At 33.0% G+C, this 118,925-nt stretch overlaps 15 protein-coding genes and 1 long non-coding RNA gene across 27 annotated transcripts; 6 read left to right on the plus strand and 10 right to left on the minus strand.

The window, feature by feature from the left end:
• Positions 1–568: 568 nt before the first annotated feature.
• Positions 569–1,893, minus strand: LOC110621292 (LOB domain-containing protein 41). Its single transcript, XM_021765520.2, has 2 exons — positions 1,594–1,893; positions 569–1,489 (listed from the first exon to the last, which is right to left on the minus strand). The coding sequence occupies exons 1-2, from the start codon at positions 1,781–1,783 to the stop codon at positions 786–788; spliced, it is 894 nt and encodes a 297-aa protein (XP_021621212.1). The 5' UTR covers positions 1,784–1,893; the 3' UTR covers positions 569–785.
• An 11,707-nt stretch (positions 1,894–13,600) lies between these two features.
• Positions 13,601–17,110, minus strand: LOC110611623. Its single transcript, XM_043957303.1, has 2 exons — positions 16,981–17,110; positions 13,601–15,040 (listed from the first exon to the last, which is right to left on the minus strand). Exon 2 carries the CDS (start codon positions 14,995–14,997, stop codon positions 14,443–14,445), a length of 555 nt encoding a protein of 184 aa, XP_043813238.1. The 5' UTR covers positions 14,998–15,040; positions 16,981–17,110; the 3' UTR covers positions 13,601–14,442.
• Positions 16,873–33,396, minus strand: LOC110631254. 3 transcript variants are annotated; one of them, XM_043957295.1, is made up of 6 exons: positions 33,093–33,137; positions 32,176–32,372; positions 20,922–20,985; positions 19,144–20,562; positions 18,957–19,041; positions 16,873–17,120 (listed from the first exon to the last, which is right to left on the minus strand). In XM_043957295.1, exons 1-4 carry the CDS (start codon positions 33,120–33,122, stop codon positions 20,263–20,265), a joined length of 591 nt encoding a protein of 196 aa, XP_043813230.1. In that variant the 5' UTR covers positions 33,123–33,137; the 3' UTR covers positions 16,873–17,120; positions 18,957–19,041; positions 19,144–20,262. The 3 variants fall into 3 exon arrangements, with proteins under 3 accessions (XP_043813230.1, XP_043813234.1, XP_043813229.1); XM_043957299.1 differs by lacking the exon at positions 33,093–33,137 and adding an exon at positions 33,270–33,396 and having other exon boundaries at positions 18,957–20,562; XM_043957294.1 differs by having other exon boundaries at positions 18,957–20,562.
• Positions 33,397–36,247: 2,851 nt separating this feature from the next.
• On the plus strand, positions 36,248–42,858 carry LOC110631244 (caffeoylshikimate esterase). Of its 3 annotated transcripts, XM_021779011.2 has the most exons (9): positions 36,248–36,314; positions 36,458–36,645; positions 36,889–36,918; positions 37,654–37,780; positions 37,869–38,015; positions 41,135–41,265; positions 41,349–41,486; positions 41,720–41,818; positions 42,408–42,858. In XM_021779011.2, exons 1-9 carry the CDS (start codon positions 36,263–36,265, stop codon positions 42,633–42,635), a joined length of 1,140 nt encoding a protein of 379 aa, XP_021634703.1. In that variant the 5' UTR covers positions 36,248–36,262; the 3' UTR covers positions 42,636–42,858. The 3 variants fall into 3 exon arrangements, with proteins under 3 accessions (XP_021634703.1, XP_021634695.2, XP_043813244.1); XM_021779003.2 differs by lacking the exon at positions 36,248–36,314 and having other exon boundaries at positions 36,333–36,645; positions 41,747–41,818; XM_043957309.1 differs by lacking the exon at positions 36,248–36,314 and having other exon boundaries at positions 36,337–36,645.
• Positions 42,859–47,490: 4,632 nt separating this feature from the next.
• On the plus strand, positions 47,491–49,725 carry LOC110621512 (caffeoylshikimate esterase). The gene is made up of 8 exons (XM_021765792.2): positions 47,491–47,733; positions 48,011–48,040; positions 48,165–48,291; positions 48,401–48,547; positions 48,635–48,765; positions 48,856–48,993; positions 49,079–49,177; positions 49,338–49,725. The coding sequence occupies exons 1-8, from the start codon at positions 47,590–47,592 to the stop codon at positions 49,560–49,562; spliced, it is 1,041 nt and encodes a 346-aa protein (XP_021621484.1). The 5' UTR covers positions 47,491–47,589; the 3' UTR covers positions 49,563–49,725.
• On the minus strand, positions 48,992–51,462 carry LOC110621517. 3 transcript variants are annotated; one of them, XR_002488985.2, is made up of 4 exons: positions 51,106–51,461; positions 50,823–50,926; positions 50,026–50,300; positions 48,992–49,540 (listed from the first exon to the last, which is right to left on the minus strand). It is a non-coding gene; the product is annotated as an uncharacterized LOC110621517 (long non-coding RNA). The 3 variants fall into 3 exon arrangements; XR_006350957.1 differs by having other exon boundaries at positions 50,026–50,926; positions 51,208–51,462; XR_002488984.2 differs by having other exon boundaries at positions 50,026–50,926; positions 51,106–51,462.
• Positions 51,463–53,534: 2,072 nt separating this feature from the next.
• LOC110623008 (transcription factor BEE 3) lies at positions 53,535–55,645 on the minus strand. Its single transcript, XM_021767820.2, has 6 exons — positions 55,153–55,645; positions 54,937–55,056; positions 54,769–54,834; positions 54,589–54,657; positions 54,394–54,471; positions 53,535–54,011 (listed from the first exon to the last, which is right to left on the minus strand). The coding sequence occupies exons 1-6, from the start codon at positions 55,486–55,488 to the stop codon at positions 53,916–53,918; spliced, it is 765 nt and encodes a 254-aa protein (XP_021623512.1). The 5' UTR covers positions 55,489–55,645; the 3' UTR covers positions 53,535–53,915.
• Positions 55,646–56,832: 1,187 nt separating this feature from the next.
• LOC110618621 (mannose-6-phosphate isomerase 1) lies at positions 56,833–60,371 on the minus strand. Its single transcript, XM_021761798.2, has 5 exons — positions 59,833–60,371; positions 59,366–59,533; positions 58,439–58,651; positions 57,863–58,129; positions 56,833–57,318 (listed from the first exon to the last, which is right to left on the minus strand). Exons 1-5 carry the CDS (start codon positions 60,172–60,174, stop codon positions 57,004–57,006), a joined length of 1,305 nt encoding a protein of 434 aa, XP_021617490.1. The 5' UTR covers positions 60,175–60,371; the 3' UTR covers positions 56,833–57,003.
• An 8,607-nt stretch (positions 60,372–68,978) lies between these two features.
• Positions 68,979–73,034, minus strand: LOC110619115. Of its 4 annotated transcripts, none has more exons than XM_021762371.2 (10): positions 72,692–73,025; positions 71,982–72,077; positions 70,767–70,851; positions 70,205–70,326; positions 70,021–70,045; positions 69,839–69,922; positions 69,711–69,740; positions 69,509–69,614; positions 69,317–69,381; positions 68,979–69,222 (listed from the first exon to the last, which is right to left on the minus strand). In XM_021762371.2, the coding sequence occupies exons 1-9, from the start codon at positions 72,779–72,781 to the stop codon at positions 69,318–69,320; spliced, it is 702 nt and encodes a 233-aa protein (XP_021618063.1). In that variant the 5' UTR covers positions 72,782–73,025; the 3' UTR covers positions 68,979–69,222; position 69,317. The 4 variants fall into 4 exon arrangements, with proteins under 4 accessions (XP_021618063.1, XP_021618076.1, XP_043813267.1 ...); XM_021762384.2 differs by lacking the exon at positions 72,692–73,025 and adding an exon at positions 72,310–72,413; XM_043957332.1 differs by lacking the exon at positions 72,692–73,025 and adding an exon at positions 72,161–72,291.
• Positions 73,035–76,393: 3,359 nt separating this feature from the next.
• On the plus strand, positions 76,394–77,900 carry LOC110627680. The gene has a single exon (XM_021774026.2). It carries the CDS (start codon positions 76,722–76,724, stop codon positions 77,442–77,444), a length of 723 nt encoding a protein of 240 aa, XP_021629718.1. The 5' UTR covers positions 76,394–76,721; the 3' UTR covers positions 77,445–77,900.
• Positions 77,901–80,428: 2,528 nt separating this feature from the next.
• LOC110609849 lies at positions 80,429–81,103 on the plus strand. The gene has a single exon (XM_021749677.1). It carries the CDS (start codon positions 80,429–80,431, stop codon positions 81,101–81,103), a length of 675 nt encoding a protein of 224 aa, XP_021605369.1.
• A 5,853-nt stretch (positions 81,104–86,956) lies between these two features.
• Positions 86,957–92,140, plus strand: LOC110631270. Its single transcript, XM_021779042.2, has 5 exons — positions 86,957–87,929; positions 88,042–88,109; positions 88,214–90,058; positions 90,995–91,124; positions 91,283–92,140. Exons 1-5 carry the CDS (start codon positions 87,773–87,775, stop codon positions 91,984–91,986), a joined length of 2,904 nt encoding a protein of 967 aa, XP_021634734.1. The 5' UTR covers positions 86,957–87,772; the 3' UTR covers positions 91,987–92,140.
• Positions 92,141–92,652: 512 nt separating this feature from the next.
• Positions 92,653–93,497, minus strand: LOC110631291. Its single transcript, XM_021779063.2, has one exon. It carries the CDS (start codon positions 93,488–93,490, stop codon positions 92,876–92,878), a length of 615 nt encoding a protein of 204 aa, XP_021634755.1. The 5' UTR covers positions 93,491–93,497; the 3' UTR covers positions 92,653–92,875.
• An 11-nt stretch (positions 93,498–93,508) lies between these two features.
• Positions 93,509–99,358, minus strand: LOC110631280 (chloroplastic group IIB intron splicing facilitator CRS2-B, chloroplastic). Of its 2 annotated transcripts, XR_006350961.1 has the most exons (10): positions 99,170–99,358; positions 98,604–98,811; positions 98,437–98,521; positions 98,281–98,348; positions 96,872–96,922; positions 96,692–96,765; positions 94,756–94,814; positions 94,584–94,660; positions 94,177–94,404; positions 93,509–93,647 (listed from the first exon to the last, which is right to left on the minus strand). XR_006350961.1 is itself a non-coding variant. In XM_021779053.2 (9 exons), exons 2-9 carry the CDS (start codon positions 98,805–98,807, stop codon positions 94,288–94,290), a joined length of 735 nt encoding a protein of 244 aa, XP_021634745.1. In that variant the 5' UTR covers positions 98,808–98,811; positions 99,170–99,358; the 3' UTR covers positions 94,023–94,287. The 2 variants fall into 2 exon arrangements, 1 of the variants encoding a protein (XP_021634745.1); XM_021779053.2 differs by lacking the exon at positions 93,509–93,647 and having other exon boundaries at positions 94,023–94,404.
• Positions 99,359–103,825: 4,467 nt separating this feature from the next.
• Positions 103,826–104,880, minus strand: LOC110628740 (zinc finger protein 6). Its single transcript, XM_021775542.2, has one exon. It carries the CDS (start codon positions 104,772–104,774, stop codon positions 103,938–103,940), a length of 837 nt encoding a protein of 278 aa, XP_021631234.1. The 5' UTR covers positions 104,775–104,880; the 3' UTR covers positions 103,826–103,937.
• Positions 104,881–109,350: 4,470 nt separating this feature from the next.
• On the plus strand, positions 109,351–116,069 carry LOC110631298 (plastidic glucose transporter 4). Of its 2 annotated transcripts, none has more exons than XM_021779072.2 (14): positions 109,351–109,780; positions 109,903–110,193; positions 110,303–110,417; positions 110,612–110,679; positions 111,025–111,157; positions 111,241–111,340; positions 111,426–111,538; positions 112,980–113,073; positions 113,191–113,344; positions 113,827–113,973; positions 114,067–114,140; positions 114,985–115,073; positions 115,179–115,293; positions 115,547–116,069. In XM_021779072.2, exons 2-14 carry the CDS (start codon positions 109,914–109,916, stop codon positions 115,727–115,729), a joined length of 1,665 nt encoding a protein of 554 aa, XP_021634764.1. In that variant the 5' UTR covers positions 109,351–109,780; positions 109,903–109,913; the 3' UTR covers positions 115,730–116,069. The 2 variants fall into 2 exon arrangements, with proteins under 2 accessions (XP_021634764.1, XP_021634771.1); XM_021779079.2 differs by having other exon boundaries at positions 109,433–109,780; positions 109,907–110,193.
• The last annotated feature ends 2,856 nt before the right edge of the window (positions 116,070–118,925 follow it).

Genomic DNA, 118,925 nt, shown 5'->3' on the forward strand with positions numbered 1-118,925 from the left:
TTATTTTTGGGAGAATGCAGATAGAATAAGCAAGAGCTTCGATATTCCCTAGAAACCATTTACATCACTCGGACCCAGCAAGCTGCTTGCTGCTACAGCAAAAGATCAGTATTCATATGCAGTGTCGCTTATGATTAACAACAGAATCAGTATCATAAGGACTCTACTGGCTTTCAATGGTTCCTTTATAACTCTCTCTCTCTATATATCGTGTAGACAACAGTACTTTTTGAACAGGTGCAAGACATGCGCATGGAGGTGGCACAACAATCCTGATACCTACATAACCCTTTTCTCCTGGAGGTGGCAGAACAATCCCGACACCTACATGACCCTTTTCTCCTGGTCTTTGTACCTTCCTCCGTCCCAGGTTTTTGTTATAATGCAAATGTATAAATTTCACATAAATTCAATTCAGCTAAAATTTTTTCTCTGAAAGAACTTAAAACCAGATTTAATTACATCTGTAATGTAATTGCATATAATTTCACAGTGAATTTCGCTCTTAATTTACATTATAAATCTATATGAACCGATTTTTATGGCTATATAAAGTAGGGAATGCGAGTGACGATTACAACGAGATCCCTCTATTGATTTACCTTGTAAAAAAAACAAAGTTTGTACAGTTTTTTTCTTTTCTAAAAAAAAGTCCCAAAGACAAAGCCAAAGGTTGAAAAAGAAAAAAGAACCGACTTCTCTTCTAAACAATAGCCGATGGATTGAGCTGAGCCGCCAAAATTGGACCTTCTTGCACTACTTTTTAGTAGGTTTCTTCTTTCTTCTTAGTGACAAGCTGGATAGTCTAGTCCCAGCTCTGTATTATACGTGTCATCTTCCGATGACGAATACCCATATGATTCGAGTTTCCTTTTCTTCACTGGTACCACGTGACTTGCACGAGACACCGGCTCAAGGCCCAGGGTCAACTCCAGTCCAAGTCCAGCCATTTCCCTAGTTGCATGATCCTGGACTCCTCCATTGCTCTTCGCGGCTGACTCCGGCTCGGCTTTGAACAGTAGCGAAGCCTCAGCCGTCTCCTCGGAGACCATGCTTTCCGTCTCTTTGCTCTCGCCGTCCACCATTGCCAACTCCGACAAGTGGCTTACAGACGACCCGTGACTCATGGACCGAGTCAGCTCATTCCCTGCTGCTCCGAGCCCAACGCCTCGACATGGTTTGTTGTTATTACTAACTTTCGGCTTCACAACTCTCCTAACCCGACAACGCGTCTTGACTCGCTTGGCATCGTTAGAAGCAGCAGAGTTTTCATCCTTGGACACGTGACGAATATCGTAAACCTTCAACGGAGGTCCATGTCCATTGGCCGCCGCTTCAGAATTGATCGGAGTGATCGACGTACCTTTTAGAACACCTTCGACGGCGTCTTGGCAGAGCTGCCAGCTCCCGGACCACAACAACCCAACAGACCCATAAATCGGGTTCACTATCCTCCCACAAGCCTCATAAAGAAGAGACCTGAAAATCGCTGCAACCAAAAGGATGATAAACAAGGTTCATTTTTTATTTCACCACCTCCACGTAATTCAACTACAAAAAAATAAAGAATCATGACGATGATCGGAGACTAACCAGGGCGAAGGTGTTCAGGGCCAGCGTTGATGAGGTTCATGAGGCCAGCGCGGCCATAAAACTTGGCAAGGAAGACAGTGGCGTTGGCTTGGGACTCGGGGCTCTTGATCCACTGCAAGCAAGGTCTGATACTGCAATTCTCGCTGCAACCCTTGCGCAGAACTCGACATCCATTGCAACTCATCCGCATTTTGGAAGAATATGAAAAAGGAAATGGGGATTTGAGTGAGAGAGGGAGAGAGATGGGGTATGGAGGAAGAAAGAAAAGGGAGAAGTGGTATTTAAGAGAAGAGGGAGAAGAGAGAGATAGATTTGTAAAGGAGCCGCTGGATTTAGAGGTACAGTGTACGCAACTTGTTTTTATCTCCAAAAACACTGGTTTCCACATTCAAGGAGGTTGGAATTTTGCCAAAATCCTTAATTTTTATTATTATTTTTTTTTTTAATTTGAGCGAGAGTTGGCTTAATCTTTAAATCTTCAAAATCGCGTTATAATTAATTTCGAATCCACAAAAAGATTACTATCCTTATTCAATACAAAGTTAAAAAAATAAATTATACATATATTTTACATAAACATTATGTTTCATAAAGTAATTATTTTAATGTGTAAAATTTAATAAATCAACACAAAAATACACTAAGCATATTATTTTTCCAAATAATATAATAACATATTATTTAAATTCATAATAATAGTTATTTTTTATTAAAATAAATATCTAAGTTTATTCATTCATTATAGTATCTTATTGATTTATAAGAATATTATATTAACATGTAATGTAAATTAATTAATCAAAATAAAATATTTTGTCTAAAGTAATTATAACAAAAAAAAACTTATTTAAAATTTATAAAATATAGTTTTACTTAGACTTAAGTCATTCTATAGACAGAGTATAGAAAGATTATTTTATGATCTCTAAGTTCATGCAATTTTTAAAATGTTGTATAAAGTTTTTTTAATAAATATATGTGTATTACTTCCTATAAAAATAAATTTATTGTTATTATTCACATAATTAAGATCATATAAATTTTATATTATTTTTAATATATTCTTTATTTCGCTCTTGAATTATATCTTGAATTAATAAATTTTACTTTATAATAATAAATTAAATAAGATATTACTCCATATTTTTTTCATTTTATTTTTTTACACATATTAAAAAAATACTTTTTTATTAATTTTTTAATTATAGCCATCTTAAAAATGTCACTTTATTAAATATTTTTTTCATTTTATAATTTTTATCTACTTTACTTTTTTATACATATTAAGAAAGTCAATTTTTTTTATTAATTTTCTCATTATATATATTTTAAAAATATTAAATTTTATTAAATATTAAAAAATATTTTTAAAAATAAAATAAAATAAAATAAAATTATAATAATTAATTTATATGTTATTATAGTATAAAAATAGATAATAATTATAAGATAATAAATAAAAATTATTAGGTGAAAAAAGTAAAAGAAAAATGAATATTTACTTAAAAAGTAATGATGAATAAATAATTACATTAAAAATAAAATAAAATAAAATTATAATAATTGATTTATATATTATTATAATATATAAAAATAATAATAATTTTAAGATAATAAAATAAAAAAAATTATAAAACAAATAAAGTAATAAATTATTATATAAAAAAATAATAATAAATAATATTTTTGTAAGTTTTGCTTTTTAGAGAAGGTGGATGTCAGAGACAACGTCAATTGTGGTATCTTAAATATTTAATAAGATTATAGGATATTGTAATGTTTCCACCAGTCTCGGCTACAGTGCGTGACAGACAACTCCCAGTATATGGTAATCGAACCCATTTCCCTTTGGTATTGGTGGACGGTTACTGTTGCATCGACCACCTCCCAATATTTTAAAGAAATAGCCAAACCTCCAATTTCATTAATTTCATAGAGTCTGTCTAACATAAATTCAATCGGATATGTAAATATTTTTTTTATACACCATATGTAATCATATTATTTTATACTTATCTTTTATTATAAAATAAAATATAAATAATACACTCTTAAATAATCTAAAATTCAGAAAATAAAATTTTACAAAATATTTATAAACTTGGTATGAGAGGAATATATTCCTCTATTTTTATTCTTTTCCTTTGCCTGCCAGTGACGTGCAATGGCTTTATCCTTATTGAGCCATCTGTCTCTGTCATACGAATTCATACATATCAAGGTGTCAGATGTTTGATCTACACTGAACGGCCATTTAATCATCTGGCACGCATGCGGATGAATCCATTAGGCGAATGGGCTGAGTACCTCTTTTTTTCGAATTGGGCTGAAAGGTGATATTAGAACTGAAGTTCAGGAAAGGTCTGATTTTAGAGCCGAAATGACTAGGCCAGCCCGATTGAGAGGTTTTAGAAGGAGTTCAATCTTGAGGCTGAGTGGGCTGAATCTGGTTTCTTCGGGAGGCGTAAGAGCCTTCAGGTGAAGGGATACCATCATGGGCCGGGCCTCAAATCGGGGTGGTGAAATTCAGCTGTAATCACTCTTAATACAATAAAATATTTTAATATTAAATTTATTTATAATTATAATAATTAATGATAACTAGTAAATAAATTATATGAATGAAATGTAAATTAAAATATTTAATATAAAATTTATTAATTAATTTAAACCATATTAACTATATTCATGTAAAAAGAGAAACATGCTTTTTTTGGACGGTGGGATTAATAATAATTTATCCTCCATTTATTTCGGGAGATCGTGTGCTTAAAACCGCTTTAGAATAAAGCGGAACTCGGTTTCCTGATTTGTGGAAGTGAGCGTGGGCGCGTGTGATGTGTGGGAGAGTGGGTCTGTGGGCGCATTGCTGGAGTTGATAGCCAATGGTTTTGGAGAGAGGAAGGGACTTTTGCTTCTCTATTTTATGCCTATCCTCTTCGTGCGTTATTAAATTAGATTAAGATTATCAAAATATGAAAAAATAGGTTCATTCGGCCCATCTGAATATAAGTTTTAATTAAAAAAATATCAAATTATGCCTAATTCGCTTAAATTGATTGGTTAAAAGTATACGCTATATTCATTCGGCCCATCTGATTATAAGTTTTTATTAAAAAATAAATAAGAATTTATAATAATTGTGGATGGGCAAGTCTCTTGGATTCAGCAAGAGTCGTGTAGCATTCCCCTACTTTTGATGTCACGATAACATTTTGATCCCATGTGACTTGGAAATGAATCATATGCATATGATTAAGGTGTGCATCGCCGCAACGGTGATATTCCAGTTGTCTATGATAATTTTCTTAGCTTCTTCCCTCAGTCTAATCCGATTATTGAAATCATGAATTTAACAATGGAAACCAATAAATGAATCCCAACACTAAGTTATTAGGGAGTCGAAAAGACATCATTAATTTGTTAATCTCATCTGGATAAGATGAATTACGTACTTATCTTATATATTGTGGTTGAAGTTCTGTAATTGATTGCCCTTATTAATTATTTTGTTTTAATATTTTATTTTTAAATTCACAATAAAACATTTATTATAATAAAAGTTATAATTTTATTTAAAATATTAATAAATATAATTTAACACTTTATATTTAAAATAACAAATAAAATTCTATGAGTAATAAAATTATTTATAATTATTACTTAAACGTTATTAAATAAGTTATATATATATATATATATATATATATATATATTTCCATTGAATTTATTAAAAAAACAATATAATAATTATTACAAATGAGACATTGCATTTAATTGTTTTTTTTAATTAATGCATAATTTAATAAAAGCTAATTTAAAATTTGAAAATTTTTTTAAAAATTAAAATTAAATAATTAAATGGAAAATATGATAAAAGTGAAGTGATTGCTTGGATATTTTACCCGTCAAAATAACCATCATTAAGACTTGCAGTGAAGTCCGAAGAAGTTAGTTGTGATAATTTTGGGAGCCCCACCCGAACACAGAGCTTTACTCCCGAGCCTTCGGCCAAGTGGAGCTTGGATGCAGTGTGGAGTTTCATGCAATATGTCATAAGGCTGACATAATTCAACGGATTAAGCCAAGTGTCGTAGTGCTTAAGCTGATTTTTTGGTTGAAACCGCTTCAGCCGTGACAAATAGCGTCCGAAAGCTCATGCAATGTTGCCTTCACTTTGTTCAGACTGTGTCACTGTGTCGCAGAACTATAAACCATTATTTGCTAAGTAAATACAACACTATGGATAATTGAAATGTATTTATTCTAAAAAAAATAATTAAATTTATTAATAGAATTCAATTTATTTATATTGAAAATTAATTTAAATGTAATATAATTTAATTAATTTTTTTTATATTAAACAAATTAATCATAAATTTAAATTGATTTATTTATTCATCTTTCTTATTATTTTTAAACTAAATATAAATATTTATTCTTTTAAATAACAACTTATTTTTATCATATTCACTAAAAAATTATTATTAATATTTTTATAACATTTAAAATCTAAATTTTAAATTTTAAAATTAATCAAAACTATATCTAAAGTAAACATTATTTCAATTAAATTAAAATTTGATTTAAATTAAAATAAAAATGAAGTAAATGCTGATTTTTTGGTCAATTATATATATATATATAAATTAAAATAAAAATAAATATAAAAACAAAATTTCTTTTTTTTAAAATAATTTTCATATACAAACAAATAGAACTATTAACTTTCTAATGCATGATTGTTTTCTTTAATATATCACATATTAATCACGAAATTGAAGGTAGTTAGTAGTTAAAATTGATTATAATTAAGAAAGTTGGCTAATTAGTGGTATTTAGATTGAAGGGAAGCGGCATTAGCTCCAGGTATTTTGGAAGCTAAATACTGCCTGGGCAAAACCAGCGGCTGTGAGTGTAAGAAAAAAATTAAAAGTGAATATTCGGAGACAGCAGTCCAGTCCCAGCTGCCCCCACCATGTCTATAATCTTCTTATTTTGCCCTAAAAATGGTCACCCACTTTCCATAATTAATTATTCGGGTATATATAAGGTCAATGGGATTAATGGAACCCTAATTTCATCATGTATTCATGATGGGTTAACTTTGAATTTTCTCTGCCTAACTTAGTTAGGGATCATTCATTTTGACTTGTAGGTTTACTTTAAGATGGTTACGTGACAAATTTGATGAGGTTTTTAACTAAATTTATTCACAAATTGTGTTACATATATAAGTAGACAAACGGCATTTTGATCTTATTTTTCAGAGAATTAACGAAAATTTATAATAGTCAATCATTTTCTTAAGAATAAGGATTGAATTTCATGTTTATCGCCGATCTAAATCATTTTCTTATGAAGAATGTGTGGAATCGATGAAATTTTTTAATGTTGTTAGTTTTTTAGATTCATTCCCCCTGAAAATTAAACTAATGGGACCTCATTAATTAGGTGCCCAAAATAGATTAGCCCTCAGATTAATCTAATCACATTCCTAGCTAGTAGCTACTTGCATAATAAAATAAGAAAAAATTTATTAATTAATTTTTTTATTAATTTTAATTATTAACTATTTTATTATATAATTTTTATAATTTTAAAAAAATTATTAGTTAATTTCTCAATTTTATAAAAAATTTATTAAATATTTAAAATATTTTTTTATAATTATAAAAAAATTATTAATAAATTTTTTAAAATATTTTAATATAATTTTTAAAAAATAAATTGTGATTTTTTTTATAATATAATGATTAAATAGTAATTTTTTTTTATGTTATTTATAACTTGATTTAAATTGATTAAATTAAAAAAATTGAAGTTTATTTTAATTTATTGATTATTTGAAATTAAAATATTATTTTGATTATTTACTTATTTATTTATTCTCGAAGAAAAGTTTACTTTGAATCAATTAAACAATCAAATTACGTGGAGGTTGAAATGGAAGTAAAGAAAGGGAGATACGAGGATAAGACATGCATGTGAAAGGAATAAAGATTGGGTTGAAACCACGAGACATGCAGACGTAGAAAATGGAGACCGTGTCCTAGCTCCTGGTTTTGAGGAACACAAACCAGAATACTGGTTTCTGGTATTTGCCTTTTTTTTTTCTCTATCACCTCAATTTCATCACGATATCTAATTTATATATTCTTTATTCCCATTTTCTATTATAAGATATTATTTTTTAATCTTAAAATACCTCAGGAATCTATCTCATATAATTATGAAATAAAAAATTAGTGAAAATTTAATTTATCAGATTTAGTAATTTTTCTATAAAATATATATTAGTTTTGAAAACAAGTTGGGTGTTGACTGCATGCCCTAATCCCATTATTGATATGTGGAAAGTGATGGAGAATATTCACGTTGTAGGCCATCGATCTAATATCAAATCTTATTTTGTATCTATTTTCCTTTCTTTAATGATGCTTTTAAATAATATAGATAATAAAAAATCTTATACGAAGTCTATGGTTTGTCTCCTTTTATGCTTGTTCAAATTGTCGGCCAACCTCACAATGAATTGGAATTTTTTGATCTTTGTCTTCAATCGGATTCAATCTGTTGTAGCTAATTAAGTTTAACTTATTATAATTAATATTATATTAACAATATTATTTTATTGATGGTCCAATGTGTAAAAAGCCAAAATTTTAACTAGTGAATTATCATTTTTTAAAAAAAAAGTTCTAGTGTTTTATATGAATTATAATCAATAATGAAAATTAAGAATCATTAACGTAGAGATTTTTTTTTTTTTTTAAACTTTCCAACCATTGAATCAATTTAAAAAGGCTAATAACAACTTACAATTTGAAGACCAGACTCAACAGCTCTAAAAATATTAAAATCTAACTCATTGAAAAATCCAACCCTGCACAAACCAAAGGCTAGCAAGCTTAGCCCAACCCATACAACGCCTGCGCACTCTTTCACTGCCAATCCATCTTAACCCGCTGCCTACCTATCACACAAGAGAAGCAACATAGATCCACTGCCAATCAACAATACCGACAAACTCCTCCAAACGAAGTTCCCAAATTAACCACAATAGAAGGCATGTAGCCGAAAAACGGATTCTACAATAGGCATATATATCTAAAATTGTGAAATTCCAATTAGAGCTAGTCAGAAACAAGAATCCAAACAATAACAACATCCAACTATAGACTTCAAGATTTAGTGCATCATAATTGCCAGCTAGGGATTATTTTTCAGTATTTTTAGTCTTTTATAGTTAAGAAGTCTCTTGAAGGAGCAAACACAGTGTTACGACGATGATAAACATTAACCCAACACCACCGATAGAGACGATGTAGTAAGAGCTCAAAATCAAAATGCACAGACAACTAAAAACTCCACTTCAACACTTATACACACAAATAAAAATAAGAATAACAAATCATGTACACACTATATACATATACATAAACCGAGCACTCTCCATCTAAAGGCGAAGGAGGCTTGAAAACGCTAAAACGGCTGCCCTCCTTTTTCACTCTATTTCTCCTTTGCCTAGTGAGATCATATGTAAACTATTTATCACCACAAAGAGAGATTGTTGTTTTATCTATATTGTTGACATAGAATAATGCACAATAATAAAATATCCAAAGTTTTTTCGTTATAATCTAACTCTAGAAATTTATTTTAATTATATTCAGCTAATAAAAAAATTTTAATATGTATAGTCAAAATAAATATTTTAACTCTTCATGTAATAAAATCTAATATGTTTACTTTACTTAATACAATACAAATTGATGACTACCGAAACTCAAGCAACTCAAGTGAAAAAAAAAAACTAGGTCGAGCTAAGTACCGGCCCAATATGCAATAAGAGAACAATCTCTCACAGGTTTCAAGCCTGTCTCTCTGAGCCAAATAGGACCTGAACGTGCCCGAAGGAACCTAACCAAATGCCCATCTGCCTTCGTGGAAGGATAGACCCCGTAATGTCCGAGATCATGTCTAAGTGGTACTAGATGAAATTAAATAGCCGCCTGACAATAGGTAAGGACACAATACATCCATACCAGCTGCCCACGTGAATTTGGCAGAGAGGTACGGACACAGGACGACGGTTACACGCCAAAAAGACAAAAGAAAAGGGAATAAAAAGGGAAAGGGGGAGGGGGGAATAGAGACCAAACTTACTAAATCTCACGTGAGTCTAAACCCATTTCTAGATCTTAGACATCAATTGGCGCTGTTTGTGGGAAGGAAGGGATTTTAACATTATCGGAGTTCCCATTCTTATTTACCCGCTAAGATCCACATGTCAAATCTTGGCGAAAACCACACAGGAATCACCTAGAATGACCTGAGCTCGACTCAAAGAGTTCATTGTTCTCATTCTCTAGCCCAACAACACCAGTAAACCCGTCGCCTACATTACTAAACTCCTCACCTAGCTCAACTGGAACCATGCCCTAAATCCCTTTGTCAGACCAAGAACTTCAAAACATGACCCTCCAGCTACTAAGCACTGCCAACTAGCTAAGCCATATGTTCCAACAAAGGGGGCTCAATACCCCATTGAGCATGCCATCCATGGGAGAAGGGCTCAACCATAGCGAGCCCCAATCTACGCTGAACTATCAGATTTCCTAACAAAGTAGCAGGAGAACAGGAGAGGGAGATGGAGATGGAGAAGTGAGTCAGAGGAATGAACTAATGGCCCGGATGAGGGGCAGGATAGTAAGAGAGCTCATAGAAAACGACGGGGCAGAGAGCTACTCTTTTGAACCTACAGAGAGATATGACAGCGAAGAGCTGGAAGGAAGCCATTATCGTCTGGAGAAGAGGCCTCAGAGGGAGGACACAGAAGTAGATCAGAAGTTGGAAAAGTTGAAAGAACAGTCCGGATGAGGGGTAGGATAGCAAGGGAGCTCATAGAAAACGACGAGGCATAGAGATACTCTTCTGAACCTACAGAGAGATATGACAATGAAGAGCTGGAAGGAAGCCATTACCGCCTGGAGAAGAGGCCTCGGAGGGAGGACACAAAAGTAGATCAGAAGTTGGAGAAGTTGAAAGAACAGCTTGAGGTCAAAGACAATAGCTGTCCCCTGTTGCCAACCTCATCACCATTTGTGAAGCGGATCTAGGAGGAGATGATATCGAAGAAGTTTTTGAAGTCAACCTTGGAAGCCTATGACAAGACAAGAAATCCCCGAGAATATGTGTTGAATTATAAGACTTTTATGGAGTTACAGACTCACTCTAATGCTTTAATATGTAAAGTTTTCCTAACAACCCTGACAGGACCAGCTCGGGCTTGGTTCAACCGCTTGGAGTCAGGGAGCGTCAGGAACTTTGTAGACCTAGCCAACGTGTTCATTAGCAAGTTCATCATTAGAGTCCCTGTTAAAAGAAAGACGAGTTATTTGGAGACCGTCAGGCAAAGGAGGAACGAGTCCCTGAGGGAATACGTGGTCAGGTCCAACTTGAAAGCCTTGTAGATACCGGAGCTGGATGAAGCGAGAGCGGTGGAGGCCATGCAAAAGGGCACGACTTCCCCAAAGTTATTTGGGTTTTTGTGCCGAAAGCCTTCTACTATCTTGTCAGAGATGATGAAAAGAGTGGAGAAATATATAAGGCAAGACAATGCCTTAACCATTAGCCGGTTCGCCCAGGATGACAAGGAGAGGGGAAGAGATGTTGATGAAAAAAGGCAGAATATACCAGAGAGAAGGCAAGATAGGGGTTTAGAGGCGTTAAATAATTACCGGTGGGAGAGAAAAGAATAGCGACCTTATCAACCTCGCATTCCAACAGTGATCACACCTTTGAGTGTATCTAGAGCCGAGGTGCTCATGACTAATGGGCCCTAAGCCACTGGGCCCCATGCATCCCAAGTAAAAGAAACTAGGTCGAACTAAGCGCCGGCCTAACATGCAATAAGAGAATAATCTCTCACAAGTTCCAAGTCTGCCTCTTTGAGCCTGGATAGGACCTGAACGGGCCCAAGGGAACCTAGCCTAAATGCCCATCAGCCTCCATGGAAAGATAGACTCCCCAATGTTTGGGATCATGTCCAAGTAGTGTCGAATGGAATTAAATGGTCGTCTGACGAAAGGTAAGGACACAACACATCCATACTAGTTGCCCGCGTAAATTTGATAGAGAGGTACGGACACAGTATGGACACGTCCAAAAAGATAAAAGGAAAGAGAATAAAAAGGGAAAAAATAGAGACCAAGCTTACCAAATCTCACCTGAGCCTAAATCCATTTCCAAATCTCAGACATCACCAATAAAATTCACAAAATTCACATTTTAGATATTTTAAGATTTATAAAGATTATTTATAAAAATATATAAAATCTTAAGTTTTAAAATTTGAATTTCATATAAAAATATCAAAATTAATGATGACCATCATTTTATTGTGATAATGGATTGAGAAGGAGGAATAAAGGGAATGCATATATAAGGAAAGGAGTGACAAAATTAAAGAGAAAAGGATGGAGAGATATTATCTTTTTATTTCTCGAGCCATCTACCATTACTTCCCCATCCATTATTCTTTTTTTCTTGCGCCATGCAAAATAATGCATTATAAGGCCAAAGATGGCAATGACTACAAAAGTTAGGACAGCTCCGAAAAACTACACAGAAACCAGCCCGAAGGAAATAAATTTCGTAAAGAAAGTTTGGCAACTAGATCCGCAAAATGATTAACTGCACGAGACACCTGGAGATGCAAAAAGTGAGAACGAAAATGAAGGATAGCCAATACGGTAGAACTAATGTCCCAAGGAAGAAAAGGATGAGTACCACTACACGCTGCATGAAGAGTGGAAGAATTTGTCTCCCACTCAATAGCCCATCCAATGCCCATAAAACGCCCTCCAAAATAGCCCGAGCTTCACCAGCATCAATAGACGAACACCAGACCTTTTTAGTGAATCCAAAAAGAACAATGCCCATACTATCAGATGCAATAAAAGCTAGCGGCCAAAGAAAACTAATTGATCCACTAGAAGGGGGAGGATGCCAAGCCAAATCCATAGGCACTCTTAAGGAGGCAACCGACGAAGAGGAACGATTAGCAAAAACACCATTAAGTTAAAATTGATGAAGATCATAAAAAATCTGGCGAGAGATATAGCATGAGGATCTGGTTGCGCCCTATTAAAAACAAAGTTATTCATTGCTTTTCAAATATGCCATAAAGTGACAATAACCATTGTGAAGAGGTAAGGGCTAGAAGATTGGAAAAGTGAAGAGTTCAACAAGTCCGCCCACCACTGAACAAAAGTAGGAAAACCAGCATAAGAAAGCTTATAGCTAGATGGGCTGAGAAACCAACTGCTCTGAAAAAATTACAAAAGAAAAATAAATGTTCAATGGTCTCAGATTGGGATTGACATACTGGGAAAAGAGAGGAATGCACTAAATATCGATAGAACAAATTAGCAAACACAGGTAAAACCCCATAAAAGTATCACCAAAGAAAGATATGCAACTTACGGGTGACTTGAGCAATCCAAATTCTTTTTCACAAATGGCTAGACAAATGCAAGGAGTGATCAGAATCAAAAACACGATTTATCAGGAGACGATAACCATATCTAACTGTGTACTATTCATTGGATGTGAAATGCCAAATCCAGGAATTGCCTATACCAAGAGGAGTAACTAGAATAACTAAAATAATAGGGATCAGAGGGGCATAAAAAGCAGATGTAGTAGTCGCGGATGCTAAGTTAAACAACGATGAATAGATATTTTTATTATTATACTTTATGTTAGCTATTTATTAACGCCACATCAACATACTTAATTTTTAGTTGTGGCATCGATTCTAATTAGTATAAAATTTTAAAATTTGGAATAAAATTTAAAAAAAAAGCTTTCTGACTATTTGATCTTTATTAATTGAGAGAAGTCATAAACATTAAACTATTGTGTTTAATTATTCCCGAAGAGGTTAATAAAGAAAATTAATCTCAATCAAAATCCATTTCAGAATGATTGAAACAGAACTAAGCTTAATTAATTACATATACGTACGATTCAAAAATTAATCTTTTATTATTAGTAGTAATTCATTAAAACCCTAATTATCTTCAACCATGGGCATCAATATCATGCAAGTTTTATATATAAGTACTGGAAGTTCTGCTGCTAATTGTATGATTCAAATTCTTGTTAACTATTTAGCCTAACAAACAATTGAAACACCACTAAACCTAACCACATGATTCAATATAATTTACTAAATTAAAGCCTTCCATACTAATTAAATTGCAAATCCCTTTTTGTATCTACAATTACTGAGATACTATCAACCTAATCAAAATAAGCAAACGTTACCTATCTTTATATTTACATTCGTGAGCCCTTCGCCTCGTCTGCTTTCTCAATCAATAAAATCACAGTTTATATACATACACAAAGCAGGCTGCAGCCGTAGCCAATATACAAAGGATGAACAGGAAAAAAAATATATAAAAAAAAATAATAAAATACCATTAACCCATGTGAAAAATAATTGGTACGCATCAAATGAATTTTAATTTTAACTTACCAAGTAAAATGGGTCCTTCTAGAACAGCTGTTTATTATATAATATTAATTTTTTGGATTATATTTGCAACCTAATTAACTCATGCAAGAAAATTATGGATCGTACAAGTGTAAACCTCAATTTCTAAGGCCAATTTGAGACTAATTAGCAACAAAATGAAAAACCCAGATAAAATTAATACTGCAAAAAAGAAAAATATTAATTTTATCAACTTAAAATCTTACTATAAGCATAGCCAAGGTGTTTATAATTCACACACAGCAGTTGCTCTCTTTGGATATTTCACTCTCACGTCCATATCAAGGATTTGTAATATCAGTAATGGCTCTCAAGTTCCAGATATCATCATCACAATCCTTCCAAGCTTCCTCTTGATCTTGATATTGATCACCTCCATTTACGAAATAAAGACCGTCCATCACCTCCCAGTATCGGCGGAAATCCCATATGGAAGTTCCACTCCACATCCATTGCTCCTCATAACTCCAGCTCAATGGCCACTCCTCCCACCACTCTGGCTCTCCTTCCCATTTCTCCAGCATCACGCCCTTCGCTGCTGCAACAGCTTCTTCATTGTAACCTTGTCCGCTTTTCTTCTTCTCCAACATGGATGCTGTTCTTTTAGCCCTGCCGCGGACAAAGTAATGAGGTTTCGCATTTTCTTTGTGCCCATGTTTCCGAGCTTTTGCTTGGATTCCTGCCCTCCTTGAGCTATAGTCTTTTTCTTCTCTGCTTCTATTTCTCCTCTCATCTTCATACACTGAGCTCACTTTGGCTCTCTTCATTGTGCAGCCAAAGGGAAAGAGACCCAAGGGGAGTGAAGAGAGGCTGCGTCTTTGTCCAGGTGGGTTCATTACTCATATAAAGTGGCCTCTAAGGATTTGGACCAGAACCATGCTGAAATAGGTTTTCTGTTTCAGTTTCTAGGGCTCCAGATTTTCTCGAGAAAAAGGAAAAAGAAGATGACGATATGCAATGAATATAAAACGAACACCAAATCGCGAGTGAAGAAACTTTAAGTTTGAGTCCTTAATTCTTTCTTATAATAAAATATCGCCAGATGGAAGAAGAAGCGCATGCGTGCGTTTCTCTTGCTTTATACGTGGCCATGCACGTAGGGCAACGTTGAGATGTGACCATGCAATTTACGGGACCCACTTTCCGACGAGGAGACTCTGGTTTTGATTTTTAGTATTACTTATTAATTCATATCATATGCAAATTTCTTTGTTTAATTAACAAAAAGAAAATATATAAAAATAATTAGTATTTTTTACATTTATATTACAAAATAAAAAATTCATGCATGTAAGGAACCTATGAATATTTATTAATAAATTTTAATTTAATAATTTTAAAATATAACGAATTTAAATCCTAACGAATACCAATTAATGACCGTTGGGCTTCCCCATTTATAGCAAGGCCTGGCCTTAAAAGAAGGACGCAAGTCCAAAGTCCACAAGGTTTTTTTCAAAACCGACTAGTTCCACGAGGCGAGCCTCGACTCGATAACGAGAAATAGGTCGGATAAGTTACATGCGTGAATCCATTTGAAGGGAGACTAGTTCGGTGACGTGACAAAAAGTAGGGGACCAGGCCTAGTCACTTCGCAATCCTGCCCGCATGTGCGCCGAGGAGAATTAAATGGCCACCTAGCGTGGAGAGAGATTTTGACACATCCGTACGTACGAAACTGAGTAACAAAGACAGGTGGCACTGTAGCAAAAAGGCAGTTATACATCACTAGCAGACAGGAGAAGAAATAGAAGTTTTCTTCTTCCTTCAGCTTCCTTCGCTCCAGCAACTCTTGTTTATTTATACTACTCTAATTTATGAGTCACTAGAAAAGGATCTCCACCGGAGCATTCTCAGTGAGCCCTTGACTATCTTTTCTTATTTTACAGATCATTTTCTCAAATCGAATATTAAGAGACCATATGATGAAATAAGAGGAAAACTGAAGCTATCAACACAGGTTAAATTTCAACTTCTCTTTGATTATTTTTTACGAAACATAACTTCGCCTACATAATAGGTCAGCTCTTCATCCTGTTTAATTACAAATCCAAATCAATTTAAATGCAATTAATCGATTTTTAGAAATTCAATTAACCGGTTTGATCTGAATATAATAACATTAATTACATATGGGGCATTTTAACTTCTCGTGAAAATATCGTGTGATGACAAAATCTGAAATATTTAGCAGAAGAAATCAAATAATAAATGAGGGCATTAAGAGGAATTATGATTTGAGATACGAAACCAAATCTGTAGTGGCTAATTACCTAAATAAGGAATTTACTCATAAATTTTGATATCTACTTTACATTACAGCCTAAACTATGACAATTTCAATTTAATTTTCACAACAATATCTTGGAGAATCTTTATCATAGCATTTTCTTTTCTTCAAGTCAATTTTTAATTCTAATAATTAATAATATTTAATTTAATGATGAAAATGCAAAATTTAAGAAAATTAATAATCAGTTGTGTTATTACTTTTTAAAAACATAGAAAAAGTGTTAAAATAATTAATAAAAATGACCATACAAGTTTTATTACATTGTCACTTGTTTATTTATTTGATAAATATGAAAGAGGACATTTTTGTTTATAAATATCTAGCAACAACAGCAGCACAGACCCTCATCGTTCAATGACCACCAATAGCCATACCAATTACCGGTGAAAAACAAGGAAAAATGAAAGGCAGCCATCGATAGAGTCCAATTTGTTGGTTATTTCAAAGAACAGAAAATTCATTGACAATAAATTAATAATCTAGCTTTGAAAAGAAATTCAACAAAAAGAAAATAATCTACGTCTACCTTAACATGGGGTAGGCATGGGCAAAATGCAGAGGATAGACTCGTCATGTTCTTACATGGTTCTTGGCAGTCAACACCGTCCCTCATTAGCAGCGACCACCAATCAAGACAGGCTGTCGGCAAGAATGACCATAAAACCACTGCAATACCCAACGACAGCATCAGATGGTCATCAACAATATCACTATCAACTAACCTATTCTACAGATAAATTGGTTATCCACAGGATTTAGTTTGGTAGAGAAGTAAATACATTTTAATTATTTAGTATAAGTCAGAGCACATTCTAAGATGGCTTCACATTTCCAAATTCCAGGTACCATTCCAATCCAAAAACTCAACCTGCATGGAGCTCTTGGACAATCAGCAGGATGCCTACCATGTTTATACATACAAAACATAGATGCATAGATTTTCCGATGCTTCCTCGGTATGCAAAAAAAATTAGAAAACCATTTCACTCTTTAGTTTATTTATAATATTATCCATTCAACTATTAGTGGAACAGCAAACCATCAGTATGTCCATAGCATGCTACAATATTTTCTCTCTTAGTTGCTAGCCAAATGAACATATATATTCTGTGTAGAGGGTTGAAGACACATAACAGGTCCATGATTTACAATCGTTTTCAAACAAAAATGATGACGTGATCACATCTCTTATATCATGTACTGCATTAAACTGTTGACCATATATTTATAGAAGGAATTCTCATAAAAATCTTAATAAAAAGAAGCAAATTTATTATAAGAGTTCTGCAATAAATGTTTTATGGGTATGATTCCGAAAAATCGTAACTCAACAATTGTCTACAGAAAAATTCATTTTGCTTTTATAAGAAAAACTTCTGATGCTTCAAACATCCTTCTGGCTGTAAAATTAGTAATCCTTGTAGTGGCTGTCAAATCTACTCAGTTATTTCACAAGCAGATTGAGAAGGAAGCTTTGCAGGTTTTAAGAATGAATATTAGCTGCCTGCAAAGAACTTCCGCTGGAAAGTGGACTCAAATTCATGCATCAAGTATACATAGTTCAGCAATTTCTTATTTCAACTTTACATAGGATAAATTAGTAGACTAAAATTCAGAAAAATACATGCCCTTCAACAACTAAATATCTTCTAATCTGACATTATGCTGTTTCCATCTGCCGATAACATTCCAAAAAGAAAGGCAATCCTAGCATACGTTGACAAGTCATTACTCACCGATAACACACATTTAAAATAAATAAGAAAATGATACTTTTTACAGTAAATTGATCAAAGTATAGTTAATATAACGTACGATGTTATGACTATGAATTACTCGTATACTATTTTGGCTTTTTCTAACAGTTATACCATTTATGCATATTCTCTTGGATTCACTGCCAAATGTATCATCAAACAACTAAAATGCAAATGACGTTTAGAAGAGCAAGACACCATATTTATTGGTTTTCTTCTGATACTTAACAGAGAACATAGATACCACTATAAGCCACACAACTTTGATGCATATATTTTCTTAAATTTCATTCTGTTAGGTGTGAATTTCAAACGATAAGGCATTTGAATTTGACATTATTTTTGAAATTTTACAAGTGTTCACTTGAAACACAAATCCATTTTCTCATTTATTTCAAATGCACACCTATGGAGCCTGCTATTTGAATTTTAAAAGACTCATGAATTGCATCGAAGTTTCTAATCCAGAAATATGTGTTTTTCAGATTCTCCGTCAAAACCCACACTTCGAAAGCTAGTTATATCCATCAAAGTTGAACATCAAAAGCCTAAACAATTAATCTCCATCAAAATTCGAGAGCTGTGGACTAATGACAGAAGTATTCAAGCAAGAACAAATCAAATGCACAGGCCTTATCAAGGCTAACTAAATGAATCGCAATTTTAAGTTCAAGGGTGAAGAAATCAACGCAACGAAGCAGTAGCCGATCATAGGTAAAAAAAGAAGAAGCTGGAGTTACCCTACATTGAGCACGTAACCTATTTCATATGAGGTGATCCCACAAAAGAACGCCATGGATGGAAATTAGTCCATTCCCGTAAGCTATGAACTGCACAAGCAGAGAGAAAACAGATCATACATAGGTAAATAGATGTACTTACAGTTGTAGAATGAGTAGCAGATTTAAACAATTTTTCTGAAGGAATTGAACCATTTTGAAGGAAAATCACTGAGATGCTGCGTCTTAACGCCGTTTGTTAATTTCCCATCTCCTATCGCCTTTTGTAGAGGTACATTTAGCTTCAAGACGGAGTCGTTTTATCATTGGATGCAAGTTGGAAAGAAAAAAAGGGGGAAAAAAAAACTCAGTTTCTATTAATGCATTTGATATATTAGCAATGGGGATTCTATTCAAATAATAAATAAATTTACTACGTATAATTCTCTGTCATTTGATTCACTTGAAAAATATTGCCGTAAATTTAAAATATCTAAAAATATTAATCAATTTTAGTTAATAGTATTTTTAGAGTTATCTGAGATGATGAGTTTCAATCATAACAGGATCAAATCAACAAAAAGAATTTCCAACAGTTATTAAATTGTTCCATAGATTGTTGTCCAGAGAAAATCAAATTTGAGAAACAGGTTTACAGCAGATTCAGAGGTGGTTCAATGCAGAAACGATAATTCATAGCTAGTCCAAACTTCAAAGCAAGAGAACCAATCATCCAATCATCCTGACTTTAAAATGAAATTTAATTTTCTTTTATGGATAGTGCTATACTAAATTCTTTCCATTCATTCAGAAGGGGAAAAATATCAATCCACCCGTTCATATAGATAGTTCCAGGAAATCTAGCAAATCTGAACCATTTCCTGCAGCATGCATGAATAGATGCAAACAGTTTTCACTAATAAATTGGAGGAAAGCATGAAACAAAGTACCAAGCCATTTAACAATCACCAAATTACATTTACAAGAGTAAATGGCCAAAAATTCAATCACCAATAGGCACTGTACACAAATTTTTTTCATGGTGATCACTATGAAATAAAAAAAACCCTCCCAATTACTAATTCTCTTATCTTACATTACAAAAGAGCTTAGCTCTCAAACCATATTGCCCCTTTCACTTCTCTCTACAATCAAACTACCTACTGAGATATTAGCAAGGATCACCAGCACAAACATATCATATATACACTATTTATAGCAATGCTCGACTCTCTCCAAAAAGATTTCAGAATTCCCTCTTGTTAAGTCTGCTGTGTTTTGTGACTGCGGAGGCAACTAAGCTTCCTTCTATTTACACTTGATTTTTGTGTTCTAAGCCATAGCAGGGATGCTGGAATTTTGGCGATCCCTATTGAGGCAATCAAATCCTTCTACTCTAACTGCAGCTGGTTTAAGCCCAAACTTCATTCTCATGCACTCTCCTTTGCGTGATGTTGGAGATGATAAACTTGAAGGTGATGGAATTAACAGTGGCGAAACTGGAGTAAGTTTTTCATCTCCAAATCGGGCATCTTGAATAACTGGGTTAGCAGCCCTGGAAGGAGGAGACCCACAAAAAAAAGGGGGTGATGAGGCTACATGGGTTGCAGATTGTTCAGCCCCATGACCATCCTGTTACAGAAAACAGAAAGATCCCAATCAATAAAATTTAAATTTTGCACAAAACCAATTAACTTGGCAGACAACCTACAGAATCCTTCCTGAGAGAATTTTTAATGCTCACCTAAACAAGATAAAAACTAATACAAGTACAGCCTATACAAGATGCCCATCAAGAATATAATTGAACTGCCAAACTAACTTATACACATGAAGCATGTTGGAAGATGACAAATTTTTAGTTGGGAAATATCGTTCCAAAAAGAACATTCATCTCAAGTGAGACGTTTATTTGCAATTTTATTCATTGATCAAGGTTATACTTATGCAACAAAACTAAAAAGAAAAGAGTGGAATAAAAATAATAATACCTTCATGAGGATAATGTCCAAAAGCTCTGCCCTGGCTTTTGAATCACACATCTCGGCTTGATGACTGTTATTCAAAGAAACAGACAACGTTAGAACATCCAAGATGTTGGACCTAAATGTCCTAATCCTTGTTTTGATGATTAATAAACAATTGGTGTGCTACTAATTATCTTCAAAGGTGTTTGTATTGAGCTTGCAGGTTCCCTATTGAAATAAATGAAATTGCTTCAATCACAAAAGTGAAAAGTGCCAATTATGGAAGCATACCACAAGAAAGGGATAAGAAATTATTTTTGTTTATGCCTTGTTAAATTCTATTCATTGTGAATTTCAAGTAATTGATTGTGATGGCTCAAGGGTTCTTTCATTTCTAAAAGTTCTTTTAGATATGGCCACTTTTTAAAAAGTACTTGACTTTCAGGGACCAAAATGAAATTTTCCAAAAGAAGTGATTTTGAAATTATTTTTCATCAAAATGAAAGATCTAAAAATATAGGTTGCAAAAGTTCAAACGGTTTGAAAAAGGGATTTTTACAGCCTAAGTTATGATTTTTCAAAGATTTAAAGAATTTTTTTTTTTTTTGCCCCCCTAAAGTCATCTTTCGGCTTCCGAAAGTCAGGGACAGAAACGAAAGTCCCCTATGTTCGGCCGCCGAACATTGACTTTCGGCCGCCGAAGGTGGGTTTTCAACCAGCCCCCTAAGTGTAACCTTCGGCTTCCGAAAGTGAGGGACAGAAACGAAAGTCCCCTATGTTCGGCCGCCGAACATTGACTTTCGGCCGCCGAAGGTGGGTTTTCAACCAGCCCCCTAAGTGTAACCTTCGGCTTCCGAAAGTGAGGGACAGAGACGAAAGTCCCACACCTTCGGCCGCCGAACATTTAACCTTCGGCCGCCGAAAGTGTGTTTTGGGTCTGCCTCCGAAGCCTAAAGTTTGGCTTCCGAAAGTGAGGAACAGAAACGAAAGTCCACCATGTTCGGCCGCCGAACATTGAGTTTAGGCCGCCGAAAGTTCAGTTTTAAAGGAATAGTCTCTTCGCCCCAAATGGTTCGGCCGCCGAACTCTAAGCTTAGGCCGCCGAACCTGAGTTTTTCTGGGCACGGTATAACGGTTATTTCTGAACATAAACGGCTCTATTTGCATTTAATGCACCCCCAACGGCCATATTTATGAATGAACTATAAATACAACTTGTTTTTGTTGTTGTGAGGTTACAACAACCATCTAAGCAAATATTTATTGAGATTACAGCATTTTTTATTCTCTCTCTCTCAAAACCTTGAGCCAAAGCATTGATTTCTTGAAAGCTTGTTTTGAGTTGTAATTGGTTGGCTTTTCTGAGTGAGTAAAGGTTGATTGAGAGATTCTGTTGTTGTGAGTGTGGCATTGAGCAAAGAATTGCTCTTGAGTGGAAAAAGAGATTTGTAAAGAGCAAAGGCTTGCTCTAAGATTGTAAGGGTTTTGATCTTCACCCAAAGAAGATTTGATAGTGGAGTTGAACTCTCAAGTGGAGCTTGAGGAGAGGACGTAGGCTTGGATAGCTGAACCTCTATAAATCTTTGTGTTGATTTTTCTCTTCCCTATTCTCTTCTAATTTCTTGTCTTTGCCATTAAATTTTTTATAAACCCAATTCACCCCCCCCTCTTGGGTTGCCTCAAGGGACAACAAGTGGTATCAGAGCTAAGTCTCCCTTTCTTGAAGATATAATTATCTTGGAGTAAAGATCAAATGGCAGCCCTCAATTCTCAAGAAGGTCAATCGGTTGTGAGACCACCTTTCTTTGATGGAAATGACTTTCTATATTGGAAAAATAGAATGTATTATTTCCTTAAATCGGAAGGAGTTGATTTGTGGGACATTGTAGAGAATGGGCCTTTCTTTCCCACAAGATTCATTGATGGAAACCAAGAGCAAAAACCTAAGAGTGAATGGAGTGAGCTAGAGAAGAGAAGGGTAGCCCTCAATGACAAAGCCATTCACATCTTGTTTTGTGCTCTTAGTAGAAGTGAGTACAACAAAGTATGCATGAAGTCCACCGCCAAGGAAATTTGGGATGCTTTGGTTGTCACTCATGAAGGTACCAATCAAGTCAAGGAAAACAAGATGGAATCCCTCATCTATCAATATGAGTTGTTCAAGATGAAATCCGATGAAACTATTAGCCAAATGTATGATAGGTTCATTGAGATCATTGGAGGGATGAAATCTCTTGGGAAGACATTCACAAATGAAGAGTTGGTGAAGAAAATCCTAAGATGTCTACCTAAAGAATGGCTACCAAAGGTAACTTCCTTAAAGGATGCCAAAGACTTGACCAAAGTGCAATTGGATGAACTCTTGGGGAATCTCATTGACTATGAGATGACTCTAAAGAGAGAGCAAGTGGAGGAACCTAGCAAGATGAAAAAGAACATTGCTCTAAGGGTAGCCTCCGAAGATACTAGTGAGGAAGAAGAAGAAATAAGTGAGGAAGAATTGGCCTTGGTAACTAGGAGAATAAGGAAGTTGCTTCTCCAAAATAAAAGGTTCATCCCAAGGAAGAATTTTAGAAAGGAAAAGGGTGAATCAAGCAAAAAGGAAGTAGTCATTTGCTATGAATGTAATAAGCCGGGTCACTACAAAGTGGATTGTCCCAAGTTGAAGAAGCCTATCAAAGAAGTTCAAGAAGAAGGCCTTCAAAGCAACATGGGATGAGTCAAGTGATTCCGAAGAAGAGGAGGTTGGTGATGAAATTGCCAACATGTGCTTCATGGCTCTAGAGGAAAGCTCCGATGAGGTAACTACTCTTGATGACTTTACTTTAAATGATGATGATGTTGAGTTTTCATATGATGAACTTGTAGGTGCTTTAAAATTGATGAATGATGAGCTTGAAAAGAGTCATAGGAAAAATAAAATTTTGAAATGTGAGTTAGCTAGCTTTAAAAAGGAAAGTGAGAACTCACCTAAGGAACCTTTACCCTCAAATGATTCTTTACAAAAATCCTTAGATGAGCTCTCACTAGAAAATAAAAATTTGAAAAATGAAATCCTTGAGTTGAAAAATTCTCTTTCAAAATTTTTAAAAGGCAAGGACAAACTTGATGAGATTTTAGACTCTCAAAGGTCTCCTAGCATCAAGTATGGCCTTGGCTATGACAAATCAACTCAAGCAAATTTTTCTAAAACCGTTTTTGTTAAAGCTACCAACTCACATGAACCTAAGGTTTCTAGCTCAAATGGAAATGTGCCTAAAGTTTCTAGTAGCAATATGTCTATGAGGAATGCACCTACAAGGAATGCACCTACAAGGAATGCACATGTACACCAATCCACTAGTTACAACACTCATATAAGACACACACCTAGGCAATTTGCATATAAGAGAAATGATCATTATAGAACACACACTTCTAGTTCACAAAATCACCACTCTAATCATATCTCTTGCTCACATGCTTTTAATAAGCAAAGGAGAAATGGCCACATGAGAACTCAAACACACTCACTCACCTATGGACCTAGAGTAAGAAGGTTCAATGGTCATTGTCACTATTGTGGCAAGTTTGGTCACACCAACTATAAGTGCTCTATTAGAAAATTGCATCTTGGATATGGTAGCATATGGAAATTGGATAGTGGAATGACTAACCCCCAAGGACCCAAGTACATTTGGGTACCTAAAAGTGTTTGAATTCTTTCTTTTAGGTGTGCTTGAAATCCTCAAAAATTGAAAGCAAATGGTATCTAGATAGTGGATGTTCAAGACACATGACCGGAAACTCAAATCACTTCATCTCTCTTGAAAAGAAAGATGGAAGTGGACAAGTAACCTTTGGAGACAATGGAAAAGGTAAAATTGTTGGTATAGGTAAAGTCGGTAAGGAAAACTCTCCTATTCTTGATAAAGTTCTATTAGTTGATGGTTTGAAGCATAATTTGTTAAGTGTGAGTCAATTATGTGATAAAGGTTGTAGAGTTATCTTTGAGCCAAAATCATGTTTTGTGTCTAGAATGTCGGATAACAAAATATTGTTTGTTGGTGAAAGAGTTGAGAATATTTATCTTATTGACTTACAAGCTATGACTAACCAAGATATGAAGTGCTTTGTGTCTATTAGTGATAACTCTTGGATTTGGCATAGAAGGCTTTCTCATGCTAGCATGGATCTCCTCAAAAATTTGAGCAAAGATGAGCTAGTTGATGGTCTTCCAAAGATCAAATATGAAAAGGACAAAGTATGTGATGCATGTCAAATGGGTAAGCAAGTTAAGAGTTCATTTAAAGCTATTAATAAGGTAATCTCTTCTAGACCTTTGCAACTCTTGCATATGGATTTATTTGGTCCAACTAGAGTAGCTAGTCTTGGTGGCATGCATTATGGGTTTGTTATAGTTGATGACTACTCTAGGTATACTTGGGTTGTGTTCCTTGCTCGTAAGGATGATTGCTTTGATGCTTTTAAAAGTTTTACAAAGAAAGTTCAAAATGAAAAGGGTTTTCAAATTTCTTCTATAAGGAGTGATCATGGTAGAGAATTTGAAAATGAAAAATTTGAAACTTTTTGCAATAAGTTAGGGATCACTCATAATTTTTCATCTCCTAGGACTCCCCAACAAAATGGTGTTGTTGAAAGAAAAAATAGAACTCTTTTAGATATGGGGAGGACTATGTTAAGAGAATATAATTTACCTACTTATTTTTGGGCGGAAGCCATAAATACGGCTTGTTATGTTTCAAATAGAGTTTTAATTAGACCTCTCTTAAATAAGACTCCTTATGAGCTTTGGAATGGAAGGAAACCTAGAGTTAGTTATTTTAGAGTTTTTGGTTGTAAATGCTTCATATTAAACAATAAGGATAATCTAGGCAAATTTGACTCCAAAACCGATGAAGGTATCTTCTTGGGATACTCTATCTCTAGTAAATCATATAGAGTATTCAATAAAAGAACCTTGATAGTTGAAGAGTCAATGCATGTTGTTTTTGATGAATCTAATCCCTTTGCTCCTAGAAAGGAGGTCTCTTGTGATGATGATCTTGTAGGTAACCTTGATGAGTTGACCTTTGAAGATCCTCAACCTCATGGAGATCAAAGTCAACCCAAGGAGGACTCAATAGAGGCAAAGGAAGATGAAGTTGGACTTCAAGAGCAACAAATGCAAATTACACAAAGTCAAGGAGTCCAACATGACTTGCCAAGGGATTGGGCCTACAAGAAAGATCATCCCAAGGATCAAATAATTGGTGATACATCACAAGGGGTAACTACTAGATCATCTATTAGACATGTATGTAATAATATTGCATTCATATCTCATATAGAACCAAAGTCTATAGATGAGGCTATTAGTGATGAGAATTGGGTTCTTGCTATGCAAGAAGAACTCAACCAATTTGAAAGAAACAAGGTTTGGACCTTAGTGTCTAGACCAAAACATCACCCCACTATAGGCACCAAATGGGTGTTTAGGAATAAGCTTGATGAAGATGGCAATATCATTAGAAACAAAGCTAGGTTGGTAGCTAAAGGCTATAACCAAGAGGAGGGCATAGACTATGATGAAACTTTTGCCCCCGTAGCTAGATTAGAAGCCATTAGAATCTTGCTTGCATATGCATCATACATGAATTTTAATCTCTTTCAAATGGATGTGAAAAGTGCCTTTTTAAATGGTTTTATTGAGGAGGAGGTTTATGTTGAGCAACCTCCGGGGTTTGAAAATCATGAATTTCCAAATCATGTTTTTAAATTGTCCAAAGCTTTATATGGTTTAAAACAAGCTCCTAGAGCTTGGTATGAAAGACTAAGTAATTTTCTTTTGCAAAATGGTTTTTCAAAAGGCAAAGTGGATACAACTCTTTTTGTCAAAAATCATGGAAATGACATCCTTGTAGTGCAAATATATGTTGATGATATTATATTTGGTGCTACTAATGTGTGTTTGTGTGAAGAGTTTTCTAAAGTTATGAAAAGTGAGTTTGAGATGAGCATGATGGGAGAACTCAAATTCTTCCTTGGGCTTCAAATCAAACAAGCTAAGGATGGCATCTTCATCAACCAAGCCAAATACACAAAGGAGCTAATCAAAAGGTTTGGAATGGAGAATAGCAAGCCAAGTAGAACTCCAATGAGCACAAGCACCAAGCTTGACAAGGATGAAAAGGGTAAGCCTATTGATGAAAAGCTCTATAGAGGTATGATCGGAAGCCTTTTATATCTCACCGCATCTAGACCGGATATCATGTTTTCCGTATGTTTATGTGCACGTTTTCAATCATGTCCTAAAGAGTCTCATTTGCATGCCGTTAAACGCATTCTTAGATATTTACATGGCACATTGCATTTGGGGTTATGGTATCCTAGAAGTTCATCCTTTACTTTATGTTCCTACTCGGATGCCGACTTTGCCGGAAGCATTCTTGATAGGAAGAGTACCTCGGGTACTTGTCAACTTCTAGGACAATCTCTTGTTTCTTGGTGTAGCAAGAAACAAAATTCGGTTGCACTATCAACCGCCGAAGCCGAATATGTGGCGGCGGGTCTTTGTTGTAGTCAAATCCTTTGGATTAAACAACAATTAAGAGATTTTGAAGTATCTCTTGATCACATTCCTATTAAATGTGATAATACAAGTGCAATCAATCTAACCAAGAACCCCATTCAACATTCTAGAACTAAGCATATTGACATTAGACATCATTTCATTCGTGATCATGTGTTAAATGGTGATGTTGTTCTTGAGTTTGTGGATACAAACAACCAACTAGCTGATATTTTCACTAAACCTTTAAATGAAGAAAGATTTAACTTCATTAAAAGGGAATTGGGAATGCTAGATGGTGGTTGTTGAGTGTATTTTTTTGTTGTGTGTGTATCTTTTTGAAAGCATGTCAAAATTGTTTGTTAAAGTTTTTTTTTAAAAAAAAAAAAAAAAAAAAGGGAGGGGAAGCCCAAAAATTCCAGGTTCGGAGGCACTTTCGGCCCCCTAACCTTCAATTTCAAGGGCAATATGAAAAGCGGGAATTTATTTTGTCTTTTTCTTTTTTCTCTCTTTCGGCCGCCTAACATTTTATTCGGCCGCCGAACATTCTCAAGTTTCGGCAGCCGAAGATTAAGTTCGGCCCCCTAAACCTGCCCAGTTTCGGCCGCCGAAGCTTAGTTCGGCCGCCGAAACTGCGCGTCCCTTAAAAACCCCCGCGACAGCTCATCATCTTCCTCGCGCGCCCTTCTCTCTCCCCGACGCTCTCTCTCTCTCTCCCCGAAGTCCTCTTCGTCTCCCTCTCCCAAATCGCTCGTTTCTGAGCCTTTTTTCTCCAAAAACTTCCTTTTTCCTTCTTTTCCTTCACTCAAACGCCTCAAAACACCTCATTTTCTTCTCAAGGAACCCATTTCGCGCTTTTCTCCTTTGGGTATGTGTTTTTCTCTCTTTTTTTTGTTGCTTGTTTTTGGTTTATTTTCTGTTGATTTTATATTGTTTTTAGCTCCTAATATGACTAGGTTTGTGTTTCTGATTTTTTTTTTGTTGATATGGGTATATGTAAAACTGCCTGTAATTTTTTTTTTCTCTTTTTTTTCTGTTGCTGTCTTTATATCTACATTGATAGCTGGGTTGTTGATATCTTTATGAAAACTGCCTGTTATATTTTTTTTTACTTGTTGCTCTTTGTTAGCTGGGTTATCTGTTGCCATGAGTATATGTAAACTCTGCTGGCTAATTTTCTGTTGCTCTGTATATGCTGTTAGATGAATTATTTTACTGTTAGCTGGGTATCAATATGCTGTTAGCTGGATTATTTTACTGATTAGCTGGATTCATATATAAAAACTGTTAATATTTTTAGTTCTGAATATGGATGTGGTGCAATAACAGTTATATGACTGTGATTTATGGATTGAGTTTTGTGATAATGAATTGCTTATGGGTTGGTATTTTATTTTCTGTTTGTTTCTTTCATTGCCTCTTTAGCTGCTGTGTTTTAGAATGGGTAGAAAATCCACAGCCCGTAGGCACCCATATTTTAGAGGTCAATCCAGTAGAGCTCCTAGGTCTCCCTCCCCAGACCATCCTGCCTCACCACCCTTTGAGTTCCCTGTAGTTAGAGAGCAGGATCCAGCTTTTGAGCCTTTTTCTCTCAGGTTTGTTCATCCTGGGAGAACAATCCATGATAATAGTGTTCAGCTTTTTCGCACTCAGGGTTTCCTACAGCCCTTCATTGTTCAGGAATGGGACCACCTTCTTATCACTCCAGCAGACACCCATCCTAGGATTGTTAGGGAGTTCTATGCTAACCTACACACCTTTACCCGTCACACTCCCCCTCACCTAGTCAGTTTTGTAAATGGTCAGAGGGTTTACATCACTCCTGACATCATTGTTCGTCACCTAGGTATCCCCAACTCTGGGGCTGTTGTATCCACCACTCATAAGTGGATTACTGGTGAGGTCTCTTCCCTTCACCAGACTAGGGTCATTTCAGGAGACGTAGATCGTGCGGAGCCCTCTAGGCTTAAGGCCTGTGACCTCAACACTCTCCCCAAAGTTGTTCACCACATAGTCACCTATGAGATTCTCCCTAGATCGGGTCATAGGACTGCACTCTCCTACTCTGACATGTTTGTAGTGTCTTGTCTGCTAGAGGGTCGACCCCTTAACCTGCCACATATTATGATTCACTCTATAGCAGACTCCCTTAGGCTGAGTCGAGGCTGTCTCCCCTTTGGTCGTCATCTTACTCTTCTTCTCCGAGCCCTAGGTGTTGACCCAGGTACCGAGTCGGCCTTACCTCTGTCTAGTGAGTACACACCCTATACTGAGGCTACCCTCCACCACATGGGTTTGACTAGGAGAGGCAATGAATTTTATAATTCTAGGAGAGATTTTGCAGCTCGCAGAGCAGCACATGCAGCAGCACAAGCACATGATGGTTCTGATGAGGAGTCAGATGATGCTTCTCCTGCTGATCTTGAGACAGAGCGAGCTCCCAGAGGCGATACTAGTACCGGGCGGTCCACCGAGCAGGGTACATCTTCTCGAACTGCATCTGATCTGTATGATGCCATGGGTCGTCTGGAGTTGCAGGTTGCTCAGATGTCTGATCGCCAGACTCAGATATCTGATCGCCAGACTCAGATGGAGCAGCAGTTAGCACGACTTACAGACCAGCAGCAGACCATGATCGAGCAGCAGAGTCAGATTTTACGCTTCCTTCAGCAGTCATCTGGAGTGCCACCTCCTCAGCCTCCTCAGTGATATATTTTGTTGTTTATGTAGTTGCTTTTGTTCTTTCCCGTTTGATATTGTGATATTTTTTTGTTTTTGATGATGTCAAAAGGGGGAGAATGGATGGTATTTTTTATGTACATATTTGATGATATTGGCTATATTTGGTTATTACCTTGGATTGTGAATATTGTGTGTATTCATTTGAGATGCATTCCTTGTTAGCACTCATTCATTCATATAGGATCCATTGCATCTCATTGCATTGAGTCAAAACCTCCCTTATGTGCCTTCTCTCATTTTAAATATGGCATAAATTATTTTTGACAGGGGGAGCACATTAAGGGGGAGAAATTTTTAAAATACACACACTACACTTATGATTATTATACTAATGTTTACCAATTGTTTGTCATCATCAAAAAGGGGGAGATTGTTGGACCTAAATGTCCTAATCCTTGTTTTGATGATTAATAAACAATTGGTGTGCTACTAATTATCTTCAAAGGTGTTTGTATTGAGCTTGCAGGTTCCCTATTGAAATAAATGAAATTGCTTCAATCACAAAAGTGAAAAGTGCCAATTATGGAAGCATACCACAAGAAAGGGATAAGAAATTATTTTTGTTTATGCCTTGTTAAATTCTATTCATTGTGAATTTCAAGTAATTGATTGTGATGGCTCAAGGGTTCTTTCATTTCTAAAAGTTCTTTTAGATATGGCCACTTTTTAAAAAGTACTTGACTTTCAGGGACCAAAATGAAATTTTCCAAAAGAAGTGATTTTGAAATTATTTTTCATCAAAATGAAAGATCTAAAAATATAGGTTGCAAAAGTTCAAACGGTTTGAAAAAGGGATTTTTACAGCCTAAGTTATGATTTTTCAAAGATTTAAAGAATTTTTTTTTTTTTTGCCCCCCTAAAGTCATCTTTCGGCTTCCGAAAGTCAGGGACAGAAACGAAAGTCCCCTATGTTCGGCCGCCGAACATTGACTTTCGGCCGCCGAAGGTGGGTTTTCAACCAGCCCCCTAAGTGTAACCTTCGGCTTCCGAAAGTGAGGGACAGAAACGAAAGTCCCCTATGTTCGGCCGCCGAACATTGACTTTCGGCCGCCGAAGGTGGGTTTTCAACCAGCCCCCTAAGTGTAACCTTCGGCTTCCGAAAGTGAGGGACAGAGACGAAAGTCCCACACCTTCGGCCGCCGAACATTTAACCTTCGGCCGCCGAAAGTGTGTTTTGGGTCTGCCTCCGAAGCCTAAAGTTTGGCTTCCGAAAGTGAGGAACAGAAACGAAAGTCCACCATGTTCGGCCGCCGAACATTGAGTTTAGGCCGCCGAAAGTTCAGTTTTAAAGGAATAGTCTCTTCGCCCCAAATGGTTCGGCCGCCGAACTCTAAGCTTAGGCCGCCGAACCTGAGTTTTTCTGGGCACGGTATAACGGTTATTTCTGAACATAAACGGCTCTATTTGCATTTAATGCACCCCCAACGGCCATATTTATGAATGAACTATAAATACAACTTGTTTTTGTTGTTGTGAGGTTACAACAACCATCTAAGCAAATATTTATTGAGATTACAGCATTTTTTATTCTCTCTCTCTCAAAACCTTGAGCCAAAGCATTGATTTCTTGAAAGCTTGTTTTGAGTTGTAATTGGTTGGCTTTTCTGAGTGAGTAAAGGTTGATTGAGAGATTCTGTTGTTGTGAGTGTGGCATTGAGCAAAGAATTGCTCTTGAGTGGAAAAAGAGATTTGTAAAGAGCAAAGGCTTGCTCTAAGATTGTAAGGGTTTTGATCTTCACCCAAAGAAGATTTGATAGTGGAGTTGAACTCTCAAGTGGAGCTTGAGGAGAGGACGTAGGCTTGGATAGCTGAACCTCTATAAATCTTTGTGTTGATTTTTCTCTTCCCTATTCTCTTCTAATTTCTTGTCTTTGCCATTAAATTTTTTATAAACCCAATTCACCCCCCCTCTTGGGTTGCCTCAAGGGACAACACAAGAGTTGTAAATCTAAATTATAAAGCAAAGTTATCTAGCAAAAGAAATACCTCATATGCCATCTCATAGGCCTGATGGGATTGTTAGCCGGAATTCCAACTCGCCGGGGTTTGGGGCATAGAACAGAACCCTTGGAATCATATATGGAAACCAAGCCTCTAGTCTCATCATGGGAGGCAAAGGCGTCCTTATGAAGATTAAAGTGATTCATCTTCAAATTTGCACGGTAATATCTACAATAGAACTCCTGCCACATCAACATAACCAAGATATACAAATGTCAGCTAAATCAAGCTCAAAACGGGTCCAGACATTAAAAGAAAATATTAAGTCCGTGCAACCATTAGTGAAGATCAATTAATTAATCATTTAATTTATACTAAACCTACCAGAGAACTGCTGATCAAATCACCATAACAAAATTACCCTACATAATAATTATAGCACCATGAAACCAGATTCACTTAAAAAAGATTTTCACATAAAAAAAAATGAAAAATAACAACAATATAAACATGAAAAGGACTTTCAAATTCGTTTTTATTTCTTCTTTCAAATTTTCGTCCAGTGCTTTCCTACCAAACAAATATAAATTTGACAAATTTGACCAGAGATCTAAGCTCCAGACCGAAAAAAAAAAGAAAGAAAGAAATTAAAAGAGAAAAACTTTTCTATATCATACGCACAAAGACGGTCAAAACTATACCAATTCAAACCAAATAAAGCTACTAAAACATGAGAGTTCTCAAACCCAACATTTTCGCCCCTTCTTTGAACAAATAAAAAAAATAATATACAAAAGGCCAGAAAAAGGGAGAGGAGAGAGAGAGTAAACCATGAAATACAATTCTACAGGAATCGTTAGGAATAAGATCACTAACAGCAGAACCATGAAAAAGCTAAAAATCATCCAAAAATCGAAAACAAGACGCTAAGAGTAACCAGATCTGATCTAAAATAAATTAACTGTAGCTTTTACTCTGTTCGATTTGAACATCTGACAAACTGCTAGCCAAAATTATTAACTAGAACAATACAGCAACTAGATCTGCAAATTGCGAGAGAAAAATTTGATGTCAAAAAAGCCGCGAGACCGCCATTAATCAACAGATGACTCGACAGAAGCTAGCGAGGGAGAATTTACCTGGAGGAATCCTCCGGTAGAAGAAAACCAGGAAATGATGCCACGAGGAAGAAAATAGAAAAAGGAGGGGCTGAGACGGTTTTATAGAGGCTGGGTGGATTGGGTTTTGCGTTTGTGGACTTTGTAATGGTAGTCAAAAACGGTTGTTCTACTTCTTTATTTATTTATTTTTAAAATGTAATATTAAAATTACATATAATTTAATTAGTTGTCGTAGAGTATAATTTCTTTAAAAAAAACATATAATAAGAATTTTCTATAAAAAATAATTACTTTGGAATTTTAAAATTTAAACTTTATTAAATTTGTGACAAATCATATCAATTTGATGTGATATTAATTAGTCTTGCAAAAATAATTTCCACTAAATGAGCCACTGAATTTTACGTGGGTGAAAAGAATCAAATTTTCAAAAACGGTGGCGAGAAAAACCCTCCAATGTGAAAGCTTTGATCGAAGGAAACAGCAAAATTTATCGTTTTAATCTTTCAATTTTTCTAGAAACTTAAGTGAAAAATTTTATATATGAAATAATATAGGAAAATTTACTTTTTAGTCCCTGAGGTTTAACGTAATTAACACTTCTGTCCCTCTATTTTGGCGACCCAACACTTAAGTCCCTCACTTTCTCTTCCGTCCAAATTCGTAGTCCTTCCGTCCATTTAAATCGTTTGGTCAAAGAGTCAAAAGTGAGAGGTGATAATTTTTTCCAGAAATACCCTTCTCTTAATGTGAAATTCCTTTTTTTTTTTTCTCTTTCATGCTTTCTCTCTCCAGTTGAAGAAGAAGAAGAAGAAGAAGAAGAAGAAGAAGAAGAAGAAGAAGAAGAAGAAGAAAGAAGAAGAAGAAGCTGCTGCAGAAAGAGTAGGAAGAAGAAGAAGAAAAAGAAGAAGAAGAAAGAAGAAGAAGAAGAAGAAGAAGAAGAAGAAGAAGAAGAAGAAGCTGTAGAAAGAGTAGGAAGAAGAAGAAGAAGAAAGAAGAAGAAGAAGAAGGAAGAAGAAAGAAGAAGAAGAAGAAGGAAGAAGAAAGAAGAAGAAGTTGCAGAAAAAGGAGGAAGAAGAAGAAGAAGAAGGTTAATTTTGTCAATTCACGTGTCCCAAACGGCTATTTTGGACGGAAGGACTACGAAGTTGGACAGAAAAGAAAGTGAGGGACTTAAGTGTTGGGTCGCCAAAATAGAGGGACAGAAGTGTTAATTACGTTAAACCTCAGGGATTACAAAGTAATTTTCCCAATAATATATTAATAAACGGGAAATATCTTGTCATGATTGGAAAACAAGGATTCAATTTTAACAAAATGTGAGGTATCTGAGACCCCTTTTCCAGGAAAGTGATGTTGAAAATTACTATTTTCTAGGAAAATTACATGAGAGACAGTTGTGCAAATTGGTTGCTAATATTGCTTGAATGGGAAATTAGGCTTCTGATTGGAATACGAATCCTCTTTCCCCTTTATCCTGTCAATCTTTTTATTTTAAATTTTTTTGCCAAAGTTAAGATTCAACGTTACAATAAATTTCCAATTAATTTGTTTATCAAACAAAATTAATTTATATTATAAGAAGATTGGCATCTCTAATTTGTACCTTTTTTAATGGAAACGAATTATCTTTAAAAAATAGTTTGAAATTATTTGTTTTTTAAATGTAACTTGATTAACCAATTCCAACGAGTATATATTTTAACCCATCAATCATCAATAAATTAAATAATTTATTTTTATTTAATTGGTGATAAATTAATTTGATACTATTAATATTTATTTTTAGATTTTTAATTAGGTAAAATAAATTTGTAAAATTATTATTTTTTTAATTACTTTTAATAACCTAAAAAGACAATGAAATAGTGATAAAATATGTTCAAAATTATAATTTTATAATTGTTTTTTAATAGATAATTTTATTAAAATTTATTTATTAAGATATTAATTAATTACAATTGTTCTAAAAAATATTAGAAAGAATGAACAATTCCTAAAATTATATGATTTTTATTTTATATTTATACGCTGCTAAATTTATTAATAATTTTAAATTATTTAATATGATCAATTATCATAAAATGTGAATTAACCAAAAATTAAAAAAAAAATATAAATTGTTAATGTAAATATAAATTTAATGTAACTATATGAGAAATATTAATTTTTATGTTTATTATAAACTTTCAAGTTTTTTATAAAATGGATTATAAAAATTTAAAAGAGCCCCTTTCCCTCTCCCTCTTTTTTCAAGGCTCAATTTCATTACCACGGAAATTTAATTTAATCTTCAACTTTTTATTTAAATTAGCTTAAAAAAATCAAAAAATCGAGCTATTTTAATTTTTGAGTTAAATTAAAAAATACAAAATTTTAATTAATAATTTTTTTTTAATTTTTTAACCAAATTAAAAAAATATGAATTAAATTAAATATTTAGTTATGCGATCAGAATTCGAATTTTCTTTTCTTTTCTAAACTATCTATTAATAAAAAAAAAGTGTTAATATTTGTGATTTGGATATATTTAATCTAAAATATCTATAATTGCTTTCAATGGAGTTGAACCGTTTGACTCTAATTTTATAAAAAGTCAATTTAAAATTAATTAATAAATTTTTAATATTTTAAAATATTTAATATATTTTTTAAAATTCAAAAATTAATTAATAAATTCTTTATATTATGTGATTAAATAATAAATTTTCTTTAATTTATTTTATACTAAAGACGTACACGACTACACTATGGACCAGTCAGTGGCACACTAAAGGAAAGAGGGCAGTGAAATTATATTCCTCTCCGACCAGTTTCAACGTTACATGGCCTCTCAACGCAAACTTGGAAATCTTGGACAGAATAGGTCTAGTGGAAGGTGACGTGTACGTGTATCCAAAGTATTACTAAAGTAAAAAATAATTCTAAATAAAACTAATAAATCAAATCAAATCAGATGGCAACGAAAACGTTATTTCATTATTAATTTTTGTTTGGGTCCAAAGTCAGATATGGTATGCATAGACCGCATGCCTATAGCTTTGATTCTTGGAAAACTCCACGGTTGCCACCGCAGTCTACTCGGCTTATGATTATTATTTTTATTATTATTATTCTGGAAAACTATAAAAACAACAGCCACACCTCTCATTTACTTTTATTTATTTATTTGTTCATTATTTGTTTTTTGGGCTGGGTTGGGTTAGGTGTTGTTTGTTTCCGAGGAACCAGAGGGAAACGGAGGGAAGAAATGGGATTTCCAGTGAGGTTTCCAGGCGTCAGCAATGAGTTGCTGAAGATTCTTGATGCGAACATGGATGAGGCGCCTGCCAGAAGGCGTGCTCGTGAAGCGTTTAAGGATATCCAGCTTGGAATTGACCATATTTTGTTTAAGGTGATCAATTTTTCTAATTTTTTCCCTTTTGTTTCAATTATGCTTTTTCCTGCGTTCACGTTTTAGCCTCTGCGGTTTTGTGGTTCTATCATTTATGGTATAGGATATTTAGTTTCGGTTTTTTGAACTGTTGGATAGAGTATCGATTCAGCAAAAGTAGATCGAGATGATTGTTTTCTGTTTATTGTTATTTGGATATTCATATTTGATTCTTATTTTTAATGGCGATTTATTGTGCTGCAGTCGCCGGCTGATGGAATGAAAATAAAGGAGGTAAACTCTCTTACTTCATTTTTCTTTTTGTGTTATTATTATTATTATTATATGCTTCACAATTTCATTTCTATCAAGTCTGGAAATTAATTCTTAGTTGTGGCTAGGTAGAATAACTAAATCTTAATTCTGACTTAGTTGGGATTAGCTATATGGTTCATTATTCACCAATCAGATCTGTTTGAACCCCATTCCGCATTAATTTTACAAACATCAACTGAAGTTGACAAGCTGAAAAATGTTGCAATTTTCACAACTGCACCTCTGCTCACTTTTTGACAATATTTGTGCTCCTGCTTAAACATTTAAAGCTACATGGTTCATGTGCGTTTATAATTGAAGAAGATTATTCTACATTTAATATTTCAACTACCTATTGTGAGAGCGTCATTTAATTGGCTCCTTTGTTTCAAGTACACTAAATTGTTATTCCGACTTCCTCCAAGGAAAAAAAAAGCCCTTTTTATCTCTTTCTGTTGTGCTAAATTTTGGCATTTTGGTTACAAATTATATTTTATCCTGTTGATAAAACTCTTGCTTTTCGAATTGAGCACTGCAAGCGCTTTTTAATTTTTCTCCAGAGTGAGGTTCTACTAAGTGGACCTGACCAAGGGACTTCATCGAAAAGATGCACTAGTTTTTATCCAATCTGCAATAATTTCTCGGTTCTGCAAAGTTTGCTATGGTCTACTTCCTGAATAAAGATTGTCACTTGAATTTTCCTTTTTTGTACAGTCATATGAAGTGAACTCTAGAGGATTGGAAATTTTTACAAAATGTTGGCTCCCTGAGACCTCTTCCCTCAGAGCAGTTGTGTGTTATTGTCATGGTTATGGAGACACTTGCACATTTTTCTTTGAAGGCATGTAGCTATTATAAGTAGCGACCAATATTTCCTTTTAGGAATACTCTGATGCTGAAAATTTATTGATTCTTGGCATTGTTTTTAGGAATTGCAAGAAAGTTGGCATCATCTGGATATGGAGTTTTTGCAATGGATTACCCAGGTTTTGGTCTTTCAGAAGGTCTTCATTGCTATATACCCAGCTTTGACAGGCTAGTTGATGATGTTATTGAGCATTACACCAAAGTCAAAGGTGTGGTCAGCACTTTGTAAAAACTATCAATTTTCTTCCCCTTGTTTCCTAAGATGCTACAAATTCTTTTCATGAGAAACTGATGATATATCTTTGGAGTGCATGAGCGAGGTTCTACCTTCGTAACCAAATGCATTTGAGTCATGATATGACATAGCTAGTTAATGCAAGAAAATTGGGAAGGTTAATCCAAGGAGCATGCTTGTGCCTGATGATAATTCTTGAAGGGGATGACCAATTATCACTGATTTGCATAGGCTTAAAGGCTCATTGTAAATTTTAAGGAACTAGAGTTGCAGAGATTTCAACTTTCTTCATAGCTTAATAATTGAGTAGCATATAACCCGTACATCTTCTTGTTTATTATGACATTTGGCAAGCAGAGTGTCCAAAGGTGTCATCCAATTGTATTTTCTTGTTGTTGCTAACTTGCTATAGCATATGGGTGCTTGGTTAATTAATTATTGGAAACTCGACAACTAAGTTGGAATAACTATGAATGGAACTCTGGATCCATCCTTTATGCAAGATGGTGGGTTTTGAATGAAGAAACTTGATTGAACTGTTAGGCATGGTCTAACCTAGTCCTTCTTGCATATCCCTTAGTGTCACCAACAGAGTTCTATAGAGGGTGGCAAAGAGGCTTCTGAACTTTTTTCTGAGTTTTGAGAGACACTGGAATCTAGATGATATTTAAGGTTATTAAGCATTACAAAACTTAGAGATCATAAGGAGATGTATACTAGGTGTCTTTGTAGTTTTGTTCATTCTCATTTCAATATGGGGGAAATCAAGGCAATTAGGTGGGGAAGTGGAAGAAGTGGGAATTTTTGCTGATACCATATCTTGGGTTCTTGTTTCTTTTATTCCTCCTTGCTTATTTCTCTCAAACTCACTTGCAAGTTTCAATGTATTACTAAACGATTCTGTAAAAGTTAATTTGCAACCTGAAGAGAGGTTGATAGAGTTAGGAACTAATTTGTATGTAAAATAATCGAAAGAAATGGATGAATTGAGATTTGTATTACAAAGGAAAACACAGAATACTTTTCCAATCGGTATTGGCCAATTACAGATTTTCTCTAGTCCTTTCTACTCTCAAATGGAAGGAACAATAATTAGAAAATGAAATAACTAAGGAAATAATAAGATAAAAATGGCTGCCAGGAGCCCCCAAGAAAGATTCCCCGTGCAGACTGTTTTGCCCTCTAAACCAGACAAAATATCAACTTTTAGATCCCCTTTCCATTCTCCTCTTCCTCTCTTTATTCAATTTTTGCCCTCTTTGCCAGCTGTCCTGTTACATGTTTCCACCTCCAATTCTCTACAACAAATCTTATCCTCTCTGTTATCATATATTCTATAATACTCTATATGCCTATTAGAGGTTGCCTACTGGGGAACCATCGATGTGTGAGATTAGTTATTAGAAAAAATAGCAAGCTTAAGAACTATTAAACAATTTGAGTTAACCATTTTGAGCCAAGTGTTAAATGAGTCAAAAGTTATGTAGACAGTTTTAGTCGGACCGTTACAATTGGTACCAGAGTCACCATGAATCAAGAAAATTGAAAATTGTGTAGAGTTAGTAGATCTACGAGGGAAGCGCTATTCGTAAGACGAGGTAGAGCCGTCTGAGACACTAGCGAACCATAATATCCGAGTGTCTAGTCTTGACTCAATAGTTGTATCCAATTTAGCACAACACAATTTAAATTTCACAGCGCAGCCCAACTTAAATTTCACAGCACAGCTTAGCAGGGTTGTGATAGGGAGGTCGCAAAATTGAATAGAGGAGATTGTGGGAGACCATCCCACATTGATCAGTTACACAAAACTGATATAGTGTATATAATAGCAAGTTTAAAATCTACTAAATAATTTGAGTTAATCATTTTAGGTCAAGTGATAAATGGTTCCAAAAGATTTTTAGGTCAGTTTTTGTCATGCTGTTACAATGCCATTTTCATGCTTTTCTGGTTGTTGTTAGATGTGAAAACTTTTTTCAATTTGCCAAAAGAATAATGGCTATTGATGGCTACATTCAGCAAACCATTTCCTGTGTCACATAAATAGCAAGGCATTAACTGCGGCATTTGCTTTATACATCCAGTAGTTGCTCTGAATCTGAATATTTAGGGTTCATTCTTTAGAATACCATAGGCAATTTGAATTCAGATTTTAGACTCAAACATGTATTGAGGCTCCTTCACTAATATTTTTCTGTTGGAGGTGATTTTTAATTGCAGCCTTTTCTCTGACTTGGGGCTAGTTGCTTTATTCACAGATCCATTAATTGCTCTCAATTCAAATGTTTAGAGTTCACATTTCAATTTTCAGGTTCATTCTTTAGAATAATGGACTGTTTTGTTATTTAGGCAATCTGAATTGAGGTTTCAGACTCAAACATGGATTAAGGCTGCTTCACTGCCGAATTTTTCTGTTGGAGAACCTGACAACCTTGGTTTCCATAATTTTTTTTAAAAATGTATTTGATCTCTGAAGGAGACACTCTAACGCTAGGTTAACCGGGTCATGCTAAGAGAAACTGTCCTTTGAGTTCTTAAAAAATCCCAGGGGCTAGCCTCTCAAGAAAAAATGATTATGATGAAGGTAAGGATTGAATGTATTGCAATTTTCAGTGTTCAAGCATAGGGAAGACAGAGGGTGTTGCCCCTGGCAATCTAATCCCATCCATGGTAAGTGGCTCTAGCAAAAAAAAAAAAAAAAGGAAATGGCTCTGAAACTTCCTCCTGATAATGTCCTGCAGTTATTCATGAATTCTGTATCAATTTCTCAATATTAAAAGAAATTTGTGTAATCGTCTTCTTTATTGATTATGATATTGCACGAGAAAGATTAATGAATGGCTCACTGCCTGCTTACCTTTGGTTGCTGCTGCTTTGTTTTTATATTCCCTTTGAATTCCTGCAATTTTGGAAGAACCTCCCTTTTTCTAGGTTATATGCCTCGGCAAGTCAATGTAAAAGTATAAATCAAATATATGCAGGCAATGTCATTATAAATAATCTGCTTTCTCATAGAACAACCTACTCTTATTTTTCACGACACAAGTGTGGCCTACCCTTGATTTATGTTTCTGATTCTTTGGATGGCAGAGGACCCAGCAATTAGTTCACTCCCAAGCTTCCTGTTTGGACAGTCAATGGGCGGAGCTGTGGCTCTGAAGGTGCACTTAAAACAACCCAATGCATGGAATGGGGCCATTCTTGTTGCACCTATGTGCAAAGTATATTTCTCAACTTGACAAGGTTAATCTCTTGCTTATCTGTATTTTTTTTTGTTGAATAAAAGCTGAAACGCATACTGTAGATTGCAGATGACATGGTTCCACCTTTGTTAGTCAAGAAATTCTTGATTGGTGTAGCCAATATTCTTCCAACGAAAAAATTGGTTCCGCAAAAGGATTTGGCCGAGGCTGCTTTTAGGGATTTGAAGAAGCGAGAACTGGTTTGTCTCTTTACTTGAATAGACTGGTAATAAAAACATAATTACTGGACATGTAATTTTGGGACTACCATGTTGATGCAAGTGGGACACTTTTGGTGTCCCATTATTGTCCTTTCATCTTCCCTCCACTTTGATCCTTACTTGTTCTTATCTGTCATTGTCGCTGCAGTTTTCACCCTTGCTACTCTGTTTTATATTTATCCAAAGTCTTCTCTTCCTCTCATACTATGCAGACATCTTATAACGTTATTGCTTACAAGGATAAGCCACGGTTGAAGACAGCTCTGGAGATGCTCAAGACAACTCAAGAGATTGAACAGCGGCTGGAAGAAGTATGCCAATTCATCTGTTACTCTTTTATTACACCCTATGAAATTTTACAAGCTAGACCATCATTCTATTTTTTAATCATATTATACCTCGCAAGAATGAGATTCTGTTCCAGTTATTTCTGAATTCCAGTTATCATATTTTCAGACTTCCTATAGATCTTTTTCTGATTGTTTAGCATATTCATTAAATTTAATATAAGGGACTAGAAGTGTGTTTCTACTGCTCTGCATGGATGTTATGCTATTAGGCACGCATGCAACTTAACTGAATGTTGCATATTAATTAACTTACTATACAGCAATTTTTTGAATTGCCAATGATAAATTACATGGTCTTTTATGTTGCATAGGCACTCAGTAAAATTTTGCTGAATATGTTGCCCCCTAGTAAAGTGATCCTAGAAGTATGAGTTTCTTACAAATTCATTGTATGTTAGACATTACAGGATATACTGCTTTCAGACCTTTGTTTTCTTTTTTCTTTTTTAATAAATCTCAAATATTTTTCTTGAATATAATTCAACTGAATTAGAGAGAGCTGTTCTGCAAGTGTCATAGCGTTTTTAATTTATAATGGGTGTGACTGCAGGTCTCAGTGCCGCTGTTAATTCTTCATGGAGAGTCTGACATTGTAACAGATCCATCTGTGAGCAAGGCTTTGTATGAGAAAGCCCGCAGTTCAGACAAGAAGCTTAAGCTATACAAGGATGCTTTTCATTCTCTTCTTGAAGGTGAACCAGATGATGTGATAATTCAGGTTTTTAATGATATCATTTCTTGGCTTGATGAGCACACCAAAGAAACTAATGCCTGCTGATGAATTGCCTCTGATTACTTCACAAAACATTGGAAAAGAAGGGAGAGAAAAAAAAATTCGAAAATAAATAAGTATTGAGATTATTTCTGTAAGTGGGGAAATAATGCTGCCTTTTATGTACTAACAAATCTATCACATTTTATTTTATTTTGATTAGGACTTAAAGACGACTTCAATCTCGTTGATATTAGAATGCTTTATTAATTCATATATTTCACTTGAAGTCTCTCTCTCTTTTTTTTTTTCTTTTGACACTTCAAAATTATAGGTATATGAACAACAAATTCAAAAGCAGTCGCTATCTATCAATAAACCCAAATTCATGAGAAGATGATCATATGATTGTATTATTGATGAGATAACAACTCAATTAGTAGAAATTAATATGAGATCTCTTGAACTTTTAAGATTCTAGCTATAGCTTATTAGGAGATGAACATCTCAAATGGCTTTGGATAATATGAAATAGTTTGTAATATGGGTTTGATTGGTACTCTGATGTATTGGTTTCTAAGTAAGAAAACAAAACATTTAATGCAGTTGATACATTTTTAATTTTTTCAGTTGATATTTAAGATTATTGTCCAACTAACAACAACTTCATTCATTAATGGATGTTGGTACAAACTTTTTAAAGACAGTTTTTGTTGCCAAACTTAAAAGATAAAGTGTATTAAACAATAGGATGAGATTAAGAAAACACGTTATCATATTAGAATTGCTTTTCAATCATTGATTAACTATAAAATTATAGTTTAACTATATATATATAAAAAAAAATCTTCTCTTATATATGTGAAATTCTGAATCTTAGATTATATTATTCTCTAATCACAATTTTAATGAGTATTTGAAATTCAGTTATTCAACTAATTGATTAGTTGAAGGCAAATGTGTGATCTCACCTCTTAGGTGTGGTGAAATTAGTTATTAGTATATGATATTGGACATTATTAAATCCTCAACCATTCAACAATAGCATGGACCCATTGCATTTATGTCTAACAAGTGTTTGGCTTTACTTCCTAACTTTTGCATGTGTTGTTTGTTGTACTTTATTATTATATCATTTACGTCGTATCAAAATATCTACTCGATTTTAAATTCATTTATCTATATATTATATAAAAATAAAAAGAGAAAAGAATATTGGTTTAACTAAGATACCAGTAGTTGTATTAAATAATTATAGAATTTGTTTTATCTTACTTGGCTAAAAAATAATATAATAATTTATTATTATAATTAGATCGATTTCCTATTTAAATTTAAATTTTAATTTATTTAATATAATTATTTAGAGTTTACATAAAAATAAAATTTTGTGTTCTATTTATATTTAAATTTATTATAATATAATGCAACATAAAATTTATAAAGCAGCAAGTAAAATCGTAACATAAAAGGCTTTTTTATGGAAAACAAATGGTCACTTTATTTTTAAAAAAATAATTTTTTAAATAAATAAACTATTTTTTTTTAATGTTAATGATATGAGCGCCATTCTCTGAATCCCACTTAGTCTTAGTGCAAGATCAAATTGTTTGATGTGGAAATAATGATAAAAGAGGCATTTACATTGAAATCCGCATACCATGTTGCAGTCGGTTGGTTGGGGAATGGAGCTGCTTATTTAGAAGAAAATTTGGTCATTAAATTTACCATCAAATATTCACGACTTTCTTTGGTATTCTTGCAAGGGTTTTTTTCCAACAAAAGATAATCTTAGAAGGAGAGGTATTGATGTGAATCATATGTGTTTATTTTGTAATGAAGAGGAGAGCATTTATCATGTTTTGGTGGACTGTGCATTGGCAAAAGAAATGTGGAGGTTGGCCGATCTTGATTTGTCTAATCATAATTCTTCTTTTCAAATACTTCTTAATACTATTTTTGACTTTTTGGAACGTGAGAAGGCAACAAGATTGGCTAATACATTTATGAAAAACTCCTATGGTAGAACAAATGGCTATCTCCTCAACCAATTCACATTGCAGCCAGTTGCTACCTGTGGGACTTCCTATAATCTCAGTTTCTCAATTCAGCTACTGCTGCTCCTCGTGCTCAGCTGGAGAGTATCGCAGCTTTATCTTTCTTCGATCGAGTGGATAGCTTATGTTGATGCCACAGTTTTTGGCCAGTCTGATTTCATTGGGTTTGATGCTCTTTTTGAGGATGCGAAAAGCTTCTTTCTGATGGCTCTCTCTTGCTATACAGAAGGTGGTCATGATCCGGCCATTTGCTATACGGATAACCTGTGTTTATTTTATACTTTAAATTTTAATTGTTTAGAAAATTCTCACTTTTGTCTTCTTATTTCGGATTATAAAGACATTTTAGCTTTTAGCTGGTAGCAGTACGAGTCGGTTTAAATTGAAAAAATCGATTGAATCGAATCGATTTAAAATTTTAATTTGGTTTTTTATACATTTCAGTTCGGTTCGATTTTTAATTTCAAAAATTTCGATTATTTCAGTTCGGTTCGGTTTTGATAAGAAAAAACCAAACCGAACCGAACCGATTAGTGATAATAATATATTTTTTCAATAATATAGAGAAATTAAATCATATTAAAATTAAAATATTTTAATTAAATTTTAAAATATTAAAAATAAAGTGTAAAAAATAAAAAAATTATTAAAAATCGAAACCGATCAAACCGAACCGAATCAGACCGGTTCGGTTCAATTCAGTTTCTGACCAAAATCGGTTTGATTCGGTTTTTATAAACACTAAAATTTCAGTTTTCAGTTTATTCGGTTTGATTCAATTTTAAACCGAACCGACCGAATGCTCACTATAAAATAATAAAAATATAATAATATAGAAAGAAATAATATATAATAATAGATAAATATAATAAATATAAAATAATAAAAGAAAAATAAGAAAATAGAAAATTATCCTATGTAGAACTAATATTTCGGTTTTTTGGATTAGACGTTCGGAGAATATAAGTGTTTATTCATTAGTGAGAGCCTCTATCCTTTGTCATCGTTACCAACTCTAGATTAATATTTCAAATTGTCTTTTTAATTATTATTTCTCAAAATAATAACATATGTTTTCCTCGAATAAAATAAATTCACCTTTTAAAAAATAAAAATAAAAATTAAATATGAGAAATTTACTAATTAATATCTTAATTTTAAAAAATATATTAAAACATTATGATATTTTAGAAAGTCTATTAATTAATTTCACATTAATTTTAGCAGTTAAATATAATAAAAAAATTAAAATACTTCTAATATAAAGATTAATTAATAAATTTTTTAAAAATTTAAAAGACTAATTAATATTTTTTTAAAATTATAAGAATTAAATAGTAAAATATTTAACGGTAAAATTAATTAATAAATTTTTTAAAATATCAGATATTTTTAATATATTTTTTAAAATTGAAAAATGAACGCACTGAATTTTTAGACTAAATAATAATTTTTTTTTTAAATAAAAGGGTGAATTTTCAATTTTAGGCTTTTATAGGTTTCTGTTTTAAGACTAATTTTTTCATTAATTGAATTTGATTTTAATTAATTTCTAATATTAAATTATAATTTATATAATGTAATCTATAGTGGGAAAGTTAAGGAATATGAGAATTGATAGAAAAATCCCAATTAAATTAAGTTATTATAAAATTCTTAATATTAAATAGAAAGGAAAGATTTTGCAGGCTTTTATGAGCTGAATTGATTCTTTATAATTTAGAAATTTTGAGAAAAAAAATGTTAAGTGTAATATCCCACTCACCTAACTTAAAATAACTTAAAATAAATAACTTAAATTATTCAATAGTTTTTATTAATTATATATAAATTTATTTAACTTTCATTCTAACTTAAATAGCTTTTAAATTTATTTTTTATTAATTTAAATTATTTAATAATTTCAAATTAATTATTACGTAATGTTTTCGAATTTCGTGTATTATGGTTGGTTAGTGTTATAAATAACTCTCTCTTTCTAAATTCAGTATATTTTTTTAATTTAAAATAATCCTAATACTAAGTGTAATAATATAAAACTACTACATAATTTGAATAAATAATTTGAATTAATTAAATTAAATAAATATTTTAATCAAGCAATTAATTTTTGTATTAATATTTTTGCAAACCTTTTAAAGGAGAATGGATATTATATATATAGCCACCACAATTGTAATGGAATTTTAACATTTATTTTCTACATTGAATTTATATCGCAAGACCACATTTTACAAAGCATATGTAGTAATATCCCACTTCATATGAAATTAATAGGTTAATTTATATGAATAGACACTTAAAAAAAAAACAAGATTAAGCTCATGTGTTTATGCAAATAAGAAGATTATTATCTAAATCTCGTTAAAAAAATTGTAAAATGTCCAAGCAATCCATTATTTCTAGATTAAAATTCCACCATATATGCATCATGTTCTCTTTCTTTCTCTAGATTTCATGACATTTATCTATTTAATTTCAGTTGTACAAGTTTTGATGTAAATATTTAACATAATGATTGAGTTCATTTTCATTCAAAGTCAAGGTTATATCAATGAGTATGAGATTTACAATTCAAACTCTCTCATTCAGCTTAGTAAAATCAAAACAATGATAAAATATTATTCTTCTCAAAAAGCAGAGGTTCTGGTTAAACACTGCAGTTTCATTAAATACAATTCTCAGCTAACTGGTACCGACCAGTTATGGTGCTGTTATTTTCTAGCTTTTAAGATCCAACTACTCTACTTATTACTCTGCTTATTGGATCAATAATGATTGCTAGATAGCCTTTATGAAATTGAAGATTAATCAACTTTTATCCACGTTTGATAAATAGGTCATTTATGTTAAAAAGTTCCATTTAATTCATATTAAACGTGGACAAGTCAATCAGGGTCCTTATTATTATTATTTTTTGAAAAGGAGGAGTCGAGAGAGAGAGAGAGTGGTAGTGGGAAGAAATGGTGAAGCCACAGAAGCTCCGAGACATGAATGATGAATTTCAGAAGATCTTGGACGCCAAAATGGACAATGCACAGGAGAGACGGCGTGCCCGAGAAGCCTTCAAGCAGATTCAGCTTGGAATTGATCATTGCTTGATGAAGGTTTCTTAATAATATGATAATTAATAATTAAAATGTGCATGGTTTCTATTTGTTTTGTTGACTTTTTTAGTTCACTATAACATGCCTGTGGAAAATTCTTGGTGTAGGTTTTGGTATTGATGTTCTTTCTTCCCTGTTTTTTTCTTCTCTCTTGCTTAATTGGTTGAATATGGAAGATGGGTTTCAAAGTTTAGATGGTTAAGTGGGTTTGGCCTTGAAATTCTTGATGGGTGAGCATGATCAATTCCTATATTGATTGTTATTGTTTGTGTTGCAGATGCCATGTGAAGGACTGAAGATAGAAGAGGTAGATAAAATAAAACCATATCTGCTTTAATTGTTCTTGTTCTTTTTTTTTCTCCCAGTTCAGAATTAGGCTATTTCCCATTAGAAACAAGATGATGAGTTAATCTTTTGTATTTTGTTTACAGTCCTACGAAGTGAACTCCAGAGGATTAGAAATATTCACGAAAAGCTGGCTGCCGGAGAATTCTAGCCCCAAAGCGTTGGTTTGCTACTGTCATGGTTATGGCGAAACGTGCACTTTTGTATTTGAAGGTGTGGAACTCTGATTATGAGAGAGTCTAATGAGAAATATTTAGATATATTGTCACTGTGGAACTTGATAGGTATGAAATTGACGGCAAAAATTTTATATTGGTTGCAGGAGTTGCAAGAAAGTTGGCATCATCAGGCTATGGAGTGTTTGCAATGGATTATCCAGGCTTTGGTCTTTCAGAAGGTCTTCATGGGTATATTCCAAGCCTTGATAAGCTTGTCAATGATGTGGCCGACCATTTTTCCAAAATCAAAGGTAAATGATCGGAGCTTTCAAAATGGGAATCAATTAAAAGAAATAATCATCTTTCTTGATGCACAAATGATTGGTTTTGGTGGGCAGAGAACCCCAAGTTCCAGCGTCTCCCGAGCTACCTGTTTGGGCAGTCTTTGGGTGGAGCAGTCGCCCTGAAAGTGCACTTGAAACAACCAGATGCCTGGAATGGTGCCATTCTTGTTGCACCTATGTGCAAAGTAATTTGGTCTTTTTCAACCAGATTTTTGTTAACGTATAAAATCCCCTGCAAATTTTTTTTTCGTAACCCAGATAGTCTCTGTTTTTAGTTTGCAGATAATATGATTCCACCATGGATAGTGTTGCAGATTCTAATTGGAATAGCTCATCTTTTTCCAAAGCTGAAAATAGTTCCACATAAGAACTTCGTCAAGATGGCATTCAGAGACTTGAAAAAGCAAGAGCTGGTAATTAATTAATCTTTGTACTAATAGTGATTGATTTGAAAGTATGAGGTGATTAGTTCCATGTGCTCTTCTGTTGTAATTGCAGGCAGCATATAATGTTATTGCTTACAAGGATACAGCTCGCCTGGGGACTGCTTTGGAATGTCTACGAACTACCCAAGAGCTAGAACAACGCTTGCAGCAGGCATGTATTGCTTCCTTCATCCCTCTTTTATTCATTAATTAACATGAAAAAATCAACCTTCTACATAAACCAGAAGCATTCAAACAATTACTGTCAATCATCAAAACTTGATGCAATCATAATTAGGAGAACAAAAAAATAAAATAAGTATGATTTGCAGGTTTCAGTGCCATTACTAATCTTGCACGGAGAAGTAGATGTTGTAACAGATCCATCAGTAAGCAAGGCACTGTATGAGAAGGCAATTAGTTCAGACAAGAAACTTAAGCTTTATAAGGATGCTTTTCACTCTCTCCTTGAAGGTGAGCCAGATGACATGATTTTTCAAGTTCTTGATGATATTATCTGCTGGCTTGACGATCACTGCATTAAAAAGATTCAGTAATTTTTTAATCTACTTATTTACGTATTATATAAATGTCTGAACTGTTCCTTTGCTAGCTGCTGCCATCAATTCCTACAATTAATTTAGAGTTACATTTGTTTCTTAGAAATAACTTGTATGCAGAAAACATTTTCTAATAGAATAAATTATTTTCCATTATTTAGTTTAATGTTAAAAAATAAAAAAAATAAAGGATATTAATAAATTTATATATAAAATGCAATGCTCTAACAGTTGAGGGAAAAAAAGGTCTGCTTCAAATGCATTTACAGGAGTTACATACACTTCAGTGACTTCACTTCAAAAGCAATCAGCTATTGATAGTAACCGTGCATGTGAGATCCTAGCTAGCTATACGCTTATCACTTTTGCCCAATATTCAACTGAATATTTCAATTGCCTCAGGAAAGTAAAAATAATCAATGCAATAATGGAAATAATTTACTGGCCATCTCCACCATACCATAACTTCGGAAAAGAAAGATAGCATGCTTCAAGTTGGAAGTGAGGACATTTGCATTTGTTCACCCAACATGCCATTTGATGGATCTAAATGCTGAGGTTGCCCCATAAATGCCTACAGCAATTGCAAACATGATATGTCGAAAGCCAACATTAGTATGATAATTGAGTTCTTATTCCGTGTTGGCTGGGGTATCCCAGTTGTCCCAAAACAAAGTTCCATGGCATCCACCTCCACTTCCATGTTAATTTATCATCCGGATAGAAATAAAGTGGCTGTAAAATGAAAATAAAAGTGAAAGAAGCATCGTTCTATCTTTCAAAGCCCTAACAAAATATTATGGAAAAGGGAAAATGAAGACTATATTTAAAAGACATTAAAACACAGACAGATATTGAAAGGTCTAACAAATGTATCCTCCATGCAATAAAAAATAATTCATCATGCTAAGTGGCAGAGCTGCATCAAGGCCAATGATTTGGAATCATTTGCGGAAGTGGTATCAAGGCCAATGCTAAGTGGCAGAACTCTATCAAGGCCAAATGTCCATATTTAAACTTAGAACTATAAAGATAAAAATATAATGACTGTTTTAAAATTTAGAAATTTTGTCAGTGATAATTGGCGACCATGTAATTACTTTCTTTTTGTCTTCTAGAAAGACAATGAACACTGGGCTGACCAGGAGAAGCAAAGACCCTTTTACATTGGCAAGTGATCAATTTCTGTATAGCACACATATGACACATACAAACACAGCCACAAATAGAAAACAATGGAAGAAATTCAGTACATACCAAAGCCCAGAACTATTGAGCAAAGGATGAAGCCCAGTAGAGAAAAGTCCATTTTATAGACAATCTCCATGATAATAACGCATCCTTCAGCTACCATTAAGTGCCTTGGAGAACAGAAACCCATGTGCAATTTAGAAAGCAAACATTAACCAGACTAGCAACAAGTTTGAAAATACGGAAACAAAAAACAGTTCCAAAGTAAGAAGCATTCCATTTCAACAGTTCTGTGTCATTTATGCTCTGAGCGTAGCAAAAGAAAATAAATTATCACATCACACATTACCTTAGCTACACCATGAAGCCACCTCAAGACTGGACACGAAACATTTTGAAGTAGCAATAATCAAACAGAAAGTTAGAGTTAGGGCTGAGAGTAATGAGTTACCCGAAATAAGAAGAACCTCGATCTTCACTAGTTTGCTTTGGAGACGATCATTTTGTTTGCCTTTCCAGAGAAGGAAATTGAACTGATGAATCGATGTCTGCGGCAGAGTAACTCTGTCACGAAATGCAGAAATTGAAGGGAACAGAGCTGAATTAAACAAGTCATAATCGAAGATGATCGATGCAGCTATGTGCTGTGCGCTAGTGTTAATAAACAGGCTGAAGAAGTGTCTTTCCAAAGGAACAAGGGGGAAGAACTCAGCTCAGTGCCGCCGATTGAAGTTGAATGGTGTTGGGCCCTTTGCTTCCATTCGTGGGCCGGACTGCAACTGGTTCGGCTTTACAAGCCCAACCTTTTGTTGTAAATTTGGCCTTAATTTTTTTTTTCTTTTCAATTAATAATAATAATAATTTTAATACCTTTCAAAATTATTAATTATGACTCTAATTTTCCCCTTTTTCAGTCTGGATTACTGTTGTTTCCCTTTAAAATATATGCTTTTGAGAATTATATTCGTTTTTCACAAGATTTCTAATTACTTGGAAGATAAATAAATTTATTATTTTAAAATAAATATGAATAAACATTCAAATTTAAAACCTTATTGATATATCCAATATTCCCAAATTTTTAAATTCAATAATTAATTTGGGAAAAAAATTATTTCTCAATCTAATATATCCTAGATCCAATATTTACATATCATGAAAATTATTCTCAAGTTATGGACATTGAGTGCTTTTCTGACCTTGAGGTGATAATCAAGGGGGATTTGATAATATGTGATAACTATTCTTGACTATAATCATAGTTATTATAATTAATATTATATATAAAATTAATTTAAATAATATTTAATTACACTTACAATTTGAAGGGGCCCATTGGTTTGCATCCACAGGGGTGCATAGCTGCATGATAAGTTTCTATAATGCAGGAGAAAGTAATAAGATCAGACAGACAAGTAGAGAGACAAGAGGGACATGAAGACAGCAATAAGATGGATCCATATGTATAGATATGTAGACACATTCAAGCGTAGACATCTCTTGTTTTTTTGGAAATAAAGATATTTTTAAATTAAAACTGACATGGAAACAGCAGCTTGAGCAAGAGGGTGATCACACTCAACAAACAACAATAAAAGTAATGGACTGTACATGCACCAACAAAAAGCCAAGTGAAAATTTGTGAAAAAAAAAATAAAGTATTCAACAAGAATTAGAAATTAGAAGCTTTAAAAGATTCTGCTTAAGGTATTTGATTTAAGAAATCTTTGAACCCATATTGGTTCATCCTCTTGTGAGCATAATATGGCCCATTTCAAGCTGTCTTCAATCTTAAATCTATGGATGCAATGCATCTGTAAATTTTTCTCATTTTTCTTTTGCTCTCTTCTGGTGGCACCCCATAATTATTCTACTACATTTATTCATTACAATCATTCAGCTGTATGAATTGGCAACATCCATGAGATTCTGTTCATAGATATATATGTTTGTAGGGCCTGTTTTTGGATAATCCTCAATTAGATGTTGGTTGTCACAAGTCCTTATTTGATTCTATTTGGAAGTCTCCTTGTCTCTCCAAAAGCATACTCAGCTTTTACTCTGATAGAAACTAATCATTACTGCATAAAAATTTTCTTTGTTTATCAAAGATGTCCTTTAAAATCAAGTTCAATTGCTTGTCTTTTTGGTTTAATCTGAAGTATTTAGTGTGTGTGGTGGAAATCTATCACCTTAAAGAATAAGAAAGAGTGAAACACCAGAAAGCTAATAAAAAAGAAAAGACCCACTGCTTGTGAAGTCTATTTCTTATGGACAATCTCTTGTATCCTTGTGTAGCATGGTTGGTCCAGCTGTTTACGAGACATTTGTGTTCACAACTGGATGTTTTGAACAATAGCTAACAGTCATATGTAATTTACTCATAAAAGAGTAACTAAGCATGATTAATGGGGCTGTTTAGTGTAGTAAACTGTTGTCGTTGGAGCTGTTTTTTTTTTATATAAGAATAATTTTTTTAAACTGTTTTTCTGAATAGTATCTAAAATTATAGTTTTTTTTTTTTCTAACCCTCAAATCTAAAATAAAACTTTTCATCCTTGAAAAAATTTCATTTATCTTATTAGTTGGTGAAAATGCATATCAAACTGAGGCAAACAAATGAGTAAATAGAGGTAGTAGGGTTATTAATTAGATTCTGTTAACAGTTGCAGACTATCTGCAGCTCTCTTTCTTGCTTGTACGCCAAAAAACCAGAAATCACATGTGCAAGTGTCTGGTTAAATAGAGGAAGCTAGGGTCAAGTAGTCATCCAAATCACAAAAACAAAAATTGAATCTTAAAAAATTGACGCATAATTAAAGGATAACTTAAAATCTAATATAAGTCAAGACCAGCAGTGCTGTTGCCGACAGTTCAACATCAATACATGCACAGGAGCAAACTAGAACCCACAAATTATTTCATTCAAAATCGGAATTAAAAGAAATTTAAGCTCTTGATATTTGACAAATAAACAGAAATATAGTCCTTTTTTTTTTGGAATTTATTTTTTTTTTTTATACTTTGTTTCTTGGACATTTTTGAGAAGCAATGGACATATCAATAGCATGTCTGCTGCATGCATGGGGGACGTAGTTGATTTGGCGGACAAAGAGATTGGTAGCATATATATTCATGTGCTTTTGGCCAAAATTGCAGTCAAATGGACCATGCAGCTTGGAAGCAACCCAGCTGATCTCCATATCCTTCTCTACACCATTTCTGCCTCTCTTGTGCCTCAGGTGAATTTGTTCCCTGCATCAATAATGCTTCATTTTCTTAACATAAATTCAGTTTCATGCAAGTTAGAGCTTATGAATTATGAGATACAATGGATTCATACATGAAATGGCAATTCTACTACTTAATCAATATGTCTTTTTGTTTTTTAGTGGGAGTTGGATTGCTTAGATGGACTTTTCTAATTGTTTGCTTTTTCTTTACATATATAACGTAATATTTTTATTTAATTAAAAAAAAATCTATTGACCTTATCTTGTCATAGGTTAGGCAAACAAAATAAGGCAGCCTAGTAAGGGTCTAGATTTTGGGAGGCTTTTCTCTTCCTTCTTTTTTTTTTTTTTTCCTTTCCTTTCTCTTTTTTCAAGTTGAGAAATAGCTTAAATTAGAAAAGCACCTGAGCCTTTTTGGAAGATTCTATTTTCAAGTTGAGGTCATAAGAACAACTTGCTGCTGCAAGCTCCATGGAAAGAAACTGAACATTAAGAAGAATAAAGATCAATCAATAATAATAATATAAAGAAATGTTTAATCTTTCAAAATAAAATTATAAACAATGTGTATCAGAAAATTTTCTAGATATTAGGCTTACCTCAACCTGATTCTGCAAGGAGTGGACATAATTGATTATCTCCTCTAGCATAACTGCCATTCCCATTGACTGTAAAATTTCATATACCCAAGTCAGGATTCATGTTTAAAAGCATAATATATATATTAATAACATGCATATATAAGCAGACATGTTCATATACTCATAAGAGAATTCTACCTTGTGGCACCCAGGAACAAGGTCTTGCAAACATCTCAACTTGTTATTAATTTTCTCTCTTCTTACCTGATGAACAAATAGTAAATAACACTGCAGTCAAAATTTTCATTTAATGACTATAGTCATTAGATAATAATACTACAGTTTTATGATTATATGCAAATTTACCCTTTCTGCTATACTGTGACTGTCAGTAGCTTGGCCTCTTTTTGCTCTAACATGAATAACTTCTTCTGCTTCGTCAACTTCTTTCTCTTTGTTCTTCCCTTTTTTACCTCTGCTTAACTTCTGAAAACACCAATATCAAATATTAATCAGCATAAATTTGAAGTTGAAATTTTCAAGAGAAGGGAAAAAAGAGGTTGAGCAACGACAGAAACACACGTTCTTTTTCCTCGTGTTGGAAGTAGAGGCAGTGGGAGAGATGTTCTTTGAACTGCTGGTTGATTGTGGCTCAGCTTTTCTCTTCTTGCAGTTGTCAGCTGGGAAACCATTTTGACTGGAGGAGGAAGTGATATTAGCAATTGGTGCAGAACTCAAGATGTCAGAGTGATGGAGAGTACTTGAAAGATTATTGAGACAATAAGTTGCAGGAAATTCAGGAGGGTGTTGGTGGTGGGCCAAGAAAGAGTCAACTGAGAAGTTACTGACACTGAAATTCTCTAAGGTGTTTGGATTTAGCTCTGGAAGCTGCTTCAACATTTGTATGTTCATGTCCATCCTTATGGAAGGCTGAGAAAGTCTTAGCCTCTGCAAATATTCAGTAAACTCAGCCACGAAGACAAAAACTTCAGGTGGAGTTGTGCTTCTTATAGACCCTTAATGGAAGAGGGAGGAATTGAGAGTAGAATTTGTAAAGTGCCGACAAATGTGTATTATTGTTAGAGTTTAGTATTATTAATTAACAAATAGTATACCTTTGGATTTTATTTATTTATTTTCGTCGAAGTACCTTGGATATTAGCTAATATCGAAATGTGGGCATCAATGCCATCGTTGTTTTGCTTTACGGTCAAGTAAAAAGAAAAAAAAAAAATCGAAGGTTGAAGTGGAAATTTCATTTTTTAAACTGAATTTCTTTGGTAGGTCCATGCATGCAAGGCATATATAGTTTTACCATTTAGATTTTGAATTGATTGATTAATTTTTATTTTTAATTTTAATAAGATTCGACAAATTCAATAAAAACCAAACTACTACATATGTTTTTCTGCGTCCCCGTATGGAACTTTGTTTTTTTCTTTTCTTCTCACTTCCGTCAAGCCTTTTCAGGCTTTCAGCCAAAGACCCACGACCTTCACTTCTTCCTCTTCCTTCCTCTTCCTTCCTCAAGCTCTGTTCTTCAGCTTCACCTCGCCTCTCTTATGCCACCAAAGATCCCCTCCTCACCTTGCCTCGCCTCGCAGTCGTAGTCACACCATTATGAGCATCAGATATGGAAATTGTTGAGTTATTCTCATCTTGTTTGTTTATTTCATTATTTTGGGCGTTTTGATGAATTTTAGATGAGGAAATTGTTTGAGTTGTATCTTATTGGATTCTCAATTTCTCATCCTTTAATTTATAAATTTTATTTTTTTATTTTTTCTCATTGGGTAATTTTATATGAATTAATAAACTGAAGAAAGGCAGACTTTTGTCAAAAGTGCTGGTTTTTGAATCTAACAAATCCATTTGATTTAATTTTTATTTTTTATAAATTTAATATGTTTTGTTTTCTTTAGTTTTAATTTCATTTCTATTTATTTTTAGACTCTCATTTACAGTTGATTATATTTAAAAATATTATTATTTAATTTTTATATTATAAAAAATTGATTAATTAATTTTTTAATTTTAAAAATCATATTAAAACGTCTTAATATTTTAAAAAGATTTTCAAAAAAAATGAAGTCTAAGTGATGAACGGAAAATTTCAAAAGCTTTCATAAGGAATAGGGTCGATAGTAAAGGCAACAGCAGGAAGATGGGAATTATAAAGGGTTGAATTATTTAGGATTTTGTATTTTGTCGATATTAATCATTTAAATTTTATTTTAACTAATTAAAACGTTCAATATCATATGATATACAATTTTTTTAGTTTCGACTGAAGAATGGATTACATTCATAATGTTTAATCATAGTACATAAATACAGTATATATAAAGCATTGGCAATACACACACAGCAACAGGCATGCTAAATCAATCCATAAATTATCCAACTAAACAGAGAGTTGCTATGTCTTCCAACTCACAAGAATTGGAAGAACCTGCTACTGACTCCAGCCCTGTACAGATGCAGCTCAGATGCAGTTGTGATGCCAATTTCAATGTTAGCAGGTGCAAACAGGACATCTCCTTCATTCACAACCTCTGTGGATGATCCTGTGAGCATTTTGCCCTCCCCACCAGTGATCACAAATACTGAAGGACCTGGGACTGCAGGGAACACCGTTGATGCCTTCCATGGAAGAACACACCTATCTACCTCGAATTCATCGAAAGGTGGGAGGTATCTTGTTGTATACGGACTCAGAGGGAATCCTTTCAGGATTTCAGGGAAGCCCTGGATCACAATCACAAACCAAATTTTCAATGCATTCTTTTGTTTGTCTATTAACTTTGATTGCTTTCGCATGTAAAGGATTCAACATAGACATTTTATGCATGCATAAAAACTTATAAACTACCTATATCCTTGATTTATGAACTCCTACATTGGCAATGGAGGGCGCAATAAGAGACTCAAAAGAACCAGCAGATTGTTACATGTTGAGGACCAAGTTTTAAATAAAGATTTAAAAGCATCAGTAAATTTTGCAATTCTTTTTATCACAAATTGGTGAAGATTCATTCAAATATACCTTCAATTGACTAACTAATGACGAGTAAAAGGCAGCCTCTTGAAAAAGAAGAAACAACAAATAAAACAAAACGAAACTCATGCTAGCTTATAAAGGAAGGTTGCAGGTAGTTGGGGGCAACCTTATATTTGTTCCTCTGCAAGAATTTCATGTTATGTCCCAAACCCCAAATTAAACATATGAAACATATACATTCCTTCTCAATTTGAAAAGAAAATCTTAACCAAGTATATGAATGATCGTCACCTGTTTGTATGTGAGCATGGAACAGAGTATTTGGACATCCCGGGGCTTAGGAGTAAGGCCAGCCCGCACAACATTGTCTGATGTTGCCATGCATTCAATGCAGTCACCATATAAATACGCATGGGGCTCATTTGCGCCGAGATACAAGGCTTCACCAGGATTAAGCTTCACATAATTGAAAAAGAATGCTGATATAACACCAATATCAGCTGGATATTGCTTTTCTAACTGTAAGACCAGCTGTTCCTTATCTGTCAACTGCCTCACCTGATGCAGTGCATAGAGGATGAGATTAATATGGAGAGTCAAGAACATAAGAGGAACTTTTACAACTAAATGTCTCCATATTAAATAAGAAAGAATATCCAACAATACTGACACCCTACTACAAAAGATATAAGAAGATACCCCTTGTTCAGAAAAATAAAGACTAAATTTATTGCCTGTCAAAACAAATAAACACAGTTTAACTGTGCACTGCTATTAACTCTACTATCATATTCATAATCTAACCACCCATGTCACAGGTTCACTATTATATAGAATACCAGTATCAAGCGAGAAATTTCAACTGACCTGGCTTTCCATGTGCAATCGATTTTTCAATTTGGATATTACTTTAGTTGTCATCTCTTTGCTAGCTGACATGAGTTGGGTAAAAATTGATCTCAGAACTGATTTTACTTTCTCCTCCCCATCCTGCTCATTCATATGTAACAGTTGGTTTGCATCTGTACTGCCAACCAGTTCTACAATCTCAGGAACATTATGAATTACAACTTTAAGCTCCTGAAAAGAAATAGCAATTTGCTCTGCCTAAATTAACGAGTTTATAAAATAAATAAAAAATGATAACCATTAACAATCTCCAAGCAAGCACACAATAATGACAGAAATTTTACTTTCATATATCAGGTCTTATGATCATTATTTATTAAGAATGGACTTTAATCCATTTTTAGATCTAATAGACATGTAGGGCATTTCAGCTCCTATAGAATTTGTGTAAATCTGGGCTCAGTCAATTCTCATCTATGCCAACAAATAACCTCATCCTAACCCATGCTTTATAAAATGAAAACTTATGTGGATAATAATTTGCTCATAAACTTAAGCAACAATAAGTGGACGGATACCCTATAACTCAAGTTCCAAATTTATTCATACTGGTCAAATGATAATTAAGCTTTGCCAAGCTGAAAAATTTTGCAGTTATGTATCTCATACATCTAGCCCCTTAGAAACAACAAATACTAATGGCATCCATCAAGAGATAAAGAATAGTCAAATCTAGTAAAACATCATCCAATTTAGTGGATATCTTAGACTTCTCAAAAAATACAAGACAAACAGGAAACCCTTTGCTTATAGTTCTTTTCCTGACCTTAACAAAATTCGTATTTCAACATGATTCATAACACTAAGGAGTGAGATAAAGATCAAATAAAAGAATAGAAACGTACATAAATGCAAGTAACTGAGTTACACAGGTCAGTGAACCACCTTAAGACCAATAAAACCACAAAGGGCCTCAAACTCTGTTATGGCCAAAGCCATCTCAGGCTTATGGTTATCATCCTTGTAAACATCTGGCTGCAACTTGTGCAACATTTTGGCCAATTCTTTATCAGGATGAGCCTGAATGGACAATGCTTTTGCCACAGAGAGTACCTGTCAAAGACAACAAATAGCGGACATCAAACAAAACTCCAAAAGCCAAATCCTTAATCATCAGTCCTATGAACTTCAAACGAGAAAAGTATGAAAAAATCCTGATTGATAGTATGATGAAATATACACAAACCATTCTACTTGAGATCAAGGTTGAACAAAAATCAAACATCACATCAAAATTCACATCCCCCAGTAAGATTATGACTTGAAAATAGTAAACAGAATACGAAAAGGAAACGAATAATTATTAACACACAAATTCACATTGTCGCACAAACACAAAGAGAATTATGCACCTTAAACAAGAAAGGGAGATCAGAACCCCACTTATCAAAAACCTTATTTCCAAGCACATTAGGGTTCTTAGCAATCCAGTCTTTCAGAGTGATAAACTGAGACCCAATTGGAGCCCCATTTTCCACCCCACTTTCCAGCAGAAAAGAGGGTCCAGACTCATGGGTTCCCACCCAAAACTCGGCATAAGGCTTGTCAAGTTCAATTTTAGAGCCGGAATTCAAGGCAAAGAGCCTAGCAACGTGAGAATCCGTCCCAGTTTTACCCCAATTATAGTTCTGAACAGAGCATCTGAGTCTCAGAAGTTGAGCATGGTGATAGGGATGGTTGAATTCAGCATCCATTGGTTAAATGGAAAGAGTTAAGTAAAGAGAATTGAATAAATGGGAAAAGGGTAGGAAATGGCCATGCAAAGAAGGGAAAATGGTATATGGTATTGCTGGTTTTTGAAGAGTTTGAAGGGAGAGGGAAACAAGTTGACGGGTGGGCGGAGAGAGAAGCTGCAGTGAGAGACTTGGCACTTGGGTGGGCGGAAAGATATAGAAATGGTGTGGGGTCCGACTGACCACACAGTTTATATATATATATATATATATATATTCTTCCGCAGTTAACCTGCCGAATTTTTCCTAAATTTTAATTTTTAGAATAAAAAATAAAAAATTAAAATATTATATTTAAAATAAAAAAATTATTAAATTGAATTATTAGAGGATTTTGATTTTAAACATGAGTCTCGATGATCAAAATTAGTTATTTAAATTTTTATTATATTTATTAAGAGTTTTAAAATTATATTGAAAAAACAAACTAGCTTTCAAAAAATATATGAATGTATATACTTAAATAATTATTAACTAAAAGTTACGTATTGAATTTAAAGTATTTCTTATATTTAAATCTAAACGTTTTAATGATGATATTTCAAAATTACAACAGTGTGTGTCTTTTTTCTGCATTAATTACTATTATTAGCATATATCAAATAATAAAAAAATCTATTAATTAATTAATTTATCAATACTTTAAAAAAAATCACAATCAATAAGAATTTACGAATAGAATTTTATAATATAATTATAAAAATGCAAAATTATATATATATATATATATATATATATATATATATATATATATATATATATACATTCTAATTGAGTTTCACACCATTACTTGGAATTTTTTTTAATTTAAATCTTATTCTTGTGGACACAGTTAAGCATTTAAAATATAATTCATTAATAATCTTTTTAGATTTTTTAAATATTGTTTCAGATAAACATTTTTCATATGTTTTAAATAAAAATTGATTAACAGAAATTATCTCTTATTCATAGGAAAAATAAAACAATTTTTTTAAAATTAACTTCTTCTTTTAGAAAAAACAAACCATTTTTTAAATTTTGATATTTTGTAAATAAATATTAAAAAATATTAAATTTCAATTTCAATAATTCAATTTACTGTATACTTCTTAATAAAAGTGACAGAATTTTATTTATAACTCCCTATCATATTTAACTCAATATAAAGAGTCCACCACATAAATAATCACGTAAATTATTCTTTTTACGGTCAATTTCATAATTTAGTCGTAAATTATTTTCTTTTACGGTCAATTTCATAATTTACTCATTTCATAATTTACTCATTATATATATTGTAGTATTAGAGAGGTTGTTAAGCCAACCTACATGATGTTTTTCTTATTTTATAGATTTATACATAAAGAAATATGATATGAACATTATCATTGGCGTCGTTTGTAGGAAACAATACAAAAAATTATTACTTCCCTAAACGACATAAAAGTGCCTTTTTAAATAATCAATTACCCATTTAGACGACATAAAAGTACTTTTTAGGCAACCAATTGCCCACTTAGTGCCAATAATAGTAATTTTGAAATAAAAGCTGTAATACCCGGCTAGACTTCGGTATCGGAATTCCTACCGTCCGGTGGAATCTCGGATGCCGGAAACCTCTAGAAGGGTAGAATCATGTTTTATAAAAATGTTTTAATGTGTTTTATGATTTTAAGTATGAAATTAAATGAGTTTTTGCATGAAAAGTCCTTGGAGGAAAACCCAGGTTCGGCCGCCGAAAGTCAAGTTCGGCCGCCGAACATGCATGCGTTTTGGAGGCACGTTAGGCCCCCGAAAGCATGAGTTAGGGAAGTCCAGTTTCGGCCGCCGAAAGTCAAGTTCGGCCGCCGAACATTGCATGGATGCGGAAGCGCATTCGGCCCCCGAACGTGGCCTGGCCAGCCACCTATAAAAGGGGCACTTAGCCGAAATGGGCGAGTTTTCTCCCATTTTCGGCCACAGCAAGCTTCCAACCTTCCCTTTGCAACTCTTGTGTTCTTCCTCCAAATCTCTTCCATTTTTCTTGAGTTTTAAACTCACATTGTCAGTTTTGAGCATTTAAACCAAGTTTTGGAGCTTTGGGAACTCAGGAGCTCATTTTCGTGGATCTCCAAGTTTAGGTCGTCTCCCTCTCGATCTTCAAGAGGTAAGAGCCGATCTTAAGCTCCTTATGTGTTTTAACTAAGTTTTATGCAAGATTTATGGGATAGAAATGCATGTTAGGGTTATTTGAATATTTGGGTTTAGGTTATGATTTTGAACAATGTATGTTGATTTTTGTGTGATTGAAGTGTTGTAGTTGGGGTATATGCCAGTTTGAGACCCCTAGGTGTAATATATGATATGTATGCATGTTTTAGAACTAGTTTTTGCATGATTTGAGCTTGGGAGGCGAAATGTGCATAGAGGAGCTGAGTTTCTGCCCTTCGGGAGAAGCTCAGGTTCGGCCGCCGAACCCCCTTTGTGGAGGCAGCATTCGGCTGCCGAAGTTGCCCCCGAAAAGAGACTTTCGTCTCTGTCTGGGACTTTCGGCCGCCGAAGGTGCCGCCGAAAGTGCCCTGTCCAGCCATTTCATGCATGTGTTTCTATGATTATTTCATGATGTTTTAGGGGGTTTTTGGGGAGTAGATTAGAGTTATGTTCATAATGTTAGGTCCCTCATTTGAGTCCTCCTGTGTAGGTTCGGACCCGAGGAACCGAGGGCCCCAGCAGTGAGATAGCTACTTCAGAGTCTGTAGAGCTTCAGCCAGAGGTGAGTGGAATAAACCTTAAGTTTTTAAATAAATGAAATATAACTTTTTGAGCATGTTCATGCATCATATATGCCATGTGATATTATAGGGTGTTTGCATTAGTAATCACGAATATGTTGCATTGCATAATATGATGTGGATGCGGATTGGCTATTGGATGATCCTCTAGTCCTCCTATGATATGATATGATGAGGATACGGTATGGATTGCCAGTGAGGCCCATTCTACGCCCCTGGACTATGTTAAGAGAAAGACCAGTGAGGCCCATTCTACGCCCCTAGCACAATTGGAATGTTATGTTATGTTATGTATGTAAGAGAAAGACCAGTGAGGCCCATTCTACGCCCCTGGCACGATTGGACTATGTTGAGGACTATAGGTGACAATACCATCCTTATGTGATATGTTTGTGATGTGTTGTATTTCATGGAAGCATGAAATATTTTAATATATGTTTTCTCTATTCTGCTCACTGGGCTTTGTAGCTCACCCCTCTCCCCTAACCCCAGATGTGCAGGTACATGGTAGATCAGGAGGTTAGGCAGAGTATGGAAGCTATGTTTATGTAATAGTTAGATTGTGGACATGACAATTGTGTTATGATGTAATGTAAAAGTGTTTTAAGTTATGTTATGTAATTTGAATATTGAGGATAGAGTTGTGCTTGACCAATACAGATTGTTAATCCCACTTGTATGTACATGGTCTTTATGATATGAGATATGAGGCTATGTTTCAACCAAGCTTATGTATGATGAGATACCCCATTGGAGCATTTGATGAGGGCTCCAGTGGAGGTTTATGTTATGTTTATGTTTATGTACAGGTTGAGCTTGGTTGTTATATGAGAATCTTTACAGGTTTATGAGTATTGTTGATCATGTATGGGATTAAACAGGATTACAGGTTATGTCAGGCTTGTTACGGTTCCCGGCGGCCTTATGCCGATCTGGATCCTAGCGCCGGTAGCGGTCCGGATTTCCTGGCTGTTACAAAAGCGCTCTTTTAGACAATCGATTTCTCCCTTAGGCGACGTAAGAACACCCTTAGGCGATGTAAGAGTGTCTTTTTAGACAACTAATTGCCCACTTAGTAGACGTAAAAATGCCCTTTTCAGGCAACTAATTGTCCGCTTAGACGATGTAAGAGTTCTCTTGGGCGACGTAAGAGCGCCCCTAAATAACATAAGAGCGCTCTTTCACATAATCAATTGCCCACTTAGGTGACGTAAGAGTATTATTTCAGGCAATCAATTTCCTATTTAGGCGACGTGAGAGCGTCCCTAGACGATATAAGAGTGTCCCTAGACGACATAAGAATGTCCTTTTAGGTAATTAATTGCCTACTTAGGTGATATAAGAGTTTTCTAAGCAACCAATTGCCCCTTTAAGCGATATGCACGTCCTCATCAACAATAATCTCCATGCAGCTTCTCGTGATGGCAGCGTAGTACAAAATCTCATCAATATTAAACCATCAAAGCAAATGGGAACATAAGTAACATTTATTTAATTATATAAGTTAATCTATTGAAACACTTATATTTTAATTATATATCGGTAATTTTAGTTCTCTCATCTGAATTAAAATGCACCCATAAAATATCATTACCACAATAAGTTATAAAAAAATTACAAATGACAAGTTCATTAAGAGAAAAGTAAGACAATCACTAAAATAATTTTTTACCAAAATTTTTATAAAGCAACAAGTTCGTCAAAGAGAAAAATCTAATAGAGGGGATTGATGTTGAATAATATTAAAATATATTAAATTTGAATTTCTATAATCCAAATTACGTAAATATTTAAATATCCTATAATTTTTAATAAAGTAATAGAATTTTAATCACCATAAAATATTATCATTATCTGATGAAATTTCATATTCTATCTAAACTCTATTTAATGTACTATATAAATAGTTACGACGTTTATAATGGGATGTTAAATCAATCCGCCGGATATTTCTTCTATTTTACAATGTTATACTTACAGAAATATTATATCAACAACATCACTTGTAAAGAATTTTATTAATATTATTTAAATTTTAATATTATAATCAAAAAATGCAAAATATTTTTTTTTATATAAAATATCTTTATTGGAAAAAATATGTTTCATGGATAAATTAATTTTGTACAAAATAAATGGAACCTCAATTTACTCATGTTCACATAAGCAAAGGATAATGTAGAGCATATATTCACTTTTCAATTTGTTCATCCTTTTGAATAAAATTTATTCTCCTAAAAAGGTGAACAATTAAAATTGAAAAGCATATTTATGTACTATAATTTTTATCTATTTTTTTTATTTATTAAAAATATTAAATTTTATTAAATATTAATAGATATTTAAAGAAATTTATTAAAAATAAAATAAAATTAAATATAGTTATAATAGTCAATTTATATATTATTATTATTATTATTAAATACATAAATGAATATTTTTTTTATTTAATTGAATTATAGACCAACCTTTCTATTATAGAAAAAAAAAATAGTTTCAAAGCGAGACCATAAACAGACTTCTTATTTGAATAATTCTAGAAATGTGGTGAAAATGGAAAAACAGAAAGGCTGAGGATCGAAAGTAAAAAAGTAAAATCGAAAGAGAGTTGAATGAGGTTAAGAAAACAATGGAAGGAAATAAAAGGAAAGTCCAATTGTAAACATCGTCGGTACGGTTAGTTATTATCGCCAGAAAACGATATTAGTTTTGTGGCTTTCGAAACGACGCGTGCAACAAGCATAAAGCGACACCGTTATTGCACGAAGTTCTTGCATTGCACGGTTGTCAACTCGGGCATATACTTTTCAGGATGGGACCCACGTTACAAATCTTCATATTGAATTTAATTAAAATTCAAGTGGATTAGATAAATGTCATTTTCCTTTGAATTTATATTTATAATTTATTTTTATATCATACGTTTTGGTTTGGTTTGGTCGTCGATAATTAAATTAATTTTATTACCTCATGTGGAAAATGAGGAGAGGAAAATCTCTATCTTCTATGTTGAATGGTGGGATGGAAAATGAATAGGATATCATGTAAAGCAGGGTGAGAAAATGGCATCATTTAAGTGAAAAATAAGTACAAAATTTATACATCAAGCCAAAATTCATTTGAATTTTCTAAATAAACATTACGTATTTCGATTGATCTAACTTTATAGCATATCTAATAGGAATAAGCTTTTTCATTACTGTGAAAATTGGCATATCTGATAAAGAATTTGATTTAATTCCTTCCAATTTCCAAGCCAGCAGAATAGCCACAATCACCGATGGAATGGAATCCACCATGTCCATATTCCATTCGATAAGAAAACAAATGGATAAGAATCACCCTACTCGAATTTAAATTTACTGTTGTTACTGATTGAGATCTAAAAATAAAATAGAGTTGATGTATGTATGGAAAAACTTAATTCAGAGAAATCAGACCTTTTTTCTATTCTTTTTTTTTTATTGTGTTTTCTAGAGACGCATAATCGTCATTTTACTACAATATCGCTTGTTGCTTTTACGTAGAATAGTAAATATGAGCGTACTTGCATATCCATCCTCATTAGACGCCCATTTAATTTACTTATAATGCTTATATTGATAGGATCGCGGCATAACTGACCTTACTCTCCTACTCTCTCTCACGTCAAGTGAGCTAGACCCCTTTCTAGCTAGGCCCTTCCCTAACGAGACCGAATTCTAAATCAGTCCGGCCTGCTTTAATTACAAATTAAATAATATGTTGATGAGTCGGTTTATAAAATAGACTCTAATAAATTTTGAACTTGTTTTTTTCATTTAGGATTCGACCTCAACTTGAATTTCAAAGGCCAGCGATTATAAGTGTGTCTTTGAACTCCTTATTACTCGTTAATAATTTCATTCATTTCAATTTCAATTAAAAATTATTTTAAATTAAATTAAAAATCATTCCATACTATTCAAATAGTAGTTAAATTCGTTTAATTTTATATTTTAATTAAATAATTTATATAAAACATATTTATATTTTAAATTAATATTCTTGCTATTCTACGAATAAATTTCAACATAAAAAAAATTTATAAATATTATTATAAAAATATATTTATAAAATGTTTTAGGGTAATATAATAAAAAATGTTAGAGATTATCTTTATTAACTCGTTAATTCCTAAATTTTCAAAATTAATTAAAATAATTTTAAATTTTGATTTTGTTTAACACGTTTTTACTTTTGAGTTGCCTATATTTATTTATTTTTTTCTCCTTTTCTATGTTATTGGTTGGTTGTTTACGGGTCTAGAGGTTTCCTGTCAAACTTTGAAACAAAAAATTTTGGAAAAACTAAGTTTGAATCTCCCAACCCCATATTCCCTTATATATTTGAAAATGATAGAATGATTAAAGTGTTTATTGAAATAAAAATTTAGGTAAATTTTAATAAATTTTTTCACAATACAAAAATCAATTTCTTAATAATGATAGTATACGTATAGAGACTTTTAATAGATCACCCATGTTTTAGTTATACAACTTCCATGGGCTCATAAGCTTAAAAAATGAATTTTGGCTTTATTACATCAATAATGCTATGATTGCTAGAAAGGAAAATTTTTCTATAAAACTTTACCTAACGTTGAAGTGTCTTACAATCATTTATAAACAACCCACTCTTTATTTTTATTGAATAATTATATATCGCTTTCTAGTTTTATTTTTCATTTTTAGGTTTAGGTTTAGGTTGTGGATAAATCAAATAGTCTAATTTGTTTTAATTGTAAAATGCCAACTCAAGATGCTGATGTGAGATTTGGACTTATCCATGCAAGCAGTTAACATGATAAATATCTTATTAGCAAGCCTAATGCATGCCACATTAAATATTTATTTTTTTAGTGTGCATCTTTAGCTCATGATCATTTTTTATATATATATAAAAAAGATTGGATTAATTAATTCAACTTTGAGTTTAATATATCTTTAAATATTTTATTCTAAATCTATTTGCAATTATCATATAATCCAACTAACTTATTGAGATTTATTTTAAGCGGATAGCTCTGTTGGCTGAAACCACAACCATAGAAATGGACAAATTCAAAGAAAATGTCAGAAATTATGGCACAAGGGTGAGCCCAATAGATGAATTTCATTTATATTCTGTTTGGATAATTCAAGAAAAATTAAATAAAATAACAGAAGGAATGAATTGTACAAGTGTATAAATCCTTATTTTCCCAGTTTTTTTTATATTTCTTTTTAAATTAAAGAGCAAATAAATAGGGATTATCCTCGCCTTCTCTAAATCAAAGTTTTGAATAGTTATTCAGTTTTGTAAATCAATTAGATTTTCATTGGCATTTTAGTGACAATACAAAAGCTAAGGACTTCACTGCAAAATTCTCAAATCTTCTCCAATGCACGAAGCCTGAACTAGGGTTCTTGCTCCAGGTTCCCAAAAATCGCCACCAATAATGGTAGAATCTGTTTGCAGAACCCTCCCAGATGGAGCCCTAGAAGGAGAGCGTTGCTCACGTGTTCTCCCAACTCTCCTTCACTCCATCTCTCCGATCCTGGTCACTCACGGCTTCAATTCGTCAACAATCCTATCTCAATGCCTTGTGTTTCTAGATGCAGAGGCGTCGTAATTATTGCATTTACACGAAGCCCATTGTTTTATGTAGACTTGCTCAAGAGAAGAGAATAGTAGATGTAGCTTCTATATAACCCTTGTCGCATGTCAAATATGTGGTAAGGATTATTTTATTTATTTATTTATTTTTAAATTAAATATTAGTACTATATTTATAAGATGGGCAAACTGGCTAATTTACTTTGATTTAAATTTACTTTTTCAAATCTCAATCCTTCAATTTAGAATTAAGAATCTTAGAATTAAGAATTTCACAAAATTTTGATCATTTGAGTTTTTATATATATATATATATAAAATGAATAATGTCCACTGTAAGGTATCATTTTTTTTTGAGTAGGCAAAAAGCCCTCAACAAAATAGTGCAAGTGCTACTAGTAAATGGAATCTACTTTATATATCAATTGAGTTGCTACTAAAATTCTGAATCAGTATGTTGGTACAATCCTGTACAAATGAATCATATATTGCTACCTTTGAAACCCAAATATGAAGCGTAAAAGAATGAGGCCATATACACACAACACACTATTAAGCATCAGATAAATAAAAATGATAATGTTTCAGAAGTGAGCGGAAGCCCCCAGAATATGAAGAAACTATTTGATCGAGTCTGAACCTGGAAAAGGAATAGGAGACCAAGAGATTGTTAAGGACAGCTTGAGGAATGTTCCACAATTTTTTTTTTTTTTAATTCCTTTTGTAGATTGTACCTCAAGATAAGATCACAAGTCCGAGATATATAGATCCACATAGAAAAATAAATGATATCATCCCCCTGCATATAGTTGCAATTTTTAAGTATGTCAAAAGAAAAATATGATTTCATAATCATGCTCCACAGATCACATAGATGATCTCTGATACTCGGTTGTCTATGCTCTTTACAGAAACTTAAAACTCACCAAATAATTCCCCAACCAACACCATTACAAGGACAGGGGCAAAGTTCCGCAAACTTCTCAGCATCACTGGAGTGGACTCTCCGAGATATTAGATCATCATAAATATCTGGCAATCGTTTGACTGAGATTAGGGACTAACTTCAATTTTAGACCATGTAGCCAAAAGAATAATAAGGTAGAAAAGATGAATGAGGATTTGTACCGTAAACTGAGAACAAGCTGTTCATTACACCTGCAATTAAAATCAAAAGATACAAGTTGCATGTTTTACATTCAAACCAAGAAATGTTAAAAACAAAATGGAAGACATAAAGGAATAAGTATACATACCAATGAAGAGAATGACATATCGAAGAATCCGTACTTTTGTTGTTTCTTGCAATAGCCAAATAATAGCAAGGAAAATAATGAATCCTGCAAATTGGACCAGTAAGAAATGAGAGATATGAGAATTGAATCCAACAAAGAAACTGGTAAGAAAAGAGAGGTAGAAAAATCATATTAACTCTTACCAATACAAAGACCTCGAAGCGTCCACTGTTGAAAAGTAATGTATAGTTAGTAATATTCTACAACTTTAAAACTTAAGAAATCCCGTTCAAATAAACATTAATACACCAATAAAGAACAACATTAGCAAAAAATTATAGCATACAGCAGGAATAGGAAATAAATTATTATAAGTCCCTAACTTACATTTTTAGCTACAAAGAGCACAACCAACAAAGCAACTGCAAAACAACCAGCAGCTATTCTTGCAGTAGTGAGATTTGTGGATGCAAGTATCAAAGCCATTCCCCAGAATGATGAACCAAGATCTGGATACAAAAAGCATAGTGCACTATCACAATAAGAAGTAGATAGAACATGTCCAAAGAAGGGTAGCAGAGTTAATTGATTTCATTAGGAGGGCAAAAAAAAAAAAAACAAATTCAAACTCATAGGCCATTATATAACACTTCTAAAGATTAAGAACTTGCAACCATGAGAATTCTAATTCACATATCTGGTATGCTTTGCAATTGTCCAAACCACATATTGGTTGCAGAAAGCAATAAAGGCTAGAATGGGATTGTAGTAGGCATACAGGTTTAAACACAGAACACAGGTGTGCACACCAAAGATGCACATTATATACACTTCATTTACTTCGAACAAATGGCCAATCAGTATGTCCTTGTCTTTCCCCCTAGCATAGCATGTCATGCAACATACATAAATAAGAAAACACTGATTGAAAATCTAGCTAGAGAATTACATCCAGCAGGCAAGATCAACCAATATATGCCACCACGTGTTTGTGTAACTCCACCTTCATTTGCATGAACCTGAATCCCTTCTACCTGCATATTACAGCGTATGAGAATGAATGGCAATCAAGCATTCCCCCAGACAAAGAACAAAACATGAAATGTCATTTTTCAGGTAACAATAACAACAGGAGTTATAGAATAGCTTAAATATTGAAAATATATGCAAACTCCATCCATCTGTTTGCTGAAAAAGTATTCATCCATAGAAGGCTCATAGAATATAAAAATAAACATTCAGAAATAAGATAATATTTGAAACCAGGAGGTATTATCACAAAATAAATTAATTTGCTACTAGCTGCAGTTAGGAAGATCTATGCTTCAGATCTGAAAGGCGAACTAAGGTGCAACAGGCAAGTAGTTGATAAAAAATTCTAACTACCTCATTGTTTTCAATAAAAACAGCACCACCAAACTCAAGTTCACTGTTTACATTTTACTCACTGAATAGCAACACAATATAAAATATTGCATGGTCTGCACAACAAGAGCAAGCATGACTACATGAGTATTTGGATCTCTCACATGCACAAATGCATATTAAATGGCAATGTCTAGAGAAGTGAACAATGTGCAATCTAATTATTAAAAAATGAAAATTTGAAACGCATAGCAAAAATATCATATGTTTGGTTTCTGCAGTAAAAGGCATAACTAGGCACATCCCTGTTATATAGCTCATTTTTTAAAATTAAAAAAAAAAAATTGAGTTTGAATTAGATTGTGCTTTAATAAATGACCAGAAAGCACTGTGAAGTATTCCATAACATTAATGAGTCAAATTTCAAGATCTCCCTGGCAATGATAAAGGGAAAAGTGGTAAACTAGATGCGTTGCAAGCCTCTAAAATCTCATCTGCTACTAAACAGGAATACATGAGGCATACTTCAAAGTGAAATCCGTGTAATCAAACTCAGATTTAATCCACCATAAGGGCTAGTCATATTATGGTCTAGAATTGCAATTAAACAGTTACTCAATTCTGATGGAAGCAATGTCTCTTCAAAAAAAATTATAAAAAAGCACTATGTTTTGCCCAAGCTTCTATATCTTACAATAAGGATTAAATTATAATCTCTCAAAACGATTACTGAACAAAATGCATGCATATGTGTTCCAGTCTCATCAATGAAATGCACGAGGTAGCAGGAACTTATTACATGACCACACGTGAGTTTGCAAGCAATTGCATGACTTGCTTCGTGCAAAAATACAGTGATGAGCTTAAAAGGCGTCATTAGCACAGTCCTCCATAGCTACATAAACAAAAGACCAAAAATAAACATTAGAGACAAGTGAATAGAGTTCAATGCAACTGAACACACTACAATAATATTACCAAACCAAATTGCATGAAGCAAGTTAGGCAAAATAAATCCTTCCACCAGCAGCATAGCCAGAAATGGGAAATGCTCATTTCTGTAAATGCACAGCCAAAAATTCAACTTAGCCTAAGATCTTTCATCCTACTTCATTGTTAAGCTTTACCTTATCATAATTTCAATCTTATATAATTATCTCTAACCATCTGCATCAGCCCTCGTAAGCATAATCTGAACTGCACAAATCCATCAATTCTCCCCCCCCAAAAAAAAAAAATAAAAAAATCCAAGTTTCAATATATAATATATCCTCTATTGCAAACATCAAAACAAATGAATTTCTCCTCAACAGTAAAGAATGTGACTATAGATCAAACCTAGAAGTTTCTGCGACATATTTTAACTAATTAGAACTATGTGCACTGTAATCTGCAACGAAAGAACGCTCGATAGAAATAAGTTTTTAACTTCGTATACTTAATTAAGCTTATAATCTTAATTGTAAAAAAGAGAGAGAAAGAGGAAGAGAAAGAGAGAGAGAAGCTTACAGCGAGAATAACAATGGAGAAGACACCGATGGTAACTAGGAAGGCTACCTGGTCGTGCTTGCAGCAGTTTTTCAGTTCCCAATTTGGCATCTCTATAATGCTTTTTAATTCCCGAAATTGGCTGTTTGGAATGTGAGAAAAGGAGAGAAAATCTTTACACAGTAGCCGTTCCTGAAGATAAAATTAAAAAGCTAGCAGAGAAAGTTAAAAACAAAAAGAAAAAATCTTTGTCGTTAAATATTAGAATGGGTCCTTTTGGTTTTGGTTGGTTGAACCGCGTCCGCGCGTTGCGATGTCAAAGAGAAGAAGAGCTCTTTTTGTATTTTTTGGGCGAAAAGAATATAAGAGCCAATTGCTTGCGTGGAAATTTAAATTAAAAAATATTTGCAGCTTAGTTGTCCTTTTTACTTTTTAGGAATCGGTCGTGATTGGCTGTTAAAGGAAAGAAAGTTTGTTTTTTTTTTAAATTTAAATAAACATAAATATTTATATTTTATCGAATTTCGTAAAAATATTAGTTATTTTAATCATTTAAATATTTTCTCAGGTCGATTAATTCAGATTGGAAGCATATTCCTGCCCTCTTTTTTGACATCATTAACAAATTCATCCCAGCGTTAATAGTTCAAATTCAAACCCAACCAATTTTCACACTGAGAATCCATTAAGGTCAAGTTGGGGTTTGGGCTTCAGAAAACTTAAATAAAAATTACACTTTTTGATTAGCCCACTAATAAGCCCATAATCTATAATGCCCACAAAGCCGTAAAGCAAGTGTTAGACCTATGCAAAGGATTTTTTTTTTTTTTTTTTTTTTCTGTTAGGGAGAATTAACACTTAGGTGTAGAGAAATTTAATAATTAGTCTATTTATTTTAAAAATTATATTAAAATATTTTTAACATTTTAAAAAATTTATTAATTAGTCTCTATACTAATTTCAATCGTTAAATATTATAAAAAAAGTCTAAAATATCATTATACGGAGGGACTGATTAATAAATTTTTTAAAAATTTGAGAAATCAATTAATATATTTTTTAAAATCATAAGAGCTAAATAGTAAAATATATATAAAAAAAATTAATAGAAAAATTAATTAATAGACTTTTTAAACGTTAGTAACGTTTTGATGTATTTTTTAAAATAAAAAAATTAGTTAGTGAATTTTTTTATACAATAAAAATTAAATAGTAATTTTTTTAATTTATTTATTTTTTTATTATTTAAAAATCATTTAAAAAAAAACACAAATCATATGATTGTATAAAAGTTTATTCGTATGATTTTCTTATAAATTTTTTTTTTTTTAAAAAAAAATAAAGGCTTTTTCTGCCTTCTTAAAACTCACTGAAAATTTCAATTATTAAAATTGTCTATAAGTGGATTTCATCAAATATTATATTGTTTTGACTAATTTTAGGTTATGTGTCCGTTTATGTTGGTTTGCTATTTCAGACAATTTGCTTATGAAAATCACTATTCCATTACATAATAAATTGAAAGAGAACAACTGAAATTGAACCCACATAATTGAGAACCACTATCAAATTTTTGTCTTTTTAATTATTTATTTAACACATAATTAATTTTATTGGATTGATTTTTAATTAGAAAATCTAAATCACTGTATATTTTTCTATGGTTTATATTTTTGGAATCTTATTCCTGCTTTAGAGTCCATTATTCGTTTGTCATTAATAATTACCTTTGCATCTAAACAGTGACAAAATTTAATTTTATTTTAAAGAAAGTATCAACCACACTAAATCATGAAGTGGGTTATAAATAATATCAGTAAACGACTACGTTTAGGCTTTAGTTTTTGCAAGTAGAAAAATGAGCTGCATTATTGTGGAAGGGAAGGGACAGAGACATGCATGTCGGCCAATTATATATCTTTTCATGTTCATGCATGCATGCATAAGCCATTATAGATCAGTTTGACACCACATCAAATCTCATTACAGAACATAACTAAACAGGTTCATGTCAAATGTTTCTCTCTCTCTCTCTCTCTCACCCACACACACTCCTTTTCTTATCTACACAAAATGAAATAAAGCATGTGAAAAAGTCGCAATAGTGCTATGCAGGAAATTTTAGCTATCAATTTGGATATACCTTAGACACCCACCAAAAAGAAAGAAAGAAAGAAAGAAAAAAAGATGTACCGACCTTCATTATTGCTCAGTTGTAAGGCACTGGCAATTGGCATGGCTGACCACTGGCCAATATTTCCTTTATGCCTTTTCTTGCAGAGCACTGTTTGTCCCTAGCTCTTTGTTGGGTCCAAAATCATGGGATGTAAAAATCATCATTATGATTGATCAATTTCTGGTTACCAAATTCAATGAATCATACTAATATTTGTTGTTGTACCAACCATTGTCGTCAGACCCCTATCATTTGCTTCCTCATAACATACTCTCTCAACTATTGAATTATCTTTCAAATAACATGTCTTTGATCTTTGAGTCCATATGCTTTTGAATAATCAGAGCCAGCAATTAGAAAGTGCAAGATTTGAATCCAGTAATTGCTGTGCGCACGTTCTACCTCTGAGGAAAAAAGAATAGAGGAAGGTGCAAGATTTGGCATGGGTTGAGTTGAAGGAGCAAGGACAGTGATAAAAACCCAAGAAAAGAGAAAGAAAAGGTGGGTATCTCATCAGCCAAATGTCCAGGTTGATTGTGTTAAAAGAACAGAGCAGAGGCTAAAGATTCCTATATCTCTTTTGCTTGTTTCCTTAGGTCTATATCTCACATGGCAAGTGGCCTTGAATGGAAAATTAAAGTAAAGGAAAAGTGGTGCACACATGGTCCCATATGTGATATATATCTTCCCTGGACCATCAACAAACTCTGAAGTTTACTTCTGGAATCTGGACTGAACAACATTTATGAAACTAAACCTACCATGTGAAGAACCCAATTCCATGTAGATCTCATCACACGTAGACATTCAACCGTTGTATATTCTATATGCAACAAAGATATGATAAAATTTATCTTAAAAAGAATTGTCGAAATAAATTTATCAAATAGCTATTTGGGTCATGCAATAGCGTGTGAGAATGATGAATATGCATGGGATGATATGGTAAATGCATAATTTAATTATAATTGATGATAAATTGATTGAAAGTGGATAAATTTGTGAAGAGATTATTTGTGGTAAGATAAGGTTGAAATGAAAATCTTTTTGCAAGAAACATGAATATCCCTTCAAGGTTCGTAAAAAACTGAGAAGACATGCAGAGAAATAATATAGACCACTAATTTAGCAAGTGTAATGTTGGCAGGCAGCGGCAGGCGGATGATTTAGACCTTTGAGTCTCGCTGACACATTGCCTGTTTTCCATCAGACAATTTCTGTCAATTACGACGCTCACTTTTGTCTAGCTCGTTGCTTTGCTTCTCCACTAATCCCAAAAATTAAACCAATATTAATAGGCCTTAATTTTGTGTGGCTTATATGAAAATGCACAAATAAGCATCCACGTTCGCATATCAAGCTCTGCTCGGAGGGGAGGGCCTTAATTTTGTGTGGCTTATATGAAATTGCACAAATAAGCATCCACGTTAGCATATCGAACTCTGCTCGGAGGAGAGGGATTGTGTTGACCCATACATCAATCGTGGAAAGGATAACGTGTCCCTCATATGTTTTATAGGCACTCTTTTCTTTTGAGTTAGTTTAAGCGAGTTATGTCTGAATTAAATTTAATATAATATATGGTATCAGCCTCTTCATCCATTCAAATGTTGGATCTTTTATAAATATTTATAGTAAAAATCCTGGATGTGATAAGCACTCCTCCCTGTCTTGAACCGGCTTTTGCTTTCTCAAACCCTTTTATCTCTTCCTTATAAAAGACATGTACTCCATTTTCTAGTTTGTTGCTATGTCATTTAAATGCAGTCTTTGTTAGGTGTTTTCTAACCTTAACAGTTTCCTTCTTGAAAATAAAACCTTGATTTAGTATTGGGTTTGAAATGTTTTTCTTGTTTTCTTGTATAAGTTGAAGAAATGGCAATTGAACTATGTTCAGATAATTCTGCTGGTTTTAGTCCAAGGATTTCGTTTTCTCATGACTTGTGCCTTTCAGACACTGTTCCTGTTGAGCAACGTCCTCTTCGATCAAATTCAGTGGGCAGCATCGATTTTGACTTCTGCACTCGTAAGAGCTTCGATCAAGAATCATCACCAGCAGATGAGCTTTTCTCAAATGGAAAGATTCTTCCTACAGAAATCAAGAAAAAGACAGCCCCATCGAAGCTGACACATGGTCTTCGCGAAGATACTTCACACAAGAATGTTAAAGAGACGATGAAAGACATGAAGAGTACAAGTGACGAACTGACAGAGGAGAAGCGAATTTCAAAGTCATTTTGGCTGTTCAAGAGGAGCAGCAGTTTGAATTGTGTGAGTGGCTATGGAAGAAGCTTATGTCCTTTGCCACTTCTATCAAGAAGCAACTCTACTGGTTCTGCACCTACAAACTTAAAAAGGGTGCCATTGTCAAGAGATAGCCATACTAGTTATAGTCATAAGCAGCACAAACACGCAGTCATGAAGCATCAATCATCATCATCATCTTCAAACGGTTACCAAAAACCTCCATTAAAGAAGAACTATGGATCTTATGGCAATGGGGTTCGCGTTAATCCTGTGTTAAATGTTCCATCAGGAAATCTATTTGGCTTGGGTTCAAAATTCTTCAATGGCAAAGACAAGAACAAGAAGAAGTGATCGACATATATTTGCTCTAATAAATAATCTGAAAGAAAATTATACTTTTTTTTGTGGGTTGAATTTTTTTCATGAAATTATATCACCTAGATCTTGCTATTAATTTCTTGATGATTTACGCTTTGAAGACAAAGGGACATTGAAAGGTGGGATGGAAGGATAGAGGGACCTGGAGAAGATGATATAATTCAAAAGCACATCCTTTGAAGCACAAAATGACAGGGTAAGCTAACCATTGCTTTCATGGTTGTCTTTTTCTGTAAATTTTGCCTTCCATATTTTCTGATCACAAATGATGTGTACATGCTTTGATTTGCGTTCCTTGTTTCAATTAATACAATCTCAAGAGCAAGATATTAAATTAAATTACTGATAAGATCTAATATGTTAACCCAAAGAGATCGCTTGACTGTCAATAAATCCTCAGAAATATGAGCTTTAGTTCATGTTTTTACATTTTTTTTTGGGTGTTCAAGTTTAACCTACCATTGCTTCTTTTATCCAAGTGCTCATTCTCGTTATGTTTCTGAAATATTGGAGCAGTGTCTTTGTCACATTAATTTTTGCAAAATTTGTACAAGGTATTAACGACGTTAAAATCTATAATTTATATTCTTGTATAACTAGATCTAAAAAATTATAACATTTTAATTTATCGATAAATCTGATCGATTTTTTAATCTCTTATAAATCCTTGAAAAAACGAGGCTATTTGTATTTGCACTCACCTTACTGTAAATTATTTATAATATTTAATTATAAATGAAAATTCTATTTCATACATGGTATTCCACTTTGTTTTTTATGAATTTTTTTTATAAAATTTTTAATGAATTTAACAATGCATTTCATTTGAAAAAAAAAAAGAGAAATTAAGAGATGAAATCTTTTAGCACTATAAGGTAATTTTACCTAGAATGAAACCATAACTCGTAACATAAGTCTACGGTTTCTATTGCTTTTTAAGTATGTTCATTGAATAGTATCCGGTTAAAATCAAAAGAATCGATTAAATAAAATTGAAAAAATAGATAAAATTAAATTTATTAAAAATTTTAGTTTGATTTTTTATTTTTTTTATTATAAAAAATAAGTAAAATCGAATTAGTGAATAATATGATATTATTTTTATTAATATAGGAAGATTATATTATATAATTAAAATTAAAATATTTTAATTAAATTTTAAAACATTAAAAATAAAGTATAAATTTTTTTATTAAAAAGTTCAATCAAACCAAATTGAATTATACTAATTTGATTCAAATGATTTCGATCAAAATTAATTTATTTTGATTTTTACAAATATAAAATTTTGAACCGATCAAATGCTTACCTCGATGTATCATCATATATATTTTTTTGTTTTATATAAATTTGGTTTAAGTAAATTTTTTTTAAAAATATATACAACGTTTATTGTGATATTATTAGGTCACTATTTTATTGGTCTAATACTAAAAATTATATTTTTAAGGAAAAAATATATATAAAGGAGCAAGTAGCAAATAATAAATATGTGATGGTGAGTTTAGGATAGAAATAACACAATAGACAATGAAAAATGATTTGTAAGGAAATATATGGTGGAAAATCCAGTAAATTAATTCAGCCAACCATGTCCAACAACCACTTCCTTCTACTAACAAAATTTTTTACTTTTTTTTCTTCTTTTAAAAGAAATTTTATTATAAATTTATTATAATTATTAATTAAAATATATTCAAATAGGTTTAATTATACGCATCTATCAAATATCCAACGATTGGTATGATAGTAGCATGGTATGATATGATTGTTGGCAATCTATAACAAGAGTAAGTTATTTTATGAAAATTTTAAATTAGAATACAGTAGCTATAATATTAGTTTTTTATTTTAAACCTATTTTCACTGAAGGTAAAAAAAAAAAAATGTTGGTAAAGTAGGATTCTTACATCCTAAACCTTAAAATTGTTCAAGTTGGATTGGGTTTTCAAGAGAGAATGCAAATATTAGAAGCCTGCTTTGAAAACGGGCATTTTGCAGGCAAACTTAGCTGGGCCTTGGAAAAAAAAAAAAAAACCTCAAACCCAATTGTTTTACGAGTGTATTGAGCTTTTACAAGTGAAAACCAAGCTGGCGAACCATCCAGTGGTCCATCCAATTTTGTCGTTTTAGTTTTCTTGCCACCCCATCCCCATGCATAACAAACACAACCCCACATCACTGTTGGCCAATTGAATACAATTAAACCAGTTGATGCCAAATGCAAGAATTGCAATATACAATTCACCAAATGCATATTTGTGCACACTTGTATTTTAATATTTTATTTATTAAACACTTTATAATTTAAAAAAAATATTCTTTTTAAATATTTAAATTTTAAAATTATAAATTTAATTAAATTTTATTTAAAAATAATATTTTTTTTAATTTAAATATTTATTAAATTATAATTAAAAATTAAAATATCTAATAAATAAAAATATTAAAATGTAAGTGTACCATTTGGCTTACTCTCAACCATGGAAATGAGACGATTAAAGCTCTCTTTTGGGCTATTCCCTGTTCTCTTTATCCTCTTGTTTGCATATGTAGTTTCCATACACATGTGAATTGAAATAAGGTTAGGACCCACTCCCTAATTATGTTAGCATTTCCTCTTATTATTTTGAACGAAATGGGTAAGCTAGACAAAGGCACTGTCTGATGTATGTTATTGTCCTGCATCAACCCATTCCCAAAGAGAACATCGTCAAAGTGAAGAGCTTGGACATGCCGGACTCATGACACATGGAAAATGTAGCCCTTGTCTCTAATTTTGTTTGTATCTCTCTTAGAGTTATTGGGCTTACTGTTCAATTTTCTCCTTGTTTTTCCTTTTTTTTTTTAATTTGCTGGGTTTGGATGTAAAATCCAAATTTCCCATTCTTCTACATAAAAACAGATGATTGCTTTGAAGCTTCTATTATGAAAATTTGCAAGCAATGAGTCCCGGCATGAGTCCTAGACTCTCATTTTCTAACGATTTCAGTCAAGCAGAAACCATTCCTACACCTCTCCAATTCCAATCATGCTCATCAAATTTCAGAGATTTCGACTTCTGTTTTCACTCTAGAGAAACTAATCTGGAATGGTCATCTGCTGATGAGCTTTTCGTTGATGGGAAGATGCTGCCAGTTGAAATGAAGAAAAAGATTGATACTTCACAAGAAATTATTGCTGATAAAGATTCAAGGCATGAGATCTCCAAGGGAAACAAAATTCCCAGCAAACGCAATGAAGCAATTAGCAGGCACTTCGCTAACCAAGAAATCAAGAAAAAGATTGCTCCGCCTTTTCCGCCTCTCCGTGCATTTCTTGAAGCAACGGGCGCTGAAGAAGGCTACGTTAATGAAGATTGGATTAGTCATGACAAGTTCACTGAAACCAAGATCTCATGCAAGAAGAAGAACAATAGTAGTAGTAGTAGTAGGTGGAGTTTCGGTGGAACAAATGTAAGTATGTTATGTCCTTGTCCACTTTTATGTCGGAGCAAGACTGGGGGGAAACGAATAGAGCTGTCAAGAGAAATTCAGAATCATAGGCGGAACTCAGTGCAATCGAAGCCACTGGCATTGGCACATTTGCAGATTTCTTCTCTAACAGGTTATCGTCATCAAAGGCCTCTTTGACGATCAATTTAGACAGTTCCACTTTCATATGTACACATTAAAGATGGGAGATTATACAGTGCTGGTGTACATGCCCTCTTGTTGTTGGAGAATTCAAAATTAATTGGATTTGAAAATACTCTTATAAATACTGTGTGAGAATTCAAAATTGATTGTATACTCAGTGACTCTGCCATGCAAGGCTCCATAGGTCTAAGAAAGCAGCACAAGAGTACCTCCACCCATGCAAAGCATCTTCATAAATGCAAAAACTTTAGCCAGATGGAGAAGAGAAGATGGAACAGTTAGTGGTCGGGGAGGAGGAGGCAAGACTCATTGGTATATGACTCACGTCTCATGAATTGCACACTTTCGCCCTATAGCTAGCGTGAGATATGATTTTATGATATGGTATATTTAAACTAATTTTAATATTTATTATTTATGAAGGACAGTTGGACGGATGAGTGAGGAAAGGCCTTTCAGGCCCAACCCAACTTCGTCCCTCCCAATAATCAGGTCTACTTTGAAAACATGAAATGATTCTTAAATTTCTTATACATATATACACATTTGATTATTAATTTACTATAGATGACTTACTAATCACTAATTTTTCAAAATGAAAGGGTAAAATCTCACCCCACCGACATGAATATATGTATTATGCACATAGAGGTCCGAACAGACATCTTCATGGGACAATACATCATATGTAGTCCCTATCAATTAGGCTGTAAAAATGTTTCACTTGCGGTAATAGCTGAGTGCATCTGCAACAACCACAAGCTTACTACGTACACGAGAGTTGGATAGAGTGCCTATGGCTTTCAACTAAATTATTTGGCAAATTTTGTCCCTTTCTTCTTGTTTCTGCTTTTGGCATTCCCATTTGCTAATCTCTTCAGTTGGTGGCTGTGGATGACTGTGGCCTGCGGCAGTCGGCAGAAACACAACTCAATTTAACACCTTCTCTGGTACTGTGGTACAACACTTAGCGATTCCAGTATATATATAATTTTTATTTTATGAATAGTTTTGAGAATTTTTTTTATTTTATTTTATGAATCATTTGAAATTTTTTTTAATGAACAATTAAAATGAAGTGTTTTTTTATCGTACGATAGATAGCAATTGGATTCTTGGATGAGTGAAAGTGGAAAAGACCTCAGAAATCACATCAAATCAATAAATATATAAAATCAGTATCAACGAAAAGAGAGAAAGCAAAAGTCATGTCAACACACCAAAAATTTAACAATATTTTATTGACAAAATTAACTGAAATAAAATGAAAGTATATTTATATTATTAATTAATTAAAATACAAATAAGAATAATATATAACAATATTTGCTTATTTATAAAATAATAAATATATTTTTTTTATCTACAAATGATAATAGCATAATATTGTTGTAACTTACAGCAACACTTTATTACAACAAATAGAGCAAATCTACAGATTAATATTATTGGTAATGTGATGGTAACAAATCTCTTAAATAAAGTTTAGTTACCATATTAGTAACAATAAGACTTCATTGAAATAAAATATATAGAATGTGCGAGTAAATATTAATAATAGTCACAATTGAAATCTTAATTTTTCATAGTATTATAGATGATATATTGCGAATAGCAGTATATACGGTAGCATAATTCATTTCACATTCTGTATCATGAAAGTCCATATTGTAAGTTATGTAAATTGCTACCAGTATAACATGTGTTTTTTCTACTATAATAGAAAAATACTAAATCTGCATAGCAATATCATGCACAACATTATACAAAAAATAAATATGTTCTAAGGTTTCAAACGAAAACTGACGGATAAAGCACTTAGGGCCATAGAAAATATTTCGATGGACCAAATTTACAGACTGATAATGCATTATAAAAAATTATTAGAAAGAAATTTTTAATTTGAGAGGAACTTGAAGAGATCATATGCTCTTTTATATACTTGTGATGATATAGTGAAAGACGAAGAGGGTGTAGTTAACATATGGTGTGTAAATAAATAATATATATGCCGTCTATAACCAAAAGGTATGCTGCATTATTTAATATGAATATAGTATTAAATAAAAAATTCAAGCGTAACTTTAGAGACTACTAAAATGGTAAGAATAGTCATAATTAGCGAAAGAGTGAATATCCATCGCACTAATTCAATGATGAATTAATTTGCCATCCACTTAACATTAATCGAACAATTTGCAATACTAAATAATATAAAATTATCATATCTGAGCATCCATGAATTTGATTAAATGGAAATATTTTGACTATCTCCAATATTCAATTAAGTTTTTATTTGAAGAACTGATTTGCTAGTTAATACACTTTACTAAATCTACAAATTTTGATGTCGTTAGCCAGCCCGCCAGAAAAAAGATTTTAAAGGATATAATTTTTTTTCAAGACTTTTGCTCATAAACTAGACCAATTATGGAGATAAGTAAAATGATGAATAAGTTGAATAGTGAAAATAATAATTATAAAAAATATTTATTAATAATTATAATTAACATATTTATTAATAAAATGTGAATTTTTCAATAATTAAATTAAAAGTAACTGAATTAATAAGAAAAATAAAAATTATTAGAATAATGTAATATGATTAATAATGTTGATGTGGCCTTAGTACACTGTTTTTTTGTACTTTTGAAAATGACCTTAGTACCCTCGTCTCCACGAATAAAGCCAAAACTTTGTTTACCTCGGTTATGGGTTCACGGTCAATGGAACTCACGTGGACGGACTTGGTTACTTTAAATTTCTTAACTAACTCGCTCCAACTTGCTTTCTCTTTACGATGATGTTAACAACTTAGGCGCGTGACCCCAAATGATGCAAAGCACCATTAACAAGTAATCTATATAACTCGAGATACTCATGGTGAGTAGATGAAGTTTTCATGTCTCTTTTAGTGGAGTTATTGTTCTTACCGTTGAAGTGAAAAAATCAAAATCATCGAGACGTGAAGTGAAAAAATCAAAGCCATATGCTCTTTTTTAATGGTCGGAAGTCATTTTACATGTCATATTAATTTTTTTTTAATTATTCATGTTGTAACCAAAGAATTTTATTTTTTACATTTTATTCTAAAATTTATATAATAAACAATAAAAAGTATTTGTCAATTAAACTAATACTTGACACTTAATTATTTAATATTTTATTATAATTTATATAAAAATTACAATGCAGTAATAATAACTCAATTTAGTCACGAATAAATTAAAATAATATTTTATAATTTAAAATATAAACAATAGATAGATTACGTAACTAAAATTTTTAGCTATTTGTAACGAAATTTTTATTTTTTAACGGCTGTATTTTTATGGATTATTTACAAGTGATTCAATCTATTTTGTCTTCATATTTAGATATTTCTAAATTGAGTTTGATTTTGAATGATTATAAATTTTTATTAGACTCTAAAACTGATATTTCTGTTAAATGGGTTCGTCGTCATACCCCTCTGACTGCTCATGTTTTGACTAGATAATTTATTAAGTATGATCGTCTTTTTATTAATTATTTTATTAATATAATTAATAGTGTTATTTAAAAAATAAATTATGAAAGTTTAATTTTTTTTTATTTGAAAAGATTATTTAATTTATAATAATCTTCGCTTAACTTTAGATGTTATTATATTTAGTTTTTTCATATTTAAAATGTTAAATTAAAACACCTTAAATTATGTATTTATTCATGGTCATAACATGGAGTAAAATCTTTATACAATAAACTACGTAAAAATTAATAAATTTTTTCTTTACTCACGTATTTCTAGTTTATTATTTATACACCACTGCATTAATTCTGCCAACTAAATAGATTGAAATAATCTAAAAATATATATATAGCGTTTTTAAGTATAATAAATTTTTACGGAATTCTTTTAAATGCAATGTATGATAATAAATTGGAGATGGATTATTAAATTGGTGAAATTATATTTTAATTTTAATATAATTAACGGATGATTTATGTATTTTTAAAATTAAATATTTAAATTTTTATATAATTAATTTATTTAAATTGAAGTGTTTTTAATTAGTCTGTCATAAAAATAAAGTAAATATTTAAAATATTTAAAATATTTATATAAACATTTAAAATTATTTTTAATATAGGTTAAAATTTTATATATTGCATAAATTAAATTTTGATTTCTAAATTTTAGAGTAATTTACGGATTAAATTTTATATTTTTAAAATTTTTTATATTTAATTTATATAAAATTATATTTCTTATATTTATTATATACATTAATTCAGAGTAAGAGAATAATTAAACTTTCCAAGAGTCTAATTTCTTTATAAAATATTTTTTATAAAATTTTATAATCTATTTAAAAGTTATTTAATATTATTTAAAAATAGTTGAAATTGTAAATTTTTTTAAAAATTTTGAAATTATAAGTATTGAAATATTTTAATGAATAAAAATAGAAGAATAAAAATATTAAAAATTAGTTAAATGAAATATTATGAATAAAAATTAATGAGAATTTAAGTGTTTTTTAAATAAAAAATAAAATATTTAAATATTTAAATTATAATAAATAAATAAAATTAATTATAGAACAATTTAAATATATAATTTTAAAAATATAAAAATTGATGAATTAATTATTTTAAAATTTAATCATTTAAATATAATTTACATAAATAGATAGATAGTAAAGATGTTTCAATTTTATAATTGGAGTGATTTTTAATTTGGATGAATAAAAATTTAAATATTAATTATAAAAATATAAAAATTAATCTATTAATTATATTAAAATTTAAAAATTAAAATATAATTTTTATAATTAAAGTATAATAACTCTGCTTATAAAATATCTTTAGTAGAAAAGGAAAAAAAGTAAGAGAAAATAAAGTAGAGGCATACGCTCCTAAAAAAAAGTTTGGAACCATACTGAACGAAGTCAGACAAAAAGGATTCATACTTCTTCTCTTTTCACCTTTTATTTTTCTTTAATATATTTTACCCAAAAAAAAAAAAAAAAGATTCACGAGTCTGTCCAAATTGATTTTCAACTTTCTACAGGCTAATGCTGTGTCAACTTTGAACAAATTAATAGTCAATTGCCATCTTCTAACTTAACAATTTTTTTAACAAACTCTTCCACTTCACCGTATCTTCTGATTTTAGTCTTATATTTTCAAACCAAATTATTATAGTATATTTTCAAAATTCAAATATATTTTCTGTTATAAATATTATATGGAAATAGAAACTATCTATTTTTTTTTCAAAAACGACATTATCAATATAAATGCCAAATCTGACATTTTCATCATATTGCAATGATGTTACTTTTGAATTTTTACAAACTTCATTTCCTAGACTTTATGTTTTCAATGGGAATGAAGAGTATAATTAAAATTTTTTAAATTTATTCAGATATATTTATTATCATTATTATGACTATAATAGTGAGTGTTTTTTTTAAAAACTTTGATAGCTAAATTATAAATTAAAATAACATTTGATATCATTTTAAATTCAATTTTAAATATCAACTCACTAGAAAATATATTTAAAATTATTATTTTATAAAAGCTGAAATTATCATTTTTTAAAAATATTATTATAATTGATTGTAATACTATTCTCTAATTACATACACATTTAAAATACTTTATTTGAAAAGTATTCTTCACATTTTAACCATTAATATTATTTTTATTAATTTATATATGCATCTGTTTAAAGAGTTTTCTAATTTTACATGCTTTAGATTGGAATGATGACTTAAATATTATTAATTAAAGACAGATAAGCTGGAATGCTGGATTAAGCACAGAGAGAGAGGAACAAGGACAAACCATTTTATCGCCAATCTCAGTCTCTCACTCTTCCATGTTCGAGTTTGACCACTAACATCTCTCTCTCCATCACTGCGCGTGGCTTCTCCCCCCTCATCTTCTCTCTCTCTGTTCTCGAGGAGACGACGAGCAGAGGAGCAGGAGCAGCTCCTTTCACTGTTGGAGCAGAAGAACTTTTTCTTGTTTGGTCTTGCTTTCTTTCTCTGCTCTTCACTGCTAAAATGGCAGCTTCCTAATCCTCTCCTCGAGCTTCATTTTCTAGGGCTTTACACAAAAATCATCCATCCAATCACTTGATTCTTTTTCTTCTCTCTCCATTATTGCTTTTCTCATCCTCTTTAGTTCACCATCTTCATCGTTTAGAGCAGAGAATCACTTGCTGTTTGCGTTAAGATATGTAGTTGATGCAAACCTAACTAACCCAAAAGTTAAGCAAATAAATTCATTACCAATTAACTTCTTTCTGTTCTCTTGAATCATTGGATCGTCGTTTTGTTCCTCTGTTATGTCCTTTTACATCCCATCGTATCATTGTACGGCTTTTTATGTTTTTCTGCTGTGGTTTCGTGTTTTCTTTACTTTCCTGTGCTCTAGTCTGGGACTGAGAGCTACCACATTCTATTTTCTTTGCGTGTCTTTAGAAACCTGGGATTTTCCCATGGATTTTGTCGAGATTTCCTGGTTTTTTCTTAATGGGGTGGATTTGGGACTTGAGATTTGAGCGAGCGCATTTGGTTTTTGCAAAATTAATTCCGACCATTTTTTCTGCGGGTTTTGGTGTATCTTAGTCACTCATCGTCCTTCTCTTCTTTCTTGGTCGGAGAGATGAATGGATCTACGGGCAAAACGTCATCATGTCTGGCGATAACAGAGAAACGGCCTCACCGCCCAGGTGGTTGTGTGGGCATTTTCTTTCAGCTCTTTGATTGGAATCGGAGATTTCATAAGAAAAAGCTGTTCTCCAAGAAATTGCTTCCTCCAGGTTTCTCTCTCTTTCTCTTATAATTGCTCACTTATTATTGGAACTAGGAAGTTCCCATTTGGCCAGATTGAATTATTGATTTTTTTTTTCTCGCTTATTGCATTTTCTTCAGCTCGTGAGAAGCAATCATCAAAGAAGTTTGGAGGGGATGAGAAGATGCCCAAAACCAAGTCCCATTTGGTAGGCATTTTTTTCCTTTGCTTACCATGCGTTTTAGGAACGGTTAAATTTGAACTCTATCAAATAGAATCTATGGTGCTTATGCTTCTGCTTCATTTGTGTAGATTGCCGATGAGAACAGCAGGGGTTTCCCCAATGTAAAGAAAAATGGAAACCGTAGTGATAATACAGAGCAGAAGCATGAAATGCGAGCTCCCGGTTTGGTTGCTAGGCTTATGGGTCTTGAATCTTTGCCTGCAGTTCACCGAGAGAAGCACAAGAAAGTTTCAAAAACTCCACCTTGTGACGTTAGAGAAGAGAAATTTGTTAATAGCCATAGCGGGTCTGATATGGAAGTTGTGAACTTGGAGAAGGGAAGCTCTAAGATCGAATCTAGGCCTCAAAAGCTTCAGAAGACAGGGCAGTCTGAGAGACGGGCAGTCACCAGGTTTGGAGCTGAGGCTTTGCAAATTAAGAATGTATTGTCGAGAGCAAGAAAGCATAATCATCCGAAGCTTGCTTCACCAGTGAAGAGTCCTAGGATTTCCTCTTCCAGGAATGTATCTAGAGCATCCAGATTAATAGATGCTGCTACCCGGATTTTGGAACCTGGTTTGCATGCTACAAGTAGAGCAAAATGTGCTCTTACTTATTCAAGTTCTAGGAATTATGTTCCCGAAAATGAAGTTTTGATGGATGCAATGGGATTGGGAGTGGTGTCACCAGATGTACAGGAACAACATAGAAATGATGTCAACTATAATGTGGGTGTGGACAAGTCTTTGATGGGGCAGACTTCTTGCAAAAACTGTGGAAATTTGCTTGATGTAGTGGATTCTAGACCGAATGTGGAGGAGCAGCCATTTGTATATCAATCCTTAGCTGCAAATGTTGCCAATAAGTCTTTGCAGGGCTTGGAAAGGATTGAGCCAAGGCAACTCAATTCTTACCCTCAGCAAGATAGGGATGCAGCTTATCTGAGAAATCAGGTTCAATCTGCTGAAAGACTAGATAGCACAAGGGCTTGTAGTGAACTCATCTCAGATAGGAAACCTGCGTCTTCAGAGGGCCAAATGCCGCGGCAATTGAAAAGCCAACAGTACCGGCCTCAAAAGGATGAGCCTTCATCTAGTCCTTTCCAGCAAAGGACCCCAAATGAAGCGGCAGTCGCCAAAGGTAGAATTCCACCAAGAGCTAAACTAAACAATCTGCAAAGCAGGAGAGATTCTTCAGCAGCCAATGCCGTTACTGGAGCCAAAGATTTTGTTGCTTTGAACAGAAGTTTAAGTGGTCGCACTAGGCCAAGGGTATCCAACAAGACAGAAAATTACATGGTTGATACACAGAGAAAATTTTGTAGCAGGCGAGATGATTCCTTGTCACAATTAAGGAACCCAGTGAGAAAGAGGAGGACTGTAAGCATCAATGCGCAACTTGATAGTAGTGGACTTGTTAATCCAACTTCTATGAGACAAAAAAACGTCAAGTCCGATTTCATGTCTGGAAGAGAACTGGAGCATAATGCTCCCCCTGCAGGCGGTGCAAGCATCAAAGCCAGATCAGCCATTCATGGGGAAGTTCATAGAACTAATGGCGATAACAACAATGATGTTGTATCTTTTACATTTAGTTCCCCATTGAGGCGAAAAAATTTGGTTCCCTTGGGGTTGAGAGATATGAAGGATCACATTGATAAGAATGCTTCTCACCAAAGAAAGCTACCATTTGATGAAAACGATGGCAAAATATCTTCGCAGAGACAAATGCCATTGAGAGGAGATACGTTAGGGGCAATTTTGGAGCAAAAACTAAAGGAATTAACTTCTCAGGAAGAGGATGAATTGACAAATGGAGGTAGCGTTCCTAAGAGGTCAACTGCTATGATTTTACAAGAACTGATATCAGCTTTAACATCACAGCAGCCTTTTTATCCAGATGGTCATATGGTCAATGCAGAAACAACTTTCCAGGTGGGTTTCCCTTCCATCAGCTTTGTGCTGCCTTTTTTGAGTTATCCTTTAGTTGTTATCTAGACTATATTCTGTACTTATTCTGGTTTGAGGCTTGTCAGAATATTAATGAATGAAGAGAAATTGTGAAAATATGTCAAGATTTATAATGCCTTTGCTCCTGTTGTCAATAAATCTTATGGTTATTTGAACTGTTTTAGCTTGAGTGGATGATGTTAAATAATGAAAATGGGATAACCAAGATGCAAGATAATTATCATAGCACAGTTGAGATTGGAATATGGTGGTAATCTGGTAAAAATCGATGGCAGTGGGGTGCCCCAACTTTTGGTTTCTTATTTAATACCGGAGTTTGTTTTGCTTTGACTAGTGAGATCTATAATGTGTCAATGGCTGCAATATTCGTTTTCAAAGCTGTCAATTTTGTCAAAATAGACATTTCAAAATCACAGATAAGATGTATGAAATTTATGTATAATAGGGCTTCCAGGCTTGTGATAATGATATTTATGGTTAATGCTGATATGTTTGGCTAGAAAGTTTATGTATGTTCATGTATCAAATGGGTATTTCAATTCAATGTTCAGTCGGTTTGACACAGCACCTTTTACCTTGTCTGGGATCATGATTGATGGAATTGCTGCTTGGTAAATGGGGACCGTCAATTTAAATGACACTGGGTACCCACTTTGGTGAAGATATATTGAAATTTATCCTTCTGTTGACCCAAATGAAGACATAATAGATTTCACCTTATATGAGGGTGTATTTCTTGGGTGAGCTCATCTTCTGTGCATCACTGTGCTCTTGTGGGCTAGCATATCTGATCAAACTACTTTTCTGCTTCATCCTTCAGAATTTGGTGTTTTGCTCTGGTCTGCTAATAATATGCCTTGCTACTATTTATTTCTGACGAGTCTTCTCTGTTTTATTTAGACCGAAGGAAGGGTAGGAGGAAGTTCAGTTGGGTTTTCACATGATGTTGATCACCTAAGTCCTGGATCTGTTCTTGAAGCTCCATTCTCAAATGACAGTTGCTTTTCTAGCAGTCTGGATGATTGCTCTGGTAAGGAAGTTGAACTTTATTGGATTGCGAACAAATGAACTATTAGTCATCATATGCAGTGAAAATCTTCACAATTTTCTAAACTTTTGCATTAGAAGTTTTGTTGCTTCAGTTACACGTGATGTTCTCTCTCATATCATGTTGACTTGTTATCTCAGCGCGGAGGCTGCGTTCTGACTCCATGGATTATTCATTTGATCTTCTGGATTCTGCAACCTCTGCAAATGAGTATATGGGTAGCAAAATAGTGACTGATCTTCTCAACCATATTTCAAGAATATTACCGAGTATTGATCTTGCTGGTGGTGGATTAAAAGGAAGCAGGCTCACCTACGTAAAGGAGGTGATCTTGAATGCTGAACTGTTGTTTGGAAGTGCAGCTGCACGTAATTCAGATGGAATGAAAAGTATGCTGAGAGGTCCTATTCTATTTGATGAACTTGAAACTCTTGCCAGTGCCATGTGGACGGATTTCAATAGCATTGGGTTTGTGGAGAGCAAGGAGGGTAGAAAAGATAGTCGAGTTAGAAGGTTTCTTTTTGATTGTGTGATAGAATGCTTAGATTCAAAGTATAGCAAGTACTGTAACTCAGGATTCAAAGCATGGAGAAGAGTCCCCTTGTGCATGAATACAGAAATGCTGATTGAAGAAGTTGGAGAAGAGATCAGAAGTTGGACGAATTTGGCTGGGATGATTCCAGACGAGATAATAGAATGGGAGATGAGTCATTCATTGGGAAAATGGACTGATTTTGAGATTGAAGCATTTGAAAGTGGAGCTCAAATTGATTGGGATATACTTCGAGTTTTGGTTGATGAACTTGTAATGGACTTGTGGGATTGCGGGCTGGGTTCCTTCTGAAGTGCCCGAGGCTTTGTAAGATTCTCTTTTTTTTCTTTTCTTTTAGCAATGTGAAATGTGAAAAGGTTAACCTGTGGTCTAATCTGATGATGGCAAAGGTTGTCCGTCAGGCTTGATGGATGATTTTTTAAAATGGCTAATGACTTTATGTAAATGCGTGGCCGTAGCTGCAAATTCTTGGATAACTTGCTTTGACACGGAGAAACTACTTCAAATGGTCAGATACAAGTAGCGCCAAGTTATTTGAAGCTTTTGGTTGAATTATGAAAAATAAATTTATTTTAAAAACTATTTAAAATATAATATAAAATTTTCACAAAATTTGATTTATTTTTATAATAAAGTAATTAATATTTTATTCTAAATAAAGTAACCAAAAGAGTGGTAGCCTTCGTCCTGTGGACAGATTCAAGGTTGTGTGCTTGCCAGCCCAATATTTCTGTGAGGCTCCGTTTTGATTTAAGTGAATATTCAATTTAAACTCAAGTTAATAATAATGAAACTTTTTACTTATCAATTTTTCGAATGCGCATTTACTAATTAATTGCGTAAACAGTAATACATTTTCCTAATTAATTCATATAATCTTATTAAATTTGAAGTTATTTTAATTATAAAATAATAAATTTTATATTTTTTATTCATTTTTATCATGAGAATCAATCAATCGCAAAAAAGTTAATCATAAATTACCCATAAATAATCATATGTTAAATATGATTACATCCATAGCTTTACAATCCACCAGACAGTTACTAAAGAATCGTAGCTGTGACAAAGAAAACCTCTCATAACAACAAAACCAATTAAAGAATCCAAAAGAAAGATTTAAAAAATAAAAATAATTATAATTTGACCCCATCTCTCGCGAATTACCATGGATTCCAAATCAAAATGACCTGTAACCCAACACAGTCTTGCCAGTTCCTCTGCTAGCTCTTCCTCCCCTGTTTTCGCTACTTATTGCAGTAGCTGCTGCAGCCACTGATAATCCTTTCAATTCTTCGACACTTGCATAGCTCTTCCTCGCCATTAGTCCGCCATTTCCATTCCTTTTCTCTCCACCACTCGACTTACTTCCTCTGAAATTCGACAAAATCCGATTTGCCTTGGACCATTTCTTCGACGGAGGTGTCAACTCTGGCGGCGGTTTTCTATTCTCTTTTCTAAACTCACAGGAGAAATCAGGCACTGATTGAGCCAAAATAGTGGACTCTTTTCTTGAACTAGTCAAATTGGCTTGAAATTTCACTTGTTTCTTTGCTGGGGTTTGTTTGAATTCACTATCGTCCCGTTCTTGTTGCATTAAGGTCTTCATTCTCAGCTTTGATTCTCGTAGCTCTGCATATGCTCTGTATCTTGGTCCTCTCTCCATGATGTAGCTATCTGTGGTGAGCTTCAGAGGGACAGGTTGGTGAGAGTCTAAGGAGTTGTGAGAAAGGATCAGTGACATGGGGTCGAGCAAATGGAAGAGAGAAGGGATAGCAGAATTCTCTTCTACCATGGCAGAATTCTTGGTTCTCTGTTTTCTCAGTTCCTTATTAATCCTTTTTGCAGTTGATTTTACAACGGTATATTAAAAAGGAAGTCGAGGAGGAGAGAAAATCCACCCTTTTTCTTATTCTTCCCATGAACTTCAACGTTGTTGTGGAGATGGGTCCCTTTTAAAAGCAGGAAAATGATTTTAATCACATTGGATTCTGTATATAATTGGAGTTTGTTGATGGGATCAATAACAATCTGACCTAACTGGATCTAAAATGGAATAGGGAGGAGAGTTGAGAGTGAAGGCATAATTTGCTTCTCTTACTAAAAAGGGCTTTATTGTTGGAGTCTTTGAGAAAACAGATGTTGCCCAAGCGGCCTTTTGAAGGCTTGACATATGGCAGGCCAAGTCTGCACTATGCGACTATTGCCGTTGATCATAATCTTAAATATTGCCACGTTCATCAAAAGACAATTTAAACTAATTATAGTATGCATTTTGTTTTTCCATTTGCTTTTATTTAGTAAGCAACATTTGTTTTCGCTGGAACTTCTGAAATTAATAAATTATGATAGCTGTAGAAGACGACAATATCCTAGGATGTCATAAACGTTATATCGGGAAGCATTTACATATGTCAGTTACTGCAAGGACAAGAACCTTCTATTTCTAGGTTATAAAAAAATGATCCTAACTCAACTTACATGATTGTTTCTGCAACTGCTACACGATTCTAACACTGTGATACTTGTAATTTTTGCTCCAGATTAAAATTGGTGATACTTTGGTCAAATCCATTCAGCACCCAGTTGGATTCAGACCTTGTGAAACTTGTATTTTTGACCCAGATTAAATCTGGTGATACTTTGGTTGAATCCATTAAGCACCAGGTTCCTCACAGCCTCAATCCCTTGTTTTAATGCTGCATCAATCTGTTCAGTAGCAGTAACAGCCGCAAATTTTAAGCAACAACTCATATATAACGGCATTTTTTAAAAAATAATTGCTTTGAAAAATGTTCATGAAATAGTATGCCTAAAAGATTCTCAATGTTTTAAACTCGGCCATAGATAAAAGGTGAAAACAATTTATCATGAAGTTTTTTACATACTTGTTCTCTCTCTGTTGAACTGAACTTCTGTAGAAGGAAAGCTTTCATGTCCATAGTGCCAGGAGGATTTCCAATACCTTCAAGAAAGGAAATGTCAATATTTCACGGCAAAGTTAAGTAACACTCTTCAAGTAGAAAATGTCAAACACAAGGAATAAATGAAATAACCAACCTATACACATTCGAGGAAATCCACGACAATCATCCAAATGGTTGATCACATTCTTCACTCTGTAGCAAGATATCCGAAGTTAAACTTCAATTTGTCATCTCATTTGCAAAAGGCAACTTACTATCATATCCATGAGGTTTGACTTAACTAATTAAAGTTTCCTTATAGTTTTAGAAATACATTAAAATACTCTTACATTTATTTTTATTCCGTTAACTAAAAATAACATCCGTAAATTTCAACCCATTTTTTCCATTACTTTATTAGTCAAAACAAGACAATAATATTTTTATACCAAATATACCCTTTTTATATCAAATAAAACTCACTTCTCACCACTCACCAGTCACCCCTCCATTCTCTCATCTCTTCACCAACTGTTTCCCATTAGGACGCACCAAGGATAACCTCCTCAATCCACAAAAACGCAATATTTTACCTTTCTTTCAATACACCGTACGTTTCTCTAACGATTAAGAAGTAACCATAAAATTGAGCTCCCAATCCAAAGAGAAAGAGAAAAACATGTAAAATGACTTGTGGGTATTCCTAAAAAGAGTCTCATTTGATAGAAAGCAAGAGGAGATGAGAGAGAGAGCGAGAAGCAGAAGGGGAAGAAGATGGAAGAAATGAGTTGTTCAATGTCATGAGAGAGAGAAAGGGGAAAGAAGCGGAGAGAAGAGAAAACAAGAATTACTACGGAGAGACTCCAGAGAGAGTGTATTTAGACAGGACAAGCACGTGGGGACAATGCTGGTTTTATTTGATATGGGTTTGAGAAGAGATGAGAGAGAATGGAGAGGCGGGTGGTGAGTGGTGATTTGATACAAACCCTTTCACATTGAAAGAAGCTTTTAAATTGAATTTGCCTAATGATTGCACTCTGCAACTGCTTCGAGAAACCCTTTCACATGCCCTTGCAGAGTGTAATCGTTAGGCAAATCCAATTTAAAAGTTTATTTGATTTGCAAAGATCTCAGTTGGAGCTTCATGGTGGAAACAAAAATTGGATAGAGCAAAAAAGTTCATTTTAGGGCAAATATAAATGAGGTCTTTTCTACTTGAACTAACAGAAGAAATAGTTTTAATTTGATGGAAGTCCTTTTCAGTTGACAAACAAAATATAGGGCATTTTAACGTAATTATAAAACTACAATGGCATTTTAATTAGTTAGATCATAATATAGGAGCACAAGGGTAATTATCCCAAAATATTTTTGTCTTGCTCTGACTAATAAAGTAACGGAAAAAATGAATTGAAACTGATGGATGTCCTTCCCAATTAAGGGAATAAAAATATAAAGGCATTTTAATATATTTCTAAAACTATAAGGGCCTATTTAATTAGTTAGATTAAACCTTATGGATACGGTAGTAATTTGCCCTTTTCAAAAGTAGTAGTAATAGTAGGAAGTTTTTTGCATGAGAAGACAATAAATTTATTAAATCTCCTAAGGATGCACCTACATGAAGATATCATCATCAATTTATTAAAGAAGTTGCCCTGGAATTTGACTAAATATAGCAAGGAAAGAACAGGTGGATTTAGAAAATCCGACCCCTGCATTAAAAGAAATCGCAGAGTAAAATTATTGTGGTAACTCTCAACAACGGAGATGAACTAGTTTATTTGCTTTTCCCAAGATTTGAGATGCAAGGATTCACGCTGTGATAGATGTAGGGCCACAGTCACATAAAGAAGTTGTCTTTTCCAAATGGTCAAATGATAAAGCAAGCTCAACCAAGTTGACAAAATAAGGTGGATCAAATTAGGGTAAATCTTCCTGTAGCCTATAGAGTATGTAATCACACAAAGTATGTCTATCATTTTAATTGACATGGAGAAATGAAACACTGTTTCTTGAAAATTTACCATTTAACCATCACCTCCGTGAAAACATTCAAGCGATAAATGAGATTGGATTGAAAAACATACCCATTATGATGGCCATGTCCTCCTTTCGGCTGAATCCTCACAACACCATTAGGTAGGCTCATCTCATCATAGATCTACGTGTTCAAATCTCAGAAATGTAAGGTCAATATGTTCCAAATACTCAATATTATAAACACAATCAAGTTTCTTTACAATATTGTACAGTGTGATAATGCATACCAATAAAATATGACGCAAAGGCACTTGATAATGAGCAGCCAGTGGTCCAACCTTAACAATGAGAAAAGAGAAGAAAAGGTTAATATTCTGGCATATGTCCTTTGGTTTACTAATATTCTGGCATATGCCATTTGGTTTGAGATTATAACAAATGCCTCTTAGATTTGAATAACTATGATGCATACACTTCTCCACAATGCAAGAAGGATGAATGGAGTACTTAAAATTGTCTTCACTGTTTAGAGTTGAGGTTGGAATGCCAAAAAAAAGCTCTTTTTTATGGGACTCTTTTATCTCATATTCTGAGAATCTATCCAAACAATAAAAGAAACAGATTTTTTTTTCTTTATTTTTTCTTCATTTCTCCTATTCGGTTTTTTTCATTTCTCCTAAGCAATTAAGGATCCAGACAAAAGCTTGGTGCATCAAAATTTCTGTCTTATTTCCCATGTTATCTTGAGTTGTTCAAGCACATACACTTTCATCCAGTAACACAGATAAACAAGATTAAAACAAAATCTCTTTGGCTGCTAGTTATAAGAAAGACAACAAATCAATCAAAACAATGAACAATTACAAGCAAATAAGAACCATTGCTGGAGTTCAACTGAGGAAACCAAATGCTTCTGCATGCCACATAGCGATTGAACAGCCTGATTGTGCATCACATAGTTGAAGATATATATCATACAAAGCCCACAATACAAATTGGGAGAAGTTAGCCAACCTTTACGGATACTAAGACGGTATGTTGCTTGGCCACTTTTAATTTTTTTATTAAAAAGTATACTTTTTCAATTCATAAGTCAATTTAAAATTTACTTTCAAAGAAGTTAAATGTTCAATTAACAGGTGCTCACAGGTAACTTAATCTCTCAAAATGACCAAAAAGAAAATGTGATATGTTTAAGTAGTCAAGAGTTTATTAAATCGAGAGTAGTATTTGTACTTTTAGAAAACATTTAGGATAATGTAACTAATGAGTAATTTTAAAATAAGTACATAATCATAAGTAAGAGCATGTCAATTATGCTTTAAGATTTTTTTTTTAACTTACAAGCCAAACTGAAACACTATTCTAAATATAAGAAGATTTGACTGAATATAAGCCAAACGAAACACCCTGTAAAATCCAAAAGGTTAATGCTATAAATCATATGGATTGCTACCTTCTTCTATATCAGTTTCATTTGTAATAAAGGATGTTATACTTTTGCATGATATCCAGATCATAATGTATCTGGTTATTTTCCAAAGGATATCCAATTCGTAATGTATCCTGTCATTTTCCAAAGGATATCTATGTTCCATCACCACTAAAACTAAGATATACATGTCAAGCAGTTAAAACCTATGGAACTTGTAATGACAAAGTCAAATCAAACTGTAAAACAATAGATAGAACTAACCGACTCCCCACTAAAGTTCATGTATGCCTGAGGTTTTGCCAAAATAATTGGAACCTCTTTGATGCAACCTGTACTGATTGCACAAAGAATCAAAATAAAAGATAAGTAAAGCATAAAAAAAAACAGAAAGCAGAAAAAATTATTCAATTTAACAACCTATTCCAATCAATGCCTTTGATTGAATTGTGTCCATCATAACACCTTCTGCTTGAGCAATTTGATCAACCATTTCAAAACCAATCTGACATGAGAATATTCCCAAATCATTAATGCAGAAAAGGAAAAAAAAAAAAAACAGAAACTTGATACATGCATTTAATTACATTGTGCCTGGTGCCACAGTACTTATTTCCAGGGTTTCCCAGTCCAACAATTAGCCAAGGTGTATACTCTACTTTAACTCCATTGCTGTTATCTGGTAATGAAGCACGAACGGACAACCTAGTGGAAACTAAATGCCTTTGCTGAAAGAGAGAATTTCTTGGACAGGAAATGCAAGGGTTAGCGGTAGAGACTGTATGCAACATTGACCTGCACACAAAATGAGCAACATTTCGTTAGCGGAGTATAAACAGGATAAGTTAATAGCCATTTGATTATTGTGCACTATCCAAATGATGAGAAACAGCTACCAAAAACCAACCAAATCGAGTTTAAATTCATAATCAGAGAATTTGAGAACTAAATTAACAGAATTAAGAAAGAATTCCTGCAATTGAAACGCTAAGATATAAACAAATGGTGCGCTTTTCCTTAAAAACAAAAAATAGAACAAACAATAAAAGAAAAACAGCAGAAACTCCATTTCAGATAAGCTAAGAAGCGGCCACGAACATGCATAATCAGTTCAAAATACAGTAAGTTCAAAGGACAGAAAAAGGCAACCAACCCAGATGTGAAACTCCAAAGGCTCGATAAAAGAGGAGAAGAATGGACTTATTCTGAGTTTGGTATACTTCAATTCGCAGAAGAAACGCAGAGGAAGCGAGCAGCAAGCAGTGAGCAGTGAGGCAGAGTTGGTAAGCAAGCAGCCTTCTTTGGACTTGGAAACGGATATAATGGGGGGAAGAAGAAGAATCGAAGATAAATTTTGCACATTTGGAATTGGGCTGTATGTCTGGGCCAGTTCTGTACATGCTCGGACCTATAGAATCAAAGATTTGGAGTCTTTTTCTTTTTTTACCATTCAAAAAGCCGCATTATCAAGGCGCAAGGGGCAAAATACAAAGAGGCTCATACAGACAGCCAATGACCTAAAAACAAACAAACCAGTTAAAAATCGGAATCAACACACACCGATCCAAATTAAGAGTGTTTATAGATTGATTCAATTCATAAAATCTAACTAATTTAATTCAATTTAAATTAATAAACTTGATTAAATGATTATATTGGATTAATTTAAATATTTTATTTAAATTTTTTGTTAATTTAGTTAGTTAACTAATAAATAACTATTTTATATTCAATTACCTATTCTAAATTTTAACTTTATCTTCTCTTCTGAATTTTTGCGTTTATTTTAAATATAGTATTAATTATATTTTTTTATCTCTATTATTATTAGAAATATAATATCTAATTATTTTATTCTTACTTTTTAATTTTTAAAAAATTAAAAATTAGCCATATTTTTATACCTGCAAAATATTTTACAGATACATTACTTTATTTTTTTACAATTATTTTAGGTGCAATAATTTTTTAATTTTTATAAAATTAAAATTAATTATATTTATGAAAAAAAATTAAATTAATATGTATAAATTATTTTAATTTTTAATTTGTGTAAAATTTAAAAGTAGTCACATTTTTAAAAAAGAGTTAAAACAATGTCTAAAATATATTTTATTTTTTAATTTTTATAAAATTAAATTTCTAAAAATAATTCAAATAATATGTAAAAATTATTTTAATTTTTTAAATTTCTAAAAAATTAAAATCAAAATTTTTATTTTAAAATTAAGCTTTTTTAATTCAAAATATTTGAAAATGTATAATTTATAAAATTAATTAAATATTTTTTGTTTCATTATTATTTGAAATTTAATATCTAAATTTAATTTTTTATTTTTATTTAATTATTTTTATGATATTTTCTAATTTATATTTTTCAATTATACTTTTATTATATTAGTAAATTTACAGTTGAAATCTTAATATTTTTCATTATATTTTATCATTAGTATACCATTAATTAGTTAATTAATTTTAATAGTTGATAGGTGTGAAAGTACTAATTAAACACTCCTAACCCAAATCATCAATCAATATGCACACCGACACAAAAATATTGCCTGCAATATTGATCCATTGTCAATTCACAGCAGTACAGCTCACAGCAGATCACGTTAAAGACAGACCATCGACGGCATCACAGAAAACTAAAGGACACATAAAAAAACAAGAAAATAAACATGCAAACACAAACACCAACAGTCATCGCTGGAAAAATCTTTGGCTTGGCAGAACCAAGAGAAACAACAACCAACGATAGAAGCCACCCACCAACAACCAACAAAAAAGCGACAGGAAAAGCCATACAATCCAAAGAAACCCTTAGCAAGAAAGAAGCAAACGCATAAGCCATCAGCTAAGGGGAGGATGCGACAGAGCTCACACGAGAGCGTTGGTCAATGGGCGTGGCAGTGCGGTCTCGAGATGCCTACGTCGCCTAATTAAAGAAACAGATCCAGACAACACCCTCCATTTGAATCAACAAAGGACTTGCAAAACATAAAATAAACATGCAAACAGGGATGATAATACCAGAGAACCATCAAAGCAAAGCCGACCAAACTGGAAACCTCACAGTAACCGACACGAAAGCATAAATCCAAAACCACAAAAGCAGTACCCTACCGATGACCACTTCAACTTCTTTATTGTTGTCTTATTCTTTCATACATTTATCTAGTCCCTTAGCTGTAACAATAATGGTAACGTCTTTGTTGCTCTCCTATACCTAGGATGGCATGCGGGCGGATTTTCATGGGAATTTAATCCGCTTAAATCCTAATAGGACGGATTTGGATTTTTACAAAATCAATTTGGGTGGATTTGGGTTTGAAAAATTTTACCCGTCTCGGATTTGAATAGTGTTCGGAATTAGATGATCTGATACTGTTACCCGAATCCGATTAGCTATACTAACAAAACTAACCATAATTCTTAATTATTTTTTTCATTTTACTCTGCTTTCCTCTTCCATCGGCGCTTCTCTCCCTCTTTTCCCTAATCGATGCCTCTCCCCCACTTCACTTCACTTACGACTGCTGACAGCCCAATCGGCACCGGCAACGTCTCCTTTCTCTCCCCAGTCAACGATAAATTTTTCTCTCCCCAGATAAATCTTCTCTCTTCACAGTCAGCAATATCTACTTTTCTCTCTCCAGCAGTAGCGACATCTCCGACTTCCCAGTTGGAGACAACTCTTCCCTCTCCCGGGTCAATATCGGCGATATCTCCTTCTCTCTCCCCAGTCGGTGACATCTACTCTCTTCTCTACCCCACTTCACTGACGCTAGAGACAACCCTTCCTCTCCTCAATCGGCGTCGGCGACATCTCCTTTGACTGGAACTCTCTTCAGATTTACAATCAAATTTTTTGATAATCAAGATCTTTTATGTGCATGTTCTTAAAGAAATTTTAGTTGATGTTAAAGATTTTTAGAATTTATAGACTATTAATCTGATTATTTAGATACCGTTAAAAAATCTAATTATTTACTATTTGATTAATGTAATACTGTTGATTTTTAACATTTATAGTCAATTAATCTGATTATCTGATTATAAATCATTATTTGCTGGGTTGCTGAGTTAAACATTTTTCCTTCTACTGCTTTTGCTGGGTTGTGCAGAATTTATTTGATAGTTTTTGTCATTGAATTGAATTAAAAAAATCGGATTCGGGTATTGTGCGGGGTATTGTTAAATGTGTTTGGGACGGGTTCGTATAGTAGAATAAAAATATTAAACGGGTTTGAGACGGATTCAGAAATTATATATATAATTGGGTACTCTAAATTTTGTGGGTACCCTATCCGTTTACATCCCTATTTGAATCTTTTTTATTTTTGCGCAAAAAATATAAATTTATTTAATATTTTTTAGAGTAAATTACAATTTAATTCCTGAATTTTAGTATAATTAATGGATTGATCTTTATATTTTAAACACTTAAATCTCTCTATAATCAATCCGCCCAAATTAGAGGTCCCTTGTTCATTTTTTCCATTAAAAGTGTGAAAATATCTTTATTATCCTTTTTAAATAGATAAACTACACTTGAGTCCTTAAGTCCTTAAATTTTAACATAATTAATATATCAGTACCCATATTTTTAAAATCATACACTTAAATCCCTTTATAATCGATTTATCCTCATCTTTTATAATTTAAATATTTTTATTTTTTATTTTTTATTTAAAAGAACACTTAAGTTTCCATTCACTTTTGTCTATAATATCTTATTTGACTAATTTTTAATACTTTTTATTTTTCAAATTTTATTCATTAAAATATTTCAATACTTATAATTTCAAAATTTTCATAAAATATTCATAATTTCAGCTATTTTTAAGCGGTACCAAGTAACATTTAATTAAATGGGTTGTAAACTTTTATAAAGAGTATTTTAGGAAGAAGTTTGACCATTTACTAGTTTTAAAACATGTGTTTATAATGAACGGAATAACTGTAATTTTAGACGGATTAAATATAGAGAAATTTAATAATTTAATTTTTTTTAAAAAGAACTAATATATCAATTACGCTAAAATTTAAAATAAAAAATATAGTTTACACAATATAAAATTCTTATCCATATTGAAAAGGATTTAAGTGTACACGGGGTATTTAGGTATTTGAAATATTTATTGACTAATGGAATTACAGATGAAATAACCTCCAATTTGGACCGATTAATTATATAGAAATTTAATTATTTAATTTTAAAAATATTGAGATCGATTCATTAATTACGTTAAAATTTAAAGACTAAAATATAATTTATTCTAATTTTTTTATTAAATCCGAAACATAAATTAGTATTAGTATAATACTACATAAATAATTCATCTATCTCCTTCACCATTTAGATGATTATAATTTAAGTTTTATATAACAAGTTTTTGAATAGAAATAATAAACTCTTTTGCTGAAAGTAACTGGACGCTGTTATCGAGTTTTTTTCTCCTCCAAGTGAAGAGGTTAAATGAAGAACTTTAGGTTGCAGAAGAATCAAATTACTGGAGATTGGGTTTCTGCTGAACCCTTTTTTGGAATTCAAACTCTAATTTTTATAATCTTCAAATAGTATTTGATCAAATATCATTATATTTGTCTCATAATTTACAAAAACTAATTCACTGAAGACATGATTGTCTCTTTTAATAATATTTTTTTTAAAAAAAAAATTAAAATTAAATGCTCACCTTTCTGAGATAATTCCAGTATTAATGGGATAAAGCTTGTTGTCTATATTTTTCATAGTTTAAGGAGAGGAATATATTTGCATTTATTAGATTGCTAAAGGAGAATATTTGAGGATAAAATTTATTATATTAGAAAATTTGTAAAATGTACATGCCGCACAACAACAGGAGAGTCAAGCTGTACTTAATCAAAGCCCAAATCAAGAAAGGTGCAGCTGATCAAAGACTTAAGTGCAAGTTCAAACCTAATCCCTTATCCTGGTGTGCCCTATCATCTTCTCCGGCAAACCCACTCCGCGCAAAAGCAACCGCCGACGAAGTTCTGTCATGAAGCCCCGAACCCTCATCAGACGCTCGACTGTCGTCTTCAAGGCACCTTTCAGGCCCATAAAGCAATGGGCGACTCAAATGGGACGTGTAAAACCATGAAGGAGAATGATGTTGCACTGCCATCGGAACCATCGCCGGCGGGAGGAGATGTGGAGGATGCGGCGTGAAGGTTGAGAACATGGAAGTAGGGACGTAAGAAGAAGCCAGGTTACGCGTTGCGTGTATCTGTGCACGCTTTAGAAGTTGCCTTTCCTTCTTGTGAGCGTTTTGGTGGCCACCCAATGCTTGAGAGTTGGAGAACTCCCGGAAACAGTATTGACACTCATATTTTCTACCTTCATTCTCTGATTCGGAAGACCCAGATAGAGAGTTGCTTGAATCCACAGGAACATTATTCTGTAAAATGTTGAAGCCAAAGAGCTTAAGGTTTGTGCTGTTGGTGATAGCGTTAGGTTTTGCATAATAGTGATCAATATCAGCCATGACAGAGAAAGAGATAGGAGCGATAATGAGACCTATTATTGATAGATGGAAACCGGCAGTGAGTTTTAGTAGTGATCTATTTGTAAGAGCTTTATAAAGGGTAAAAGGTTCAAGCAATAGAGGAAGGTTTTGATTGAGAAAGATGAGACAAAAAGGGAATAGAGAGAAAGGGGGAAAGGAGATGTAGTTGGTTGTGAAAATCTCAAGGATGATAAGGATTGAGGAAAAAGCAACAAGAAGCATCTAAGAAAAACTCAGAGGAAGAAACCTGAGTAGCTAGACTAGCTATAGAGCATATCACACTACACAAGTTCTTCTATATAAATAATTGTTGCTGGACACGGGATTGAGACTCATGGCCCGATTAATGGTTAAGAATAATCAGTGTCTAGAATAAGTTTAGTAAATAAGTGATAAATGATTCTAAGGTTTAAAGTGTTTAAAAGTTTTAAAATGGAAGAGTTGGGTAGAGTTACGACATTGAAAGAGATAAAATTGAAGTTTTGTTTCTTACAAATACAGAGGTTTTTATACTCTTGTCCGTACAAGGTATGTACATCAATCTCTTTAAAATAATCTGTTTTACTTTTAACATAATCTTTTACGCCTATTCATTAATAGGAAATAAATAGCTCAGTTAATGCTTAATCACTAAGATTATACTTTTCTAGACACCCTTAAATTAAAAGGGGCTAAAATATACATATTTAAAGTTTCGAATAAAAATTGAAATATTGAGTGTTATAAATCAAGAAATTAGATTGTTGAGATTATTCTAATTCTTCAAATTTTTAAAAATAAAAATCTTAATTTTTTATTTTTTTCGAGTATTTAAATATAATTTAATCGAGTCTATATAGTCATTTACACGTATCATAATTTTAAATATTTATATGTTATAATACTCTAATATTAAATTATTTGTGCATATCTAACCCAAGATTATGATGCAGGATCCAAGCAGCAAAATTCAAACACTTTACCTCACAAGACAAGAGTAAGATTAGAAAAAGTTAACCTAACATAATTAAGTTTGTCATATACGTGAGAAAGACTTGCATAGACTTGGAAGCCTAAGAGAGAAAGATTGGCATCGTCTTTATGGGTCCATGATGAGTAATAATTTTGTGCATGTTAGCGTGATTGACGATAAGTTCTAACCCTAAATAAGCTTTATTTATTGAAGCGAAGATCTTCACGTATCTTACTAACTACCATGATTAATTAAGACTTCTCATATTATCATGCTTTTCATAAAAAGAAATTAAATCCCATATGTCATCTTATTAAATATTTTAATTTAGCAATTAAAATTCTACAATATATTAAAAAATATATATATATGTATTTGTAAGTTATTTTTTTACTAAAACATAGTGTAAAATAAAAATATAATATATTACATGCATTACATATGGCTAATAGTGTTGCTAGAAGAAATTTTGTAGACGCAATTTAGCTTTGTTTGTTTCATAATGGAAAATAATTTAAATTTGAAAAATATATTTTACGTAGAAAATAGTTTCTATAAAAAAATTATAGTAAAATAATTTATGTTATATTTTTTATTATAATTAAATGAAAAGATATTAATATATATGGTAGGATTAATAAAATTTTTAAAATATAAAAATAACTTAATTTTTTAAAAAATAAAATTATTTTTTAAAAGTAATACTAATCGGGAAGGAAAAATATTTGGAGGAAAATAGTGAAAATCCCACTTTCCCTTGTTTGGATATGTGAGGGAAAATAACATTTATTTTCATCTGGTTATTATCCCCCAATTTCAAGTGAAAGTGTGAGGATCGAGCGGTAAAGTTTACTATTGGCTATGAAATTACTCATGTGCCCCTCTATTTTAAATTAATTTTCTATTTAAAAGTATAAAAAATATAAGAATGACTGGATTCCACATATAATAATATTCAAAATTTTAATAAAATAAATTGATGCAAAATTATAATAAAATTTATTTGTTAAAAATAAAATTTATTTTCCCTCTTTTATTTCCCGTCCCCTCCATAATCATAAAAGTCATTACCAGAACCTTAAGAACTTGTCTTATCTTGTCTGCTGCTTTATCAAATTCAAATAATTGTAGTGTAGGTCTTGATGTGGTCTGTATAGGTAGATACAGGTTTCGCTGAGGGATGCCAATTTTCAAACGATGGGCAGCATGATGCCTCAGTTTTTTTTTTTTGAAAATGACTATGATGTGATCACGATTACGTGGTTACCTAATCTAAATTATACTTACACTCTCAAAATTTTTTTTTTTTTTATCTCTGAATTATGAATTTTATTTTTATGAATAAAATAAATATTGAATAGAAATATTTTATTTTTTAATTTTGTGTTAACGGGATAATATTTATAATGATATAATAATAATAATAATAATAAAATAAGCCAACAAAATAAGAGCCAAAATTATTGAAAGCAATTGCTTTGACAAGGTCTTTTTCTTGTGATGATATGTTTCCCCACTAATTAGTAAAATATAACTATCATTTATAAATCATTTTCATGCTTTTCTCTTCTTGTCGGTTGAAGAAATTTAGTTAGTTTCTACTAATTTTGTTTTGTTTTTTTTTTTTTCAGAAATAAAAGCTGCATTTGTAATAGAATGGGCCTAAGCCCAAAAACATGATACAATCAAAAGTGTAGAACAAGGCCCATGGCTTAAGAACATAAACACCAACTTAAATAATAGGCCCAGACACAGCCGAAGTCCAGTTACAGCTTAAGCCTATATCTCCCCCAAACCTAAAGCTGGTGTTTCTGTAGAGGGAGAGCCTGTTTCGGTGCATATTGAAAAGTTAGTGTACAAAACAGCTTCTTACTTAATTCAATTGGTGAATTTGGATCGATTTTATGCTAGTGTAGGCCTATAAATTAATCTAATTATGTATAATTGATGTTGAATTTCCCTCACACGATATATACACTTTTTTATCTGAAGATAATAATTTTGCATTGAAAAAAGCTCAGTCTAGTATAAGGAAGCCTCTAGCTTGATTGAATTACAGATAAAGTTAAAACTCAAGACTCATAACATAAAAAACTCATACTTAAGACCTTCTCAGAAACCCTAACACAGTTTATTCATTTACTTAATTTATTTTTAAATAAATTATTTAATCTTATTTTTGTGCTATTAATATTATTTTTAAATAATTAATAATAAATATATAAAGTATATACGCTGTGAATAAAAAGAAAAAATCAATGCATTTAGAATGAGTTAAATTTTATCAAGAATTTATAATTATGATTAATAATTCATGTTGTTACATTTTAAAGATAAGCTATTCCTATATATATTAAATATTTTTATATTAGTATTTATTTTAAATTAATGACAAGCGCTTTAAGATTTTTTTTTTCAAATTTATAAGTTAAACATACTAATATCAGCCCACATAAGCATGTGGTTTTACTAAGAACATACACATACATTTAAGGTGCTAGTTATCTCAATTATGAATTTTCTATTTCCAGAAAGAAAAGCCCTTCCTTTTTTGGCCGGTTGTGGGGAGGAGGGATTCGAATGCGACACTGTAATTTGTAACCATGTGCTCTAATCTTCTGAATTACAGGCCCACTCTGTTTTCACTGAATCTGTTCTAAAAAATACCTTAAAAAAGAAAATTTTTCTTCTGCCTGTGGCGTGATTAATCCTTACTTCTTCTCTTTCTTTTTTATTTTTATCAAAGATAATAAGTTCAAAGATTATAAGCTTGGGTTTAGCAATAAACATCTCAAACATGACCACAAGATTACAAGAGTTTAAGAGAAAATAAAACTTACAGGTAAATCAGCCTAAAAAGACAATAACGCCTACTTTTAGTAATAGATAGAAGAGTCGACAGTTAGAGCTCCATTAATCTCTGAGTTTTATAAGGTTAAGTGGTCGAAAAAAAGCAAACAATTATGAAAAATTAAAAGTAATTTTTCTCAGAGTTTAAAATAGAATGCACACTTTCGCAGTTTAAAAATATCGAGAAAGATTATTTCAAATGGGCTGAACACACCACCGCCTGACAGCAGCAAGCAGACTAACAAATCTAAAATCAAAAGAAGAATATACGAGTTTTAACTATTACATAATAAGGCTTCCTTCTCCGACAACCACAAACCACAAGACATCCTTCAAAGCAACTACCACAGTTCCTTAGAGGCTGGGAAAGATACCTACAACACTAAGAAATGAGTCATTTCCTCAAGATGAGCATGCAAGCAACAAAAACCAAAAAATATATAGCTAACCATGAAGGCAGGGAGGAAATCTACTTCCAAGGTCAGGAGAGTATTGTCCCCTACTCCACAAAGAAGGGTTTTTGAAGTCTAGAAGAAACAAAGAGGGTTTTCTCTTCTATAGAAGAGAGGGAGAGCTGCTATGTATAGTTAATTTGGTGGCAATGTTGTGAATTTTGCTCTTAAATTAATGATGATTTTAGGATCACACAATAAAAATATTTTGTACTAATTTTTTTCATATTTTTTAATATTTAAAACAGCTATAAAATAAATTTGCATTAGTCTATTTCTCAACTACATGACTTCTAGCATTAATCCTTGTTCATTTATGCAAGTGCATTTTTAATATAAACAGATATCATTTAACAAAATAATAAATTAAACATCACTACATTACATTATATTAAATTAGTATATTTATCATATATTTGAGGTTAATAATAATAATAATAATAGATATGGTGAATTAAAAAACTTTAAATTGGAGGACGTACTTATCCTAAAAAATAGAAAGCAGTCCATAACAGAACAGGAGAAACAGCCAGAAAAGCAGAAACTAGTACTGCTGATGCTGCAACTAGAATAGGCAACAGAGAACGTAAAGCACTGCTGTGGATCCACGTGCAACCCCATCTGGCATCTGCGATATCTTCTCAAACTCAACCTCAGAATCTAATCCGAAATCCCAACGTAATCATCCATTTCCCGTTTCCTTTCAACCCTTTCTTCCCACTCTTTAAAAAAAAAAAAAATGAATGAGAAGAAAATGCTTGCAATGAAAATTTATTTATTTATTTAAAAAATGAGAATGAAGAGACTTGAAATCTCCACCACCTTTGTTCTTGTTTAGCAAGTGAAACTGTCTCTCTCGGCGGAATTTCTGAAGCTTCTCTATCTTTAACAAATCAGTAAATAAAATCACAACCCAAAGCAGGCGGCCAACTGCCAGACAAGGAAGGGCAATTTCTCTGAAGCGCAACCCAACAGTGAGTCACCGACTTCGAAACGATTTCGTTTCGATTATCTTCTAACGATGCCTTTTTGGTCTTTTGGATTTTTTTTTTCTTCTTACCTATTTTGACTTTTTTAAGTCTTATGAATTTTCAAGACAGGTGAAAAATGCAGGCATCCGTGTATTCAGTTAAAGGCATCACCACCGGCATAAGCGTCGGTTCTCAGCCTCGTAATCGGAGGAGACTGCTTGCCGCCGGTGGCCTTTCTGGTGGTTTTAGGAAGAGTAGTTCTTTATCGGTATCAGTGTCGTCCTTTAATTATAGCAGTTGCATGAGGAGCAGGATTACTTTCTGTGGATTGCGTCCAGCTGAAACGGTCTCCATGGGAACCGAGCTCGTGCGTACTGCCTTTTCTAGGTCCCGTCTGGTCAAGGCTCTTTCATCCGGTTCGTTTCTCTTGAACTTGATTCAGTGCTTCGATCAATTCTAGTAGGTTCTGGAATTTGAAATTTTCGAATAGTGATCTTGCATCTCGCGTTTGATTCTTGATTCCAGAGGGAGATATTGAAGAAGCTGCTCCTATCCATCCTCAGAGAAAATCTACTGGAACTGTTTTGCCGTTCGTTGGTATTGCTTGTTTGGGAGCAATTTTGTTTGGTTACCATCTTGCGTATGTCTAAATCTAAATCTGAATTAGTCTTCGCTTTGTTCAGCATTGGTCAATTCAAATATTTGATTCTAGATTTTTGTGCAAGTGAGATGAATTCATTATTAGCTTTCTGGCACGCCTATTTTTATTGTTCTGCCTTACTTTTTCCAAGTATGAGGCTCATTGTACTGTTCTCTTACTCTTTGTTGATTCAGGGTGGTGAATGGTGCTCTTGAGTATCTCGCCAAGGATCTCGGAATTGCTGAAAACACTGTTCTACAAGGCAAGATGAAGTTAATTGTGATTCAAAATATTTCTTCATATCTAGTACTGGTAGTATGTGCTTATTGTTCCATTAAAACTTATGAGGTAGATAATGCATTAGCAAAAGCAGGATGCTTGTTTTTTAACAACAGAAAAAGGAAATCTGTGAATTGATAAATTCAGCCTTGTCTATTACTATTTGGGGGTGGGGGTGGGGGTGGGGGTGAGTAACTTAGTATTGGTTCATATCATTACTATATACTTGCATGATTGTAAATCATGGTTGTTCCTTTCTTCTTATTCTCTCCTACTGGTTTTTCACCTTCCACTGTTTTAAATATCATTTGCCTGCAACATTGAGCAGGATGGATAGTTAGCACACTGCTCGCTGGTGCCACTGTTGGTTCATTTACTGGAGGTGCATTGGCGGACAAGCTTGGCAGAACAAGAACTTTTCAACTAGATGCAATCCCTCTCATAATTGGAGCATTTCTTTGGTCTGTCCGTTTTCAGGCTTTGAGCTGTCGCCTTAAGTAATTGTGCTAAAATTATTTTTTCACGTTGTCTTAAATGTTCTCAGTACTACAGCACAGAGTGTACAGACTATGATAATCGGTCGTCTACTTGCTGGTGTTGGAATTGGTATATCTTCTGCCATTGTGCCTCTTTACATATCAGAGGTAATTCATCCCAATTTCGAGGTTTCTCTTGACTCCGGATAATTTTGCGAGAGCTGATGTCCTAACACTTAATTGTTTTGATCAGATTTCACCAACTGAAATTCGTGGTGCTCTGGGGTCTGTAAACCAACTTTTCATATGTATCGGGATTCTGTTGGCATTGGTGGCTGGACTACCATTAGCAGGAAACCCTTTATGGTATTTCTATTTTTCATTTATTGTTTTGGTTGCATGCTCCATTTTACAATGAATCAACATGAAAAAGAATATATAAGCATGCTAAACTAGCATACTGTCTCTTTGTAATGCAGCGGTTAACATCAGAAAAAACGTTGCTTCCAAATGCCACTGTCAAACATACTAGAAAGTTGGTGGCATGCATTAGAGACTACTGAAATGGGCTTGAAAGATAAGCAATGAATCTGGATAGATTGTTGTTGTAAAAACAGATCAGTAGAGTGTTTCTAGACCGTATGATAAAAATTCACTTTCTTATTTTAATTTCTTTTGCTTCAAGGTACTTGTTGAGTTGAAATGACATTATTAACTTATGAGGCTGGATCCAAATAGTAAAGAAGAAATAGGTCTGTCGAACATTGTTTATTTGTCAAGAAGTGGATGGCTCTTTAAATTGATGAGGGCTGGTCTCATAGAGACTTTAGGTCGAATATGGTTGGAGATTCTTGGTAAAATTTCATTTACTTAATAGGATAAGCGTAGCGCATTTGTATGAGGCCATATGCAACTCTTTTTTTTTACTATTATCATAAGTTGCCCCCTTCCATTTTGGTGGAGCAAGGATTTTTGGAAAGTTTGATCACTCATGTGCAGCTGTAGGAATGGAAATATTTGCAATTAGGAGTACTGCCCTGTGTGTGGATCCATTGAATTAGGAACTTCAAACTTGTTAAGATTGGCAAGTTTAAATATTTATGAATTATGCTTTTTTTTTTATACCTTCTGGTTTTCTTTTGCCACAATTACTTTGTTTAAATTAAAGTCCACGTTACCTTTGTCAATAGCTACTCTTAGATGATAGAAACAGTTTCAATCTTTTGGATGGAAGAATAAAGTGAAAGCAAAGTGTTAAGCAATCAATCATATAATGCACCTTTATTTTTAGATTATCATGTGAATGCAGTTAATTTTAAGTAGTTCTTCTAGTAATTCCCACTTGAATGTTCAATTTATTGCTCAGACATTATTTAACTTCATAAGTTTTTTGGTAGAGGCTTATGTGGAAGTGTTTTAGTTAGTTTTTTTTTGCTATCACATAGCAAATTCAAATACAATGGCAGAGCTGGTAATAATTTGCATGGCCCGATAATATTATTTAATAATAAGCTTGTCTCATAACATCCAGAATTCAGATAAACTTTACATTGGAAACTCAGTACAGCTTAGTTTGAAATCGACCTTCTTTTATGATTCTCATGTGTTTTTTTGCTTGGACTTCACACATTAATCAAGTTGCTTGTGCGCAATTATTAATGAAGTTAATTGAGTAGTGGCCAGTTATGGTTTGATTTTGTATTATTCTCATTCTTGTATAACTTCCTAATTATGGTCTGTCTTAGACATTGTATTTCTTGGATCACCTTTTGCTTTATCGTATTTAGTTCTTTTTATTTTCTGTTAGGTGGAGAACAATGTTTGGCATTGCCGCTGTTCCTTCTATTCTATTGGCTCTGGGAATGGCATTTTCTCCAGAAAGTCCTAGATGGCTTTTTCAGGTTATTCTGTGGAATTTAATCCCCTGATAGAATCTTTGAATGTTATTCTTTGTTTCATTGTAATTACATATGGATTTCATTGATAAACTGTTACTGATCAAATATATTGTCTTGCAGCAAGGAAAGATTTCTGAAGCGGAAAAGTCCATAAGGACACTCTATGGAAAAGAAAGAGTTGCAGAGGTTATGCAAGATTTAGCAGTTGGAGGTCAAGGCTCTGCAGAGCCAGAAGCTGGATGGTTTGATCTGTTTAGCAGCCGCTATTGGAAAGGTACCTGTAAAAATAATGCAAGCTTCTGTTATTCAAGTGGAACTATTGGTTTTTTGTTGTTGGACTTGGAATATTTTAGAGCATTGTAAAGGAATATGTTCTATTGGATGAAATTATTTAGGGCCAAAATTTTGTGAACATATTCTTAGGCACGATCTGTATATTAATTAGCTATTGATGCATCAATTAAAACCACTGTTGCTGAACTTCATACAAGGAAGAAGGCGTGTGGCTTCTGTTGAGATTGTCATTACCTGCTTGAAACCAGTGGTGCTGATACAGTCAATAATAACTTATGACTCATTAGAACATAGTGCTTTCCCAAGAAAATACCTAACAGTAATATGTATATAAATGGATCCTAAGATGATATTCTTGTGCCTCAGTTTTGGTGCAGCCTTTTGCTTATCGTACTATATTTGTAATTTATATGTCTGATGCATGATGTTAATTTTCTCCTTGACTTGTTTGCTGTGATGCAGTTGTGAGTGTTGGTGTAGCACTTTTCTTTTTCCAGCAGATGGCTGGGATAAATGCTGTGGTTTATTATTCTACTGCTGTGTTCCGCAGTGTTGGAATTGCATCTGATGTCGCAGCAAGTGCTCTTGTTGGGGCATCAAATGTCTTTGGTAATATATATTTTTTGTCTGTTTGATATCTAGTAAATAATATATATATATATTTTTTTGTATTCGATGTTTAACATCGCTTGATTCTTCTAGGCACAACTGTGGCTTCATCTTTAATGGACAGACAGGGAAGAAAAAGTCTTCTAATAACAAGCTTTTTCGGAATGGTATGCAATATTATATCTGGAGTAGTTGAATTTCCGGTGAAATATTTTCTCCTGTCAATTACATACTTGAAGCTTTTGAAACTATCCTCTGCTGTTACATTTTGGCCTTACAGTACTGTGTATTATTTTTTTTTCCCTCTACCTTTGTTGCTGAAAACTATTTGAAAGTTTCTTTTTAATGTATGCTTGCTAGTCCAATTCCAAATATAATTTATTTTATCAACAAAATAGTAAGCATCTTCGGATTTTGTATTAATGAATTGAAAAAGTAAAAACTATTTATGGAGGAGCTCATATCCTTGTGTAAATGAAGATATGCTTTTTTTAATAGTTTATTCTAAATGACATAATAAAATATAAATAGCTTTCAATTAGGTGACAAACTAGCTATATGTTTAGTCTTTATATGTATTCAGTAAATTTTGTTTAGCTGATTTAACATATGTCTGGATGTGTTATGCATTCAGTAAATTTGGTTGAACTGATTTAACTAATGTCTGGATGGGCAATTTTGTGTGCGAAAATATCCTCTGCTTGTCCAAAGGATGATTTTACCTGATATTCTGAATTTATTCTAGGATGCCAGAGAGGGATATATTTCCTTAAATGGTTAATTATGTGTTATGGATGTGATTTATATTGGTAGAAGTTAATGCCGGTAACTGTTCTGTTCCAGAGCACATGATATAAATTTTAATAACATGATATGAGCCTGCAATTGCTGAAAACCATCTACATGACATTTTTTCAGTTTGTGTTGTTTTCACATGCAAAAATTATAATCAAGTTTTTAGGATGGTCTCATGTCTGATACATTTTCATCTGGTGCCCTATTCTTGTAAAGGCTGCTTCCATGTTGCTGCTTTCCTTGACCTTCACTTGGAAGGTCCTGGCACCATATTCTGGCACCCTTGCTGTTCTTGGGACTGTTTGGTAAGATACTGATTCTGCTTGCTATATTAGGAAAAGTTCTTTTGGTGTTTGGGTTTTAATCTTTTTGTGGCTTGTGAAATAAATGTCTTTTATCTCATAACGCAGCTATGTGTTGTCCTTTTCACTTGGTGCTGGTCCTGTGCCTGCTCTTCTTTTGCCAGAGATATTTGCCTCCAGAATCAGAGCAAAAGCAGTTGCTTTATCCTTGGGCATGCATTGGGTAAGTCTATGGAAGAAAACTTTACTATTATTCGTGAATGGTAATATTATGACCAATTAATTTTGTTGGAAAGTTGTTATTTTGCTTTTTATCGCTGCATTTAGAATCTAGTTATGAAAGAGGAAAGCAAGACATAAATTCGTCAAATCTTTCAATTGACTGAATAATAAAACATTTCCATGACATATAATCACTAGTCCATTCCATTCATGATAGGGAAATGCTTACTATGATTGGTTTTCTTTGGTAACAGATCTCGAATTTTTTCATCGGTCTTTATTTCTTGAGCGTTGTAAACAAGTTTGGGATCAGCACCGTGTATTTGGGGTTTGCAGCCATTTGCGTTCTCGCTGTATTGTACATAGCTGTTAATGTTGTGGAAACGAAGGGAAGATCCTTGGAGGAAATAGAGCGTGCTCTGAACCCTGCAATTTGATTTGGGTTTTTGTCGAAAGTGGCTGTGGTAATAATTTCGTTGCGGTTCATTATTGACCTTAAGATGGGGTAGTACCTTTTTCCCGTTTTTTGGAAGGTTTCTTTGTTCTACTGAGATAATGGCCCAATGGGGCATGTTTGCCTGTCAACCCTTCAAATGTTAAATCAGCGATTCAGCGGTAACCAGCTTTGAGAGAACCACCTTTGTTGTGTAACTTAGGATCAGAATTGGGGCAACAGTAATTTATGTAGCTGGGGCTGAATGATAAATTTCCCTAAGATTTTTACCATATGGTTCTTGGCCTTGCAACGAATTTTACGTTACATGGCTGCTTATCACATCTAAATTCTTGAAATATATGTAATTATTTTCTAGATAAGTTTTTCAGGTTGATGATAAATCTTTTGATCAAGACGGCAGGGTATCCCACTGCCCACTGCAGACAAATGAACTTCAGATTAGGCATCATCAAGACACTGCCCGGAATTTGGAAGCAGTTGAGATTCTTTGTCGTATGGAACAACATCAAGTTTGTCCCGAGTTTTCTTTCCCAACAATTCTCCTGGTTAATGCAGCAATTTAAACTTACCAGAGCCAAAATAATGGGAATTCCCTCTCTAACCCCCATAAATATGGTAAACCCCGGCGCATTATCAAACACTGTTGATCCATGCAGGGTGCTAACTTAAATATGAACGATGCACTGCTTGCACATTACAATACCATAATAACTATCCAAAATCATGGCGCCAACATAACTTCATTATTTAAAATTCAAGAGTTATTGTTTCCGAGGATGAATAACACCAAGCAGTTGGATAAATTGTGAAAAATATTGTATCACAAATTGATTTTGAAAAGGTGTTGCTCATATGGAAGCGTTACATCCTTTTATTCTTTTGGGTTCCTCTGATAAAGGGGTATCACTGTTTTATCACCTACTACTGCCGAAATACTAAAATGGAGCAGGTGATCACAGGAGATCAAACATTGCTTGGTTCAAAGTCATCCTATGCTCATGTCATCTCAGCATGCAAAGAAATTCAACACAACCAGCCTCAAAAAGCCTTAGCCTTCTCTCTTCTAGTAGAGAGAGAATTTTTCGGTGGTTTTCATCTCTAATGCTTCAGGCCTTTCTTTCTGCCATAACGTCGGCTTTTTCTGCTCCCTGTGGGGCAGGGGGAGCTTCCTCCTCCTACACTATCCACCATCGGGTGGGCTGTAGATATTTGTTTTTGGGTTTCTCGAAAGATTGAGGCTCATTTTAAGAGAGATTTGTTTGATCTGCCTGTTTTTTTATAAGGGTGCTTGTTTGTGCTTTGCATGTTGCTTTTGTTCTTCCTTCTTACTAGTGACCCACTGTGGCTGATGGATCTACTAGCACCGCGTCTTGATGACTTGCCTCTCATCGGCGTTTTGGAGTTTTTGCTACTTTCTCTAGAACACTTACAACAACTTCTGAATTGCTTCGGTCCCTGGAGCTCTGCCTCTCCATCCTCTTCAAGTCAACCCAGCTCTATGTTTCTAGCGCAACAACTCAATCTGTCTTCCTCTGCTGGAGCTGATAGCATCATCTGGGGTTTCCTTTGGGTTTGGTTCACTTTTTTGGTATCCTGTGTGGCATCTCCTTTCAAGATGAATCCCTTGCTGCTCTATTCTCTCTATTGTTTGAAGAGTCTCCGACGACTCTTAGCTGGAGGGCCATGTGGCGCTAAGAGCTTCGGTTCCTTGTCTTCACGGGTTGCTCTCTTATGGAGTCAGAGTCCCGCAACTCTAGGATTTGATTTTCATGGCCTGGGTTTCTTTCCTTGGACCTGGTTGTGGGGCTTTGTATGGGTGCCAGATATTCTGGCATTGGCCTTATATTTTTTCTAATTTTAATGAAATTTTCTATCTTTGACAAAAAAAAAAAAAAAAAAAAAAAACACAATCAGCCTCAAAGAACTTTTTGCTCATTGTTTAACAAGAGCAACTTTCAAAGTAGAGAAAGCAGGATTTTCATGTGCATCATGATATTTACACGAGAAATAAATTATACGTTTAATAAGAAAAAAAAGACCGTTAAAAAAAAATCCATGTCAAATTTAGCAGCATTAATGTTGACGTCAAAAGGGCGTAGATGGAGTCATAAAGAAAAGAAAAGCACAAAAGCACGTGAACATTTTCAAAATTATTAAATGCTAAAAGTGAACTCTTAAAATCTCAAATCAACTCATTTTCGTTAAATTTAAGTCCAAAAATTAGTTTAAGAAAAAAATGACAAAAACTCTAGCACATTACTTCCATATTTTATCATTGTGAAATTTAATATATATTTTTACCTTAAAAATTATACTTATATTAAAATATAAATATTCATAAAAAACTCAATATTGAATAATAAATTCTAATACCATATTTTTAATAGTTAAATTTATTCTAAATTTAATCGTTTACAATTCGGCACCTATATATATTTCATAAAATAACCTTTAGAGAATTATTGCATAAACTTTCCATTCGAGTAGCATTTCCATTTAAATACTGCTACAATTTAGTTTAAATTATAAAATGAGTCGAATTGAAATTGAATTAATTAAATTTAAAATAAAATATTAATTTTAAATTATAATTTTAAATTAGAAGTTTGGTTATGATCTCCTCTTCAATTAATTAGAATTGAAATTAAATTGAAATTAATTGACTCAAATTGAAAATCTAATTTAATTTTAATTCAATTTTTATAAATGTATTAATTTCAATTCCATTAAATTATCATTTATAAACTTTATTTGACTATAAATATTTAGACACTGTAGAGAGATGCATGTGCAAGCATGAAGCATGTTGATATTAAAAATCAGTGCATACAAAAAAGTATGCGCAAGCATACAAAGACACTGGTTAAAATATTGGAATTCCAACTTGGATTTCTGAATCTTAAATCACGTGAATGTCATGTGGGTGGGTCCATGTCACGTGGATCTTATATATGTAGTGTGTAGCTCCTATAAAATGCATGTTGTTGTACGTAATTATTGGAGAGCAAAATCAGTTACAGCATTTTCATTTCCACAATTTGAAGCTTATAGCCAAATAAAGTCTATAAATGGTAATTTAATTATTGTTATCACATTTAACAATTTTTTATTAATTTTTCAATTATATCAATTTTAAATGTATTAAATTTTATTAAATACTAAAAATTTTTTTTTTG

Source organism: Manihot esculenta, chromosome 1, assembly GCF_001659605.2.
Source record: "Manihot esculenta cultivar AM560-2 chromosome 1, M.esculenta_v8, whole genome shotgun sequence".
Lineage (NCBI taxonomy): Eukaryota > Viridiplantae > Streptophyta > Magnoliopsida > Malpighiales > Euphorbiaceae > Manihot > Manihot esculenta.

What these genes read in the sequence shown, in the direction of transcription:
- LOC110621512 (XM_021765792.2), top strand. Translation starts at nt 47,590, where the DNA reads ATGGTGAAGCCACAGAAGCTCCGAGACATGAATGATGAATTTCAGAAG. An exon ending in TTGATCATTGCTTGATGAAG is followed by an intron (nt 47,734 to 48,010) that starts GTTTCTTAATAA and finishes TTTGTGTTGCAG; the next exon opens with ATGCCATGTGAAGGACTGAA. An exon ending in CCATTTTTCCAAAATCAAAG is followed by an intron (nt 48,548 to 48,634) that starts GTAAATGATCGG and finishes TTTGGTGGGCAG; the next exon opens with AGAACCCCAAGTTCCAGCGT.
- LOC110618621 (XM_021761798.2), bottom strand. Translation starts at nt 60,174, where the DNA reads ATGGATGCTGAATTCAACCATCCCTATCACCATGCTCAACTTCTGAGA. An exon ending in GTGGTTTTATTGGTCTTAAG is followed by an intron (nt 58,652 to 59,365) that starts GTGGTTCACTGA and finishes ATTTCTTTTCAG; the next exon opens with GAGCTTAAAGTTGTAATTCA. An exon ending in CCATGCTCACATACAAACAG is followed by an intron (nt 57,319 to 57,862) that starts GTGACGATCATT and finishes ATTGTGATCCAG; the next exon opens with GGCTTCCCTGAAATCCTGAA.
- LOC110631244 (XM_043957309.1), top strand. Translation starts at nt 36,340, where the DNA reads ATGATTATTATTTTTATTATTATTATTCTGGAAAACTATAAAAACAAC. An exon ending in TTGACCATATTTTGTTTAAG is followed by an intron (nt 36,646 to 36,888) that starts GTGATCAATTTT and finishes ATTGTGCTGCAG; the next exon opens with TCGCCGGCTGATGGAATGAA. An exon ending in TTGCACATTTTTCTTTGAAG is followed by an intron (nt 37,781 to 37,868) that starts GCATGTAGCTAT and finishes CATTGTTTTTAG; the next exon opens with GAATTGCAAGAAAGTTGGCA.
- LOC110621292 (XM_021765520.2), bottom strand. Translation starts at nt 1,783, where the DNA reads ATGCGGATGAGTTGCAATGGATGTCGAGTTCTGCGCAAGGGTTGCAGC. An exon ending in CCCTGAACACCTTCGCCCTG is followed by an intron (nt 1,490 to 1,593) that starts GTTAGTCTCCGA and finishes TTTTGGTTGCAG; the next exon opens with CGATTTTCAGGTCTCTTCTT.
- LOC110627680 (XM_021774026.2), top strand. Translation starts at nt 76,722, where the DNA reads ATGGCAATTGAACTATGTTCAGATAATTCTGCTGGTTTTAGTCCAAGG.
- LOC110631254 (XM_043957295.1), bottom strand. Translation starts at nt 33,122, where the DNA reads ATGTTCAAATCGAACAGAGTAAAAGCTACA. An exon ending in CGAACAGAGTAAAAGCTACA is followed by an intron (nt 32,373 to 33,092) that starts GTTAATTTATTT and finishes TTGATGTGGCAG; the next exon opens with GAGTTCTATTGTAGATATTA. An exon ending in TGGACATTATCCTCATGAAG is followed by an intron (nt 20,563 to 20,921) that starts GTATTATTATTT and finishes TTTCTGTAACAG; the next exon opens with GATGGTCATGGGGCTGAACA.
- LOC110628740 (XM_021775542.2), bottom strand. Translation starts at nt 104,774, where the DNA reads ATGCTTCTTGTTGCTTTTTCCTCAATCCTTATCATCCTTGAGATTTTC.
- LOC110631270 (XM_021779042.2), top strand. Translation starts at nt 87,773, where the DNA reads ATGAATGGATCTACGGGCAAAACGTCATCATGTCTGGCGATAACAGAG. An exon ending in CAAGAAATTGCTTCCTCCAG is followed by an intron (nt 87,930 to 88,041) that starts GTTTCTCTCTCT and finishes CATTTTCTTCAG; the next exon opens with CTCGTGAGAAGCAATCATCA. An exon ending in ATGCAGAAACAACTTTCCAG is followed by an intron (nt 90,059 to 90,994) that starts GTGGGTTTCCCT and finishes TGTTTTATTTAG; the next exon opens with ACCGAAGGAAGGGTAGGAGG.
- LOC110623008 (XM_021767820.2), bottom strand. Translation starts at nt 55,488, where the DNA reads ATGGACATGAACATACAAATGTTGAAGCAGCTTCCAGAGCTAAATCCA. An exon ending in TTGTTCCTGGGTGCCACAAG is followed by an intron (nt 54,658 to 54,768) that starts GTAGAATTCTCT and finishes GAAATTTTACAG; the next exon opens with TCAATGGGAATGGCAGTTAT. An exon ending in CCTTGCAGAATCAGGTTGAG is followed by an intron (nt 54,472 to 54,588) that starts GTAAGCCTAATA and finishes CTTAATGTTCAG; the next exon opens with TTTCTTTCCATGGAGCTTGC.
- LOC110619115 (XM_021762371.2), bottom strand. Translation starts at nt 72,781, where the DNA reads ATGCCAAATTGGGAACTGAAAAACTGCTGCAAGCACGACCAGGTAGCC. An exon ending in GCAAACTCACGTGTGGTCAT is followed by an intron (nt 70,852 to 71,981) that starts GTAATAAGTTCC and finishes TGTAATATGCAG; the next exon opens with GTAGAAGGGATTCAGGTTCA. An exon ending in GTTGATCTTGCCTGCTGGAT is followed by an intron (nt 70,327 to 70,766) that starts GTAATTCTCTAG and finishes TTTTGTATCCAG; the next exon opens with ATCTTGGTTCATCATTCTGG.
- LOC110631298 (XM_021779072.2), top strand. Translation starts at nt 109,914, where the DNA reads ATGCAGGCATCCGTGTATTCAGTTAAAGGCATCACCACCGGCATAAGC. An exon ending in TTGTTTGGTTACCATCTTGC is followed by an intron (nt 110,418 to 110,611) that starts GTATGTCTAAAT and finishes TTGTTGATTCAG; the next exon opens with GGTGGTGAATGGTGCTCTTG. An exon ending in TATCCTTGGGCATGCATTGG is followed by an intron (nt 115,294 to 115,546) that starts GTAAGTCTATGG and finishes CTTTGGTAACAG; the next exon opens with ATCTCGAATTTTTTCATCGG.
- LOC110631280 (XM_021779053.2), bottom strand. Translation starts at nt 98,807, where the DNA reads ATGTTGCATACAGTCTCTACCGCTAACCCTTGCATTTCCTGTCCAAGA. An exon ending in TGAACTTTAGTGGGGAGTCG is followed by an intron (nt 96,923 to 98,280) that starts GTTAGTTCTATC and finishes CTCATTGTTAAG; the next exon opens with GTTGGACCACTGGCTGCTCA. An exon ending in ATTTCCTCGAATGTGTATAG is followed by an intron (nt 94,661 to 94,755) that starts GTTGGTTATTTC and finishes CCTTTCTTGAAG; the next exon opens with GTATTGGAAATCCTCCTGGC.
- LOC110611623 (XM_043957303.1), bottom strand. Translation starts at nt 14,997, where the DNA reads ATGAACCCACCTGGACAAAGACGCAGCCTCTCTTCACTCCCCTTGGGT.
- LOC110609849 (XM_021749677.1), top strand. Translation starts at nt 80,429, where the DNA reads ATGAGTCCTAGACTCTCATTTTCTAACGATTTCAGTCAAGCAGAAACC.
- LOC110631291 (XM_021779063.2), bottom strand. Translation starts at nt 93,490, where the DNA reads ATGGTAGAAGAGAATTCTGCTATCCCTTCTCTCTTCCATTTGCTCGAC.